The following is a 121,896-nucleotide window of genomic DNA, read 5'->3' on the forward strand; positions in this document are numbered from 1 at the left end:
TTTTCCTTTCATTCCCAATTGAGTCAGAAAAATTTATTCATTTACTAGTCAGAAAATAAACTTGATGCATGTTCCTCCGGAGATCCATGTGCTGTACCTTTTTATGGCAAAATGCCACATGTGCATCAGAAACGAATACTTGGTCACGTGGGCCATGGCCACAGCTGCTTGGGCCACAATTCACTCAGAGCTTGTAAGGTAAGCAAGGCTGAATCCAGAAACCACTACAGAAACAGGCCCCCAGGGATGTCCCGGTGGTGCCTTTCCTTCTGGGGTCCCTGAGGGTGCCTTCACACATGCTGGGGGTGCTGGCCTGCTGAGACTGCCTTCCCACACCAACTGTGAGGGTGTCATAAGTGTAGACACATTTTTGTGACAAGTCCCCTGCCTTTGTACCCCCAGACCACAATCCCTGAATGCTCTGCCATTGCCATTGCCACTGCCACTGCCACTGCCACTGCCAGCTTATCCCCACCTTCTCCCAATTTTTCTTAATGGTTTAGAAATAGACAACACATTCTCCTTTCCCTCAGAGTAAATGGTTATTAAAATCAGGCATGGACTTACAATGTATATTTTTTTAAGTTTCAAGGTATTTTTGAATAGCGCATGTCCCCAGAAACATAAACGCTTTGAATCATTGACTGTCCAGGAATTGGTTAAACATTACGAAAGGAAAAAGTTGGCAATTAGAGTATTAGGGGAACTAAGATTTCATTCCTCTTACTGGAAAAAAAAAATCACCATTATTTGAAGCTTACCAAAGAAAGAAGTTTTATGGGCATATTTTAGCCTACCATGGTATAATCAAGCATTTTTATGGATCCCATTTATATTAATAAGGCAGTAAAGGAGGAAGCTTCAGATAAAAAAAACTGAAGTCTCAGAAGTCTTAAGAACCCATGACAAGACAAAAAAGGAACCCCTGTCTCCCGATTTTGCCAGCTAGACTGGACTCATTCTGCTTCCAAATTGTTTACTTTTTCTTTGGTCAATGTGGGAACCCTCTGACCAGTCATGAAAAGTAGGACTTGATGGCCCATCACGTGAAAAGCTATTAACATAGCCACAGTTGGCCCTGAAATATGCTTTCAAGAATTTAGAAGACTTGCCAACCCCTATTTGAGTTTTTCTTCAGAAAAGTGCACTTTTATTAACACCCTCTTCCCTACTGTGGATGAAAATGGTCACAATATTCTCATGGGAAAAAAAAAGAACATTCTCAAGAGCCTCTGTAGATGGAGAAATAGAGTTTCTGGCCAAGAATAAAAATGGAGAAGTCTGAAATGTTTAGAGCCTCTGATTGAACCTTCAGTGGTATATTTCTCTTAGACAAAGCATTTGTCACAAGTAGCTTGTCTGCTTGAGTATGATTTATGTGGCTGGACTGAAATTGGCTGAATAATTTACGCTATTTATTGTTCTGGAAAGTTTCTTTTCTTAATAAATAAATAAATAATGCTGTGTTAAGAGAAGAGGAAAATAGTGGTAAATGTCAGTCACATGAGGAGGGAAAAAGTTATTTTTCCATGTTGGAAGCTAATAAACTGTATCTAAGAGGAATGGTCCCCACATAGAAGGGCAAGACTCTAATAGGTGAATATTCTCAGCACTTTCAATGAAACCAATTGGCTAAGAGAAGCTGTCAAATAGGTGTGAAATGAGCTAAAATTACGAGCGATACACTTTCTTTTAAGGTACTTTGCTTTGTTCCTTACAGTGCCTTGCAGCAAAAAAAAATTTTAATTTAAATACTGAAAATGGAATGCAGCTATATTGATTTAAATTCACTAAGCAAGTATTGGAATCTATTTCCTGTTTCCTGCATAAGTGCGGAGTGTGTGTGAGTCTATGTATGTGCTCGCATTTGAATGCTGTCAGCTTTCCTACTATTTATGAGTGAGTCACAGTTTATTAGAACCTACCACAATGTATATTAGCATAAAACACATAACTTGAATTGTCAGTTTATAAAATTTTCAGAATGTATGATTATAGTTCTGTTTTTACTGTAGATTTTTACATAGCTCCAATGATTTATCCCACCTGCTGAAACACTGGGCTGATATGAAATCTTGCTTGTTTTTTGTTAGGGTTTGTTTTTGTGTGTTGGGTTGGGTTTTAGGGGTTTTTTTCTCTTTGGTTACCATTTTATCATATAAATTTTATTCCTGAAACCTAGGCCAAAGACAGAGTTATAGACAAAAGAATGGATGGATGAGTGTGCAGAAATACATGTGGCTCAATTCAGCTGAAACTGTTTTATAGATAACTCACTGTAAGCTATGACTAAAAATATTTGAAATGTTTACAGGCTGCATAATATATATGTTTGACATATTAAAGGAGACTTCTATCAGCTGCTCAGTAACCATTCCAGAAAAACGCCTTGAAAGAACTCAAGCAAAATCACAGCCCCTCATCTGCAGTGCTGTTTCTAATTTGAAGGCAAATTCATCTCTGACATACAGCAGATTCTGTGCAGGTGGAAGCAAGCCCCTCTCTGCTCCTCTCTCTGCCAGTCAAATTATGTCATCAGTGAAGGATCACTGGTTTTTAATGATACGGTGGCCTCCATACTGAGAAGCAGTCCTAGCAGAGCAGTATGCATAGTCAATAAAATGGCTGTCACCAAATTACAATTGACACTTAACATCACTAAATCTGCAGTGTAATTCCTTGTGACAGTTGTGTAGGTATATTAGAAGAAAATAATTTACTTCAAACCCAGCATGTTAGACACATTTTCCTGAGCGTAATTCATGTCACATTTACAGTAGCCAAAGCAAGCAGTCTCGAGGCAACCTTAATCCAGGAAGAGATCATAGATACTAACATGTTCATTGAAGTATGATTATTTATGCATGCAATAAACAAAGCTAGAGCAGTTGTTCATTGTAGGTTTTAATTGTTATTGGGGGTTTTAATTGTTATTGGGTTTTAAATGAATATTAGCCTCTTTTGCTGTAGGGAATAAGAAAAACTATTAAAAAAAAACAAAGCCACATTTTATATGGAAAACAGGCATCAGCTAAAAAGTCCATTTTTCAGGATTAAATGGACATTCATGTGGCCGTCACTCCTACCACAGCTCCATATTATATTTGGACTTGAAATTCTGTGCCCATTACCACATGACAAATGTATACACATCCAACTTCCAAAACCCAAGTAAACTAAAAACAAGCCAGCAACTGTATTTCTCTTCTCTCAGAGTATTAACATTGGGGAACAAAGGTTTGTGAGGCAGACACAGTTTCTTCTGGAATACTATTTTGATACATTCATCTGGAGCAGATCTGCAGAAAGACCCTTCCCTGGCCTTATAAGCATATATAAATATGTGACAGAGTTAAAGGTCTCTGCTCTTCAGAATGAAGTGGTTTGAATGTCTGGCGAAATGGGACTGCAAAAAATTCATTCCAACTTTGTCTCTAGGCAATTCACCTTTGGCCCAGTGATGATATGAGTCTTTCTGCTAATGGGGGAGATGTAATAAGTCAGCTCAGGCAGTCTTCAGAAGGCAGGGGCCTATTTGTTAGCAGAACAAGGCAGGTGTACTCTTCTATGGGAGATTAGCTCATCCCAGCACGATAATTACCTCACAGGAAGCCCTCAAGGTTACACATCAAATGCAGGAGCTGCAGATCCAGTCCTGGAAGTGGGCATGCCTGTATCGTTAAGTAGTCTTACTTTAGAAACTCCAAATTTAAAAGCACAAATCAGTGAGTGATAATTTCCCTGTCCTTTCGTCAAGACATTAACACGTCTCCAGCAAGTGTGAGCTCACTAAAGAATGATAGCCTGGATTACAGCTCAGCTTCGAGGTGAGGGAATTAACCTCTGTCTGTGTGTCTTAGTTGATTTTCGTGTCAAAGTGAGGAACTGCAAACAAGAAGTAAGAGAACCCACATTTGACTGGCTGAGGTCCTTTGGGATGCCTGTGCTATTTGCTTACTCCTACCTTTTGGAAAATAATTTGGAATGAATTGTGTATTTCCCACAACAGAATCACAGCATTACAGCTTTGTCATCAAAGTGCAAAAGGGGAAAATGGCAGTTGGGGTGACTTGGGTTTTTATGTTACATTTAAGAACACAGATTGCTCTGCCTACACCATCATGATATTGAGGTGGCCGTTCTAACCATGTCTTGGGCTGCTGAATGCTTTAGCTGTGCTAAACAGAGCTGTGTCACTGCCGCAAGCCGTGGGCAAAAGCTAGAACCTCTCCGGTTTTCTAGGTCAGTGAGGATGACCTGTGGAATTCTTCAGCGTCACTGGTCCCTGGAGCACACTCCTGACAGCATAAGGCTAAAGAGGTGGCGGTGGTCTGATTGCATGACCACAGCTGCCAGAGTTTATCATGAGGGGGCACCAGTCATGAGGGTGCACCAAGAAAAATGGCAAAAATAGAAGCAGGAGCATGGGCAGAGGTAGGATGATTAGGAGTCAGGGAGGTCCACCAACTTTTCAGCTAGAGGTATATCAAGCCAGATTGTTTCAAAGGGTTTCTTAGGCAGAGGCACAAACATTCATTTGTTAGAAAAGAACATTTGGGGAAGGCATTCTTAAGAATACATAATGGCAAACTATTTCACACAAAAACATCAGAATTGTAAACACAAATGTTTTTATTATTATTATACTTTAAGTTCTGGGATACACGTGCAGAACGTGCAGGTTTGTTACATAGGTATACATGTGCCATGGTGGTGAACACAAATATTAATAGAGCAGTCCTGGAAAAGATCAAGGGTAAAAGATATTTTTGTTAATAAATTGAGTTTGTATGCGATGTCTTCCCGTAAGAAATATCTATCAATTTTATACTCTGAAATGTCATTAAATTGATTATTCATTGAGGCCAGAAGAAATCTTGGTGCTCTCTCATATTGTGTAAGGTCTACTCAGTGTCAAGGACAGTGTGACAACCCCTGGAACACTGTGTCTCATGGAGTGAATTTGGGCCATCTGGCATGGTGGAGCCTTCTGAAAAGCACCTCCTCTTCTAAGACCCATGTTAGTTTAGGACACCCTACCAGGACATTTAGGAGTCCCCAAAGACCAGCCCTATCACCATGCCTCGCAAGACCCAGAGCAAGAAAAGAAATCAAGTAAACACAACTCCTTCTGTAGGAGAAGCCACGTGCAGAAATTGCACAAAAACTATTCACTCACTGATGATGTCAGAAAGCAGCATGAAAGCCTGGACACACTGCTCAGAAAGTAACTTAATTTCTATTTTGAAAACATAAAATAATGTTATTCTTACACGAATTTAATGTAGAAAAATACCTTCATACAGAAGGGCTAGGTTAACAGAGGGCAGGTGACATCTAATCTCTCAGTGTCCGGATGCTTCCAAACGAGGTTCTGCAACTCTCATTGTCAAAACAAGTCTGATTTGTCACAGAACATCTGGCCTCTTGCCTCTTTATTAGGAACAGCAGACTGGAAGATATTATTTCCCAAACTAGCAAATTTAGAATAATTCTGTTAAAAAGGACTTTAAACATTTTCTTTTCTAAATACCCTCTATTTTAAAGAATGTCTTTTAGCCACTGTAGGGAAGAAAGTTGAATGTATGCACACGTATATACATACACACTCAACAATTGCACATGCTGTCTCTACACACACACACACACACACAAATACACCCTCAGCCATTTTATTGTTTACTCAACCTATCCTCACCCCTACCCCCACCCTTGGAAAATGTGGTTCTATTTGCAGGCCTTGTTAAGACTCTTCTATCACACTAAATACTCAGTCTCAATTTTAAAAATGAACACGTCTTTCTGAAATTACATGTTGAATATCAAACAAAGGCCATTTTAATGTTTTCAAGGCCAGAGCAGTATCATGGATAAGTCTGAAAGGGATGAAAGTCAAATCATGAACTGTGTATGGCTTTGATAACCAAATAATTTCAGTGATTAAGACAAAGAAATGCACTCTGGAATCACATTTGCACGATAAGGAAGGAGCCCACTTATTTGGGGGGTTCTTTTCTGTTGACATAGATATCAGAAAAAGAAAAGAAAAATGCTCATTATAAAAACAGTTCTTTATTAGCTCCTATATGCTTAAGAATAATTTTTCAAATGAAGACTCTAGGAAAATTTTAATTCCACATGAAAATGCTATTCTATATTTTGTAAGGTCTCACTTATATTGTAAACTAAATTTTAATTTATATCCACTGATAGAGACACGTGACATCAACTGAACTTTAATATCTTACGTTTCCGTTCAAAGAGGGAAATCTAGAAATAATTATTTTCTCTATATATCTGGATATTTTAGCTTTACAAAATGAACATATAAACTGGACAAATTTTTCCTTTTGTGCCCAAAGCACTATCAGTAAAAGAGGCAGCATTTCTGTATTATCCACATTCTCCTTTTTAAATCTCCTTTAAAATTACACAATTTTTGTTCAAACAAGTCACAGAATGAAAAGATCTATATTTGTGGCATTGTTACATTTCATTTTACTGAAAAATACAATATAATACTATAATATGTCAAACTCATTTAGTTTATTTTTAAAAAGAGAGCAAAGAATACATTTTTAAAGAAATTTAACATTTATGTTTGATATAAGGATATAAATTCACTTTTTGAATAGTTAAATTTGAATGCCCAAACAGAATGTTAAATTTGTCCAAGTCACTCAAATTAGAAGGTTCTAGATTTTGCCAGAAATTAACTTTACATGATTATAAATAAGGATTTTTTAAAGAAGTTTACATCATTTTTATATAAGCTTTTAAGATTAAAGTTCTAGTTGTCTATTGTTACAGAGCAAACTATCCCCTAATCCTTGTAACTTACCATTTTATTATTTTTTATGATTTCGTAGGTCAGAAATTAGTACAGGTCTCATATTGGGCAATTCTTTTGCTGCCTCTCCACATGGCTAGCTTGGGCTTCCTCATAGCAGGGCAATCTCGGGATCATTATATTTCTTACACAGTAGAACAGGCCTGCAAAAGAGGAAATTCCAAGCGGCAGGAAGTAGACCCTTCTAATCTTTCAAGGCCTAGACCCAGAAACTGTCACCGCAGCACTTCCATATGTTCTATTGATCAAAGTAGTCACAGATATCACCCAGACTCAAGACTAGGGGACACGGACCCACCTCTGAACAGGAAAAATGTCAAGGATTTTGTGGCCATCTTTGATCCACTACAACAAAATGTTTCATTTTGGAATCATCTTGTTAATAAATTTTCCTAAAAAGGGCATACATGGCCTGGCATGGTGGCTCACGCCTGTAATCCCAGCACTTTGGGAGGCTGAGGCAGGGGGATCACGAGGTCAGGAGTTCGAGACCAGCCTGACCAACATGGTGAAACCCCATCTCTACCAAAAAAAAAAAATACAAAAATTAGCCAGGCATAGTGGTGCACACCTGTAATCCCAGCTACTCGGGAGGCTGAGGCAGGAGAATTGCTTGAACCCAGGAGGTGGAGGTTGCAGTGAGCAGAGATTGCGCCACTGCACTCCAGCCTGGGCAACAGAGCGAGACTCTGTCTCAAAAAAAAAAAAAAAAAAAAAAAAAAAGCATACACTGTGCCCCATTTCTTTATTGGGAACCACCAGTTTTCAGGACCAATTTTAGTGTTCCCTGTAAAACAGAGAATAACTAACAAGGAAAGTCATAGAAAAGTCTAAATATAGAAACAAATTATATGTCACATGTCACATGGAATATAAGCCTACTGTTCCCAACCTAAGGGTAAGTCAAAGAATAAAAGGTAAGACTGAATTCAGGGATTGTTGTTGTTGTTGCTGCTGCTGCTGCTGCTGTTTTATTGTTTTAAGCTGGGTTAGGAAGAAATGGTTTAGATGCATAAAAAAGTAAATTAACACATGAAAATTTAAGAGTATAGCTGTCACACTGAAACTTTGGCCTCAAAGAGTTTATGTGTCTTACCAAAACCTCAGTTTAATTCTGAAAATGGTTTTGAAGCATAATTTATATGCTCAGACCAACAAGACTGATTCCATAAGCCATACCCAGCAATCAACCTAATTACTGAACAATAATTCAGACAGCCTCCCAAATTAATCAGTCAGGTATATCCATACTAAAAGAATCTTAAATAATAAAAATACAGTTTTCTCTCCCATAGATAGATATGGACTAGTCAAGTTGGTTGTAGGATAATATATATAAACTAAATTCCATGTTGCCATTGACTCCCAAAATAAATTAGAAAAGATGAACCATTTTGCATAGACAGAAACTTTTGCTTTCTCCTCCTTACCTTTTCACATTTTATGCCTTCATTCAAGATGCTTTCCATTGCCCTACCATCCCTATTTGCTTGTCTGCTACTCAACCTTTGAAATCCCAATCCAAATTTGGGGTAAGGCTTAGGATGTAAATGCTGCAAGAAAAATTGCTCCTACTCCAACAACGAGAAAAAGCTGAGTCATCTACATCTCACCAGAAAACTGAATTGGAAAGACAAACTTCCACCTTTAGAAGTAACTGATTCTAAAAGGTGACAATCCTCTCTGAGGATAAACAGGACACATGAATTGTTTTGCCTTTGGCAGAACATGGGGGAAAGAGGCGGCAAACATAAAAGTGGGTGAGAAGAAAGCTAAAATTTTAACAAATTTTTAAAGGCCTAATGTGGGCTAACATGAAAGCTTGGAATCCTGGGAGCTCTAGATAGAAGAGGAGTCTGCACTCACTTGGAAGCTCTTTTCCATGCCAGATGCTCCTGAGAAAGCTTTGGAGCAAAGAAGAAAATCTGCTGGAGGTCACCCTTGGTGGAGTAGAGGCCCCAAACCCTCAGCAACTTATTTTATAGAAAGCAAAAGCATTCAGTCTCTAGACGAGGGACAGGAAACCCTGCCCCCTCTCAGGGCCCAGGCAAAGATCCACTGTTTGTCTCTAGGAGAGGTGTCCAAAATGCCCTTGTCCCACATCCTAGGCAAAAAAAAAAAAGAAGAAGAAGAAACTTCTCACTAATGAAAAGGTAGAAACATAGAAACAAAAGTTGTCTGCCCCTAACAAAGAGACAAGAAACTCCCCCACAAATGCCATGATCAGGTATATCGAACTAAGTAAAGCCCACTAAGGGAAGGGTACCATCCTTTCCACTGGCTCCAGGCAAAAGTACACTACCACTGAAGGAGGAATAGAAGTAAAACCTGTATGTCACTAAGAGAGGGGCATAAAATCTACTCAGGCTCAGATTTCTGTGCTCATACAATGGTGAGATCTGCTACCACTGGAGGAGGGGCAGTAAATTCTCTTTCCCAAGACCTCCTCTGATACAAAGCAGAGTGAGAAGCCCCACGCTGAGGTACAAGAACACAAGACTTGCCTAAGAATGAGGAAGGACCAGCAGAACCAAGAATTTGCTGTTCCTACCAAAATCTCATATTAAAAAACAAGAATAGCAGTCGTCCATTAAAGGAGAGGAAAGAATACAATAGGAGACACTCTATGGCACAGGTGGGCAAGGCCTGTTAAAAGCTGCTAGTAGAGCAGGAACAGTAATGAAAACTCTCCAGACTCTGGGCCCCCTATAAACAAGGTAGAAGAAGCCCGATGCTGGAGGAATTGAGACTGTTTTGCACTGCAGACAGCTAACTATAGCAACAACAAAAATCAAACTTTATTTCTGATTGATTAAACCTCCCGTACTAATGTCCTGACTCAAAAAGAGACATGCCCGTTTCTAAATATAAATACTGATGACCTCACTGTGTGTTTTTCTGCACATGATATTCAGCATTCAGTTTAAAAATACAAGACATAAAAAAGCAAGGAAAGAAATCCCACTGTCAAGAGGTAAAGTCATTAACAGAACCAGACCTAGAGGTGACCCAAATATTGGAACTACTAGATAAGGACTTTATAATAATGTGATTATTATGTTAAAGGATCTAGTAGGAAAAGTAAGCAATATTTACAAATAGATGGGAATCCCAGCAGAGAGACGGAAATTATTTTTTAAACCAACTAGAAATGCTAAGATAACAACATGGAACAGAAATGAAGACTGCCTTCAACAGGTATATCAGCAAACTGGACATAGCAGAGGAAATAATTAGTGAACTTGAAGACGGACCAATAGAAATTACCTGAACTAAAACACAACGAGAAAAAATAGAGTGAAAAACAGAAAAAAACAGAAACAGAAGAAATAGCTAAAGAGATAATGGCTAAGAATTATCCAAAGCTAAAAAATTACAACAAATTATAGATCCAAGAATATTAGAGACCCCTAAGCAGGATGAAAAGAAAAAGAAAGAGAGGGAGGGAGGGAGGAAAAAGGAAAAAAGGAGAGAAAGAAAGGAGTGAGGGAGGGAATACACAGATACATTATAGGTCAAATTGTTGAAAATCAGAGGTAAAGTCTTGAGGGTATTTAGAGGAAAAAATAAATTATATGCTGGGAAAGAATATCGACACGCTTTTCTTTAGAAACTGTGATCATCAGGAGAAAACAATACGCTACCTTTTAAGTACTAAAAAATTTTTTAAGCCAACCCAGAATTCCATATCCAGGGAAATAACTTCCAAAAATGAAAGAGAAATAAAACCTCTTTCCTACAAACAAAAAAATGGGAAACTTCGTTGCCAGCAAACCTACACTATAATAAAGGTTAAAAGAAGTTTCTCTGATAGAAGTAATATGATACCTGATGCAAATTTGGACCTACACAAAGGAATGAAAAGTGCTAAAAAGTAGTAAATATACACACTTTTTAAATTTTATAATTTCTTTCAAAGATAACTGACTGAATAAAGCAAAAATATTAACAACGTATTATGGGATTTACCAATATATGTAAAAGTGAAACATATGACAATGGTAGTGCAAAGAATTGAAGAGAGGAAATGGAAGTTATTGTTTAAGTTCTTACACTATTATACAGTGGTATAATATTATTTGGATGTAGATTTTGAAAGTTAATGATGCTACTACTTTTCAGTAAACTCTTTACGAGATGCTGTTATCATTTTGCAGGACAGTCCCATCTGTCCTATTCCTACGCCTGGACATTTTTGCCTTGACCTTAAGAAATTTCCCCAAATCTTGGGTTTCTTTAGTTTCGCACTCACTATATAATGTTGGGGAAAATTTTTTTTTAATGTTGATAGACTTTTTATCCTCTGGACCTATTTCAAGTTTCAGTGAAAAGATGGCCCAGAAATCAAATATACCAAAGAAAAAAAGTACAGAGTGGTCCCAGCAACAGAGAATAAGAGAAAATCAAGACAGGTGGGTATCTCCAAAACTTCCTTCTGTGGATTATAAAAGTATATCCTGGCAGATTGCTGATGTATTGTGACATGAGCAGTGCGTTGGTTTGCTAGGGCTGCCACGACAAAGTACCACAGACTAGATGGTTTAAACAACAGAAGTTTATTTTCTTACAGTCCTGGAGGATCGAAGTCTGAGATGAAGGTTTCGGTGCAGTTGGCTTGCAGATGCCTGTCTTTCTGTGTCTTCACATGGTCTTTTCTCTCTGGTTCTGTGTCCTTATCTCCTCTTCTTATAAGGATGCCGGTCAGATTGGATTAGGGCCCACCCCAATGATCTTATGAAACCTCAACTACCACTTTAAAAACCTTACCTCCAAATACAGAAACAGTCACATTCTGAAAGACTAGAGATTAGAACTTAAACACACTAAATCTGAGGGAATACAATTCAGTTCATAGCAGGCAGCATACAAAGTTATCGGTGTCAGAGGAGGCCAGTCTCAGGTCCCAACCATGAGAACCCATGTAGTTATGTTCAAATATAAACCTAGGAAGAACTTGAGAAGACCAGAGCAGAAATTCAGTCCACAAGAAGTAGGTATTTAAAGAAAAACAAAACAAAGCAATAAAAATATAATTTTAAGTTATTAGAATGTGTTATATCTTTAGCATAAAATAAATAATTCAAATGTTTTATTTATATTATTTATATATAATTACTTTAATACAAGTTACTTCAAATTTTTTTCTTTCTTTTTTTTTGAGACAGAGTCCTGCTCTATTGATCTCGGCTCACTGCAACCTCTGCCTCCCAGGTTCAAGAAATTCCTCTGTCTCAGTCTCCCGAGTAGCTGGGATTACAGGCATGTGCCACCGTGCCCAGCTAATTTTTGTATTTTTAGTAGAGACAGGGTTTCACCATGTTGGCCAGGCTGGTCTTGAACTCCTGACCTCAGTTGATCTGGCCGCCTCAACCTCCCAAAGTGCTGGAATTACAGGCATGAGCCACCATACCCAGCCTCAAATTATTTTCACAAGACCCCGTATAGGGCAGATTTCATTAATCCATTTTGAGTATGAGGTCCTAAGAAACGAAGAAGTTTATTCAAAGTCATAGCCATGACAAAGTCAGGGCATCCTGGGGCTCTCGCCAGGACACCGCCTCCCTGCATTAGAAAGAAAGAAATATAAATATCAAAAGTCTTGCTTTGGTGAAGTTGAAAAGTAATAAACTTGCCTTGGCTTTTACTTGCATGATTTTGTTCTCTTCTACCTAGCACTAGTCAGCATAAGTCATCCTAATGAAACCAACCCATTGCAAGTGTCCATAGCCAACCCTTTGTAATTGTGCAGCATTAATCTGTCTATTTACAGATAAGGCAATGTTCTTCAGAAGACAGGCAGGTTTCCTCACAGATGACAGAAGACATCACTACCCACGGCATCTCCATCCGTAGATACATCCTCCCAAAATGTATGCCAGAAGGACTTGCTACCCCAGTTACTAGGAATGACCTTTCCCTAGTCTGTAGCAACAATCATTTTGTGAAGCCTGTTTCTTTACCTATATTTTGCTTGTCAACTTGCTTTGGCTTGATGCCATGGTTTCCTATTAGTTCTGCAATTCTCCTTAGTGCCGCTATACAATGCATCTTGACATTTTCTATAGTCACTTTGCTTTCAGTACAAGCCAAATACCACCCTTACAGAATTGCTGTGGGGATTCAATGGAATAATAGACCTGAAGGCACTCCATTTCTTTAAAAGTGTAACACTGCTATCTTAGATAAGGGGGTCACAAAGATGATTAGCGGAGAGCTCACAATTCAGTGGCAGAAATACACATTACACAAACAAGTGTCAATTTCAGCACAATTTAACTAGGCAGAAAATATTCATTCTCATAATGGAAGGAGGATTTGGAAGATAAAAAATGCTCATGAATGGCATGCCTGGTCAGGGGAGAGGCAAGAAGATAGCAAAGAAAAATCAGCAGGGTGGTAGCCAGAGCTCAGCGTGTGTTAAGAGGACAAAAGTCTGGTTATTTACCCTCTTGAGCATCCTTAGCAATATTACAAATAATTTTTGCATCTTATATCCTAAAGAGTGGTATATTTTTATTTTAGATTAGTGAGTTATTAGTGTTATATATTTCATTTTAATGAATTATTTGACAGTTTATTTTATATAAACAATTTTTTTAGTTTTTCACATTTAACAAGAAATTTATGTTATTTAATGAACTTCAATTTGTGTAGTAAAGAGCATGATTTTCTTGAGTAACACAATTTTAAAGTAACATGTTTTTATATGAGTATAGTTAAATGTAGATCGAAATTAAACGACACTGGAGTATGCTGTTGTAAATGAAAAGTCAACTGGAAAGCTATATTTTCTCTGTTTAACATTAGCTTTTTAAATACAGTACTAAACTAATTTTGGTTCCTGTACAAGAATTTGATCAGATGAATACAACATATGCAACTGTCGAAGAGTATGTTGAGGAAAATTTGCAGAATAATTATCATTTCTATACTCCTCCTCAAACTTGTTGCATTTCAGTATCCTTATGTTTTGTGTTTCTTGTCCTTAAAGAACAGTTCATTATAGGTGTAAATTAAATAATCTATGTTGGAGAGAAACCTTTTTAAACTGGATAATATTTAACTTCTACAGTAGTTAGCAATATGGAGCTGAGATGAATCCCTTGAGTAATGGAGGCCTGAGAACACTCATCTTACTCTACTGAATTGCACATGCTCATGCCATTAAATTAAATTAGAGATGCCATTACCACCTAGAATACTGGTTCCCAAAGAGTGTTCTCTGGACCACTAGCTTCTGATCCCCTATGAACTTGTTAGAAATGCAAATTCTTAGGCCCCACCTCCGGCTCATGGAATCAGGGACTCTGGGGGTGAGGCCAAGAAATTTGTGTTCTAACAAACCTTCAGATGATCAAGAAGCACGCTGACATTTAAGAACACTCACCTAGCACAGGTTGAAACACCACACACCCCTTCAGGAAGCATCCTTTGGGGAAACTCTTCCCTAAAGGAATTAGCAGAATAAACCTCTCAAGGACTTCGAAGTGATGCCTCAGGAAGGCAGCCAGCCCACAGAAGCCCAGGCAAAAGAGACCCTCAGATTCCATTTACATTATTAATATGGCAGAAATACCCTAGGGATGGAAATGCTTTCTTCAAAAAGAAAAGAACTGAAAGAAAACTGTGGGTCAGTCTCACACTTGTGGCATGTTTTTAAAGAGAGTATCAGCATTGGAGTCTGACAGTGAATTGAAACTCTGGGCTAGTCCTCAGCGGCCTCATGGCTCGCTGTAGGAGGGTAACTGAACAACACTTCATCTGTAAAATGGAGACAATAATCTGTCCTCATGGGACTGTGGTGAGATGTTATGACATAACATAAGTAAAGGGAAGCCTAGCATAAGAGGATTTGTTTATTTACGTCATAGGGTGGTGGAATTATTAACCAAGGAATCATTTTGGTTTAATTCTTCATTTATCTTTCCCACCCTCATTCTCCTGCCATTTCTACCAGGGGCCAGGTTTTGGGCTCTCTTAACTCTAGGTTGGTCTGTGACAGAGCAAAAAGCAAAAGCTGCAGAAGACAATTGCTCTTCACGTCTTTTGTAAAAGTTTGAACTTATTGTGAAGAGACAGAAATGGCTTTGAGAAGAGTAAGAGGGAGAGTTCCCATGCACTGCAAGGAGGTCAAAGCCCAGGGGCTACTGCGAGGAGTAGGATCCCTGCACTGTTCCATGGTAGTGTTTGCAAAAGGTCAAGACCCAGCTTGATGAGGAAAGGAGGGCTTGGTGTGGCTTATAAGACCAGACTGCAAACACAGGGTCTCATAGGCTTGGCAAAGATTCCTGGTACAGAAGTAAGGCAAAAAAAACCTCCTGATCAGCAGTGAACATTCAGACTGAGAGAATGGATGTCTTAAAGGTAATTACCTCAGAGGCCAGTGATGGTCAGAGAGTACACAGTGCATCCGGGGCCTTTGCACAACATAGGAGACAGAGAAAGAGAAAACCCTAAATCTGGGACTATATCCTTTTTGTCAGGCTCACAAGATGGCTAGGGGATGGATGGTAGTTGTCCCAAAGAAACAAAGAAATATGATATTTCCTCCACATCTGAGTTTGCAGACTGATAATGATACCCTCTACTATGCTTTTTATTAACAGCCTTTCCATGTACTGAAGAATGAGAAGGTATCAACCCTCCCCTTTTACCTTTATGAAGAGTAAATTGTAGGCCTAGACTGAAAACCTACCAATAACTCATATGGGTGATTTTTAGCAAATGTAAAATAGTGACTTTTAAACCCCATTAGAATCTACATTTGTAAAACAGGAATCTGGGTTTTAAAATACTTCTTACAATTAAAAGTATTTCTATTTTCTTTCTTTTTGTTTTTTGAGACAGGGTCTCATTCTGTCACACAGGCTGGAGTGCAGTGGTGCAATTATGGCTCACTGCAGCCTTGACCTCCCCAAGTTCAGATGATCCTCCCACTTAAGTCTCCCAAGTAGCTGGGACAACAGGCATGCGCCACCACACCTGGCTAATTTTTTTTTTTTTTTTTTGTAGAGACAGGGTTTCACCCTCTTGCCCAGGCTAGTCTCAAACTCCTGGGCTCAAGTAATCTGCCCACCTCAGCCTCCCAAAGTGCTGGCATTACAGGTGTGAGACACTGCACCCAGCCTCTATTTTCTCTTTTTTTTTTTTTTTTTTTGAGATGGAGTCTCGTTCTGTCGCCTAGGCTGGAGTGCAGTGGCGTGATCTCGGCTCACTGTAACCTCCGCTTCCCAGGTTCAAGCAATTCTCTGCCTTAGCCTGCCGAGTAGCCAGCCTCTATTTTCTTATAAAATTCTTTGCAGACAAAAATGGCTCATTGAGCTAGATTCTTGTATTAGGCCTTTCTCATGCTGCTATACCCAAGACTGGGTAATTTATAAAGAAAAGAGGTTCAATTGGCTCACAGTTCCACATGGGTGGGGAGGCCTTAGGAAACTTACACTCATGGCGAAAGGCATCTCTTCACAAGGCAGCAGGATAATGAGTTTTGAGTGAAAGGAGAAGCCAAGCCCCTTATAAAACCATCAGATATCATGAGAACTCATTCACTATCATGAGAACAGCATGGGTGGAAACACCACCATGATTCAATTAATTCAATTATCTCCACCGGTCCTGCCCTTGACACATTGGGATTATTACAATTCAAGGTGAGATTTGGGTGGGGACACAGAGCCAAACCATATCAGTTCTCCTATGAATATACAATGTGACTGCAAAGGCTAATGAGAAATTAGCAGGCCCTTCTACATGAGAGGCCCAAACTAATTAGGCTGAGGTAAGAAACCTGCTAAACTGTAACAACATCAGAAGTAATGGTAACTTCTCTGAGCACCTGAGTGATAAATTGCAGCATCCATATTACCGTGAAATAGAAGCAGGTAGAAATATCCCAACAGAAAAAAAAGGAGAAACAGTGTGACATCAGTGGCATGATGACCCACGACCTAAACATGAGAAAGCTCTAGAAAAATAGGCTATTTGAACACATTGGCCATTTTAAGTCCTCTCCTCAGGAATTGCCAAACTGCTTCTAATCTAAAGTTTCAATTCAGGAAACTAGTTTGGTACTGGCAAAATACACTTAAATAAACTGGCCAACTTGATATAATTTGCTGCTATCAAATCCACCTTTTGAAATATGTTGCCTGAGGCAATTCTGTTCTGACACCGCATTTACACGCATTTTGAAATTCTTGGTAGTAACCAGAAGAATGACTATCAATTGAGTTAACTCTCCTTTCCTTTTTTAATCTCTGGGACAAAGCAAAACACCCTCTGTGTGTGAGAGGAACAACCTCTACCCTCCCATAAAAGAGAAATTAATTATCCAACCCCATAAACATGTGAAGGTTTTTCCTCTGAGAGTTTGACAGCCCCACCGCCAACCCAACGGGTCAAGGCATAGAGCAGAGTACGATTACTGTGAGTAATATTTTTGGTATCCTAGAGCTTTGCTAGCTATCATTCAAGGGTCGGTGAAAGTGGTACAAACAAGGAGAAAAGTACGAAAACATAAAAGGTTCAAAAGAAGCACCACAGGTTGTTGGTTGAAAGGATGGGACTCTGGGAGCCAATTGCCTGCGTGGTTTCCAATCTCGGTCCAACCTTCCTAGCTGTGCAACCCTCGACATGTTGCTCAGCCCTCTGGGCATTTGTTTTCTTATCAGTATAAAACCATAATACACTGTCTGCCTCATAGAGATAGTGAGAATGAAGTGAATTAATAATTGTAAAGTGCTAGAACAACACCTGCCCTTAGTTAAATAAATATATATATATGCTAAATAACTAAATAAAAGAATAATCTATGAAGGAATAGTAAATATTTATTAGAAACTACACTGGGTAGAGGTGGTTAGGATGTCTTCAGATCTTTATTTTACTTCTTTACAACTGATATATTTAGTTTATAAGAAAACAGGATGAACTATTCAGTAAATGATATCTTATATTTGTATCAGGTCTAAGAGTTTATATAAAGTTGTAACATTTTGTCCAAAGAATTTGTGTGGGTAAGATGTCTCTACACAAGACTTAAGTCTTAGATGGCTGTGGTTTGTTCATTTGTTTCTACTGTTGGTATTTTCAAAGTCTGACATTGAACTAGATTTCACATGTCTTGTTGGAAAACTCTGGGCCAAGTTTCCAAAATACAAGTTTTATTCCAGATTTATTTATTGGCCACAAATTTTTACAAGGCAAGAGGAATACAAAACACAATACTCACTCTCCAGAAGCCAAATTCAGAAGACATACAAACAGATATAAAGTAGTTGAAAACAATTTTGAAGAATCAAATTTAAATAACACATGATATTGTTATATGCCAGTGCTTTCACATTTTTTATCATTTTCTATCTCATTTGTTAACGTCCCCATTTTATAGAAAAGGCAAGAAAGACACAGAGAGGTGAAATGACTTGTTCCATCTCCAGAGTTAATATATTGTTGAAATCTGTTTTGGAACTAAGTTTATCTGCCTTCAATCCAGGGTTCTTTCCATTCTACCTAAGCTGCCATGATGATCACCAAATCTAAAGACAAGACGCGACTTAGTAGTACAAATGAAAGGGAATCAAAGTGAATGAAAACAAGCAGAAAAATCTCACAGGGAAGAGGCTGGACAGTGGTTAGGATTTGAGGAAGTAAACAGGAAGAGAAAGGACCACAGTAGAAAGCTGAGAATTAGTAAAATCAAGAATGCCAAGACAGGCCAGGCTACACAGCAATAAGACTTGGGTATCCTGGTAAAGATGATTCCAGAATTAAGATGGAGGAAGAAACTCAAGCAGCAGAGTTTAGGCACGATATTGGGAAATTTAGAGCCATTACAGGCTTTTGAGCAGAGGAGTGGGTGTTACAAACGTTTGTTTAGCAGCAGAATTAGAGAGGGGAGAGGCAGACAGAGAACTTCTGGAAGACTGCTGCATTAATTCAGGTAAGGGATGACAAGTGTCTGGGGCTGTCTGATTACTGTGGAACAGAAAGGAACAACATTACAGCACTAACTCTAAAGGAAAAATTTTCAGAACGTAATAATTTGAAGCATGAAGGGGAGCGATGAGTTAAAAATGCCTTCACGGCTTTGAATGTGGGAAACTTAGACAATGGCAATACCGCTGATAATTGTAAGTGCTGAGCCAGGAAGGAAGACGGGCATCCAGATCTGGGACAGATACCAGCAAAACCTTTGAGTTGGAAGGAAATAAACACCCCAATGGAGGTGCCAAATGGAGAAACCGAATGAGTTTAATTCTAAGTTTATTGAGCTCCATGTGACGCTACGACATACAAGTAACAATGTGCTGCAGGGAGTTGTACAAAATGATTCAACCTTTGGGCAGGAATGAAAATAGAAAGAGGAGAGTCACCAACTTAGAGAAAAGGGTAGAAAGTGAGTTATTTGACTAAGTAGCTTAAATGGCCACTGAGATGTTCTACCTGTCCACAAGCCGACAAGAGGAGTTTCATTTTGTTCATCTCTTGTTCTGTTTTAGTTAACATAACAAAATGTTCAGTATCTGACTTCTGAGGAGCACGCAGGCTGTGAGGAGCATTCTCATTATCTATGCTCTTGCTTTCCATTTTTGAATAGGAGTAGCCACTGTTTCTCTGCTGAAACCCCTGAAAAAGGAACACATAAGAGAATGAAAATGTGCTAAGTGATTTGAAATGCTAAAAATGGCACTTCAGCATTGGCTGTATGAGAATTTTAATATTCCTGCCAGCTGAGATACAGGCAATTTTATATTTAATTACTAAAATAAATGTAATTTAAGAATTTTGTTACACACCTAAAGTCAGAAAATAAAGTGCTCTCTTAAGTATAATAAAATGCCTTGATCTAAGTTGGACAGATTATAGCACTACATTCAGCATTGGAAGGGAGCATCAAAGTGATCTAGCCCGATCTCTTGGAGTTGGAACCCCTTGGACATACCAGGAGGTGTCCACTAAGTCACTGCTGGATGGCAGCTGGGCTGCACAATTACTTGTACATAAATTTGTCAACTGTCCTCAAACATCACCCAAGAACCTTATTCTTATTCAGTCTGCAAAGTGACCTGATTTGGTATCTTAGATTGTCATGGACAGCAGCTGCGTCCAATTCTAACATTAACCTAACTTAGGACAAAAACAGAAATCTTGGAAAGTTCTATTGCATTGGGAAAGCTTACTATAGAAAACACAAATCTGGTCTCCCAAGTCCACAAGAGAATCATCAGAGGTAGTCAGAGCAACTGAACTACAGGGAATTACGTTCTTTCTTCCCTAACATCTGGTATGGATTTATAATGATGCAAAAAAAAAGAAGGGAATCATTTAAATTAGGCATGTGGATTTGTGCCTTGACCTTGTTAAGTGAAAAGTAGGTGTTACCACTATGAATTTCTATGAAACTGGTAGTAAATGTGTAAAAGTCAAGACCCCCTACAGAATATGAAGAAGCCATGCGTTGAAAGGGTAGAAACACAAAATGCTAGTACATTTCTGCTAGGAATATCTAGATACAACTTAAATGATTTATTACAGGGTTGAGTTAGGGCCTTCATTTTTTTCTTTTTAATACAGCAAAAACATAGAAAAAGGTAAAAAAAAATGAGGGTACAATTAAGAGAAAATACAATTAAAAGAGAGCATCATTGTCAAATATTCAATACCCAAATCCACTAGCTATAGATTTCCAAGACTAGACCTTATAAAATATGAATGTAGCATAAAGGAGATGAGATGTTAAGAATAAATGCTTTTCTTAAGAAGAGTTTGCCATGACATTTAAGAAATTCTGTGATTACTTTTTTATCCAAGAAAAGATTATTTTATTTCACTCAAGCTTTAAAAATTCAAATTAAACTGCTAGGCTTTTTAAATGGAGTTTATTGTCGTATTCTTTAGCTCCATAATTTAATATTTTTCCCCATTTCCACTTTTGGTCAATCCAGCCCTTCATTTGCATGTTGGATCAGGACACTGTGCAATAGAGAGGGTGCTCAGAATGTTTGGTCTTTGACCTCCACTTCCAGAGAGTTTTATGTAGAAAGCCCATGATTATTGTCTTTGCCTTCTGCAACCTCTTTTTTAACCTTGAAGTTTAAAGGTTCACAGCCAGTGTCTGGCTCTTATTATAGGTTTTAAGATGAAGTCTATACAGTGAAAAGAACTCTGTTTTTATTTTTTCAGAATTATTGGCTTTCAAGCCTTTGGATTCCCTGCAGATAATTACTGTTTTGGCCTGTGATTTCTCTGATATTTAATGCCTTTGAGAGGAATAAATTACCTATATAACAAGAAGGGTTAATTGGTAGTTGTGAGTCAATGGATGTGCCCCGTGCATTGTTTTTTTTTTTTTTTTGGTTTTTTGTTTTTGTTTTTGTTTTGAGATGGAGTCTTGCTCTGTCGCCCAGGCTGGAGTGCAGTGATGCAATCTCGGCTCACTTCAAGCTCTGCCTCCTGGGTTCACGCCATTCTCCTGCCTCAGCCTCCCAAGTAACTGGGACTACAGGCGCCTGCCACCACGCCTGGCTAATTTTTTGTATTTTTAGTAGAGACGGGGTTTCACCATGTTAGCCAGGATGGTCTCGATCTCCTGACCTCGTGATCCGCCTGCCAAAGTGCAGTGCTGGGATTACAGGCATGAGCCACTGCGCCCGGCCTGCATTGTTTTTTTTAAGTGTCCTGCAAGCTCTGACTATCTGAAGCATCCTATTGGTTTTAAGGATCTCCTACGACACAACTTGTGATCTGGATTCTTTACTAGTGGAAACTAAAAGAAATAGAGAAGAATTTTGGTAGTTGATGTTGAGGGTTACTCTGTTTTTGTGACATTTGTACTCCTTCAAGGTGACCACATTTCTTCCTAATATTCTGAATAATAATTCTATAAACCTGATATTTATGCCCAGATCTAGTTTCATAACACTGGAATTCAAACTTAGAGCTGAAATTTCCATGAAGTTAATTCTATCAGCATTCAGCCTCCCTTAGCTGTTTCAGGAATTCATCTTAGAGAAACTGTGCTTTTTTTGTGTATTTGTCTTATTAAATCTGTGAAACTAAAAATGCTAGAACAAAGTAAAACATTAACACCAACTTTCACAGTAAATTATTTTGTGTGAATGAAAGCTTTTTAAGAGTGTAACTCTTGGCATAATTACCCAAAAGTAGTTTAGTAAATGCCATGAAACATTACATCTGCATATCAAAAATGCATTCTGTATGCTACAGGAAAATTGTAGTACGGAAGCAATTTTCTAATATTTACATATTTATAACTAGTGCCTGTCATGGGAAAGTTAAGCTCACCTGTAAAACTTTCATGTTACATAACATGAAGAACGTCTCATGCTTGGGTGTTCTAATAACCATGATATTATTTTAACAATTACGCTATTTAATACCTTGGATTAGTTCCTCTGATAGTGCTATTAGCTGTCACTATACTCAATAATAGGTGACTTCATCTTTGTTATGACATGATCTTTCCTACTGTTTGTTGACCTTTCAATACAAGGGGGAGGGGACGCTCCCAGCCCCCCAAACCTTTAAGCAGCTACTGTAAAGCTGCGGTTTAATTCTCAGCTGGAATGTTTAGAAACCCTTGGTGCTAAATACCTCAGTGGACTGCTTAAACACCAACAACAGCCTTATGGGGCCTTACCCGACCTTAAACACATCTTTTTTTGTTGAGAATATTGCATTCTGCCACAATTCTGTGGGCTAACCCTGGGCTCACATTAAATATACCAGCTTCATTGAAGCTTACTGAATTGAGTTGAGTTGTTCTTTGTTTTATTCTCTGGCTGCTTCACCCCCAACTGGGACTGGGCAGCCTTTCTTCCAGTGGAGCGTGCTTTAAAGTAACCCAAAGAAGAGGAGGGGGAACGGGGGAGAAAAACCAAAAGGTGCAGCTAAGGCCCATAATTAGTCTTGATCCTCCAAGTCTAAAATATTTTAACGCCAGGTTTCTGATTGCAGTATGGGCAAAGTGGATTTGGGAATGCAGAAAAGTAATTAGGTCTGTGCATTGAAGTGTGGAGAGCATTTAAAAGTGAATGGGTGGTTACTACATTCTTGGCAGGCTGTTTTTTATCTTTTCATGCTCTGCTGTTGTTAGAGGTGATGGGTTTATTGCAGTTTTTGCACTCTGGAGGTGGCTGTGTTTTTCTTAACCTAGCCTTTTGCTCTCCATCTCAAAAATGAATCCTCGTGGTGTGAGGAAGCTTGAGGGAAATTTTTAAAAAGTAAAAACAAGGCACATTGACCAAGTATTAAGCGGTGAAGCAGAATAAGTTGGGAATAAACCTCAAGGCCGCAACAGGTCACTTATAAAGATTCTGGGTTTAATTAATGACTCACTGAGCACAGGACTAACGGGAGACAATGGTCACCCCAAGGAGAAGGAAAACAAAACATGTTTATTCTCTAACCATGTTCACAGAGCCATCCAAACTATCTGAGGGGAAAGCTGACATCATTATGTCACTTCTGGGTCCTGGTAGAGAAGATACAAACTATAAATGTCTGAGTTGTCAAAAATGCATGCTTTTGATTACTTCAGTCTATAGAATTGCTGCAATTTGCTAAGATCACGTCTCTTCAGCCCAGACATTCATGTCTGCCAGTCAAGTCATCATCAGTCCTGGCTTGAAAGTCAGAGAAAATGTATGTGCAAAAAAAAAAAAAAAAAAAATCTGGAGAGAAAAAAAAAAAAGCTGAGGTAAGAATGTGTAAAATTTAAATAGGCTTCTTTTAATGTCCACAAAAGTTTTTTAGCTTAAAATAAATGATACAAAAAAAAGTGTGTTTCTTTAGCAATACAGACCTGTACAAGAAAAAATTGTATGAGGTAACTTGATCTTTCTAAAAACATTTAGTGAGCTCTACAGAATTTTTAAAGGTAGAATCAGATCTTGCTAATGGAGAATCAAATGAAGGAAACAAAACGTGGAGTTTTTGGAGGTTTTGTGCTGGTAGTTATTGTTTGGAGGTTGGGGGTTTTCTGTTTGTTTTGTTTGGTTTTTAGTTTGGAAACGTGCCTTGGGAAGGCCACTTCAAAGATGACTGAACTGAAACATTTATGTCCTGACAGCTACTTTAGCACACTTTAAATGTATACAAATAAGTTACCTACTTTTTAACACTTGTTAAGGGTTGTATTCAGTATCTTAATTAAATACTATTCTACCATTATCTAGCCTGCTATATGAGAAATATATTTCCTTAGCCACATATGGCTCTTAGCTTATTGAGTTTGTCTGCATTTCTAGTCAATGAGAATGAGCACTTTACTGTTTGACATATTGTCACCTTAGCCCTGGCTAGACTCAAAGCCATTTTTTCATCTCAAGTTTTCCTGTTAAAAGATTAATACAGCAGTAATATTGCTGACAACCTTATGTTTCAGGTCTTCCAGAAGATACGGATAAAATATATGATCTGATGCTGTTATAAGTAAGATTTACATCTTCATCATAGCTTGTCTATATCCTAGAAAACTTGGAAACAACATAAATATCTAGCAATGAGGAATTGGTTAAATAAATGATGACACGATTATGCAATGAAGTGCTATGCAGTCATCAGGAATGATACTGGGGAAGACTAATAATGAGAGAAGATATTCAAAATATATTAAATTTAAGTTTATAAAGCAGGTTATAAGGCAATATGCATAGTATAATCTTATGTGTATATAAAATAGGTAATACATTATATAATTTATTTAAATATATCATTATTGTTAAAAAGAAAAAAGTCAGCTCCCCCACCTTTTTGTTAACAAGGCCTGGTGCAAAGTGAGGCACATTTTTTAAAAAAGAGAAAAATATGCCAAAATGTTAACAAAGGTTACCCCCGAGTTGTGAAATTCAGGGTGATTGTATTTTATTGTCTCTACCTATATTTTCTAAAGTTTATTAAATTAGCTTATAATAGGACAAGATCATTTTATAATCTAAAAAATGATTAATAAAAGTCAATTAAAAAGAAATAACTTACCAAACTATGATATTTAATTATCCCTGCATATTTTTCAAAATACCTTTTATGATCTGTCCTCCTGAGTTCAAGAGGCAAAACAAAAACAAACAACAAAAAACAGGTTTCTCTCCTCACCCAGATCCTATATTTAATTGTTGTACCTGAATATAAGCTTCATTACCCACAGTATTTCTCAAAGATCCCTCTCTGGTTGCCTAAAAGGTAGAAAAGGATTCCACAGTTGAATTGTATGTTACATTTGGAAAGACCCTAGCAAGAAAACGACCCCTCTGCTTTTCTGTCAGGAGGCATAGCCAGCTCATGGGCTTCACTTCACTCTGACTAGATTCCACCCAGAATGCTCAATTCCAGGCCTGTGCCAAGTACAAGGTGCCCATGCTCGCTGACCCTCCCTGAACCTAGAAAGCCAGGTCCACATTAGGACTCAGCCCCTTATGTTGAGGCCACCTTCTTTCTTGGATGCCTGATGTATTCCTCATTATGCAAATGGAAAATAAGCACTAGCATATCCAGGTCAGACACATAATGTGTATAAATAATTGCTGGGGGAAATACGTGGCTCAGTGAACTCATCTAAAGCCAAAAGCTTAAGAAATTTGTGTCCAGCACAGACACCCACTTGCTGGGAGCCCATGGGCAAGTCACTTAAACTCTCTGTGTTTCATCTTAAAATAGAGACGATAAGAATGTTGGCCTAGACCCCAGGGAATAGCAAAAGATTGTGAAGCACTTCAAAAATTCTGTATCAAAGTAATAGGTGCTATTTAGGGAAAAGGTCATGAAGTCATCAAAAACCTCCTGAAACCTCAGGGAAAAAAACCCACTGTGATTTCACAAACTGTGATCTAAAAGGCATAACTAAATTCGCAGAAGCCCAAATTTACAGACATACCTAAAGCACTTGCCACAGTTCATTTCAGACGACTTTTTCTGCAGAAGTCTCATTATTCTCCTTAAGAAAAACATACCCATCAGATGTTTGTGAGAATTCTCTGGCTTCACAAGGTTTAGACAAAAATCCTGCCTTAAGATGAGTTGCTGAGAAAGTTCTCGAAAGCATCGCTTACTGCAAACCAAATTGTATTCAGCAGGTAGAAATTAGCACGTGGGCTAGATACAGCCTAGGATCACAAAAACACACATGGAAGCCACAAGACTGCTGCTCTATAATTGTGTGGCTTTTCTGCAGTAGTCACTGTAAGCTTCTGTGGCTTCCATTAGGAACATAATGAAGAGTAATTGACGGCGGGGATGTTTCTGGTCTCAATCCCATCCCCTTCTCCACCCTCCCCCGCCGAGTATTCCTTCCTTCAGGGCACAACATCCTCTTACAATCTTTGAGCTGAGACAAGACAATGCCCCAGTTGCAGTTTGTTGTGGTATTTTCTAGACAGTTTACCACATTTTTAATGTGGTCAAAGAAATAGGGCTGGTAATTGACTGGCTATCTCCCATGGTCTAGGTCACAGCCTTCAGCCACCATCTTGTGATCCAGTCTGTGCCCACATACAGGAGATAAGTAGAGAAAATTCCAAAGACGCCAAAGCAGGAAATGGAGCTGTCTTATGCTTCCTGAAATTTCTAACCTTAAAACAACTCAAAACAAAATAAAAGAATGTCCCCTCCCTATATATCTGATACTCTGTTGTATCATTTAAAACTCATGTCCATCTGGTATAATGTTTCAAAAACTGGGCTTTGGAATCAGACAAAACCCATCTTCACTTCTTATCTAAGTGGCCTAGAAGTAATTTAACATTTCCTTACCTCAGTCTCCTCATCCATAAAATGGGGATAATAATGCTACTACCTAGTGTTGTACAGGGTTTGGAATAATACATAGAAGGACTTAGCAGAATGCCCAGCATATAGTAATTGTTTGACTAATGGTAACTATTGTTTTAATTATTGTTATATCAGTTGCTGTTTTCCCTATTTGGTAACAGAGAATACGGACACTCAGGAAGATTAAGTCATCGGAAAGCCAGGATTCAAATCCAGAAACTGCCTCCAAAATTTATGTTGTTTGCACTCCCCTTTATTTTCTCCATCTTTGGGAAATAGATCAGAAGGACAAGCTCAAAATTCTACTTAGGTAGTCTAACCATGCACATGAAATGATCTTAAAACATGAGTCCAGATAAATATAAAATACATTCTTTTGTCCTAAGCAGCATTATTATGGCATCTCTTGCAGTGAGTACTATGCTTGTTTCAAACCCACAGTAACCATGCTTGCCAGGGTACTCACAAACGAATTTCTCAGCACGAAGGGCAAAAGAGAGAGCAAAAGTGATCATTTCTTTTGCCCTTTTTTCTTTCTTTCTTTGAGAGGAAAATCCATGACCTCTGTGACCCTCCACCCAAAACCATAGCCCAAGGCTTGGTATAGTTAGGGGTTGAGGGGTATGGGGAGGGCTGATAATGTTAGAGAAAGACGAACTCCAAGCAGAAACAAAGGCCAGTAAACAGAGTGAAAGAAGCTTAGTAAGGGGGAAAGAAGGGGGGCCTGGAAGCAGAGAACAAGGCACAGAAGAAGGACTTGGAGAAAGATTGAATAAATTGTTTGCTTGTGCTGTTTAGCAAAATCAGCTAAACTTGGCTTTCAAAAAGTTTCACACAAAATCATTTTCACTGATTATTTTTTGGCACAAGAAATTTTGTAAAAATTTGGAAATTCACAAAGTGACACAATTTGCTAAAAATGCCATTCAACACAATTTGATGTAAACTACAGAAATGTTATTATAATTCATTAGGAAAACTTTAAAATGTGATAGTGTCCTGAAAACTTGGATCTGTGCCACAAGAATCACTGGCAGCTAAAAACTAGCATAAGAACTGAAATGCTCAGTCTATCTATTCACAGGAAAATGTCATGTGTCTTTTATGTGGTTAGCTTCACTTTAATACCCTGGTGATATTTTGAAGCCATTTTTAGTCTTTCGTTTTGTTTTTCTCCCATGAGTCAAATCCTATAGCCCTTACACATAATCCTGTATAAAATCCACATTATCTATTTACCAACAAGGAGGCCATACTGACTGCCTCCACTGAGTCCTGAAGATCTGAATATAGATTCTACTGCCTCATGGTTAAAACTGCCTTATTCCTTGGTTTCTGTCTTCTTAATAAAGATAAAAGGGGCTAGTTTCCTAACAGAGTCCAGTGCTCCTAATATAATTCTGGGAGGTACATATTATGGAATAGAAAAAAAAATCCTGAATGAACATCAGACAAACTAGAAGGCTACTGCCTCTTTGAGGGAAAGGGTTTTGTCTTGACCATCTAAGCAAAGACCATAGCAGATAGCAGATGCTCAGTAATTTCCAGGAAAGAAGGAAGGAAGGAGAAAAAGAGGGAGGAAGGAAGAATGGAAAGGAGGAATAGAGAAAGATTCGGTTCAAGTTCTAATACGCAGCAGAGTGAACTTGGGCAAGTTGCTAACTTTCCTAAACCTGTTTCCTTGAGAATATAACACCTACCACCAGTATTATTTATGTCAGGGCTTTAGAGTTGATCAGACATTTACACGTACACTATCTTCATCATCATATCATTTGTTGTTTTTATTTGTATTTCTAGCATCATTTTATATGTCCTATATAATAATGAAAAACAATTTACATTTCCTCAAGATAAATTGCCCGTGCTTTATAACTGCGTGTCCTCAGTCTTTCCACTCTCAACCTCCAGGTCTCCTGCCAAGTGGGCTCCTTGAAATCCTATTTTCTAGAATCCTTTCTTCCTGACCTAGTGAAAATGTATCGATTTAATGTACCCATTCTTTAGTCACCTGCTTTATGCTTGATAATCTGATAAATTCATTCCAAGGTGACTGAAATTGAGTATTAATTCTTGGCGTTCATTCCCACCCCCTGAATTACAGGCATTGGAAAGAATAAAACTACATTTCCCAGGCTCCCTTGCGTCTGTTCTGTGAGTATTCTGAATGCAGCCAAAGAGATGCACTTGTGACAAATCTGAAACACAAGAGAAGCTATCTTCGAGTGGCAGCCACACTTGCCAAACAAGCTCTGACAGTCACCTGTGCTGGCAGCTCTGGACTCCACATCCTCCTCACTGCTCACCAGTGTCCTCAGGGAGAGGCCGCCAGGAAGTGGAAGCCGTGGTGGAAGTGGCCAGCACTTTTCTAACCATTCAATTGCTGTAGCAAAGGAACAACAAGAAACCGGAAATCAAATGCCAGCAACCTGACTTCCATTCCTCCGATCTCTCCCCATGTTTTTGTAAACTCATAATCCCCTGTATTAAACTCTTTCTGCTTGAAGCTCCCAGAGCGATTTCTCCTTTCTGCACTGAACTTTGATGATAGAATGACTTAGTGATTACTACAGGTTACAGTCACTCATCCCATCCCTTCTCCCTTATCACTGCCTTCATAATTATACAATTGTCCTTCGTTATCCTCCAAGGACTGAGTCCAGGACCCTGCGGATACCAAGATCTGCAGATGCTCAAGTCCCTTACATAAAATGGCATAGTATTTGCATACAACCTGTGTACATCCTCCCATATACTTTAATCATTTCTAGTTACGTATAATACCTAATACAATGTCAATGTTATATAAATAGTTGTTACACTGTACTGTTTAGGCAATGACGATAAGACAAAAAAACACCTGTACATGTTCAGCACAGGTGCAACCAACCTTTTCTGTTTTCCAAATGTTTTTGATCCTCAGTTGTTTGAATCTACAGATTCAGAATGCAAAGATATGGAGAGCTGACTATATACACGTTTCATCTGCTTTATTTTAATTATTTACTCACTTGTTAATTTTTATGTTTTCTACGGTATTGTATTTCTTTACACATCTAACTTCTCCACCCTTCTCACCAAACTATAAACTTTCAGAGTAAACGTACTATGTCTCAGTCATTTTCCCATCCCTAGTGCCAGTGTCAATGCATAGTGCTTAGAAGTCAACTCAGTAAACAGTTTGAACCTCTTTTGGATAATATGTTTGCCTTCCTCCTTTTCCTACGGGAACAGTTGGCCCTGTATGTGGATGCATGCATTGTCTGCATGGTGTTATTTATGCTACAAGAAGAAAAGAGGGCCTGTATATATATATATATATATATATACACACACACATACACACATGCATACACTATCTATCTGTGTGTACCTATCTTTCTATCCTCATTCATAGCTGTGTCTGCAGGCAAAAATGACATGGAACACTAATGCAATTACCCATATTGGTCTTTAAAACAACTCTTTCAAGTTAAGAGACAGCAACAAACTAGGAAAAAATATTTGTAATTTACAATACAGTCTAATATATAAGGAGAAAATAGAATTCAAAGAGGGAAAAAATCCCTATTAGAAAGTGAGTAATAGTTCACAGAAAAAGAAATACAAATGACTCATAGATATATGAAAAGATGTTCAAATCACTCCTACATAGAAAAAAATGCAAATTAAAATTACATCAAGATACCATATTTCACTATCAGATTGGTAAAAATCCAAAAATTTGACAACCCTTAGGGTTGGCAAGATAGAGAGAAACGGGAACAGTGATTCATTGCTGGTGGGAGTGTAAATAGGTATAATCATTCTGGAAGGCAATTTGGCAATATTTATTGAAATTACAAATGCATATACTCTTTGACTCAGCAGTTCCAATTCTAGGAGTTTCTTCTACAGATATATTCACACATGGGCAAAATCATGAATGTGCAAGGTTATTTACTGCTGCAGTTCTTACAATAGCAAAAGATGGGAACAATCTAAAAGTTCATCAATAAAAAACTTTAAACAAATTATGGCACACCCATATAATGGGATACTAGTCAACCACAATAAAAAAAAGGAACTCAAAGAATGAGGAAGTTCTGTGTTACTGATAAGTAAAAATGTGTAAGATACATTGTTAAATGGGGGGGGAAGATGTATTGTATGCTATATTTGTTTAAAAAGTGGGGAAAGGAATGTGTGTAGCATTTACTTACATAAACATTTTTTAAATCTCTGGAAATCAGCACAAGAAACTAATAACATGGAAATACAACTACTATTAAGAAAAAGGTGGGTATTTAAGTCTTATTTATTTGAATTGCTTAATTCCTCTGAAGGCACAGCTTTTTACCCTCACTAGGATTTTTTTGGCCAGGGAGAGTCTGCAAAGTTTTCCAAGTAAAGTGATTGCTTATTGAGCACTATTTTTTAAATTTATTGAAAACACATTGACAGTAGGCCAAAGTAGGGGGAAAATACCAAGAAATCTCTTCCTACTTAGAAACATTCCCACATTAATTTATATTTATTTCGTTTAATAATCTGCTTTTTCAAAATGCAATTACAGGGTACATTTCATACAATGAATATCTAGGAACTCAACATTCACTATCTAATTTAACAGTCTCTTCAAAATAATATATATCTGCTGAGGAATGGGTATTTTCTACTGGAGGATAGAGAAGAGAGAGGGAAAGTATCCCAGCTTGCAGGAGGGGAAAAACAAGAAAGTAGCAGTAAGCAGGCAGACCAACAGCCAGTAAGCAGGTGTGAGGAGGGTGGACGTGGAGAGAAGAAGGAGTAAAGAAAGGAAGGTGAGAGGATGACTAATCAAAGGCCTGCTGCATGTTTTGCCTGGAACCTTGCTGGTGGCAACCACCTTGGTTCCACACACTCCTTGCTCCTGCTGTCGTGAATACACCTATCCCGGTTTGCAAACGTCCAAGATTACTAAGGAATCTTTGTTTTGTTGATCCAACAGGGAGTAGCTCTTATTAAGCTTCATGAGTTTCTAATGAAAGTTTCTAATGAAACTTATATTTCATAGTAAGACCTAGTGCTTAAGAATTGTTTTATGTTTTTTTAAATCTCCACAGTACAATAGACAGCTATTTAAAGAGTAGAGGTTTAGGTGAGATTTTCATTGTTAAAAAATGTATTTTGCATTAGGTTTGTCATCACATAGAATGCATGTGTACATAAATACCATTTCTGAACCAGCTGGTTGACTTGAAAGCCCAGTTCCAAATTTTCAAAACTCCCATTAATATTAATTGCCTACATTGTGACATCTGCTAAATAAAACCAATGATAGTAAATAAAATAAGGAAAATCAATGGTACTACTATCATCGTATGAATATTATGCCTGTCCATAGTATTCTGAAAAAGCCATTGTGCCTACATTATCCCAACCAATAGTCATTAGGAATTAAACCATTATAGTCATGGGCTGTATAGCCATGTTTTGGTTGACAGACTACATATATGATGGCAGTCCCATAAGATAAAAATACTGTGTATCTACTGTACTTTTTCTACATGTGGGTGTGTTTAGAGACACAAATATTACCAATGTATTACGATTGCTTACAGTATTCAGAAAAATCAGATGCTGTATACAGGTGTGTAGCCTAGGATCAATAGGCTGCATTATATATTGTCTAGATGTATAGTAGGCTATACCATCTAGGTTTGTCTAAATAACACTCTGATGTTCGCACAATTGTGAAATCAGCTAAAAATGCATTTCTCAAAATGTATCCCTATTAAGTGACATGTGACTGTATTTAAGTGCTTTAAGAATAAACTGTCAGCTGTGAAGAATAGCATAGGTTCCTTTGTGTTACTCCAACAAGTGGGTATTTAGCCCAGGTAGTAAAATATATACATGCTGCAGAGTTGAGGTTTCACTTGTGATGGTCACCAAAATTCTTCATGTCTGCTTCAGTACAGATTTTTTCATAACTTTTAAGTGTTTAATACTATAGAAACTTTACAGTGCATATGCTATGCATATAGAAATACTTTTCCTGCATGTTAAGATGATATGATGTGGACATGTTGGAAATCTATTTACATTCATTCCTGCCAGGTTCCCATAGTATTCTTGTTAAAGAAATATATATGGTACCCAATACAGAGGCTGGCTGATTGGCTTCCTGGCTGAGAAACAGGAGGTGTTATATATATACATACATATATATATATATATATATATATATGTATACACACACACACATATATACACACATACATATATATATACACACACATATATATGACATGCCATATATATATTTCTACAACCATATATATATGGTATGTGTGTGTATATATATGGCACGCCATATATAAATATATATGTGCCATGTATATATATATGGCGTGCCATATATATATATGGCTGTAGAAATGGGGAAAAAGAAATATATACATATATGTATATCACTGTGATTACTATTTTCACAATATATATATATATAGTTCTTTTTCCCCTATTCTACAGCCATATATATATGGCATCTATATGAAGGAAAAAAAACAAAAAATGAGAAATGAGTATCCCACAAGGAGAGAAAAAAAAGGATTTGGCAATAGAGAAGTATCCACCGTTTTGTACAGTTGGAAGTGAGTAGGCTTAACTGTTTCCAGGTACAGAAACCACTACGGAGCAACCATTGTGTTGCTTCATAAAAGAAGGCCATGAATGAACTGGCAATGCTGCCTGCCACTGGGGTCACTTGGTGCCACATGAGCAAGGATTTTCATTCAAGGACATTGACACTGATCCTTTCTGTAGGCCCACCAGTGAGGTTTGTTCCACGCTTATCAGTGTTCGGCCGAGATGCCTTGTCCTTACCATACCCTAGGTAGGACGGTCATGATGAATGGTTGCTTCCACTGCTGATTCTGAATAGATGTGTGTGAATGAGTATTCCCAATTCAGATTCTGAAAGCAATAACTTCTGGTACTAGCCTGTTCTTACACTGCTATAAAGACATACCTGACACTGGGTAATTTATAAAGAAAAGAGGTTTAATTGGCTCGTGGTTCTGCGGGTCGTCCAGGCTTCTGCTTCTGGGGAGGCCTCAGGAAACTTACATCATGACGGAAGGCAAAGGGGAAACAAGCACATCTTTACATGACTGGCAGGAGAAAGACCGCGTGCAAAGCGGGAGGTGTTATACACTTTCAAACAACCAGATTTCATGAGAACTCTATCAGGAGACAGCACCAGAGGAGATGGTGCTAAACCATTAGAAACCACCCCTATGATCCGATCACCTCCCACCAGGCCCCACCTCCAACCCTTGGAATTACAATTAAATACGAGATTTGGGTGGGGACACAGAGCCAAACCATGTCACTTCTTTCCTTAAAAAATGTCTCAAAAGCCTACTGAAAGAAAAACTTCTAACGTATAATACGACAAAAAAAATTAACATACATTAAAACCATATCAACGAGGGATTTCAATAATCTCGAATATACTGTTTGGCCCTCCAGACCTGAATATTGAAATGATAGTCTTCCATTTTGGTGCATCAAAGAATTTCCTTTTTACTTGCCATACCATGACCATATAGCTACTTTTTAACTACTTTTTTTTCCCTTTTAGGCACATATATGTTAAAGAGCAGATCACTCAGCCTATGTTGTAATGCACTGTAGGGAAGAGGGGATCCTATTTTCCAGGCTGGACTCTGCTTGTAACTTGCTACATGATACTGAGCAAATAACCTCACCTCTCTGAACCTTAAATTTCTAAAGTATAAAATGAAGGGTTAAGCTAAATCACGCCTAATGCCTTCTGTAGTGTAAACATTTTATAAAACCATGACTGTGATCACTATTTTCATTATTTCAGGTTGAAATCTGAAATCTAGTTGTAAGGATTACACTCAAACATTTCAATCTGGCAGCGCTCAGCTAGCCTTCAGCGGTTTATCTGGATGGGCACACATAATGGTTAAGATGTCTGAAGAAGTACACAAAGTATTCTGTGGTTGACTTCGATAAGACAAAATGCTTTCTGCAGGGTGTGATTCGGATGAGCACACCAAGATACTCAGCCAAACTCATCTGAACTATCCAAACCCCATGATTCTGCAAACTGGGTTGCAGATCTTTAGAGAACAGGCTTTCTCACAAGATTGCTGGCACTTTCTCTTCCAATCCCAGCCAGAAAAACAGTAAGAACAGCCTTTCTCATATCATTTTGGCATTTCTGGTCTTGGTCCAGGCTGGAAAATTAAAGTGCAAAAGCACTTAACTGAACATTTCACAAGGTAAAGAAATGTTCAGTTCAAGTTTAGCTCTCAAATGGACAAGGGGTTCTTCTTTTATTCACCTCATCAAAACCCTAGATGACAAAGAAATACCATGATTTATCTTCCACTTTAAAAATTATCTACTCTAGGTTCCATGTTAGAAGCAAATAAAGCCCTTTATGTGCCTCTGTAACAGGCTACACCAGGATATTCCTCAGAAGTGCTAGAATGTTGGTTGGTATCACTCAATTCAGATATCTCTACTTCAAGCCTTAAGTAAATAAAACACAGAAGAATTTTAATCAGGAAAACAAAAATGACTGTTTTAAAATGGAATATATACAACTTACTAAAGTTAACTCAAGCATAAATATCTATGCAACTTATAAATAATACACACTTGCTTTTAGCTCTCCTTTGTCACTCCCATATCAGCAGCACCTTTGGTCAGATTTGTGCCACATTTGCCTTGATTACAGTTTTGGTTTGCCTCTGTTCTCATTTTGGTTTTGGCCATGCACATGTGCAACCCTCATGAGGTCAGCTCTCGATGGCACACACTGCTCCAACACGAGTTAGGAATTTCATTCTGTAGAGGTGATATGCTAATTTTGGAAATTTCTGTTTCCAGTACGGAACTTGTTTAAATCACTGTCTTAAATGTATAATCATTAAGCTATAATTCTAGCTCTGGCTATTGCCTTTTCAATTTACTAATTTTCAAGTTTATATGACCCTGCTCCAGCATAAATGCCTGTTATAAAATACCTCCTTCAAAATTCCTAAGCTAAAAAAAATCCTTTTGTGTCTTTGGGATGGGCAATGATTTCTCTAATGAACACCAAAAAATTAATAACCATAAAAAGAAAAAATTAGTTAAACTTCACTAAAATTAAAACTTTCCAAAAGACACCATTAAGATAAAGAAAGGTAAGCCACTAACTGGGAAAACATATTCACAGAACACATGTCTGACAAAGTACTTGTATTAGTGTCTAAATAATTCAATAATAAGACAAAAAACACAATGATAAATGAACCAAAAATTTGGACAGACACTTCACAAAAGAAGATGTACAAATGGCAATAAGCATGTGAAAAAGTGTTCAACATCACTAGTCATCAGAGAAATTCAAATTGAAACCACAGTGAAAAACTACTACATCCCCACTAGAATGGCTAAATTAAAGAAGCCAACAGTACAAAGTGCTAGTGAGAATGTGGAGCAACTGGAACTCTTACGCAGGCTGAGTATCCCTTATCTAAAATACCTGGGGACAGAAGTGTTTCAGATTTTGAATTTTGGGGACATTTGGAATATTTTGATTATATGTACTGGTTGAGCATCCCTAATCCAAAAATCTAAAATCTAAAATGGTCCAAAGAGCATTTTCTTTGAGCATCATGTCAGCACTCAAAAGGTTTTGGATCTTGGAACACTGTGAATTTCAGATTTTCAGGGTAGGGATGCTCAATCTGTATATTGCTGATGGGAATGCAAAATGGTACCTCTTTGGAAAACAGTTTGACAGTTTTTTGTTAAGCATGTTTGTACAACTCAGCATTCCAACTCATAGGTACTTTCCCGAAAGAAATAAAAGCATGTGCTCATAGAGCAAGTGTACTTGAATGTGTGTAGCTGCTTTTTTTATAATAGCCAATGTCTTTCAACAGGAGAATGGATAAACCAGTTGTGGTATATCCATTCAAGGGAACACTACTCGGCAATAAAAACCACTAAAAGGACTAAACTGCTGATACATAGACAAAATGAATAAATTTCAAAAACATTTGCTCACTGAAAGAATCCAGACCATTTGAATCAGCAGGCTGAGTAACATTTGAATCAGCAGGCTGAGTAAAGCAGGCTGCCCTCTCAATGTGGAAGGGCTTCATCCAATCCATCAAAGACCTGAGAAGAACAAAAAGGTAGATTAAGAGGGAAGTCCTCCTGCCTGATTATTTGAGGTGGGCCATGGGTCTTCTCCTGCTCTCAAATTGGAACTTGGAGCACCAGCTCTTCTGGGTGTCCTGCTTGCCAACTGCACATCTTGAGACTCTTCAGCCTCCATAACCAAATGAGCCAATTCTGTATGACATACACATTGTTAATAACACAAATAATATTATTTATTACTTAGTTGTTATTAATAATATAAAAACAGAAACAATAGATATATTCTATTTTCTGGAGAAACATGCCTTAGACAAGGGTGGTGAAAGAGTTCTGTATCTTGAAAACCAAATACCACATGTTCTCACTTACAAATGGATGCTAACTACTGGGTACACGTGGATGTTAAAATGGGAATAATAAGACACTAGGAAATACAAGACTAGGGAAGGGAGGGAGTAGGGGATAGGTTGGAAAAAACTACTTACTGGGGACTATACTCACTACCTGGGTGATGGACTCATTCATAATCCAAACTTCAGCATCACACAATATACCTTTATCCCTGATTATAAAATAAAAGTTAAAACAAAGAAAAAAGAAGAAAAATTACTGTATTTTGGTTTTGGTAATAGTTTATAGGGGTATGTGTGTATTTGCCAAAGCTCATCAAATTCTCCACTTAAAATGGGTGCACTTATCATGTCAATTATACTTCCATAAAGTTGATTTAAAAGATAGCTATGAACCAACCCAAAGCCTAGCACAAGTAAGTTTGGAAAGGTTTTATGGATCTCCCCAGGCCCCACTTTAAACAGGAATAGAAAGACTTTCAATATGTGTGGTATAGAAAATAACTTCTTCCTATTACCTAAAAGGCCCTTACCACGTGATTGTTTCCTGTTGGATATGTCTCAGATACTGCAGCTGCTGGAGCTAAAAACTATATATGGTTTTCCCTGCTTCAAGTCCAGTTACATATATAATACATGTGTTATGAGGTATAGGTACTTAAGCAACTTAACATCCTTGAGCTTTAATTTGATCTGTAACATGAGAATAGTAATATTTAGTTTATGTGATCAATACTATCTTTCCAACACTATATTAAGCATGGGGAAGTTTGTTCATAAATGAAAGAACTGTAACAATTGTGTGATACCTGTACTATTGGGAAAGTCTCAAGAACCCACATTGCCCTCTCAAGAGCTTCCTTTCAATCAATGATCACAATAAACAAAGCAAATAAGGCCCACAAACCTTTATTTTATCTACTTTGACCTCAGTCAAATTCAGAAATCCGTGCAATTGCTCTGGAGTACTCAAGATGTGTGTGAACACACAATCTCAGTCAATATTTTATGCAGAATACGTCTTTCTTCACAGTCTCATCATTTATTGCTTCGCAAACTTCTCCCCAGACTTTCTCCCAAGATTAAAGCCAGGTAGACCATTGCTTTCTACATGTATTTTATAATTGTGGTAAAATATGCATAAGTAAAATTCATCATCTGTATTAGTTTGCTAGGGCTGCTGTAACAAATACCACAGATTGGGTAGCTTAAACAACAGAAAATTATTTTTTCATTTTCTAGATGCTGGAAGCCCAAGATCAATGTGTAGGTCTGGTTTCTCCATGACCTCTCCCTTTGGCTTGCAGATGGCCACTTTCTCACTGTGTCCTCAGATGGTCTTTTCTCTATGTATGTACATCTCTGGTGTTTCTCTGTGTGTCCAAATTTCCTTTTCTTATAGGACAGTCCGATTGGAATAGGGTCCACCCTACAGTCTCATTTTAATTTAACTACTTCTTTAAAGGCCCTATGTCCAAATGCAGCCACATTCTAAGGTACTAGGGGTTAGGGCTTCAGTATATGAAATTTGGAGGGACATAGTTCTGCCAATAACACCGTTTTTAAATGCACAGTTCAGTAGTGTTAAGTACATTCATGTTGTTGTGCAACCAGTCACCAGAACTCTTTTTATCTTGAAAATGTGAAGCTCTATGCATGTTTAAAAACCCTATTCTCCCCTCCCTGCAGCCACTGGCAACCACCCTTCTACATTTTGTCTTTGTGAATTTGTCTACTCCATGTACCTCATATAACTAGAATCATACAGCATTTGACTTTTGGTAACTGGCTTATTTCACTTAGCATAATGTCCTCAAGTTTCAGCCATGTTGTAGCACATGTCAGAATCTCTCCCTGCCAGGACGCCAGTGTTGAAGAGGTCCCTCACCGAAAGTCACCACTCCAGCCAGACAGCCTCTCTGGGTTTCAATAACAGCCACTTCCTCTTGTGCCTTCAGGCCTAGAGATGGTAACAGTCTCCATTGTTATTGGCTCCAGGGTCCTTCAAGCCCCTTGCTGAGTCCCCAAAGCCTGGCCACACCTTCACAAATAATCCCTTTATTAAACACTTCTCCACTTCTCCTGTTTAAGTATGTCATCTGTTGCCAGGACCCTGACTGGTCATATATGTATATATCTCATTACAATTATCATTGGGGAAGCTGACTGATAGGTACAGGAAGTTTGTTATACTCAATCCTGTCAGCTTTTCTTTATGTTTGAAACTTCACAGAATGAAAAAGTAAAAAGAGAGAGAGAGCAAGCATATATATGAGATGAGGACTCATTCCAAAGTAGCTAGAAGTGGTACAGGTATGGTTAATGCTTCACTAAGACCTCGACTCTCCACCTGATCACTTGACTTGCTTCTGACCTGAGGTCACAACATTACAGACATTTTGAGGTCTTTGTTTTGTGTGTTTCCCCACCATATCTCATCTACCCCTTCATTTTTCCTCAATTTACTGGCTACTTCTATTATTTCTACTAACTGATTTTGATATTCTTCCCTTCTCTATAAAACACATGCTTCTTTTGATTATAAGGCCCCACCTGATGACTAACAAAGGGAGTATGCAGTATACCTGCAAAATGCCTCCTCTTTTTGCCCTTCCACCAATGGGTAAAAATTTATGTCTTTTAGTTGGAAAAAAATTTCACTCAATTCTATATAAAACTAGTGTTATTTTTTCTAGACATGTTCTCCTCATTCTGATTTGGATTGAAACAGAGAAAAAAAAAAGAATGAGGAATTAAAATATGTCATTTACAGGAGCATTTTTATCTTACATGTTTAAAGTAGATCCGTAGTAGAAATGATCTTGCAACAACCACCTTCCAACCTATAGTGTTTAAAATTCAGTGAGAGGATGGACATCAGTAGAAGGAGTATCAGTGGCAAGCACAGAAGACAAATGGAGACAGAAATAAGGACTGACAGAATGACGGAGCTCAGAGACGCCTCTTGAAAAGAGCAAGAAAGAAGCTGGCGGAATCTACTTGCTATTGGTGAGGCTTTTCCTGGTTCCTCGTAACCAACTCCTTGCCTGTTTTTAATCCCAGGGTCTTTGTACTTCTCTCTCACTGTAAAAAGTGCATTCTCTTTTCACCTTCTATGCCCCTTCTCTATTAAGTTCTCTAAAGGGTTGGAAACACTTGATAGTTCTGATCACACAGCAGTAACCTCAGGCAGATTTTGACTATACTAGGAAAGCTATTTATAATTGTCTCCTTATTGGTTTTTGTTGTTTACAGGAGAGAAGCCCAACTAGCTGTACATCTCCTCAGTTCAACATAACACCCCAGTTAAATATAAATACTTCCTTAAAATACATTGCCAGGATAGAACATGTAAATACAGAGACATTGAATCTCATCTTTTTTCCTGAAATCCTAGTTCTTGAAAAGCAAAAGATTTTTCTGTGTGGAAATTGAGCTGCCTATGGTGATTAATTACAAATGACCTAAATTCTTTAAGGAAATATTTATTGAGTACTTATTATGAGCCAGACATTGTTTTAGATACAGTGATGAGGCAATGGTGAACAAAAGAAAATCCTGACCTCAAGAAATTTATAATCAATCAAGGAAGAAAGATAAGTAGAGTCAGTTACTATATAGTGTGATACCTGCACTCATAAGGCTGCATGCAGAATGTGATGGAAAAAGATTGAAAGAGCACGTAATCAGATGCAGGGCCTCAGAGAAGGAGATTTGCAGAAAAATGATCTCTAATTAGCTGAGAAATAATAGTCACGGCTGCTAATATTGATTGAGTGCTTACTAGATCCCACTCTAAGTCCCACTCAATCTTTATAATAGCCCCTAAAGGTACATGCTATTGCTAATATCATTATCATCAACAACAACATCACATCATCCTCACTTTCACCATCAAGGCCTAGGAAGGGGAAGGACTGGGAAATGGGGAATGAGGTTTCCAATTCAAGCAGTCCCATTTAAGAGCCTCTGCTCTTCACTACAACACAAAACAGCCTCTCTAGGGAAGAAAAGGGAATCACATGAGCAAAGACCCAAAGAAAGGAAAGAAAGCATGTTCCGTCTGAGGACTTGAAATTAGAAATTCCACGAGGCTCAGGAAAGAGCACAGATGTAATAGGGAGAAGGAGAAGGAAGACTGGGGAAACAGTCAGGGGTTAAATCACGAAGGACCATGGAAAACTCATTAAGGAGTCTAGACTTATCCGAGGGCACTGGGACATTATAGAGCTACAACAGAGAAATGATAAGGCCAGGTTCACGTTATAGAAAATCACTCTGGGGGTGGTTTGAAAAATGGGTTGAAGGGAAGCAAAATTGGAGGCAGGAAGATCCATTAGTACTTTTTTGCACTAATCCACGAGAGAGATGACAGTAGCCTAAACAACAGGTGATTGCAAAGGGAGCCCAGAATGGAGAGACGTGTAAGAGGGAGAACAGTTGGTGGTTAATTGGCTGTAGGCACTGAGACAGAAGGCAGAGCTGTGATGACTTTGCTCCATCTCTTGGTCCCAAGATGGATAATGCCACTATACATGAAGAGTAAACGCAGAAGATAGGGCAGAATGGAGGGACTGAGGCCCATGAGTTTGCTGGTGGCATGCTGATTCTGAGCGGACATGGGAGAGTCAAGCAGAAGGGTTCAATAGATTTTCAGATCTGAAGGTCATGAGTGACAGATAGACTAGAGATGTTCATTTGAGAGCTCTTGTTCTGCATAAGGTAGCCAAAGTCCTGGGTGAATGGACCCAAAGAGAGTGAATGTAGTGAGGAGAGAAGAGGACCTAAGCCAACACTCCAATAGTGTCACCATGTAAGGGCCATAGAGAGACAGGGGAGCTCATAAATGAAGCTGAGAAACCACCAACAGAAAGGCAACAGGAAAAGCCACAGAACATGTGGTCACAGAAGCCCAAGAAAGAGCCCAGGGAAAAGGTCCAGGAGACTTTTTTTGTGGGAACCATCACGGTGAGCTAGTAATTTCCTTCCATTCAAGTAAAGAAATTTCCTCACGCTCAGAATTCAGGATCCACAGGCTTAAAATATTTTATTAAAGCAAATCCATTCTTCCCAGTTATTCTTTTGACAGATTTTATATGAATTACATTTGTGGAGTAACTCAAGAGAGTATTTGCCTCTAGGAAGATGCTCCTATTTCCTTTGTGTGTGATACCTACAGCCTTTGTTAATAATAGCTTAAACTCACCTCCATTACCTCTGACATTTTAAGACAATCATAAAGCACTTCTAGACTTTCTATTTTCATGGTCCCACTTAATTTCAAATACATGAGAGAAAAGAACTGTTGCATATTTTGAATAGACTGATTATAATGATATATATGAGACTGAAGACAAATATTAATGATATTTTATATAGATTTTAGATTTTTTCATTATATTATCAATGTTATCTGTTTCAGTCCCAAAGAATGGCTGATTAGGTTTGGTTAGGTAAATCAAATCTTTGATTCTTTCAAATCTTTTTTGAAATGGAGGTACTGTAGTAGCTGAATGTGGAAGGATCTGGTTGACAATTCTGCCATTAAGTTACTGAACATTAAGACATTCTGTTGAGGTGTATTCTACACTAAAAATAGAAATATCAAACTGCATCAATTACACACACGCATTCTCAACTGCCATTGAATAACCCTGATGACTGTTTCATAGTGAAGGAAAGAGAGATGACAAATATCTTTTAATTACTAGAAACTTTTTCATAATTTGAAAAACTTATTAAAACTTACATTTTTAAATGTACTTAGCATAAAAATCACTTTATTCAGGTAAAGTATACAGACAGATTTCAGTATAAACTTATCAATTTGTCAAAATATGTTGAAAACTTGTGAATGAGCTGTTAGAAAAGCATTTGCAATAGTTCGTGACAGTTCATTAAGCATTTAGAACAGTCCTGCAGGAGCCAGAAAGGGATGTGGGGAAACTGAGGAAAAGCTGGGAAATATGACTAACTTATCTTCATCTTTTTCTACTTTTATTTACTCCTGAGTTCATTTTTCCTGTCAAAGGCATGTGTGTTGGCTGACTTAACTGCCATCCTTTTTAATCATGTACAATCTGTTGAGACAAACAAGAAACTTAATTCCAAACAGAAAAGTGGGAAACACTTAAGATATACAGAAACTATGCAACTCAGAGAAACATAGGGATGTCTTGTGAAACAGACAGTTCACACGAGATAAAGGAGAAATTCTACAGGAAGATGGAATACTATTTGGTCATGTTATAAGGAACAATTGCGTTTGCTATAAATTTAGATTTTTAGTTGACTGTTATATCCTTAAATTCGTGAACCTTTCTGTAACAAAGCTGAAACATATTTTTGTGCTCTACTTCCTGATCTTCCTTCACTCTTGACTTTCCCTTTCAAACCTGTGCCTTCTTTCATTCCTAATCTCCCTGTGACAGCAGCTTGTAAATTTCAAGCTTTCGCCATTCACATTTGCCACCCACCCTGCCATCAACACCTCACTCACAGATCCTTGGGTTTCCAGATCTGACCTGGCATAACCTTGAGGCAGCCTTCCGTGATTGACAGCAGTTGCATTTATAGCATTATTTCTCAGAGAGAGGAAAAGACCAGAAGATTAGCAGTGGCAACTGCCAAGGAATTTTATGTAAAGAATTGTGGGTTATAGGAGATTTTCTGACTTGTACAGGAACCAAAATTCAGGCCATTCCTAATACAGATAAGCTACACAGCATTCTGTGACCTTTCTGGGTTTTGTTTATTTGGTATCTAAATTTTTTTTTCTGCCTCTTCCAACCTGACTGGTAGTGTTTGATGTGGCTGGTGATGGATGGTAAGAAGGAGATTGGAAAGGTGTAGGCAGTCTTGATTTCACTCCTTTACTTCTCCCCTCTCCCTAAATTTTGTTTCTTTTCCTTCCATCCTTTTCCCCTCACCTTTCCAAATCCTTTTGTCCTAGTTTTTTTTGTTTGTTTGTTTTGGTTTGTTTTGTTTTTAACCATCTTTCACCCATCCCCAAATACTGGAGAGCAAGGAACAAGGCCAGAGTGAAAAGATGTGATTAGACTTGGGGAAATGATTTCAGTTCCTCCACACATAGACACATACACCTTTACGTGTAAAGCTTAAATCATAATTTCCTGCAGAAAAAAATAAAGTTATCTCTTTCTGGTATTTCAGCCAGAATAAAAGTCACTGAAATATACAACCTTTTTCACACTCAATTTGTTATCGTTAACATTACCAGCAATATCAGTCCTGCTTTAAACATGATTAAACATTATAACCAATCCCATGTGTCTTCAAATATCCTGTTGACAGAATACTGCCGGCCTTTTAGTAATGCAAGGAGCAGAGCCTACATCTGGATAGGTACAAATATTTTAAGTTATTCACTTTTAAAATAAACATTTGACTGACAGCTCAAATTAGATTGCATGTACGCATTAAACTCTCCTTTAATGCTGACATAAATTTTTAGGCTGCTGTTTGACTAGAGTCACAGATTCCCACAGTTTTTTTTTTTTTTTTTTTCCTTTGGATTCAAGGGATCTTTTAGGGTCTACAAAGATGCCTTTCTCTATAAAATCAGGAATACCAACGATCTCATCCTTAGACTGAAAGAATGGCTCCTGCTCAGTGATTAACGGAACTCTGAATTAGAAACCAGATTCTCCAAGGAGTGCTATTTTCTATTAACAAGGCAAAATGTCAAAGTGAGAGGTAAAACTGTATTTTCTCAGAATCCAAATATATTACCCTTCATATCCCTATCATAATCAAGGAAAAGAAAATTCTTTTTATTTTTGTATGTTTTAAGATTTTTTTTCCTTCACCTTCTAGGTGCTCTCTTTCATGTATTTATTGTTCCATCTACCAAGTAAAAAAGAGAAAGAGAGAGAAAATACGTGTACATGTGTGAGAGAGGGAGGGCAAGGGGACGAATAGAGACACATCAAGATAGAAGAGGAGTGTCATGGGAGAGACATGCAAAATTGAAAACTATTTCTTAAGGCTAGTTTTACGCATTGCTTTTTTTTTTTTTTTTAGATGAGGTCTCACTATGTTGCCCAAGCTGCTCTCAAACTCCTGGCCTCAAGTAATTCTCCTACCTCTGTCTCCCGAGTAGCTGGGATTACAGACATGAGCCAGTACACCTGGCCACATTGCTTTCGTGCATTAAATTGCTCTTGCCACTCCTGGACAGTAATTCCTTTAAAACAAGGATAGTTTGGATTTCTATGCTGGATATACGATTTACTCTGAGTCTTTTATATTTGTGTTTCTAAATTATACCTCTCATCACAACCACCGCAGAATACAGTCTATTATTCTACTTATGGAATAGTGAACAACGATCCACTTCTGCCTAGATCACCTGTGTTTTAACAAAAGTCTTTCTGGAGCGGTGTGAAATCACCTCATCTGATTTCGAAATTTTCTCTTATTTTCTTTTCTTCTTCTCAGCATCACATTAGGATCCTCCATTTTGTCCCTCTCATTGGCAAAGCACAGTGTGGCTTGGAATGAGGGTACTGTGTGGTTGCCAGGGTGACCCCAAGGACTAGTTTTAGCACATACGGTTCTGCAAATGGAAGTTCTTCAGTCAGACCCAATGGCAGGAAAGAAGATTTGCAAACTCGCCCAGGGCAAAGCTGGTATAAAGTTTCAGATAAATGTTCAGAATTAACCACCTCCTGTTACTCCTACAAAAATAACACCATGAAAAGAATTTTCCATTTTTTATTATCTTGCTGAGTGATCTTTTTTCTCTCTATAAAGAAGAAAAAAAACATACTCATAGGAGAAAGAATTTTTTTGCTTTGAGGGGCATTGATAACAGAGTTGATGAATAAATGCAGAAGACTGTGTAAATGTTTAACTGCAAGAGGGTTTAAAACTCCTCATTTTAATTAGGGAAGGATCAGGAAACAGCAACAAGTTAGCCGGAAGCCCGAGAGTTGCCACTTTACATCACTTGGTCAAAGACTAACAGGCAATATCTTCTGTTAATATTTTGATTGTTTCTATAACTTTATGTATGTTTCCACAGAAACCGTATTTTTACATCTCCACTGGGACAATCGCTGGGTAGAAATGCTAGAGCAAAAGTGAACGTGGAGTGGACAGTCTGGGTCCCATGTTCCCCTTGAAGAACTACGTTTTGCTTTGTGCTTTTTCTGGATTTTATGCAAATTTGTGCTGATTCTGTATTTCGCTAAAGCAGAAGCCAAAAAAAAGTGTTTACCAATTAGGATATATTGGACGGTTTTCACATTTTCATATTTGACAAGTAGTATTTCAGCTTAAACTGCCTGGGTCTTTTAATATTACAGGATTTGAGTTACTTCAGTGATTCCAGGGTAAGTAATTCTCCTGCTTTAAAAAAATGTGAAACACCCTAATCAATTAAATCATTGCATGTTTTTAAACTCAAAAAAAGTTTAACATGCCAAGATTTTCAAAAACCAATATGTTTAATTGTTATCTAATATCATAAGCATTTTATGCTAAATATAAATTATCAAACTTTTTTTTCAAGTTATTACTAGTCATTATTTCTAATTGACAGCTATCCTTAATATTAAATAAAAGAGATGCTTCAATTTACCAAGTAATGTGAGGTGTAATAATTTGCTTAGTAGATACATATTTTCAAGGTCAACTTGATAAACCACTATCAAAGCCACAAAAATTATAAAGACATTAGAATGTTTAGGAAAAAAATACCCTGTGGAACTCCACAGTCATAATATCCAAACACAAAAATAATTGATTCCAAGCCTATAGCTACTTTAAGGAGTCCAACGTTCCTGGTATTATATCAAGAATTTTCTTATTGACATTCAGTACAACTGTCATATTGTGTTTGGAAAAAACTAAAACATAAAAAATAGCATTAAAAAGTAGAGTAAAAATCATTTGACAGATGTTCCTAGTTTTGGTTTGGACAGTTGGCATTAAACATTCATAATCTATCTCGTCTTGTTTGACAAATACCAGGATATGTTTCTTTAAACACCAAACTCTAATATTTAGGAATTTTCAGAAGTGTGACTAGATCTTTTAGTTCACATCAGACTAGAAACACACTTGTTCATTCTGTCCATTTCAGAGGCAAAATAATGACAGATATCAGATTTACCATCAGGTTTATCCCCATAAATATCAGTCATGTCATTGTCTTCTTAGCAATATACTTCCCCATGGACTGTACTGTCTACACATGGGTATCTTGGTTAGTAGAAACTACTGACACTTCCCCTCCAGAAAACTCCCCGGATAAGTGCTTCTCAAGTTAACCCTCCAGGATCACTCTAGATGTCAATATTATACATACGTTTTAATATCTATGTTTCAATTTATTGAAATTATCTTCCAGAGATGCCAGGTACACTTGGTTATGTTTCTCTTCCAAATTGATCACATTTTAGTGTTTCTTCTGAATATTTCGGATGTCTCCCAAAAATCCACTTCTGGGCAAGTAACTCCTCCATAGCCTATTTCTAATGCCACTTAAAGCTTTCCTTATTTATCAAGGTTACAGAGTGCAACGAAAAGTATTCAATTACCTGCATTAATTTGATGTAGGTGGTATAGATAGTTAACCAGATTTGCTTAAACTTCAAAGTGATTTTTATATCAACCATCTCACTCATCCAATCATACTGCCAGGATTTAAATATTTTTTATCAATAATAATTATATCTCACAGGGTTTTCTGTGAGGAAGCACTAATAAATGAAAGATCTGGCTCTTGATGAACATATAAATGGTATGTATATATAGATCAAAATAGGATATAATTATTTTGCAGAAATCTCAATTATCTGGCCTCTACAATTAATTTTCAAAAATAATTATTAGTGGTTCTATAAGAATAATGGCTAAATCCCTTAATATACTACTATTCTGACCTATAGATTTGGAATTCTTAAAGTTTTTAAAAATTATTTCCTTGCTCACTCATGGAAAATTGCTATTCTTAGAACACCTTCACTACTTCCAAGTTGACTACATTCCTATTCTTTATTTTTTTTGTCGTTAGAGACAAAAATTTGTTTGAAGAGCTCAGTTTCATTCATTTGGTGCCCTTCATTTACAAGTGGATGTGTTTTTCTTCATAGCATCCCTTTTAAATTGATTGTCTAAATCTATCCTTTCCCTCTAGCCCTTTTCCTAGAAGCCACTCCTATTTTCCTACGCCTTTACCTATATGTCTTAGACACATATATGATTACATTTTTATCCTTTACACTTCTAGTATACTTTTTCCTTAGATGTAGTTATATAAGCTTTCTTTTATGAGAACATATTGAATGTTTTATTTTTGTAGTATAAAAAGGAGATCTATAGATGGGCGTCAAGAGGTCTAGAAACCCTCTGAACGTTTATGAAAAACCTGTATATGTGCATTTGTGGAGAAAGTCCACCGCTTCCAAAAATTCTCAGAGGGTTTGGAAGACAAAAGAACACACACTTCCAGTGCGGACAGTGCTCAGCACACCAGCACCCCACGTTCACACGGCCCACACAGCTCCACCGGCCCTGGCTCGTCTGCTATCTCCAGGTGGCAGCTCCATTTCCCTCAACTAAGAACAGGGATGAGATTGACCCAGAAAGATGCCTTCTGTCATACAAATGTTGAGGTTTAACAAGTTACTGGTTCCCAAGTGTATCTAGTTCACCCAACTTTTCACGGGCTTTTCATGAAGCAGGACCAGCCCCACTTTTGCAGCCAGGGCAAAGGGAAATGGTTTTTTGGAATTCCAAACTAGAACACAAATGAGACTTCTCCTTCTAAAAATTGCAAGGAAGTTATGTGGAGTCGTTTTTTTTTCTGTGCTCCATTGTATTGTGGCCTAAACAGGCTATTGCCGACTGGCCTAAGAACCTACCCACAGTTATTTTCAAGGAAAAAGCACTACAAGTTCCAACCTGATTTCCAGTTGGGCCTTGCCAATATAGGTCATTCTAAGACAAGGCGAGAAAAAAAACATTTTATTTTGCTGCTTTTTAGTCTTTCCTCTGAAAGATCATCATTGAGTTACTCCAGCTCTGTAACTCTAGGCAAACCTTTCTTCTTCTTTCAGCCTTACATAGCCAACTCTATAGCCTAACCCGATCCGAACACCCACAGACATTCCTTCTTCTGCCCTATCTCCCTGCCTAGCCCCACTCTGCAAGGATAGGGACTCCTCCGTCTAACATTGTGCCTAGTCTAGACTAGAGTTCTATAAATGTTTGCTGAGCACATAAATAAATGTAACTAATTTTAAACTCAGTTTTTCATTTAGCCATTGTGTATTATGAGGTTTTATTTTTACGTATGTAACCTGAATTGTTGATAAAATAGGACATACAAACACAGTGTTTAGGACACTATTTGATTTCTCGTTCTGTTAATGGATTTTTATACTTTGGTAACACAGTTTTTTATTGAATCCATACACGATGAACAGAAAATATTAATATGACCATAAATTTCGTAGCTTGGGTCTACTTTATCTACCAGCATGTTAAAAGTGGACCATTTCTGTCTTCATTTCTGGGATGGAGCCTAAAAGAGAGAGAACATTGATGAAAGGTATCCCCCTTTCTAAAGTGAAGTATTGTACCACTTATGCATGACATACAAAAAGAAGAGGTTAAAGTCAGTTTTGTGACCCTTAGCCCAAAACCCAGGGAGGGTATAAAAAGTTTGAGATTGAAAGGCTGTTCAAAAGAATGTCCTTGGAGAAAGGTATTGGAGTGCTATGGCATTTCTCTCCTGCTACCTACGGGGAAAGGGAGGAGGCTGCTTTCTCCTTGTGTCAAGTCAGGTGGGAGGAGCTGGTGTGTCTCCCCTGGGGTTCAGGGACCCAGTGAACTAGTAATTAAATCACACAGAAAAAAATAGACGAGGGAGAAATGGCTAAGTGACTGATGGCAGCTTAGAAAGAAAGTTGTATTGAGGTAAACTGTAGTTGCAAACATGACAGTAGAGACAAGAATATATAGGCATTTCTCAGGAACCAGCTGTTGGCCATGCAGGACAGAGCCAGCCTGGAGCCATTTAGATTTTGGCTGAGAGAACTGCATGGAAGGGATGAGGGGATGGTCTACTGCATGCCCTGAGGCTGAGGGAGAAAATTAAAACACCCAGGTGGAAGATGGAGAACACATTGCTTTTGTCATAGGAAGATTACACAAGTGGACCCAATGGGACAAGCTTCATAGACCCATAAAAGTATCCTTTCTCTTTTCACAGTCAACCTTGAACAACTGCCAAAACCAGAGAATCCAATGCCAGATCACGGTATTTCTTGTGTGTCCCCTCTCTTCCTTCTTCCTTCCAATCTTGGAAAACCCAGAGACAGCCAAATGGAGTAAATAGGGGGGAAGAAATGCAATGTAAGAACATAAATCCATTCTCCCCACCTGCCTACCACTGCAGATTCCAGCCAGAACAGGCCAAGCCAGAGGAGAGGAGAAGCCTTAATTTGATATGAAGTGTAAAGTTTTGCTATTACATGGGACTTAAAATGAGAATTTGTTTTATGACTAGAGGGACTAGAAGGCTTTTGATTTTCTTAGAGTGACTAGAAAAGTCATGGAACTTGCCGAATATTACCTCCAAAGGTTGGAGAAGATCTACCCTCATCTACCAAGAGCAGGTTTAAATGAGCAAAGGGACAGGGGAGCACTTTCCAGTTTCAGCCTCATCCTGTGGGTTTCTGTTATTTCGACAGATACGTAGTCACCTCCATAATCCAAAATTATTCTTCAAAGTGGTAGCCATCAGTAATTTGGTAATTGTCAGGATGCTTGAAATGTTTTCTCAGAAATAAATGGTGGTTCACTCTCACATTACCCAAGCTTTCACTTCCAAACTACATCTTACAGTTATGGAGCCAAAACCATTGATGACCTTATTATTATCCAGAAAAACATTTTTCTTAACAACCATTTTTGCAATTATACAAATAAATGCCACCGAAAGATATTTTAATATGTGGCTATGTGGAAAAGGTCTCATTTAACTTTTTCATTTTATAAGCTGCATTAAATTCACCAGTGGGCACAGAAACAAAACTATACTCTAAACGATCTTCCATAAGCAGATCTGTAATTCCATAGGGTAAAATAGATTCTCAACATATTGTAAATGAACAAATAATAAGCATTTTTAGATGAGGATAACGTGTGTCTATAAATCTTATCTAGCTCATGCTGAAAATAAACAGCCCCTAAAGAGTTAATTCAAAAATGGCATATAAGAAGACTTGTTTTCTCTCCAGTGACTAAACTTAGTCTCACTATCCACCTGGTTGGTCTTATCCTCTAAGGTGGGAAACAGCCAGCCAGATGTAAAATCTGGGAAATTTTCCAAATTCAAACTAAAAAAATTGGGTGCTGAATACAAAGCATCCTTCTATTTGCAACAGCACTTCCAAATCACATTCCTGGCATCAAATATGTCTACATGACAAAACTCAGGCAGGTCAAAAAGGAAAAACTCTGTTGATTCGGTTAGCCGGTAGATTGCCTTTTGAGTCACACTACACTGCTCATTTGCTATTCCCAATTTCTGCATACCCTGACACCTCTGTGTGTTGATCCAGATGGAGCCTTTGTTTTTGCTGATAGATTAGGCCATCAGAAGCTCTTCCATCTCTTTAAAGTTCTGAGAATATTTAAATTTCTGCAGATGAGGTGAATAGGAATACATGCCATGTTGAGAAACCAAACATCAGGAATGAGTGGAAAACAGACTCAGTGGGAATGTGTCCTGCACCGCTGTCCACTAAGACCTTGGGATGTGGGGCTGCCTCGTTGCTTGTTTGAATTTTCTTTTGGCTCCGTTTCCTCAGGCTGCTGCCACACGTTACCCTCCCGATTACCTTTGCTCAAATACCTCATCTCAGTACCACCGTCTGTCAACTGTACTCCTAGGTTTATGCCAGCACAGTTAATGCCACCCAGAAACTCCTCATACTTAGATCTCCTTTGCTCTCATTAAAACATCTAAGGGATTCTCAGCTTTGGTATGCTTTGGGTTTCTCTTTTAGGCACTGTAACAGCCTCTTGTACAGTGACAATATGCCCTCCACTTTTATATTTACTTATAACCCTAGTTGATAGACTCCTGTTGGGGAATCATATCCATGTATATCCTTGAATTCTTCACTTGCACAAACACACATAGACATTCGTATATACTCTTTTCACAGGTGCACCAGAATCAATTTGAGCACCATCCCAAATTTGGCTTCTCCCTTCAGCCACCATCCCCCAACTCTGGCTTCTGCTGCTTCTCTTGCTTTCTGCTAGGAGCTGCTTTGGCAAAGGCATAGGCTGTTCCTGCAGTGCTAAAGCCAAAAAAAATCTCCATGCACTTCACCAATTGACAAGAGAGACCCTAGTTTTTCCAGCAGCTGTCCAGAAGGGCCAGATAACACAATCCAGAATTTACCTGGAGTCAATTCCTTTGATTTAGGCCAATAAAATACAGAAGAAGGGAAATAACTAGCAGATGAATACTCATATCTCTGCAGTAGACTCTTCCAAGATGCAATGCTCTGAAGAGCCTCTCTGGAGACCTGACAACCAGATCTGTTTTGTTTGCTGCCGTTCCACAATGGACCATGTTGGGTTTGCTCTTTTCCTGCCTGCCTGCCTTCCATTTTTCCCACTCTTGCTTTCCTGAGATTACACTTTCCAATAAACCACTAGTAGTTACCTTTTGTTTTCTAAGAGATCTATGTAAAGAGAGTGGAAGAGAAGCTTTTTCATCCTTTCAATTCAGGAAAAATATGGCTTTCAAAATTCCTCTACTATAACTAATTATTCAGCCCTTGGATGTTTTCCCTTTGTCATAGGTCACTTATTTGGACTTAGCTGACTATATCATAAAGCCTTCTTCCCTCTCATTTAAGTAACAAAGATCTCCCAGAGACCTAAAAAAGGTTAGTGAGCTCCTTAAAAGCTTAATTATGCTATGCTTTTGGTGAGTGTACTGAAAAACTGGGTTTTTTTGTCTGATTTACCAAGGTTTTTTCTAACTACATGAATGCAATGAGTAAGGTGACTTCCTATTCTTTTTGTGTCATAGATATGAGCAAAGGTGAATCATGAGATATTTATATAAATTTTATGTAGATGTACTGGTTTATCCCAGTTTACCAACATAGACACAGTTCTGTTCCTTTTAACTGGTTAAGATTGTTGGCGAGAGTAGGGGAAGAAAATCTATGACTTGGTTTGAATGTTTTTTATTATACCAGACAGCTTTTTCCCTAATGCTTAATGTCTCCATTTTAACTGCTAAATGAATGGGAATTTTATCTTTTTATGTGGTTCACTTCATTTATAAATGTGTGCCCTGAAGATCTCAAGATCTCAACATCATATTTTATCAATGTAGTATATATTTTTAATCATCAATAATTATTTGTCCAAGCTGAGTTAATATCCTTGATTCTGACTAAATGAGGAAGTTGGTAGTGGGGGTCAAGAGGAGGTTCTTTGGAAATAATCAGAATCAGATCAAGACTGAATTTGCTAAAGCTGATGTCACTTCATACTGTCAGATTTATGTGCATAAGGACCGAACTGGACATTTCTCCTTTATATGTTGTATTGAGTTGTTCTTTAAATTACAGAATTAAATGCTCAAAGATGAAAACTTTTGAGTTACAGTGTCCCTGAATCAAATGCTGTAAAGATAAAGTAGCTTTGCTGTTATGTCTGTCAAAGCCTTCTAGCTATACTTCACATTTGGCGCTTTTATATTTGTTCTTCTATTTCTATTTTGTTAAATAAAATGTTGGAACATATACCAAGAAACACAGATTGTCCATAGCAGCATGAGACTTGGGCTGTGGTTGGAAATAATTTAAATTAAACATTACATGAACACTGAAGAAGTTTCCAACTTCCCAATTTAACTTGTGTATAAATTATACCCCCCTCAAAAAAATGCAATACAAGAATATTATACTGAGGCATCTAGGTATCTAAATATATGATTGCTAGATGGATGAATAGATAAATAGATAGATAAATCAATCTATATTTGTGTAAAAATTATACTTAAAAATGAAAATTAGATATATTCTCATTTTAAACAAAAGATTACTAAGTCTCATGAGAATAAAATACCAAACATAGAAAAGTCCCTAGAACATAAATCATGCTTGAAAAAAATTATCTTGTCTAAAATATAAATTATGCTGTAAAAAAAAATACCTAAATTATACATCCTCTGACCAGGTAAATAGCACTCAACGATCAGGATGTCAATAATCCTGCAAATGCTTTCCCAGTTGGGCAACTCGCAGTATTCCTTTTATTCCATAGTTCTGCAAAATGCTGTGTTGCTTATCAAGTTTTAAAATAACTGCTTCCGTGTCCACATTTTGGCAGCCACAAACTGTGGCGTGACTAGAACTTTGCTCATGTTACTTTGGATTCACAGGCTGTATCTAAATGCAGCCTCTGAATTGGAGTGCTGCATGCTGAATCTAGCCAAGTTGGTTGCAGAGACCTTCATCAAATGTTAAGATATCAAAATGATGCAATTATTAAAGCCTTTTTAAATCTACAGACCCAGGCATAGTCTAGGTCAAGTCCCAACATATGCTACAGAATGACAGAAGATATTTGGAGGCTGATGTGACTCCTGGAGTTAGTAACAGATAACCCTAATTGGAGGGTGGCAGGGAGTAGATGTCTTAAAAATCAGCCCTGACCTAATCACACATAGGGTTACCAGAGAAGTTACCTAAAGATAATTATCTCTGGCCCATTTATAATCCTCTCTACAAGGGAAAGACACCAGAGAAAAAAATAGGTACACCAATAGGACCATGTAATGAGTAATTTGCACCCATAAATTTGAAGACTAAGTGAGGAAATTTCTAGAAAACAATAACTTACCAAAACATGCTCAAGGTGTTTACAACCCAAGTGGTACTGTAACCATAAAAGCCACTGAAGTAGAGTTTTAAATCTTCCCACAAAGAAAACAATGGGTCCAGATAATTTTACAGGCAATTTCTAAAACCTTTTAGGGCACAACTAATTTCAGTCTTATACAAACCCTTCCAGAGTATAAGAAATACAAGAAAGAGAGGACAGTAAATTTTATGTTATTTTATAAATTCTCCATACCAAAATCAAGGGCAATATGAGAAAGGAAAATTATTAACCAATCTCATTCATGTGCATAGATTCAAAAATCCCAAACAAAACATTAGTAAACTCAATTCAGCATTGTATACGAAATACACTATCATTCAATATTCAGTGTCATTATGTTAAGTGAAATAAGTCAGACACAGAAAGACAAATACTGTATTATCTCACTCATGTAGAATGTAATGAAATTGATCTCATAGAAGTGGAGAGTTGAATATTAGTTACTAAAACCTAGGAAGGGTTGTGGGGAGGGAGAAACGGAGATAGGTTGGTCAACAGTTACAAAGTTATAGTTAGATAGGAGGAATAAGTTCTAGTATTCCATGGCAAGCAAGGTGACTGTAGTTCACAAGAACATATGGGATGTTTCAAAATACAGTCATGCATCTCTTAAAGATGAGGATACATTCTGAGAAATGCACTGTAGGCAATTTTGTCCTTGTGCCAACATCATAGCGTGTACTTACACAAATCTAGATGGTATATCTATTACACACCTAGGCAAGATGGTATAGCCTGTTGCTCCTAGCCTACAAACATGTACAGCATGTTAATGTACTGAATACTTTAGGTAATTATAATGCATGGTAAGTATTTGTGTATCTAAACATATGAAAACATAGAAAAAGCACAGTAAAAATATAGTATGGGACAACCATCATGCACGTGGTGTAGTCATTGATTAAAATGTTGTTATGCAGCACATGACTATAGCTAAAAGAGAGGGCTTTGAATGTTCTCACTAAGAAGAAATGATAAATATTTGAGGTGATGGATATGCTAATTATCCTAATCTGATCATTATACATTGTATACATATATCAAGATATCATACTATGTACCATGAATATGTACAATTATTATATATCAATTAAAAATAAATAAATAAAGTTTTAAAAAAGAATTCAAAGCTGAGTCTTGTGGTTTCAGCTCTGACACATGAGGAGCTTAAAGTTGTTGCTCCCACCCTCACAAGGAAAAGCTGGACAAAATGAAAAATCAAAAACTTGTCTTAAATCTATCAGATAAATGAAGTTGCAAAGGCAAACTGCGACCCCAAAATTTGGAGAGAGTCATATCCAGAAACATATAGCAACCAGGATCTACAAGATCTGCTTAACTAGAGCATAAGTTGCTGAAGCCATAACCTACATGAACAATTAAATCGTAATTCTGACAATTGCTGAAGACTAAGGGTAAACTAAAATGGGAGTGAAAAACCCCTGGGACCCCAGATTTTTCTGAACTTTCCCTTCAGGAAAATCATTACCTCAGTAACCTGTAAAAGTTTATCTATTCCTAGAGATGCATGAAGAGATTTAACTCAATAACTATCATAGACAGCATGACAAAGCTGCCAATGTTTCCAAAACGGGCTTTTATATAAAACAATCATAGAACTGATATTGTAGGATTTTTGGTTTTCTTGCTTTGACTTTTTCTATGTCTATAAAAAGCAACATGTTTTCAAATGTCGTAGGTAATTTCCTTGGCACCTTTTGACATCAGCCATTGTCTCTTCTAATTCCCTATGTTCTATCTGTTTTCAAAATTTGCACTTATCATTTATCTCTCTATTGTTTTCTCTGAAATGTGTACTAAGATGTATAGTCTCCAAAACCAGATGAGTCAAAAGATGTCCCTCTATCATTAAACACAGTGCATTGCACTCTATTTTTCTTTAGTTACGGGGTATTCTATAAGAAAATGCTTAAATCAATTATGCTTCATTATATACACTAAAAACAGCTTTCTCTTTTAAGCTGCTACACACTTTGGTGATAAGATGTTGGTTTTTTACTGGTATTATTCTTGAACACACATCTCTGAATGAAACCGTGAATTTCACCTTTTTTACTTTTCTCAATTGGTTCCCCAAATATAACAAACTCAGTTAATTTCTAGTTGCTAGAAGGTCTGGAACTTGAGAAACCAAGTGCTGCTATTTCATTTCTTGTGCTTCTCTGAAAAGCCTAAGGTTTAAAAATATAATAACAACCTTGGCTAATGGAAGCTGTCCTTTGACTCAAACATCTATTTCAGCACTTAAGATTAACAGGCATCATATTTATATACTTAGGATGTACACTCCTAAATTAGGAAAAAACTATACCCTATGGTGTGGATTCAAATTAGATATTCAAATTAGTAGTTTTATAGTTTTGCATACTTTACCATGTATAATTTTAAGTGACATAAATATGTTTAAATGGTTGTGTTTGAAGGTTAAGCTACCACATTAAAATTTCTTTATTTTTCATGTTCTCATAATAATCAACTGATTCTAATTTTACTCAGTGTATTAACCTAAAAACATTCTGATTTTTCTTTGCCTTAATATTTTAGTGATTCTTACCCCCACGATGCTTTTATAAATGGGTATACGCAAAGGTCACACCATTTTATGGAGGGCTTGTGATTTATTTTTAAAATAGAGAAAGACTAGACAGGAAGGATAAAAAGTAAAAAGTTGGGGTCAGGGAAACATCTTTAATTGTAACAACATGATCAGAGCTGTAATGCTATCGTTTTGGGTTTCTAGCTATCACTACCTGCTTGTCCTTGTGGTCATGTTCTGATTTGTTCCCACAACATATTGTTGGAAAATTAGCTATCCCTAAGGAGACTTGGATCTGAGAACTATGTCTCTGAACATTGATAATCACCTCTGCTAATTATTAAGGCAGTGTATTCGTTTTCTATGGCTGCTATAACAAATTACCAGAAATGTAGTGTCTTAACACAGATTTATTATGTTATGTTTCCGGAAGGCAGAAGTTCAAAATGAGATTCACTGGTTAAAATCAGTGTGCCAGTAGGGCTGTGTTCCTTCTAGAGGCTGCAGAGGAGAATTTGTTTCCTTGCCTTTTCCAGCTCCTAGAAGCCACCCACACTTTCTTTGGTTCATGATCCCCCCTCTCCATCTTCAAAGCCAGGAATGTCAGGCCAAGTTCTTCTCATGTTGCCATTTCTCTGGTTCTTTCTTCCAACCCCCACTTGCACTTTCAAGAATATATGTGATGACAGTGGCCCACCTAGAACAACACAGGATAATCTTTCTATCTGAGGTCAGTTGGTTAGCAACATTAATTCCATCTGAAATTCTAACTCCCCTTTGCCATTGCCTCAGTCCATTTCAGGCTCCTATTACAAGAAACCTTAGACCTGTAATTTATAAACAATAAGAAATTTATTGTTCATAGTTCTGGAGGCTGGAAAGTCCAAGGTCAAGGCCACAGCAGCTTCAGTGTCTGGTGAGGGCTGGTTTCTCATAGATGGCACTTTCCATGTGACCTCATATGATCTCACATGATGGAAGGGGTAAACAGGCCCCTTCAAGCCTCTTTTATAAGGGTATTAGTCCCATTCTTGAGGGTGGAGTTCTTATTACCTAATCATCTGTCTAATGTCCCCCACCCTCAATACCGTCACCTTGGAAGTTAGCTTTCAACATATGAATTTTGAAGAGACACCAGCATTCAGACCATAGCAGCCATGTAACCTAACATGCAGGTTTTTGGATTAGGACATGGACATCTTTGGGGAGCCATTATTCTGCCTACCACAAGCAGTAAACAATTACCTAGCATTATTTTCACAACATCAGCTGTGATGCTCCCTGGAAAGCAATGTACATCCCATGGGACACCTGACTCTGGCAACCCTCTTAACCGTTAACAATTGGCACAGAAATATGTGCCCCTGAGGAGAGGCATCCTCCCTGCCACTGCAACACTTTTGCCATGGAGCTGCCCCATGATGCTGACTCACATGAGAAGTTGGGGGTATCATGAAAGTCTGAAAACCAGAGCAGAGGATCTTCAGGAAGAGCAAGAGCTCAGTACCCGTGCCTCCCATTTTCAGAAGCTACCTGGAAACTAGTGACTCTCCCATAGATAATATCTAAAATCCCACTGTACTCATTAGTGTAAAGACAAAGCAAACGTAAGAGGTTTTTCCCTAACAATAAGATAGAAGTTTAGATCTCTCTGACAAAACAGTGCACCCAATCTCAGCTGATGGGAAAATTCTGATCACAGTACCGTTCATCAGCCCAGACTCTTGCCAAGCTGATGTTGCTACATCATCATTGTCCTCATCTGCTTGGTTAAAGTGGGGTTGCCTCCAAATCTGTTACCACCCCACAGGAATAATAAACAGAGGAAGTTTATAGTGAACAATTTCTTTTTCAGTAAATGAGGCAGTGGTTGCACAAATCACTTCCCTTTATACTCAAGACTTCATCACATGGACACACCCAGCTGTAAGACAGACAGAGAAACATAGTCTCTAGCTAGGCAGCCATGTGTACTGGAAGAAGGGAAGACAGGATTTAGGTAACAGCCAACACTGCATCACACACCATTCCTAAGATTTAGCAAAATTACCTGAAGTACTGAGTTTCTTATTACTATACATACTGAGTTGCCCAGGGTTTGTTATTTTACTTGTAGTGGTCTGCACTGCCATTCCTACAAATATCCAAATACCAGTTTATCTGTGTCTTCCTAAAACTCCATAATTAGTTACCTTCCTGACTCGGAAATTGCTCCAGCCTGCCTGGACTTTTTCTCCTATCCAATAAAAGCAAACATTCGCTGAAGTTCAATCCTTGCACAACTTCTCTTCCTACCTGTTCTGTCTCTGAGATCTCATCCATTCTCATTGATTCTTTTATCACCTACTTGAGGGTGAGGTTATTTTTATATCTAAAGAGACCAAGTGAGTGCCTTTAATCTTCACAACATCTTAAGAGAAAGGTAATATTCTCATTTTCCAGCTGAGTCCACTGAGGCTCACAGATGAAGTTGACTACCAAGGACATGTAGGTCCTAAATATCTATAAAATAAAATGATGGAGCTTAAAACATGTCTCTCTACCTTTAGTTTACTAGAGATGATGAAGGTACTCTGGAGAAAAATATACCTCAGAAAACAGGCCAAAAGGAAAAAGATTCTGAGGAAGAACCAATTGGTACCAAGTGACTGGCAAATAGAGAAAAAAAAAAAAGAGAGAGAGAGATGAAAGAATGTCTGTGGCCGGGCGTGGTGGCCCATGCCTGTAATCCCAGCACTTTGGGAGGCCAAGGCAGGCGGATCACTTGAGGTCAGGAGTTGAGACCAGCCTGGCCAACATGGTGAGACCCCATCTCTATTAAAAATACAAAAATTAGCCAGGCATTGGTGGCACGTGCCTGTAATCCCAGATACTCAGGAGGCTGAGGCAGGAGAATCACTTGAATCCGGGAGGCGGAGGTTGCAGTGAGCCGAGATCACACCACTGCCCTCCAGCCTGGGTGACAGAGCGAGACTCTGTCTCAAAGTAAAAAAAAAAGAAAGAAAGAAATGTCTGCAAGTATATTTTCCACTAGATGATTATTCCAGGCCTTCTGAAGAGGAAATAGCAGGTACGGCAGGACACTCTCTTGCTGGATGTGGGTGAGAAGCTGCCGGCACTGCTGGACCCCATCTAAGTGTGTTAAATCTTTAAGAAGCAGACAATGCAGTCAAAGGAAACAGAGAATGCAGGTATGCCTGATGATGCCAGCATCCTTGGTGGACACCTGAAGGGACTGGGAGGAAATGGCAGTTTCCCATTCAGAACTTCCCAGTCAGAACCCATGCTATGGAAGAAAAGGGGTCTAGCAGAAGCGAACAATGGTCTCCAGCAACTCACTAAACCACACTGGCCTTAGGTTCTTTTTTTTTTTTAATTTTATACTTTAAGTTCTAGGGTACATGTGCACAACGTGCAGGTTTGTTACATATGTATACATGTGCCATGTTGGTGTGCTGCACCCATTAACTCGTCATTTACATTAGGTCTATCTCCTAATGCTATTCCCCCACCTCCCCCAACCCCACAACAGGCCCTGGTGTGTGATGTTCCCTGCCATGTGTCCAAGTGTTCTCGTTTTTCAATTCCCACCTATGAGTGAGAACATGCAGTGTTTGGTTTTCTGTCCTTGCAATAGTTTGCTGAGAATGATGGTTTCCAGTTTCATCCATGTCCCTCCAAAGGACATGAACTCATCCATTTTTATGGCTGCATAGTATTCCATGGTGTATATGTGCCATATTTTCTTAATCCAGTCTATCATTGATGGACATTTGGGTTGGTTCCAAGTCTTTGCTATTGTGAGTAGTGCTGCTATAAACATATGTGTGCCTGTGTCTTTATAGCAGCATGATTTATAATCTTTGGGTATATACCCAGTAATGGGATGGCTGGGTCAAATGGTATTTCTAGTTCTAGATCCCTGAGGAATCGCCACACTGTCTTCCACAATGGTTGAAGTAGTTTACAGTCCCACCAACAGTGTAAAAGTGTTCCTATTTCTCCACATCCTCTCCAGCACCTGTTGTTTCCTGACTTTTTAATGATTGCCATTCTAACTGGTGTGAGATGGTATCTCATTGTGGTTTTGATTTGCATTTCTCTGATGGCCAGTGATGATGAGCATTTTTTCATGTGTCTGTTGGCTGCATAAATGTCTTCTTTTGTGAAGTGTCTGTTCTTTACCTCCGAAGACTAAACCAGGAAGAAGTTGAATCTCTGAATAGACCAATAACAGGTTCTGAAATTGAGGCAATAATTCATAGCTTACCAACTAAAAAAGTCCTGGACCAGACAGATTCACAGCCAAATTCTACCAGAGGTACAAAGAGGAGCTGGTCCCATTCCTTCTGAAAGTTTTCCAATCAATAGAAAAAGACGGAATCCTCCCTAACTCATTTTATGAGGCCAGCATCATCCTGATACCAAAGCCTGGCAGAGACACAACAAAAAAAAAGAGAATTTTAGACCAATATCCCTGATGAACATCGATGCAAAAATCCTCAATAAAATACTGACAAACCAAATCCAGCAGCACATCAAAAAGCTTATCCACAATGATCAAGTGGGCTTCATCCCTGGGATGCAAGGCTGGTTCAACATAGGCCTTAGGTTCATGTATGAGGCCAAACATGTACATAGGCTTTGAAGTCCATTGTGCTCTGGGAGTCTGTAGATCTTCAGTCCAAAAGGAGTAGGACTTTTGTCTGAATGCTGGTGTATGATGACTCATGACAAGGGACAAAAATCAGACTCAAAAAGGTTGAGATGCTGATCAAGAGAACAATAGCTGACATGTTGAAGTAGTGGCAGGGCATGAGGGGAAGTAAGGGAATACCTAAATCCAACCACAGCCCAGTAAACTGGTGTGACCTTGAATATCAGAGGGATCATGAACAAAAGACGTAAAAGGAAGAGCAAAACAAGGTGAAGAACAGAATATTGTTTTAAGAATATTGTCAAGATGAATACATCCAATGCTCTTTAGCACCCTAAAATAGACTAAATGCAACTAAACAAAACCACATGGAGGCTGACCCACCTGAGTGCAAGTATCAGCACTGGCTGGAATCTTCTCACTACCACAGATGACCATCCCACCATCAGAGCATCTAGGATATCAAGCACAGCCTCATACCTCTGAATAATGTTCATTTGCCTGCTATTCATCCTTTATTGGGAACCAGCCCCAGAGCCGAGATACTTCTTCCCCAACTTGAGTCCCAGCTCTCCTAGTTTCCTCTCCTTCTCCATCACTCTCACATTCAGATGATGTGAAAACAAGAAGGAAATTTCCTACAGTAAAAGTTACCCAGAAAATGAAATTTTCTCCCTCGTAGGGCAGCCAGCTCCCATATCATTGGAGATGCCCACGGAGGACACTGAGTGGAAGAATGGGCAACCCGTGACAACACAGTGGTGGATACCACTTACTGAGCACAGTCTTCTTGTGTATCACTTAACACACATCAACACTATCTCTCCAAAGCTAGTGCTATTATCTCCATTTTACAGATAAAATCAAAGCTAAAAAAGGTTACTAGCTTTACCTAGCAAGGAAAGCTATCTAGCCTAACAACATGCCCCTGAGAGGCTAGCTCCCAAGCCACAGCTCCTTGCACCCTCACACAAATACACACAGCGGCCTATGGGAGCCCAGGAGAGGCTCTCTCCAGGCTGGCATCATTCCAAAGGTCAAGAATGAGTGCCAATGGCTGTTTAAGCAGCAAGATTATTTTCAATGGAGATGTTACCACAAGAAAGCAAACTCCTATCTAAGGGCTTGCATTTTCACCTTCTGCATGCCTATGGACACCAAAATAAAGCAAACAAGACTTTGTTTTTAACATTTATTTAAAGTCTGCCTGTGCCAGATATTTCATGCACATTTTTCTCATTACTGATTGATAACCCCACAAAGCAACCTGGGCTGAAAGCAGAAGCCACTGCTGAAAATTACCCAGAACACCCCGTGCCTGCCTGCCTGGCCCCAATGCACATGGTGTTTCCACCACTCTGTGCCGCCCGGGAACTACATATGCACCCTTACAGAATTTGTTTTTCAGGAATTTGGAAAATATCAAGGTTGAATCTGCCTCTTTTCTGAGCTCTTCATTTCCCCATCTAAACATTTCCTCTACAGCATCTTTCCTTTCACTGGCCAAAATACGGTCTTGAAATTTATTCTATTAGTCACATGTATTGAGTAAAGTGCTGCATACAGTTATAAAGGAGAGCCCTTAATTTTAAAAGCAGGCAATAGAGTATTTTATCCTTCTCTTGTTTTCAAAGAGCAAAATTTAAATTCCTTTTTTTTTTTTTTTGGCTTTCCTTTAAAAGTGTTGGGTATTTTTTTCCCCACCGCGGCCCCCTGGATTGAAGGAGTTACTCTTTGAAGGCAACAAGCTTGTAGGCTGAGTTAATGATTAGACCCACATCCTTGCCCAAAAGGAAACTAAATCAGAATAAGATCAACCAGAGAAGGCAGAAGAAAATTAATAGGTGGCCAAAAACCTTATAAAAAGAAAACATGGGAAGTTTGCTGCAGAAAGGCAGCCCCTGGCAGCCACTGTCAGAGTGGGAAGAAACATAAAATATCCTGTCCCTCCCCTTTCTTTGTCGAAGTGCTCATTTGTCCTTTCTCCACTATTTCATAAGCATTTACATCAGTTTTCACAGGCTTTCAGCTCCAATTTATACGGTAGCTCCTCAACAACAGAATGAAGACCTCCAATTTCTTCTTCATCCTTCCACAGCAGTCTGTACACAAGGTGGTGTTCAATAAATATTTTCAGGCCAGGCACAGTGGTGATGCACACCTGTAGTCCCAGCTACTTAGGCTGATGCAGGAGGAAACTTGAGCCGAGGAGTTCCAGGCTTCAGTGAGCTATGATCACGCCACTGCAACTCCAGCTAGGGTGGCAGACTGAGACCCTGAATCTAAAAATTCAAAAATAAAAAATAGAGTCAATAAATATTTTGGAACTCAGATATAAGAAGTATGAGTAAAAATCCTTGGATGAAATACACAATTTTTTTTCTTTCTTCTAAAGTCCAGACAGAAAATAACTGTCTGTTGGTTTCAATTCTGAGCTGAGCTTAGCTGAGGGTGCTGACTGCATGGGCCCACTGCATAGGAGGCACTCCAGACCTGGGGGTCCCTCTCAGGTGCTTAAGACCTAGCTCCCACCACCTCCCCCACAAAGAGGCCAACAACAGTGCATGTCTTTTAAGCCTAGAGTGCGTTTCTCAAAGCTGCATATCTTGTCAAAATTGTTTGCCCACATCATTGCAATCTGTGTGCAGGGAAGCCTGAAACAAGTCCGTGTTGGGAAAGCAACAGAAAGTACAAGAGGTTCTGAAATTCATAAGCCTGGGAAAGCAGTGATTCAGAGAGAAGCTGCTCTTCTCGGTTCTTCCAAATTGAAAAGCACTCGAGGCAAAAGAGCAGCTGCTGCCTCTCTGGGCTGGTTGGTATTGACCTTACTTGACCTTTTACCTGCTGTTTGATTTGGGCCTCCAGCTAGACCAGGCAAGTACAGCTGCCCGTTCCTGGCGCCCCCATGACCAAGTTTGCCTTACACATCTCTCCTCCTTCCCACAGGAGTACACCCGGGAAGCCACATGGCAGAGAGACAGCCAGGAAGTCAGGTGAGAGGAGTTGCTTTACCAAAGGGTTAACCCCAAAGCAGTTATCCCAGCCCTACTTCCTTTCTCATTCCACTAATCTGCTTGCTTCTCATCCTTTACATTTTATAGTCTTCAGTTCCAATTACAGTGATTAATAATTAAGTGATTGTTAATTCTTTTCTACCTCCTAGAAGTCATGATAATTTGAACAATGATGATACAATCATAGCCTGAAAGAGAAGATGGGATGAATATCACAGAGTTTTCTTTCCTGTGTAAAAGTGATAGCATCTGCAAAGGGAATGAGTGCTTATTCATGGTCTTAAATCCATAAACATTTTATTTTATTTCAAATTGTTTTTTCTTCCTTATTTCTCAGGTTCCCTCCATATTCTCAAACCACTGGGAGGAGAAAAAAATCAACATTGCCATTGAAGGGTTGTGAGCTTCCTTAGCTCCAGCTATTCAACTTACATATTTACTTGTCAGTAAATTCAAATTCAAATAAGCCTATAGTTACTGGGTAAAAGAAAGTGTGCCCCATCACTCAAAGTACTCATGATGTGTGAAACATTTTAAAGACCAATTGAGCTAATATATGTTTTCGCTTTGACCCAGAGTAAGTTGAGCCAGTCAGTAATGGATGACATGCTTGTTAAGGCCAACCCAAAAGATATGAGTCAAAGAATGTTCTTCTTTGACATTGCTCTTGACTTCTCAGAGTTTGTATAACTAAATCCTTCCTGAAAAACAGTGATTCTGCATGATGTGTATGTATGTACAGCCACGTGATGAGTGCCAAGAATATTCCTATTTTAAAACAGTTCAAAGAACTGGCAACTAGAGAAACTTTCACTAACCATCTCCACCCCACACCAATTACTCTCTTTGTATTCCTTCAAAGTCATTTGAACTACATTATCCTGTTTGTATTGGCTGCTCCATTTTCCCTAACATAAGTTTTATATATACAGCTGGGTTTTAAGCCCCTTTAAGAGGAGCCCTTTCTTTACAGTAGATACTCAACAGACACTTGCGAATATACAAGTGAACAAATGCCTAATTCAGACAAAGTCCCATTTATAAGGACTAATGAAGCTTTCTTTCTCCTACCTACCTCATTCCCTCCTACCAACAGTGTTCTTTGGAATTCCAAGGTTCTGCAAGCCTGGGAGAATGTGTTTGTGCAGACATCCAAGTTCGCTCCAGAGCAGGGATCCAGGCAAGGATCAGGTAAACCTGCAGGGCACCCTCCTTCACCCATCTTCTTGGCATGTTGACTAATTAGTGGTCAGTAACAAATGAATGCCTAGCTTGGATCCCTTTTGTAAATACTCTTACCACTGTGTAAAGCTTGCAGCACTTCGGAACTGACAAATGGATGATGATGTTTGTGAACAAATACATATTGTACTATTAATGATATAACTTGGAAACAAACATTTTCTATTAGTTCTCTCAAGCTCCCCAGTCAGTTTCATTGAAGAGTATTCTGAGATGGCAAAACAAACTACTTCTGTGTCAACCAATATTTTCTTGATAAAATATGGAGCAGGCAAAATAAAAAGGCAGAAATAAATTGGATTTTGCTATACGGCTGCCACTGTCACTCAGAGTCCTGGCTTTCAGATTTTCGGTTTGTCACATAACAGCTTTATTATCATTGACTAGCTGTAAAATAAGGAAAACATTAATTTAAATATTTTTAGCTGTATATTCAAGTTTTGTCGAAGATTTTATTTTTTTAACATCACTTTTGTTAGAAAAAAAAAAATTAAACCGCTAGAATAAACCATCAATAGTGAAGGCAATGAGATCTCTCTCAGGAACTCACAGTGTTTTTAAGCAATCCACACATTTCATTTATTTATAGTCATTCAACAAATATTTTCCAGCACCTAAACAATGCCTGATGCAGCTCTAAATGCTGGGAAAATAACTGCGAATACGAGAATCAAATTCCTGACTGTGTTCTAGAGAATTGATATAGGTTATACAGTATTTGCTTTCTAACATCTTTTTTTGTTGTTGTTTTTGAGACAGAGTCTCGCTCTGTCGCCCAGGCAGGAGTGCAGTGGCGTGATCTCGGCTCACTGCAAGCTCCTCCTCCCGGGTTCACGCCATTCTCCTGCCTCAGCCTCCCGAGTAGCTGGGACTACAGGCGCCCACCACACCCAGCTAATTTTTTGTATTTTTAGTAGAGATGGGGTTTCACCATGTTAGCCAGGATGGTCTCGATCTCCTGACTTCATGATCCGCCTGCCTCGGCCTCCCAAAGTGCTGGGATTACAGGTGTGAGCCACTGCACCCAGCCTTGCTTTATAATTTCTTAAAATAACTGTGGTGAGGACGTTTTGTCCTATATTTCAGTGTGCCAGGGAATACTGAGAAAATGAACTTTGTGAACTGAAATATTCCACAAATTAATTTACTCATTCATAAAAGACCACATGAATTATAATATGACTCATGCAGACGAAAGCTTCTCTTGCTGAGGTAAATGTTCCCAGTCCCTTCCCCCATTCTTCACAAGATCTAGTTTCCAGGCCCCTCACAGGCCTGTTTCCGTCTTCCTGGTGCTTTCTGGCTTTTTTTTTTTTTTTTTTTTTTTTTTTGAGACGGAGTCTTGCTCTGTCACCCAGGCTGGAGTGCAGTGATGCGATCTCGGCTCACTGCAACCTCCGCCTCCTAAGTTTGTGCCATTCTCCTGACTCAGCCTCCCGAGTAGCTGGGACTACAGGTGCCTGCCACGACATCGGGCTAATTTTTTGTATTTTTAGTAGAGACGGGGTTTCACCATGTTAGCCAGGATGGTCTCGATCTCCTGAGCTTGTGATCTACCCGCCTCGGTCTCCCAAAGTGCTGGGATTACAGGTATGAGCCACCGTGCCCGGCTGCTTTCTGGTTTGTTTATGGCCATTTGTAAGATGGCTGACAGTATTGGGGGAAAAACTCCAGAACTAGTTTAAGCATTTATTGCAGGAGCCACAAGTAACTATATCTCAATCCAGATAAATCCAGAACAATGGCTTTTTTCCTTATTCTGTCCATTGCTATTGGTTGGATGAATCACATGATGGCAAAATTCTGTAATCTGATGTCCTCTGACTGGCCAAGGGAGAATGGCATTGCCCGACGGGTACTGCAGACCATGAAAGAAAGCCGGCCTTTTTTCATTCTTCTCTGAAGTGCAGAATGCACAGAGGCCTAACCATTCCGTTCAATTCAGTCACCCAGCAAATATAACATTAATGTAACACTAATATAACATTAATACCTCTTAGATACGAAACTGAGCCTGGATCCTGTTCTCAAGAAACTTACATGTAGTAGCATAGTTTACAGAGTCTGCTGAGATGTTAGTCATGAACCTATGTAATAAAAACCAGACAGAAAGGTCAGGGGCCAGCCCTGTGCCATGAGGAAACAGGATAGAAGACCAGTCTCTAGCAAGGACTCTGGACCAGAACCCTGGGTTTTCAGCTGTGTGCAGGGTGAGTTGTTTAACATGTTAGAGCCTCTCTGATACCTCATGTGAAAAATCCAGATGACAAAACAGTGCTTTTCTTTTTCGTTTGTTTGTTTATTATACTTTAAGTTCTAAGGTACATGTGCACAACATGGGGGTTTGTTACATATGCATACATGTGCCATGTTGGTGTGCTGAACCCATTAACTCATCTTTTACATTAGGTGTATCTCCTAATGCTATCCCTCCCCCTTCCCCTGACCCCACGGCAGGCCCCGGTGTGTGATGTTCCCCACCCTGTGTCCAAGTGTTCTCATTGTTCAGTTCCCATCTAGAGTGAGAACATGCAGTGTTTGGTTTTCTGTCCTTGCTATAGTTTGCTGAGAATGATGGTTTCCAGCTTCATCCATGTCCCTACAGGGACATGAACTCATCCTTTTTTATGGCTGCATAGTATTCCATGGTGTATATGTGCCACATTTTCTTAATTCAGTCTATCACTGATGGACATTTGGGTTGGTTCCAAGTCTCTGCTATTGTGAATTGTGCCACAATAAACATACGTGTGCATGATGTGTCTTTATAGCAGCATGATTTATAATCCTTTGGGCATATACCCAGTAATGGGATGGCTTTTCTCATAAGGCTGTGTGAGAGTTAAATGAATGAGAATAAGCACCGTGCCTGGCACAACCCGCATGAAATGGTGGCTGTGAGTCCTGGGATACATCACGCAGCTGCCTGGGCACACTAGACTCAGGATACTGGCCCCGAGGAAGCCACTGTTTCCTCATTCCTGTCCACGTGACTTTCTCCAAACAAACATTGAGAAGCACATTAAACGGTGGGAGGGACAGTAAAAGTATTTACAAATGGTCGCAAGCACTAAGTTCCCACTAAAAGGTTGACATTTTATTTCTTTTCCTCAGTCACCAGTACCAGTGTATCAATCAAAGGGAGAAACTAGCTCCAGCTGCTGGACTGTCTCAGGGCGCATGTGGCCTTTGTCTGTTTTACAAATTCCCCCAAATTCTTTTTGATAATGGATGAGACTATAATTCATTTTTAATGTGAAGAAGAATTGAGAGAAATGCAGAAGTCTCCTAGGTGACATAAAAATTGAAAATGCTCCATAAAAAGGATCCACTTAAATGTCTGACTTGTAAAAGTAAATGTCGTTTTAAAATTTTTCATTTGTCACACTCCATGAGGTGTCTCCTGCCTGCCATGCTGCTGCAGGTCCCTCCCTGTGATGGCTGCAGTGCGGGGTGACTGTGGCTAATGGTGCTTCGGACCGTGTGCTGCTGCCTGTGGACAAACCTGCCTCACCCCTTAACTCCACTTCCAGTTCCCCAAACTGGCTACTCCAAGAAGTTTCCGTCCACCTGCTGCACACTGTAGCTACCCAGGGAGGGACGTGGCCAAGGTCACGCAGTCAGGTAGAAGCAGAGCGAGCACCAGACTCCTCTCTCCTGAGGACTCCTAGTCCGGTGCTCACTCCACTCAACCAGGCTTGCATCAAGATGCACCAGAGACAATGCCCCGGCGCTGACTTTAAGCAGATAAGTCTTAGGTCAAAATCCTGAAAAACTTCTCAGAGTTGGAAATCTTTTGGCCCCAGAACCTCTAAGAGTTCTGTGCAAGTATCCTTCACTCTGCAACTCCAGCAGGACTCAGCCACAGACTTCTGAATTAGTGCCAAGCCCGCATGGCCAGAATACCTGTGGGAGCCAGCCCTGCCCTGGTGACAACAGCCGGCTTCTTGCTCTGCCAGGCCGACCAGCTCTCTTGGAATTTCAGGAACCACCAACCCCAGGAGCGCGTGAACAGGCTGCTGGCACGGCGCACCATCCGCTGCTCCGAGGTTCATGTCCCACTCTGAGTTGTGTTCACTCAAGTGCTGCCAAAGTTCTTCAAAGTATTTGAATGAAACTCTTCGTAAAACAAACCTGAAAATCCATTACCGGCAGTCACCAAATGCTGGCGCCTTGACGAATGGCCAAACTGCCAGCATCCGGGAAATGCCCTGTGCTGACAAGTAACTTGCAAAGGAGCCATTTACTTAGATGAGGCATGCACCCACCACGGCAGAGACACGTGGGGAAGTGCGAGGATCGATGAGGCTGCTAATTAAAGCAGAGGATCAATCCCCTGTGTTTAGAATGCATTTGGAAATCCAGCGCTGTCAGCTCACTCAAGCTCTCTGAATCCATTATTATAAAAAGGGTTCAAGGCTGCTGTAGACATCAGCTGACTAGGCCCCCTGCACCCCTGCTGGGAGCTGCACAGGGGACACGCATTTGCTGAGGCATTGGCCAGAAAGGTTCTCGTGGCCCCACAGCTCATCGGCCCTGGCACTGATGCAGTGACACCACCCGCCCTGAAATCCAAGAGGGGAACAGTTCACCAAGTATCAGGATGCATTTATAAAAAATAAACTCTCCTGACAAAAATGCAGATGGAGATTTTAAAGCCATCACCTAAACAGATTAGGATGAAAAGTAACCTTAATAACAAAAATCTTTGGCAATTTGGGCTAAAATTCTGCAGAAACTCTGAAGGGGATTTTTTTAAAGATTTTTAATCATTTTTGATGAAAAACACATCCCCCGCCCCTCACATTCACCTCTCCAGAAGACAGCCAAAGTAATGCCCTTAGCACATTTTAATATCATTTCGTATTTCTCCTTTCATTTACACTTTTAGTTTCAATGTTTTTATTGAAACAAAGAGTAGTCAGAGAACCTTTTGTTTCCAGGTTAATTTACAAACAAACTTTTGAACAACAGGATTACAAATATAAAATATATTATGCAGTATAGGTTTATATAAAATATATTTATATTAATTGTTTAAATTGTGTGTATATATATAAAAAACTATATATATATAGGAATATATATATGTATTCCAATGTCTTTATAGTATGAAGACACATATGTTTTCTATCACCTCTGAAGAAAAGTTAGGAAAGCCCAGAGGAATGAGATATATTCCCCACCCTTTAATCTTCATATTAGTAGATGGGTTTGGGTAGTTAAGAGTTGGTAGAACATAAACCTACACTTCCCACCTGGTCCTGCAGGCGAAAGTGTACTTAGCTCTCAGGCACAGTCTTCCCTTTATGGGAAAAAGGGCGTTTTATACCGTGTTGATGACTAATATTTCAAGTACATTTTGCAGACTCATTTTCCCAGCATTCTGTTGTTTCAGCTGTACCATTCATGCCACAATATTTTTATAGGCTCTGAGGCTGAAAAAGATTCTCATCCAGGCAGGATATATGAACCTCTTAGCTTTCTGATGTAAAAGTAGCATTTCAGGTTATCCTCCTGCAAAAGAAAACCACAGTCCTTATGCTGGCGGGTGAATGGGAGAGTGGAGATTTGAACAAGGATATGAAATATAGGTAAAACTTCCATAGCACCTTATGGCGCAGCATATGTGCAACAGCTGCCTTTCTGCTCTGCTGAGATTCAATCAGTTTTTCCTACCTGGGGGTGGGGCACGGGGAGGCTTCCAGGAGAACCACAGGTAATACACAAGGAGCCCACATCCCTGTTAGGTGGCCATACTGCACATTAAGCATGGTGGACAAAAAGAGCAGGAGGTCTGGAATTAGCGACTTGAACTTGAACTGCTACCTACTACCAGTGCAGCCTAAGGCAGCTTACTTACATTCAAGTAGCTATAGCTTTCCTAAGTTACAGAATGGGGATAATGGCAGTTTTGAATCCTGGCTTTACCTGTTATATAATCTTGGACAAGTTTCTTAGCCTCTCCATATTTCAATATCCTATCCTGTAACATAGAAGTCTTCACAGTTCTTATCTTATAGGTGAGGAAAATGGTTAAGAAAGGTAAAGCTCTTAGTGCTGGCATGTAAAAAAGGTGTTTCCAGTGGTTTAGAAAATTGAAGCTGGAGAATATCCTCTAGGACAAGACGAAGAGAGACTAGAAAGAACAGAATTGGGACAAAGAGGGGAAACACTGATCAAACACTGATGCCCTAAACCTTGAAAATGTTTGGACATAACGCTTCTGCAGAGTCCGAGCCTGTCGCCCTGACAGAGATCTGCCAGTTAGAACAACTGGGTTCCCAGTACTTGACAGCTGCTTCAGTTACAGTGTTTCTGCAATTGCTTCACTCACAGCTATTTGAGAACCCCAGACGAATCTGTAGACATTGATCTAGAGAAACGGAGGAGAGAGAACTGGCTGAGATTGAGTGCTTACAAAAAAAAAATAATTTTAAGATTAATCATAGCATCAGAAAGAATATCCTAATTTTTATTAGCTGACAGAAAGTTCACTAATAAGAACAATCCAGGAACTAATCAGGGGATATAAAGGCTATATTAGTATGTGACTGTAAGAGCTATTAAGGCTCAGAGTCTGAGACCTCCTCTTAAATGGCTAAAATCCTCTATCTCACTAAATTTTGAAGGGAGAACCAGGGAAAACCCAGAAACACACAAGGCACCCCCATCTTGCTGATGCTCTCTGATCCCATATGTGAGAAGAGAATATAGCCCCAATAGCTAACTCTGCTAAAGAGATGAGCTCTCTGGGCAGTGGCCAAAGATTCCAATCTAAAAGGGACACAAAATCTCCCTGATATTTGCCTATCTCTGAAAATAAAATGGGAGGAGAAACACAGACGCATAACTCCTTTCATGAACAGTATCACATTTAGTTGAAATACATTTGATAAACCTATGGCAGAGAATAATTGATATCTGACATCCATTCTCCTTCCTTCCATGTGGCCAGGCTGGGTAGGCTACACTTTCTCAATGTAGTCATCTGACTAGGTTTTAGCCAATGGGATGTGAGCAGACGTGACACCTGCAGCTTCCAAATCATGCCCATAAAAAGAAGGGGAGTGGCATCTCCTTCCCGCTTTCCCTTTTCTCCTTCCCACTCGATGGAATGTGGACGTGGTAAGAAGCCATTGTGGACAATGAGGGAAAACCCGACATTAGGAATGGTATAGCAACAGGCTACAGCAGTCTGAATCCCTAATACCATAGAGACACCATACCAGTCCTGGAATGCTTATGAACTGGACTGTGAAAAATACACTTCCATCTTGCTATTGGGATCTCTGTGGCACTACCTTCACCTATGTTCTAACACAGTTATTTTTGGGGTACAGAGGTGGAATGAGATTGTAAGAGGTATCTTTAAGTTATAGTAACTGGGCATAAACTACCTTCTAAAGAGGGAAGGTCTAGGTAATACAAGGTTTTGCTTTGCTCTTTTCAGCCAGGACTGAACTGCACAAACAATGAAGGGACGGCTAAGCCTGTGCAACATCTTCCTTCTCAGCTCTTCCCACAGGCAGCGCCCAGCCTATTCTTTGTATAAATGTAACTAGATATTTGGAGATATGGACTTGAAGGTAGAGGCCCTGAGTACACATCTCAGTCTTGTCTTGCCTTCCAGGCAAAGTTGTTTTGAGATGTGAGATGTTTGTGAAGGCATTTAGGAGAGGGCTTGGCAAGTATTTAAGTAAATGCTAGCTTCCTTTCTTCTTAACAGTTTCCTCCTTCTGTGAAATTTGCAGTAGAGGACCTTAGTCAGTATTTAAAATTGCTTTGGAAATTCCCTGTCTATAAATGCCTATCTTATAAAAGATAGAAACACAGCTCAAATCATCTGTGAATTACTGGGAGGCCAAATAAAAATATTTTTCCCAATTAACAAAGTATACATGAAGCTTCCTGAAATTTTTGTTTGGAGACTAATGGGTAGAAAATTAATCCCATGCTAGGAAAGAAAAGTGCTCATTGGAGACTCTTAATTTAGTTATCTTACATTATTCTCAAAAAGTTTCTTCCTGTAGGCTGGGCACGGTGGCTCACGACTGTAATCCCAGAACTTTGGGAGGCAGAGGCGGGCAGATCACGAGGAGAGGAGATCGAGACTATCCTGGCTAACACGGTGAAACTCCATCTCTACTAAAAATACAAAAAATTAGCTGGGCGTGGTGGCGGACGCCTGTAGTCCCAGCTACTCGGGAGGCTGGGGCAGGAGAATGACGTGAACCTGGGAGGCAGAGCTTGCAGTGAGCTGAGATTGCACCACTGCACTCCAGCCTGGGGGACAGAGCAAGACTCTTTCTCAAAAAAAAAAAAGTTTCTTTCTGTAATGTAAGAAAGGAATAGTCTGGGTCAGTGAGCCCTAAAATCCAACCTGAAATGAAAGGAAAGAAACGATAACATAGAAAACTGCCTTTCATTGCTTTTGAAAACCAACTTGCTGTAACTTCATTGATTCATCCATAGGTCTTCTCATGAGGACTCCCTTGATTCACCCAACAAACATTCGTGATCACTTCCTGCGACCCAGGCCATTGTACCAGGCTCTGAGGATACCAAGACAAAGTCCTTGCCCTTGAAGAGTTTCAATCTCTTGGGCAGCAGGGCAGGGGGTGGAGTGGGGAGTCAGACCAGAAATAGGAACTGAGTGCAGCAGAGGTATGATGAGGGGCAGCCAATTCCTCCTCCCTAGGGAAGGGGACAACATTTCCTGCTGGGTCTGGAAGACTTGGAAGGCTTCATGAAGGGCAAGAGGCATTCCTGACAGTGATCGATTACAGATCACTTATAGCATGGACATTGAAGAGGGCTGGGGACAGAAAAATAGATTAGAAAACTATTAAAATCAAGGCAAGAATAAGGGCCTAGGTTAAAGAGGCAGTCATGTGGTTGCTAAAGACATAGAACTTAATGACTAATTAGATGTGAGAAGAAGGGGAATTGAGTGATAGCATGATGAGGAGGTTGTGTCCAAGGAATGTAATATTAAAGATGGAGAAATTTAAAGAAGTTTGTAGGCTGAGCACAAGGAACCAGGGCAGAGTGAGCGATTGACAAAGCAAGAAAAAACTAACTGATATAAAAAGATCTGGAGCGGGTAAGAATGGATGGTCGGGGGCTCTCACTTGACATCCATCTTTATCCTTTAGCAGGCACAAGCCTTGTGTTCCAAAATTTTTCTTTGGGCTGACTTTCACTCGTAACAATAATAACAAAAACTAACCTAGATGAAAGTCTCAGGTGTTGAACACACCAGGTTGAAAAGTACCACCCCAGGAAATCTAGAAACTTTTGCCACCTTCTAACTCTGAGGTTATAACCCTGACTTTTCAAGCCAACACTATTTCCCACATCTGTCTAAGCTTATCTCTTCTTAGCATCATATATCACCTTAGAATTGAGCCTCACCCTCCACTCTTCCTTCTAGTATGGTAGGTAAAACACAGACTCTGAGTTTGAACCCAAGTTTCATCACTTACTCCTGGTGTGATTATGGGCAAGTCATGTAATCCCATGATGCCTCAGTTTCCTCATCTGTAGAACAGAGGCGCTTTCATGCTTTGAAGCTGGATTCCATTTTTAAAGCAATTCAATTACAACATGAAACACCTTTATTTCCTAAATCCCTGCAGGAGGAACAACTGTTTTGTGATTCAAAAATTCCGTTTCTTCTATTGAAACAACTTGGGTTTTCTTTAAGAATAGAACAAAGTATTTATTTTTCATTGAGAAGTATTTTTTCAAAGACTAAAAGCAAATCTAATTCCATTGACTTTGGTAGAAAAGTTATCCATTGAAAATCTTATTAAAATAATAATAATAACAAAACCTACTTTCTGAAAATTTTATTCAGCTCTCTTCTAGGGAAAATCTCTGAGTTCTGGATCTTATGATTGGCCTTATCAAGATAATAGAACTTCTTCGGACCCTGAACTTATTTTATTTTATTTTATTTTATTTTTTGGAGACAGAGTCTCTCTCTGTCACCCAGGCTGGAGTGCAATGGCGTGGTCTCGGCTCACTGCGACCTCCACCTCCCGGAATCAAGGGTTTCTCCTGCCTCAGCTGCCTGAGTAGCTGGGACTACAGGCGTGTGCCACCACACCCAGCTAATTTTTGTATTTTTAGTACAGACGGGGTTTCACTGTGTTGGCCAGGCTGGTCTCGAACTCCTGACCTCATGATCCACCTGCCTCGGCCTCCCACTTATTGTATTTTCAAATCTAAAGTGTCCTAATAAACTTTATGATAAAACTAAAAATAAGATCTTACTCTTAACAGGGAAAATAATTTGTGAATTGTCAATGTTTCCCATAAGCTGAAATAATTATTATTCAAATTGCAAGAAGAAATACATAAGATTAGCTGAAATAATTATTAAGTTCTAACACATATTTATCCTGTAACTTAGGATCAGACTTTCATGAACAAATGAGTAGATTGGGCTAAAATAGAGGACAAAATATCTGATATAAACTATTTTTAAAAGGCAGGCACCTGACAGAGATTGTAATATTATTTGCGTAAGAATAAAATGCAATTTTATAATTTTTGTTTTATGTATAATTAAATATTATAATTAAATAGACTGAAAACATTTGATAGCACATATATATTTTAAGAAAAGCTTTTTCCCCAAAGATATTCCACAGATATGTTTATTTGCTAGAGAGAATGTGTATGTATATACACACACACATATATATATTCCTTTATATCAATAGTCAGATCTCTCCTGAGAAGTAAGCTAATTGAGCCGAAACAGTTGTTTTTATATTGTAAATTTTCATAAAAGCAAAAAGTAGTGAGGAGCCTCTTCTAGAAACAGTATGACTCACACCTTATCTTTCTGAAAAAAGGCTGCAAGGTTGTTATGCTGAATGGGGGTCCCAAAGATATCCATGTACTAATCTTTGGAATCTTTGAATGTTACCTTATACAGCAAAAAGGGACTTGGCAGATATCATTAAGTTAAGGATCTTGAGATGGGGAGATGATCCTGGATCATCCCAACGAGCACAAAATGTAATCACAGGTATCTGTCTAAGAAGGGAAGGAAGAGGGAGACTTGGCCACAGAAGAGAAGAGGACCATGTCACAGAAGCAGACAGAAGCAGAGGGCAGCACAGTCAGGAAAGAAGATATTACGCCGCTGGCTTTGAGGGCACGCAATGGGGCCATGAGCCAAGGAATACAAAAAATGCAGCTTCAGTCCCTGAAAAAGCCAAGGAAATGAAAAGGGGTTTCCCCCTAGAGCATTCCCAGGGAGCATGGCTCTGCTAACACCTTAGCTTTAGCCCAATGAAACTGATTCGGACTTCTGACCTCCAGAACTGTAAAAGAGCATGTCTGTGTTGTTGCTAGTCACCAAATTTGTGTTAATTTGTGACAGTGGCAACAGGAAACTAATACAATTGTTTTTCTTGGTTCTGATACTGGGAAGGTAAGTTACATGCCCTCTACCTGGGAGGGGAAGAGGCAGAAATCCAGCTACTGCTTCTCTTTTATTTCTGAACCACAGAAAACGGTCTGCTGAGAGGATTTGCCAGTGGTTTACCCCCAACCCAGGGCATCTCTAATTCTGAGATGCAGGGTTGTCCATCCTTCTCTAAATGAGAGCCAAAGAGGAGAGTCACATCTGCAAGGAAGAACGGGTTTATGGGGTTTTTTAATCAAAAGAAATTAAAATAATCATTTCACATTTTACATGGGATGAAAAGGTAATCAGACTAAGTTATGACTTCACTTTTTATTTGTCCAAGAAGCAGGAAAATTCGAGCTTAGTTTTAAGTACTAATAAAACCTGCAGTGTAAGGAAGTGGGTTCTAAACACAACCCATAAAATAAGGATGTATTTAAAGTGCTGTTATTAGAGAATTGCCCTGCCCACAAACTTCCCCTCATGCATCCTGGCAGCTGATTACACTCTAAAGCAAAAGGAAGAAATTGTTTTATGAGTTTTTTTCTTATGATTTGGTGTACACTAAGAGATGATACTACCCCCAAAAAAAGTCTGTTCCTGGAAAGAAAAAATAATAATAATTTAAATTTTTTCATGTGATCCTAAGGCAACTGCAGAAAAAATGACTTTCTTCCAGGAGTCTCTCTGGATGCCTTGAAGAAGGGCCAGAACACAAAATACTGGTGATTTCTATCTTTTACAATACACCTTCTTCTTGGGCAGTAAGTAAATGGCACTTTCTGAGTTGCCATAAAGCATGGTTCATGTACCCAGATAAATACCTATGTCTGTCTGTCCCTGATTCCACCTGGAAGAAAGATACAACTTGGATTTGATGTATCCTCACTTCAGCATCCCAGAGACTTTTAGTGGAAATTCCTTTTCTACACAAATTATGTAATTCTCTATAATTGAAAATTAACAATGAAAGGGAGACTTTAAGAAACATCTGAATCCTATTTTCAATTTGCTACAACAATATTGAGCCTCTACTGTGTGCAAAAAAACTGTAAGCTAGATGGTGAACTTTGGGGCTGAAGCTCGGTGATGAATGTGTCATAGCACCTGCCTTGAGTGAGCTTAAAAGCAATCTTTTTGAAAATGTAGGAAGAAGTATGTAGTCCAGAATGTTCAATTCAAACTTCAATTTTTCATGGATGTATTATGTGGCTGTTTCGTACATTTGTTGCTTTACCCATCTTTAGCCGTTATTTCTCCTTCTCCTAGTAAAAGTTATGATGTAGGAGATTCACTTTTTCAGGTTCTTTCTAGATTCAAGGTTCTAGGTATTCCCATATTTTATTGTTCCAGACTCACTCTGTTTTAGTATCAAAAATAATTGATGGCTATGCTATATTTTTGAGATGTGTTGAAAAGAGGTTTTAAATTTTTGAGATCATGGTTCAAAAGTTATATATAACAAGAAATAGAAATCAAATACATATATATTTTCCTCAAATGCCATAAGAATTATCCCAACCAATATTCTGCTTTAAAAAACATAAAGAGAAATTACAGAGAATACATCCCTTTCCAGTGGGTACCAATAGCCAGGTGAGTGCATTTTTTGTAGTTTATCAGTCTTGTCCAGTGGTTGAAAACCACGTCCTCAATTTCAAAATCCAACCACAATCCCATTAAGTCTTTAAAAAGTTTCAACTAGACTACCCCTTTGGACACTTTGACATAGAAATGCACTATATTTTCTTCTGTTTGCCTTAAACTGGATTCCAGGTTTTTTCAGTACTCTTTCCTTCTGATGAGTCTGAATAACCTGTTCCTCAACTCCAAGTCTTCTCTCAGGCCTTGCTCTCTTTCTTTCCCCACCTCCTTTGCTCCTCTCCCCAGCCTCATTAGAAAGCAGCACCTCTTTCACCCCCCTTCTTACTTGACTTGTTGCTTGTGCTACATAGGTAGTTTGTGACAAAGCCAAGTCTAGATAGTGTCTCCGGGGCTCCACGCACCTGCCTGTCTGATAGCCAAATAGATCTCCTGCCTTTAAAATAGGTTGTCTATTCAAATGTAGTCTTTCTTGGTTCTTTACATTTTGAGAACGCCTAGAGAACACTGATAAATCCTCAGGCTCCTATGGTGGTGAAAAAGCCAAGGTTAAAGTTTTTATTTTATATTATTTGTCACCAACTGCTCCTGGCAAAAGAGGAAAAATACGTCAAGCTTTTATGATTTTATGAACTGTTATGTAAGTAACGTTATGTACCAGTAAAGAAACAACTTATGAAAATATTTTTAAAGGGTCGAATGAGATTAAACTTATCATAAAGTTAACCAGAGAGGAAATAAAGCAATAGTGAGTTTGGTTAGTCACATACTGTTCCTAGGGCTTTATGTATTGATACACATTTTTGGAGTGGTATATACCTAATACTATAAATTTAGACACACACAAAACTACCTTCAGGAGAATTTTGTTAAAGAGAAGCATTAAAGAAAAATTAGATTGGTGAATTTCATCACACAGGGAAATATATTTACTGGTCTTTTTCATACTCTTTTACAATAAATGAGGTTATATATAAACATTCTTTTGGGTAATAATTTAGGGAAGAGATCCCAACACTGCTTTTTTTTTTTTTTTCTTTTTACCAAATTAGAAGTCTAATTTGGATCTCTGTACTAAAAAGGACATGTTATTTTTATTTGCTTGTGGACTTTATAATTCCCCTCTCCCTGGAAAAGATTTCAGTCTTCCAAACAATTTTATTCTAGAAAGAAGATTGTGGAATGTTCAGGAACAGAAAGAGAACACAAATTAGAGCTTGATGTGAACTGCTTACAGAACAGAATAGGTGGGGTGTCATGCAGGGTGAGGTTGTGTGTGGTCAGTATACTACTTACTTAGTTGATAAACTTTTAAAATTGTTTTGCAGGCACTCCATTAGTTAGCATGAAAAGAGCTCAAGAAAATTTTATATATAATAGAGATATATGATTTGGTTCTACAGCTTACACTACAAAATTACACTACTGAATAACACATTTCAGGAAATTAATTAAGTATCCTAGTATCATGGCATTCTGACAAATACACAGAACATACCAGACGCAGAGAGATAAACAATAAAAGTTATAATTCTCATCCCACCCAATGCATCCTGAGTCAACAGAAAACCGAATGATAACACAAGTATCATAGGATGGAATGTCTGTGTGGTTGCAGAAGGCCTTCCTTTGCTTTTCCTGTTTATGTTGTCAATTACGAAATGCTGAGCTGGAATGTTCTGGTATTTAAGACCTGTCAGCGTTTTCTCCTTTTCCTCACATTTACGTTAGCCTTTTCCTTTAATTATCTTGATGTTGTTATTCTTGGCAAAGCTGCCCTTTCCATGATGGTGTGTTTACCTTCCAGACAGTCCCTACTTCCTCCTTATCTTTGTGAGCTCATTAACATTTCCAGCTCCAACTGCTCACATCCCCTCTTCGACATCGCCTCACCTTCACAGCTCAGTTCTTTTTCTCTCTTTTCAGCCCTTCTTTCAACTCTCACCCCAACCCTCTCACCCCTTTGGAATAACAAGTTATTTCCTCTTTCATTTCCTGTTACAGAAGATGTTTTTGGACCCATTCCCGAATATCTTTGGCATGAAAGTGTACCCACGCCGCTCTGTGTTTCCGTTGGGCACATTTCCAGATATATTTCATCAGCCTGGAGCCCTCAGCCCTCACACCAAGGTGAGCCTGGCCCTGTCAGTCGTTGTCACCACCCGACCAGCATTCCAGGTGAGCTGAGATGACAGAGACGCAACTGGGGTGTCCTGCTCCCGCTGGCAATAGGCTCTTCTTTTCAAATCTGTTTCAAGAAGTCTATTTGAGGTATGAAAATCGGGACTTTTTTTATTTCAAGTAAAAAGGATTAGATGGCAAGAAGGAAGGCTGAGTCAGCAATATTTGTCCAGCTGAGACATGTTTCTCAATTTATGGAATAACTGTATTATCCAATTACTTTTCATTCTGTATAGGTCATCCAGAAGTAAGTTTGACAGTTGCATCCAAGCTGGAGGAAGAATGTGTGAAACAACAAACAAAACTGACTAAAATTAAATGGTTTCTACTTTAGGGTTAAAAAAAATTGAGGAAGGAGTCATATTACAGTGATGTGCCACATAATACCATTTAGGTTCCATAAGATTATAATACCATATTTTTTACTGTACCTTTTCTATGTTAAAGTGTGTTTAGATACACAAACACCATTGTGTTACAATTGCCTACAGTATTTAGTACAATAAAATGCTGTACAGATTCGTAGCCTGGGAGAAATAGGCTATACTGTATAGCGCAGGTATGTAGCAGGCTATACATCTAGGTTGGTGTAAGTACACTCTATGATGTTCACGTGACAAAATCACCTAAGGACGCATTTCTCAAAGTGTTTCCCGTTGTTAAGCAATAACAATAATTTGCCCTTTAATGGGGACTGGGGTGTTATTATTCATGATGATTAATAAAACAAACTAAAAACTTTACCTTTCATTATGTCATGGTTTATTGAAGTGAACAGTTTCATAGTACACTTCCATATTTCTTTTTAATATTTATGCATCATTAGTAAAATATATTTATGAGCTAGAGGACACTGTCTTGAGATAAAATATTTGCTCATCAAGACCCAAAGACAAGAAGTCATGCCCATGTTCTGAATCATGTAACCCTAAGCAGTCTACTCCACATTTAGTACCTAGTGCTCTGTCAACCAAGTAAGTAAATATGCATGAAAGCACACATTCAAACTACTGGCATTAAAATCTAGTACCCATAAACATGTTACTCCAACTAAACGTGAATAAGTAAGTTATTTCCTTAGATTCAAAACATTCCAGATTCAACATGCAAACCTGGTCTTTTTTGTATAGTTTGGTTGGTTTGGTTTGGCTTGGCTTGGCTCAAAGACCAACGGGCAGAGAAAGCAGAGAAAATGCTGTACATTTTAACCTAATTGTTGAAAATTATTCAGTAAATAAGTCTGTTGACTGGGCCAAGTTGTAAACATTTTCTAAGCTACTCAAGTACACTGTTGTTAATACAATTAAAAATGCAAAGTCAAAGTGACTTCCAATTCAAAATGATATTTGCCTCACAGCTCCAACGTAGCTTCTCCCTTTGATATGATGAAAATATTGATAAGGGCCCATAAAAGGGTAAACTTTCCATCCTATTGCTTGGAAGGCATCAGTTCAGCACACGAGCAGCCCCTCAGGAGGAAGAGAGAATATCTGTGGAGCAGAGGTAAACTTGTGAGCACTCGCTAGAAAAAAGGATTGCTAACACGGTGAAACCCCGTCTCTACTAAAAATACAAAAAAATTAGCCAGGCGTGGTGGCGGGCGCCTGTCGTCCCAGCTACTCAGGAAGCTGAGACAGGAGATCGGCGTGAAGCCGGGAGGCGGAGCTTGCAGTGAGCCGAGATCACGCCACTTCAGCCTGGGCAACAGAGCGAGACTCCGTCTCAAAAAAAAAAAAAGAGAAAGAAACAAGGATCAACTCAGTGCCCACCCACCCACCTCACAGCTCCAGAGCTAAAGAGATCAAACACCAAACAGAGGGCAGAGAAGATGGGCCAAGGACAATCCGCTCACCCTCTCCACTAACAATGTCCAGTCTGGAGAACATGCTCCTTGCTTGAGACTAAACAAAAACGGTTGGAAAAAATACTGCAGACGAAGGGAAAGGGAGCAACTTCTGGAAGACCCAGGGAAAGAGCAAAATAGGCTTGAGTTTTCAGTCGCTGGTCACTTGAACTTGGACAAGGAACTAAAACTCTCCAATCTGCAGTCTTTATGAAAATTAAATAATATATAAAAAGCAAAAATTATGTGCCTAACATATGGTACAGTAAATGTTGGTTAGTATAATTATTGTGATTACTAGATATTAAGATGCACTGACAAACTCTCATTCATCCCACAAATATTATCAAATGCCTATCCTAGTCTGACATTTAAAAAGACATACATGTTCCCTATTATCATGCTGCTTATATATAGTACAGTAACTAATAATTAAAATAGTTCTGTTCCAGGAATGATAAACACAATGTAAAGCAATATAATATTATCAATTGGGTTCTGGGAGAAAAGGTCAAGGAAATCTCAAAATCGGAGTCAAAGCTACTTAAACTATGTTACAAACTGGATTTAATATGACCTTATGTAATTAGACTTTTACATCCAATATTTAAGAACATAATAACTATGTATGCAAAAATAGTATTAAATGCAAGAATCTCTGAAGATAGATAATACAGAAATTGCCTAATGTGGAATACAGAAAATTGAAGGAATTTAATTTATTAGGATTTGCTATAAAAAACGTGGAGTATCAATACAGTAACATCAATTCTAAGTTAATAACAATCCTTATGTTCTAGTAGTCAATTATATGAGAATGTTTTATCTATCTTCTCTCACACATAACTTTAATTTTACTATTAAAGTCTTCATCCTTTCATTTAATGTTATCAAATTTGTTCTTTTCATGAACACTTTTCAAAAGAAGACATACATGCAGCCAATAAGCATATGAAAAATGCTCAATATCACTGATCATTAGAAAAATGCAAATCAAAACCACAATGAAATACCATCTCACATCAGTCAGCATGGCTATTAAAAAATCAGAAAAATAACAGATGCTGGAGAAGTTGTGGAGAAAAGGGAACACTTATACACTATTAGTGGAAGTGTAAATTAGTTCAGCCATTGTGGAAAGCAGTGTGGTGATTCCTCAAAGAGCTAAAAGCAGAAATCCCATTCGACCCAGCAATCCCATTACTGGGTATATACCCAGAGGAATATAAATCATTCTGCCATAAAGACACATACATGTGAATGTGCATTGCAGCACTATTCACAATAGCAAAGACATGGAATCAACCTAAATATCCATCAATGAAAGATTGGTAAAGAAAATATGATACATATACACCATGGAATACTATGCAGCCATAAAAAAAGAATGAGATCACCTCTTTTGTGGGAACATGGATAGAGCTGCAGGCTATTATCCTTAGCAAACTAATGCAGGAGCAGAAAACCAAATACTGCATATTCTCACTTATAAGTGGGAGCTAAATGATGAGAACTTATAAACACAAAGAAGGAAACAACAGACACTGGGGGTGGGGTGGGGTGCAGAAAAGATAACTATTGGGTACTAAGCTTAATATCTGGGTGATGAAATAATCTGTACAACCAACCCCCATGACACGAGTTTACCTGTATAACAAAGCTTCACATGTACTCTCAAACCAAAAAAAAAGTTTTTTAAAAAGAATTTTTAAAGATTGTTCTTTTACAATAATTCTGCTAATATTGATACATATTGATTTTCTTGGGGTAAATAGTAATAAGAATGCAATTTTTAAATGGATTTTTGAGGTGTGGTTCAAGTTGATTGATTTTTTTTGTGCCTGTGTCAGGACTGAAGAAATAAGCTATTCTACCTAAGATGACATGCATTTGCCTCAAAGTAAATCCATTCTTGAGGCTGCTTGAAATGTTATATGCTGCCAGTCCTGTTCCCAATTAATTTACCAAACTAGCTGATATTTTTCTTAAAAATATGTCAAGATGCCTATTTTGTTCTGTGTATACTGACTTCTCAAGCAAATTGCCATCCTTATAAAGTATGCTTGTATCTTGCAATCAAAGTATTTTTGAGAAAAGTCTACTAAAATAAACCCAGGTTTTCATCCTGACTAGCTCATTTGATAGGAAACTTGAAGTTTTCACCTAAAGTTGAACATTGAAACTACATGATTTTACATTCCCCAAAAGCATTCTAACAAATAGATATCCATTGAAACATATCAGAGTATATAACCAAGACTTACATTGCATCAGATGCTGAAATAGAATCTTCCTTTGTTTTCTAAGAAAGATCTGTCTAGCCTTATTTAGAGAAGCCAAAAAAGAAAAATAACTTCTTGCCCCACACTAAGTACCTTTAAAGTCATGAAATGCAAAGCCCCCTTGGACCATTTCCTATCTTTCTCACTCTCTCTCCGCCAGTAAAGGTTTTTAAAAAATGGAATGGAATATCTTTATGTTCCTCCTAACTATTCCCCACTGCCTCCTTCTTTTTGATAGGTAGGTTGGTGCTACCATCAGCAGTCCGATTCTCTATCAGCACATTTTAAACCACACCGAAAAAAAGAAAAAGGAGAGAGTCAGTATGTCAGAATCCAGAGAGCAGATCACACTGGCTTCAGATCTGCTAATTGAAAGAAGACTCCCCAGAGCCATTGGACCATAACTTATATGTCTGCAACTACGTTTGAAGAGTTTAGAGAAAGAAAAATAGTAGAGGAAGTACCCAATACTCAGATACAAGTAGTTGACCGCAAAATGTTTCCAGAACAATACCAGCTAGTATCATCCTGATGTGTAGAGTAGTGGGCAAAAATAATCTTTGGAAGCAAACAGTCCTGAGTTGTAATCACAGCTTCGCCCCTGGACAAGTTGCTTAGCTTCTCTGAGCCTGTCTACCAATGCATAAAATGTGGATGATAATACCTTGCTATTTCTATTGCTATATAGATTAAGATGAAATGTGTGGTTCTTAGAAAGGTAATTGACTCGTGTTAGCTGTTAATATCATCATCATCATCATCATCACTTCTACTTGTCTCTATTATGCATTTCCTGTTTCCTCCCATTATATGTTAGATATTGTGAATAATACATTGTAGGGAGTTTGGATTATATAGTTCTCTTTTAAATGATGGATGTGAGTGTAGTTCTGGCAGTCATATAATTTATTGGCAGATCCTCTTGATCTAGTCAGATGATTTTGGGTTTTTCTAGCATGGTTCTATTTCAGTGTATTCTCTAATTGAGAGTGTGGCCTTTGCTCTAAAGTGTGGCCCTTGCTCCTAAATATGGTCTTTTGGGGGGTCTCAACTAAATACTCAGATGCACAGTGTAGTTCATCCACTTTGGTTGGAATAGAACTTCAATGTCTCCCAGCACTTCATGACCTATGAGGGAGCTTCATTTAGTTTTTATACCCAGAGTTCCACTCTGCTATGTCTTTCAGTATATTACCCTATACATGCATAGCTCAACCCTTGGCCAAAGACCCCAGAGGATGCTCCATGTAGACTTTGGTCCTCAACCCTTGCAGCGTTCTCCCCTCTAGAACCCTGGTCTACATATTCCAGCCACCTTAGCAGACTTAAATTCTGACCTCTCTGCCTTATTAGCAAGACTGAAACTCTCCTTGTGGGCCTCACCTCCCTAAACCACAGTCTGGAACGTGTCACCAGTTAGAAGTCTGGGGTGAACATGAAGTTCAGCTCATGTCTCTCTTTCCAAGGATCACAGCCTTCTGATGCCTATTTACAATGCCTAAAAAAATATATACTCATATAGTTTGTCTAGTTTTATAATTATTTACAGCAGGAAGTTAACTCTAACACCAGTGACTCTAATATGTCTAGAAATAGATATTCAATCAACTGATAACTGATCACTTTATGATCTTGTACCAGAGTTCACTCGTTCTTCTTCAGTTTCCCCATTTTATCAAAATTACAGATTTTCTGTAAGGGGCTTACCTCCTTTAAGATCCCAAGATTCAGTAATCTCTTGCCACAGAGGTTTAAGAGTGTCTTGGGTCACAGTCTCATTCCCTTTAAATGTATAAGTGGATTTATTAAGTGCCAGTATTTGCTGTGACACTTTGACCTTTCCTAGTCAGCACAGGTGTGGTATGATTTTTGAAAAAATAAATAAATAAATACTCTGGGGTTCCTTAAAGGCATCATATGTAACAACATTCTTGCAAATCTACTACATCATTGAACTGGGGTAGAAATAAAAATCACCCCAATTTTTCCCATTTAAATTGAAAGGTTAGCACCAATTTAATCGAGGGTTGTATAGGTTAATGACTAGAATATTGGCAATGTACCTGAAGTTTCTTGAATGAGAAGGACCTATAAATGTAAAGATAATTTTCCATACTCAAATATTATAATACTATGTATATGTGCTATGAGGTAGAATGAAAAGAAAAAGTTAAAAAAACAGTTAATCACCTGGTATACATTCAAATATGCCAGGAACACACACACACACACACACACATGCACATGCACACACAGACGCACACACAAATACCAATTACTGTGTATGCCTTTCACGAAATGATAAAATAAACTTACCAGTCTTGCAAAAGACTAGGATTGATAAGCTACTTAACAAATATCCATTTCCCTTATTTCCCTTTTTGTCTTTTCTTCCTTCCCTTATACACTCAAATATAAATGTCTATATAAAGGGCTTGGGGGCAAGAAAGCTTTTGCACTTATAAAATCCTTTACTTAAAAGCTTTAACCTTTCTTTTGTCTAAGAGCAGTTGAAGGTTGTCTTGATAAACATCGTATGTGGGAAACACAACTTTTTCTTGCATTAAGCATTTTTGGTGAAATATTTTTAAACTTCATGTAGTCATTTCAGATGATCTAAAAGAACCCCAGAGACAATAAAAGAAGAGCACATCTGTTATCCTTTCTGTTAATATAAGTGTCTGATTGTTTCACATTCCTCAAGGCATATTTCCACGTAAAACATGACAGGGAAAATGAGTAGTGATGACTGGAGTGCAATGTCTGGGTTTGTGAACATCCCGCACAATGACCATCGGTCCACTTATGAGATGATCTGCTAACAATACCAAAAATGAGCAGAGACAACCACAAAGGACTATTAAACAACAGAGATGGGCATTAGACACTGAAGGCTTGATGGAGAGAAGGAATTTACCAACCCTGCTCCTAGGACCTGCAAGGCCTCAGGGCATAGTTCACAACACTTTTTATGTATCTTTCTCTGCAGGGTGAGAAAACTAGATTCAGGGCAAATTTTGACCTTGAGAGAAGCATGAGAATTTTTAGGTGTGCAGTTTTTTTAGATGGAGATGTTTTGAGGTTGCTTATAACTATGCAGGTAAAGGAACATTTCTGTATACAGGCAGTCCTTGCATTGCTGGTGTGGAACCATAAAAATGACCATGCAAGCTGAAATCACACATGTCATGTTAATAACCAATGGGAAAAATTATTATTGTTCTGTGACCTTTAAGATTTTTGTCAAAATAAAAAACTATCTCTTACTGTCAAGTGTAAATATAGCGAGAAATGAAAATAATAAAAGAGCTTGTTCTTCCAACCAAGGAGGTGAAGGATCTCTATAAGGAGAACTACAAAACACTGCTGAAAGAAATCATAGATAAAACAAACAAATGGAAAAACTTTCCATGCTCACAGCTTGGAAAACTCAATATTGCTGAAATGGCCATACTTCCCAAAGCAATCTATAGATTCAACAGTATTCCTGTCAAACTACCAATATCATTTTTCATGAAATTAGAAAAAAAATTCTGAAATTCATATGGAACCAAAAAAGAGCTCAAATAGCCAAAGCAATCGTAAGCAAAAAGAACAAAGCCAGACGTATCACATTGCCTGAGTTCAAGTTACATTATAAGGCTACAGTAACCAAAACAGCATGATACTTGTAAAAACAGACACATAGAGCACTGAGACAGAATAGAGAACCCAGAAATAAAGCTGCACACCTACAAATCACACCTACAACCATCACACCTACAATCCTAAATCACACCTACATCACAATCCTATATCACACCTCAAATCAAATCACACCTACAACCATCTGATCTTTGATGAAGTCAACAAAAATAAGGAATGGGGAAAGGACTTCCTATTCAATAAATGGTGCTGGGATAGCTGGTTAGCCATATACAGAAGAATGAAACTAGACCCCTACTTTTCACCATATACAAAAATTAACTCACGATTAATTAAAGACTTAAATATAAGTCCTCAAACTATAAAAATCCTAGAAGAAAACCTTGGAAATATCATTCCGGACATCAGCCTTGGCAAAGAATTTATGACTAAGTCCTCAAAAGCAATTGCAACCAAAACAAAAATGACAAAGGGGACCTAATTAAACTAAAGAGCTTCTTCACAGTTAAAGAAACTATCAACAAAGTAAACAGACAACCTACAGAATGGGAGAAAATATTCACAAACTATGCATTTGACAAATGTCTAATATCCACAATCTATAAGGAGCTTAAACAATTCAACAATCAAAAAACAAATAACCCCATTAAAAAGTGGGCAAAGGACATGAACACACACTTCTCAAAAGAAGAAAACAAGCATATGAAAAAAAATCATCAGAGAAATGCAAATCAAAACCATGAGATGCTACTGCATACCAGTCAGAATGGCTATTATGAAAAAGTCAAAAAATAACAGATGCTGGTGAGACTGCATAGAAAAGGGAATGTTTATACACTATTGGTGGGAATGTATATTGGTTTGGCCGCTGTGGAAAGCAGTTTGGAGATTTCTGGAAGAACTTAAAGCAGAACTACCATTAGACTCAGCAATCCCATTACTGGGTTCATATACTTTGGATATTAATCCCCTCAAAAATCTCAGGTTGAAATATAATCTCCAATGTTGGAAGTGGGGCCTGGTGGGAAGTGTTTGGGTCATTAATGGTGTGGTACTCTCCTTGCAATAATGAGTGAGTTCTTTTTCAGTTCATTCACTTGAGATACGATTTTTTTTTTTTTTTTTTTTTGAGACAGAGTCTCACTCGTCGCCCAGGCTGGAGTGCAGTGGCGCAATCTCGGCTCACTGCAAGCTCCACCTCCAGGGTTCACACCGTTCTCCTGCCTCAGCCTCCCGAGTAGCTGGGACTACAGGCGCCTGCCACCACTTCCAGCTAATGTTTTGTATTTTTAGTAGAGATGGGGTTTCACCATGTTATCCAGGATGGTCTTAATCTCCTGACCTTGTGATCCGCCCACCTCGGCCTCCCAAAGTGCTGGGATTACAGGCATGAGCCACCGTGCTCAGCCAGAGATATGATTGTTTAAAAGAGTTTGGAACCTCCTCCTTCTCTCTCTTACTCCCTCTCTTCCAATGTTGACGTGGCTTCTCCCTCTTCGCCTTCCACCATGAGTAAAAGCTTCTTGAGGCCTCACCAGAAGCTGAGCAGATGCTGGTGCCATGCTTTCTGTGTAGCCTGTAGAACTGTAAGCCAATGAAACCTCTTTTATTTATAAATTACCAAGCCTCAGACATTTCTTTATAGCAACACAAAAATTGACTAACACATGAGAATATGCCCTAAAGAAAATAAATTGTTTTATCAAAAAGACACATCCACTCACACGTTCATCAAAGTATTATTCACAATAGCAAGGCATGAAATCAACCTAGATGGCCATCAACAGTGGATTGGATAAAGAAAATATGGTATATACACACTATGGAATACCATGCAGCCATAAAAAAGAATGAAATCATGTCCTTGGCAAAACATGAATGTAGCTGGAGACCATTATCCTGAATGAATTAACACAGGAACAGAAAACCAAATACTGCCTGTTCTCACTTACAAGTGGGGGCTAAACATTGAGTACACATGGACATAAAGATGCGCAGAGTAGGAAGTCCTAGCTAGAGCAATCAGACAAGAGAAAGAAATAAAGGGCATCCAAATTGGAAAGGAAGAATTCAAACTATCCTTGTTTGCAGATGGTATGATCTTATATTGGGAAAAACTTAAAGACTTCACCAAAAAGCTATTAGAACTAATAAGCAAATTCAGTAAAGTTTCAGGATACAAAATGAACATACAAAAATCAGTAGCATTTCTATATGCCAACAGCAAACAATTTGAAAAAGAAATCAAGAAAGTACTCCCATTTACAATAGCTACAAATAAAATAAAACAACTAGAAATTAACTTAGCCAAGACATGATAGATCTCTACAATGAAAACATTTAAAACATTGATGAAAGAAATTGAAGAGAACACACACACAAAAGAAAGATATTCCATGTTTTTGGATTGGAAGACTCAATATTGTTAAGGTGTTCATAGTACCCAAAGCAATTTACAGACTTAATGTAATTCCTATGAAAATACCAATGACATTCTTCACAGAAATAGAAAGAACAATCCTAAAATGTGTATGGAACCACAAAAGACCCAGAATAGCCAAAGCTATGCTGACCAAAAAGAACCAAACTGGAGGAATCACATTACCTGACTTCAAATTATACTACAGACCTGTAGGAACCAAAACAGCATGGTAGTGGCATAGAAACAGACAAGTAGACCAATGGAACAGAATAGAGAACCCAGAAACAAATCCTTATATCTACAGTGAACTCACTTTCAACAAAAGTGCCAAGAACACGAGGAAAAGACAGTCTCTTCAATAAATGGTGCTGAAAAAATTGGATATCCATATGCAGAAGAATGAAACCAGACCCTTACCTCTCACTGTATACAAAAATCCAATCAAAATAGATTTAAAACTTAAATCTAAAACTTCAAACTATGAAACTACTAAAAGAAAACATTGGCCCAGCATTTTGGGAGGCTGAGGCGGGCGGATCACTTGAGGCCAAGAGTTTGAGACCAACCTGGCCAACATGGACATTTCTACTACAAATACAAAAATTAGCTAGGCGTGGTGGCACACACCTATAATCCCAGCTGCTCAGGAGGCTGAGGCATGAGAATTGCTTGAACCCAGGAGGCGGAGGTTGCAGTGAGCTGAGATCACACCACAGCACTCCAGCCTGGGCAACAGAGTGAGATTCTGTTTCAAAAACAAAAAAAAAAAGAAAAGAAAATATTGGGAAAACCCTTCAGGACATTGAACCAGGCAAAGATTTCTTGAGTAACACACCACAACCAAGGCAAAAATGAACAAATGGGATCACATTAAGTTAAAAAGCTTCTGTGCAGCAAAGGAAACAGTCAACAAAATGAAGATGCAACTCACAGAATCAGAGAAAATATCTGCAACCTATTCATATGATAAGGGATCAATAACCAGAATATATAAGGAGCTCAAATAACTCAATAGGAAAAATGTAATAATCTGCACCAAAAAATGGGCAAAGATCTGAATAGACATTTTTCAAAAGAAGACACACAAATGGCAAACAGGTATATGAAAAGGTTCTCAACATCACTGATCATTAGAGAAATGCACATCAAAACTACAATGAGATATGATCTCATCCCAGTTAAAATGGCTTTTATGCAAAAGACAGGCAATAACAAATACTGGCATGGATGTGGAGAAAAGTCAACCCTTGTACACTGTTGGTGGAAATGTAAATTAGGACACCACTATGGAGAGCGGTTTGGAGGTTCCTCAGAAATTAAAAATAGAACTACCATATGAACCAGCAATCCCACTTTTCTTTTAGATATATACCCAAAAGAAAGGAAATCAGTATATCGAAGAGACATCTGCACTCCCATGTTGGTTGTAGCACTATTCACAATAGCCAAGATTTGGAAGCAACCTAAGTGTCCATCAACAGATGAATGGATAATGTGGTATGTATACACAATGGATTACTATTCAGTCATAAAAAAAGAATGAGATCCTGTCATCCGCAACAACATAGATGGAACTGGAGGTCATTATGTTAAGTGGAATCAATCAGGCACAGAAAGACAAACATCACATGTTCTCACTTATTTGTAGGAGCTAAAAATTAAAACAATTGAACCCATGGAAATAAAAAGTAGTTACTGGAGGCTGGAAAGGGTAGTGCATGGGAAGTGGGGGGACTGGAAATGGTTAATGTATATAAAAATATAGTTTGATAGAATGAATAAGAACTAGTATTTGGTAGCTCGATGGGATAACTACAGTCAACAATACTTTATTGTATATTTAAAAATAACTAAATGCTTGAGATGATGGATACCCCATTTACCCTGATGTGGGTATTAAACATTGTATGGCTGTATCAAAATATCTCACGTACACTGTAAATATATACATCTACTATGTACCCACAAAAATTAAAAATGAAAATGAAAATAATCAAGAAAAAGATGGGAGCAATAGACTGGAGACTACTAGACAGGGGAGAGATGGAGGGGGCAAGGACTGAAAAACCCACTGGGTACTATGCTCACTACCCAGGTAACGGGATCATTCATATCCCAAATCTCACCATAATGCAATATGTGGCAAACCTACACAACTACTCATGAATCTAAAATAAAAGTTGAATTTAAAAAAAAATAGAAAAATTAAGATTTATTTTGTTCTGTATGATTTGAAACATTAGAAACATTGAAAATGAAAGTGTTTAGTTTTGTAAAAATATGATCAAGAGTAATTTAAACAGTGTTTGCCTTTTATCATTGCTTAACAGGATGTGAAGCAAATGTCTTTTCACGTCTTCTGACTTCTTATACTCTTTTGTAAGTTTGGGTCAGCTTCCAACATTTTATCCTTTATGATCTAAATGTCATGTAATATCTCTAAGCGTTCCATTAATATGGAGGGATTTTTTGTGTTTAGGGTTTTGGGATTTTTCTCCCACTATCACTTCCTCTGGGACAGCTTCATCTTTTTGCCACAACCACTTTTGAATTGCATTTCCAGAGTCATCACTTTGTGTTTATTTTCTCTACTTTCATCTTTATTCACCATTCCCACTTTAATTATCTATTTTTGTAAAATGTCATGTGGACTGATCACTGGGAGACACAGAAACAACACAATGATGCACTTTGCTGTCTGGGCATGGACTGAAGAGCAGGTGTGAGTGACCAATCACTGATGGAGACTGAATAAAGTGATAAGACTGGTCACTGATTGTGATGTGCATCTGTTCTTTACATAACGAAGAGCAGTGACGTGTGTACCCTAGACAATTACTCATGGTTAGTACACCCCGGTAGCTGAAATGTGAACCCTGTTGCTGGGGGACTGGGTTATTTAATTAAACCGTGGTAACTGACATTCCTGCATATGGGAACCATGCAAAGGGAGGACTGCCTGTGTTTAGAGAATTGGTTATCCCATTGACTTGATTTGGCCTCAATTTAATAATTAGGTATTTTCTTTCTGCTTTATTGGATTTTATAAAATTTCTAAGCAAAGGGTTTGATGGGCTATTTGGAATCTAGAGAGTACAAATCCCAGGCAAAACTCAAGTGTAGACGAGATAGAACTGTTCCACTTTTTACAGAACTTAATTTCTACTTCAAACCCTGTTCTACCAAGTGGCAAATTTAATATCAGTCAGTTCAGTACTCCCCTTAAAGTACACCTGCCTGGGGCTTGGGTCTGAATTCAAGAGGCTATCTAATGCCAGGACATGTGTAACATGGTAGGGGTAAGTGGGATTTCTTATCTTCAGTCATCATCTGTCAGCACCAGCATACAATGAGCAATAGTCTGCCTACCTGGACTTTGCTAGTCAGGGAAATCATGTCTTTTACTCCTCATCTTGACTGCATGGCTCTTCAGGTGCCCTGACCCTTTGGGCAGATCCAGCAGCTTTCTCTGACCCTAGAAAAACATTCTGTGGATTTCCAAGTCAGGATGGAAGGCTCGGGATCTCTACAGGAGTATCAGGTTCAGGCATCCCATTGAAGAAGTCGTCTGCTCTCTCCCTAGCATGGAAAAAGTCTCTCCCTGTATCAAGAAAGAAACAAGCAATATCTTGTGGCATATCTGAACTTTTCTTTTTTTGAGACAGGGTCTCACTCTGTTGCCCAGGTTTGAGTGCGGTGGCACAAACATAACTGACTGCATCCTCGACTTCCTAGGCTCAAGCAATCTCCCACCTCAGGCTCCTGAGCATCTGGGACTACAAGCACACACACCGTACCCTGCTAATAGATATTTTTTAAAGATGGGAGTCTTGCCATGTTGCCCAGGCTGGTCTCAAACTTGTGGGCTCAAGCAATTTTCCTGCCTTTGTCTTCCAAAGTTTTGGGATTACAGGTGGAAGCCACTGCACCTAGCCTTTCTGAACTTTTCATGGGAAGGGGCGTAAGTTTCTTCTTGACTTTGTAAACCAATCTGAGTATTCTATCATTGTCCCCTACCCCTGTGCTAGGATGCAATCTGAGACGCACCTTCTCAGGACACACCAGCAACCCTCCAGCTTCAGCCTGATTCCCTCCTTTCTTATACAGTGTCCCTCCCTTTCCAGCAAATACTACGAGAGTAGGGGTTGGGGGATACTGGTTCTGATAATGAAGTATCCTTAGCACTCTTCCAAATCACCTTATACCTGGATCTTTCTGAAACTCAAAAGCCAAAAATTTGACTCATTTCCCATGGCTACCAAAAGAAGTTCTACTATAATGACCCCTTCCCAAACAGCAGATGCTGCAAGATCCCAAGTTGAATGGAAGAAGTTCCAAAAAGAAGTAAAAGAAAATACAAAGCTAATGTGTTTTCTATATTTTATCCCACAGGAAGAGAAAAAGAAACACAGTGTGGTGTGGTGACTATGAATCTATCTGCTTCTTGAATTTTAATTCAGGCTCCACCTCTAAATAGCTACATGGCCTTGAAAATACTACTTCATCTCTTTGAGCCTCAGTTTCATTGCCTGTAACACTGAGATAATAATGGTACAAACCTCCTACGGTTTTTGTGGAGATTAAATAAACTTTTTCATGAAAAAAAGCATTTAGCATAGAGCCTAGCAAATAGTAATTGCTCAACAAATGTTAACCCTTGTTATTAAGAGAAACAGCCACCACTGGACGATGGAAATTCATAATTTTGAGGTTACATATCCCCAAAATACCTTAGAATTATGCCATTTATTCTCAGCCGGCATTGTGATTGCCACAAGGTTTGCAAGGGACAATTGTCCTATAATTCTGTTTTAAGCTAAAGAACCAAACCTTGCTTAGAATTCTCTTCACACAAAATGAAAGGAAGAGGATTTGCTGCTTTTCCAAAAAAGCATTCTATGTGATTTTGAACTGCATGCATCCTGTGGTCTATGATAGGGGGAATGAAGCACATGGATTCTAGAAAGAGTTAACAATAGAGTAAAATATTTAGAAGCCTGCCAGCAGGGCCAATCATGCTACCTCCATGTGAACTAATGGATTGAAAGTGAGGGGTCAAGAATCACAAAAAGTCTAATTTTTCCCTCTTACCTTTTGATGATTAGTATGCCCGTGGCACCAGGGAAGACATCATATCTTATCACCTTCCATCATTTCCATTGTGTATTGGAACCAGTCCCAGAAGCGGGTGGTGTGTGTGTGTGTGTGTGTACATCTATCTGTGTATACATAGGACGGGGGCAAGGAGAAAGAAATGGTTTTGAAATGACTGAATAGGATATTACTTATAGAAGCATTCAACAGGATATTGACAGCTTTCCTTAGTTTCCATTGCAAGTGCAGTGAATCTTCCAGGTACAAAACAAAACAAAGTCAAATAAACAATTAGCATCTCCTTGGCAATTGGACTCACTTTTATGAACTGTATGTTCATGTCCCCACAATATTTATATGATGAAATCCTAACCCTCAGTATGATGGAATTAGGAGAAAGTATCCTTAGGAGATGATTAGGTCATGAGAGTGGCGCCCTCATGCATGGGATTAGCTCACTTATAAGAAGAGACTAAAGAGCTTGCTTCCTCCCTCTGCTCTAGCCCATGGAGGATACAGCAAAAAGACAGCTACCTGCAAGCCAGGAGAGGGCCCTCACCAGAAACCTTGTCTGCTGGTGCCTTGATCTCAGACATCTCAGACTCCAGCATTGTGAGAAATAAATGTCTACTGGTTAAGCCACCCAGTCTGTGGTGTTCAGTTATCATAGCTGCAACTGACTAAGCCACCCACTGGAAAAGTAACACTGTTAAAGTGCACACAGGAGTGACACAGGTAAGGAGGTGCTGAGTCAGCACAAGCCCAACAACGGAATCACACGTGCAAATCTATTCTGTGATGGAAGGAATTTAGGAAAAATCACATTCTCAGTCTCGGCTTATTCTTCTCAACTTTGTACATCCGTATTTCTTGCCAGCTTGACCTCTCTCCCCGTCTTTTGATGTGAACACCTCAATTTTGCCTTGGGGAACTACTGCTCCCCCAAGTCATGAAGCCATTAGTGAACAAACCACCTCCCCCCATCTTTAGCTAAGCACCCTCAGACACTTTCATTTGTAGGAATTTAATCTTGAGCAGGGTGGTACAAGGAAAGAAGTCAGCTGGCCCCACTGGTTCCAGCAGTGATGCCATGGCACTGCTGCCCTAACCTCTGGAGCTCCCCTGGGCCTGATCTTTTCCAGTCTTTGATTTCCAGGTTTCTTGTTGGGCCTGTGCACTCTCCCACATTTTACCCGTAAATTTCCTCATTACTTGAATCAGCTAGAGTCCGTTCTGCGGCAACCAAAGAACCTTAGCTCACAAGCCACCTCACCCTGCTTTTAGCCTAGACTCTACATAAAACTGTCTGAGTTGATAGGATAGTCCTCTTGTGACTACTTTTTCCTGAGTTCAAGGCCTCAATTAGGAGCAGCATCACCAAGAAAAGTTCGTTAAGCATCCACTTCAGAGGCCAGCCAGGCATGGAAATTAGAGAGAAACAGGAAGTGAACCCCTAGGGTCATAAATACATATAAAAGAAAATATAACACAAATGCTAACTTTTGTTTAATAAATTTAAATTATGATATAATTTAAAATCAATGCTTAAAAGTAAAGTTTGTCACTTTCTGGTCTTTAAATGCTACCAAATATTTCTTAATCTAACATTATGCTTCCTTAAAAAAAAATCACTAGCAGCTCTCTCCACATTGAAACAAACGAATAAAAATTAATGGCAACAACAGAAAACACCGCTTGTCCAGAGATCTGTGGTTTGCAGCAACTTGGCCAACCATCCTGAGCTGCAGAGCTGCCACAGTAGTTTTTTAACTTGTACTTACTCTTGTGAAGGAAAGACAGGTTCTGAAAGTCCCCTGACTCTGGTCTTCACTTCCTGGACAGATGTCCCTCTGTGCCTCCTTTTACACAGACACACTTCTTTATTTCTTTCACATAACTTGACTGCCAGCAGCTGCCTTTCTATTGGCCCAAGAACACAGCAAGACAATCTTCGTCCACCAACCCTCTGTGAGCAGCTCAGTGTGCTGTGAAATACCAGAGCAGCCTCTCCTTCAAACAGCAAGAGCCTTCCTCAACAATAAGTTTTTAATCATTCATTCCAGTCCCCTTTGAAGCTGTAAAAGTCACTATTACTTCCATAATAACAAAGATTACTAATTAACTTTTCTAGAAACTTCTTTTAAACCTTTTAAAGGGGCTATGCCTTTCTTCTGAACTTTAAACAACATTGAACCGAGCAAAAGTTGTTGCTGTTTTTAAGAGGGTTATTCAGTGGTTTTCTCACATTTCCCAAGGTTACTGCCTTTGGTAACTAATTCTGATATTTAATAACCCACAGCTTGATTTCCCTCTTCAACATCAAGGGCAGTGTGGGCCAGTATTTAACTTACTTTTTAAACAACAACAAACCCCAAACCATGCTGGGTAGAAAGAAGTGGGGAGCCACGTCAACCTACTTCTTTACTGACAGGTGTAAATGCTATCCATCTTAATGAACAGACCTCAGACACTCATTCAGAATTATTCCCTAGTGCAAACAATCATTCTTACACCAATTTGAAATTCAGCAATCAAATTCCACAGTAAACACCTCCTGGGTGTTTGACACTACTTTGGACATCCTGATACATATAAAAAGAGTAGAAGGTAATTTTTGCTTGTAAACATTGCAGTGATCCCACCACATTTCAGGGATGCCATCTATTTTCCCTATACAGACCACCTCTTTTTCTTTCTCTGAGCACAGAACCTCTTTGGATCACCAGCTTTGGCAGACTGCATTATCTTTCCATCCTTTGTAAAAGAAACAAGATATAGAAACGGCAAGGACAAAATAACAGTAATAATAATGGTGAATAATGAGCCATGGAAGAAATGAACCACAGTGCAGAACAGCTGACTCAAACCCACTTGCTGTCTGGAGAGACCAGGAATCATAGTTCCCCAACTATTTACTCTGCTACTCACATTTACCTATGAGGTCTTTTATTTCATTACTCCTTTTAACTGACCTCTGTTACTCTCCGCTTTTTGTATATAGAAAACCCTGTGGAGTTTCTGAGATGGGTGAACGTCACAAAGGGGAGAGGAAGTCTACAGTCTTGGTACTCAAAGTGAGGTCCAGGGCCAGTAGCATCAGCATCACCTGAGACCTGTCGGAAAGGCAGAACGCTGGGCCCCATCTCAGACCTACCAAATCAGAATCTGCATTCTAACAAGATGCACTGGGCCATGTTCTCCATACATTAAAGCTTGAAAAGTTCTGGTCTATAGCATTCGATAATTTAAAAGAGCTTTCAAAGCTACCCGAGATCCTAGTTGTAATTTTGAGAGCAGTGAAAGGGGGAATTGATAATGCATGGACGTGTCTTGCCTGCAGTGCAGCACGAAGCTTTTCTGATTTGTGACTGAAATAAGAAGACATCTTATGAGATCTGTCTCTACTGATACAAATTGTCCGACAGTAAAGTTTTCACACCATATATGCATCCACTGAAAGAAAATAATTTATGTGCTTATCAAATTCTAAACAGTTACACTTACTTTAATAACAAATACTCAATGTGAACATAAAGTATGCAACCGCATTAAGGAAAGAATAAGAAAAATAAAACCAGCCCCTATAAAATGACTGTGTCCCCCAGCTGTGATCAAAACAAAATCTTGAGCCAACGTGACATTCTTTTTCTCTTTTCCAAAATATTTCATTAAAGAGATTTAATTTTGTCTTTCAGGCAAACTGCCCTTGCTAAAGAATGGTTTTGTGATACGCTTGAATCCATATGGCTCATTCTCATTACGAAATGACTGTGAAAAATAAGAGAAAAGAACAAACAGATTTCTTCTACAGAACTTATTGGAGGTGACAAAATAGGTTAAAATGGGGCTGTTGTAAGCGTTAAACTTATGTTTCTGTCCTCCAAAAATCTAATGAAATTTGGACCTTCTTGGGAGGATACAGAACATTTTACAGAAAATGAGGACTCTGAGGAAATCAACTTCAATGGGTAGTTCAAGAGGAATGAGAACCTATCTATAGCATTTGGGATTTAGGTTAAAAATGAGGAAAAGTTTCCTGGCAATTAAGATTATTAAATGCATAAATTAGCATTACATGGTAAATTAAGATGACATAATGTTGATAGAGCTTGCTTCCTTGCAGTCGTAGAGTTAACTTCCTGTTGGGGAGCTTGTTTTCACAATAGTAATAATTGTTGTCGTTGTTGTTATATCAGCAATGACAATTGAACAATAACAGTGTAGCAGGCTCTGTGCCTTGCCCTTTACCTGCATGCAGGGTGCTACTAGTATACTCATTTTACAGTTGGAAAGAACTGAGTCTCTGTGAGGTTAAGTGACTTACCCAAGGTCACAAAGGCAGGCTTTCGTTGGACCAGGGATTTATACACAGGCAGCTTCCCTCCAGAATCAGCACACTGAACTATGCCATGCTCTACTGCCTCCTGGTAGATGTACATCATGACAAACCAGACTGGAACCCCAACATTGGTTTGCTGTGGCAAATAGACTTAAAGGGAGACTATAGTAAATATTGGGAAAGGCATTAAAGTGTATGAAGATAACATCCAGTTAGCCAGGTAGTTGAAACATCTAATTTGCTCCTTGTCTGCTCAATGTGTCATCAGTCACCAGGCACAGCCCACCAACCTCAGCTGATGTACGCTGCCTCGGGGCTTCCATATGCCATCCACATGGCCCCAGCCATAGCAACACCAGCAACAATTTCATTCTGGAGACATTCTGACCCTCACTTTCCGCTGCACTAACCAACTGTGATCTGTCAACACATAGCATGACTAGAACAACAAACACATCCTCCCTCTCCCAATTAACGCACAAACCAGATCACAAAATTTTTCATCAGAAAGTATTATCAGAAGAGCCTGGAACTGAGCTGATGCTAGGATTACCATAACATAAATGCAGTGGATTGATTGCTTCCAGTATCCACCTAGATAAAATAAGACAACATGTGGAAGGCCTGGCCAGTATGCAGTACCCCAGAGGTACTCAGCAAATGCTGGTTCTGTCCTTTGCCCCCTCCTTAATCACATAATCCTCACGTATTTTATTTTACTTTGGGAAGTGAAAATGCTTGGTCCCTTTAGAAAGCCAGGGTATATCCCACTGTGAAGGAAACATACTGGAACTGGGAATGACAGGACAACAATGGAGATATTTATAAAGCATCTTCACTTTATAAAAGGCAGCTCAATTCCACAAGAGAAAAGGAAGGTGAGTACACAGTAATACTTAACGCAAGATTACAGAAAAGATCTGAGAGCTAGCACAGAAATTTGATACCTATTATGAAACTGCCTTTTGCTGGAAGACACATTAACCACTGGAAAACACTGAATACGTGGGCTTAACCAGACTATAACCAGTAAGTTATTATAAACAGAAAATACCAAACTGCCCAAAACCCATGATAATGACCCAGGGCTGTTCACAGGAAGGTTAAAATAATTAAGGTGAAATGATTAAAGTGTATTTGTATAACATTTTACCTTAGTCAAAAGATACATTACTTGCACTTAGAAGTTTCAAAGGAGATTCTTTGATTATGGGAGAAATTATTAATTAATTTATAAATTATTTTTTATTATATTCTCTTATAAAGTGTTACTGGAATAAGTGAGATGCCCTGTTTTTCTCAGCTATCCATTGAAGAAGCAAGTCTAACATTGATGTTTCTGTGCACTAGTAAATCAGCAGAAGGCAGAAATCTATAAGGAATGAGTTCTTTCTAGTGAAGTGTTTTCAATGTTTTGAAATTCATGTCCTCCTTTCATATGTATCAAAATCTTATGTCTTCTTTTAGTATTAAAATTTAGAACAAATTAAATATTGTTATTAACATTGAATCAGAGCAATGGAACAAAGTGCTGCTTGGTCTTCACACTGCACAATCTCTGCCCCCGTTACGACATGGGTGGTGGCAATAAAGGGCAGGGGGCAGGGGTAACAGCCCCGCTCACTTCCACTTAAAGAATCCCTGCTCAAGTACTTATTCTGAAATACTCTGGTTTTTACATGAAAGAAATATTCTCTTCGACCAGACTTCAGAGTTCCAATCCCATTTGCTCTCACAGAATACCTAAGGTCTTAAAAAGAAGCCAAATTAAGGTACAAAGAGAAATATGTAACTCTTTTAGCTCAAAAATAATTAAATCTTAGGATTTGCATCTGCAAATTTTGCAAGATGTCTGCTAGTCATTTTAACTCTTGTGAAGCTTTTCTAACATCACTCATGTTTTACAAGTTGTTGGAACATTTTATAGGTTGTCATTTTCTGTCATCATCTGGATTTGAACTTTTTTCCCCTGGAAACACTCAACACATTCATGCCTCTTATGAGCTATCATCATTTGTTCGCTTGAGGTGAGAAATCAACATGGTATTATGGAAGGTTCCAAAGGTTTTGGCAGTCAGATAAACCCATGTTCAAATCCTCAATCTGCCACTATCTAGGTGACCTTGATCACATCCTTACCTTTTCTGAACTTCAATTTCCACATCTGTAAAATGAGCTTAACAATTCCCTCCTTTGACACTGTCGTGAGAATTAAAAGAATGCAATTACAGTCCCTTACACAAAGCCTGGCATGTAGTAGGTACTTAGTGAAATACGTACATACCAAGAGTGGGAAATATTTTGTTATTAACATTACAGTTTTTAGTACGCACAATATTGGGTATTCCTTTAAGAAAGAGAAGAGATTTTGAGTTTTTAAAATGAAAAGTACTGTGTCTAGATTTAATGAAATTTGATCTCTACTATCATAATAGTGATCATTTTGAATGAAATTGAAATATTGTTACCTAGGCAATACCCAAAAGCTAATTCCCCAAGACAGAGTGAAGGGAGATGCAAAAATTACTTTGATAATTACCAATTTGTTTCCAAATGCTAGTTTTCTTGTCACATTATATAAATTAACCATACTATGCCTGCCACTGGTGTATCAAATCTTTGCATTTTCCAATATATCAACTAAAGTTAATTTAGAACAGTTATCTAATATTATCACGACACCACCAGCTTCAGGAAGTCTGATTTTTTCCATTTTAGCTCCTCTACACACATGGTTTGGTCTCTTGTTGGGAGTGGTGGAGCCTAATTCAGCATGAATTCTTTTTTTCATCCTGTCACCCACAGGCATCACATCCTGCTCTAGAGCAAGGCGAGAAACACCCCCTGAGGGAGCAAGGCTCTGGAATTCTCTCACCACTCTATAAAGTACTAGAGACACACGAAGCATTACAAATGTGGGATCCAATCATTTTAACCAGTGAGAAAAATGTAAGTGATAATGTTGAAACATGTTCCCCTCAACCCAGATAAACTGCTATTAAGCCCATGTTAACATATAACCAAAATGTCCAGAAGAAAAATGACAACTTCAATCATCTCGATATTTTACTATAGGAAAACCATTGTTTTACAAAAACCAAAAAATATTACTTTTATTCTATTGCATGCCAAGAAATAAAACCATGTGAGGGATGGGAAAATATGCTAACATTTGATTAAAACATTATGGGAAAATTCAGACATACGCTGAACAACAGGGATGAACCTTGGGGACATTATATGAAGTGAAATAAGGCAGCCACAAAAAGAGACTGGATGCATCCACTTACATGAGGTGCTTAGAGTAGTTAAAACCATAGAAACAGAAAGGAGGTGGTTGCCAGAGGCTAGGGGAAGAAGAGAATGAGGAGGTATTTGTTTAATATAGAGTTTCAATTCTACAAGATGAAAAAGAGTTCGGGAGACAGATAGTGGTGATGGTTGCATAACAATATGAGCGTAATTAACACCAACAAACTACACTTAAAAGGATTGAGATAGTACATTTTGTGTTATAAGCATTTTATCATCATTTTTTAAATTGAGGACAAAAAACATTACAGGGAAATAAATATCAACCCAATTTCCTTTAGAATTCAGAATAGGCTGGGTGCAGTGACTCACACCTGAAATTTCAGCGCTTTGGGGGGCCAACAGGTGTGGATCACGTGAGCCCAGGAGTTCAAGACTAGGCTGGACAACATGGCAAAACTCTGCCTCCACTAAAAATTAGCGAGGTGTGGTGGCACATTCTTGTAGTACAAGCTACTCAGGAGGCTGAAGTGAAAGGATCACCTGAGCCCAGGAGGATGAAGCTGCAGTGAGCTGTGATCACACCACTCCACTCCAGCCTGGGCAGGAGAACGAGACTCTGTCTCAAAAAAATTAATTAGTTAATTCCAAATATGACATACATAAAAGTTCCAAGCACAATGCCTACTCAAATAATTGCTTAATAGATAGTATTTGAATAACAACCTAAATTTATCTTCAACTTGTTATCCTGTATTCAATGTATTAATTTATTTGATTGATTGATCTCATAGCTATCTAAATAATTTTCTTAATATTCTGGTAAGGATCTATGCATATTCTTTTATTTTTTAATAGCTTTTTTCCAAAAGTTATTGGGGTACAGGTGGTACTTTGTTATATGAGTAAGTTCTTTAGTTGTGATTTGTGAGATTTTGGTGCACCCATCACCTGAGCAGTATACACTGCACCCTATTTGTAGTATTTTATCCCTTATCCCCTCTCACTCTTCCCCCAAGTCCCCAAAGTCTCTTGTATTACTCTTATGCCTTTCCATCCTCATAGCTTAGCTCACACATATCAGTGAGAACAAATGATGTTTGGTTTTCCATTCCTGAGTTACTTCACTTAGAATAATAGTCTCCAATCTCATCCAGGTCACTGCAAATGCTGTTAATTCATTCCTTTTTATGGCTGAGTAGTATTCCATCATATATATATATAGTGTATATATATACACACATATATATATGTGTATATATACACATATATATATATATACACATTATATATATACACATACACACACACACCATAGTTTCTTTATCCACTCGTTGATTGATGGGCATTTGGGTTGGTTCCACGATTTTGCAATTGTGAATTGTGCTGCTTAAACATGCATGTGCAAGTATCTTTTTTCAAATAATGACTTCTTTTCCTCTGGGTAGATACCCAGGAGTGGGATTGCTGGATCAAATGGTAGTTCTATTTTTAGTTCTTTAAGGAACCTCCACACTGTTTTCCATGGTGGCTGTACATTCCCACCAGCAGTGTAGAAGTGTTCCCTTATCACTGCATCCATACCAACATCTACTGTTTTTTGATTTTTTGATTATGGCCATTCTTGCAGGAATAAGGTGGTATCACATTGTGGTTTGGATTTGTATTCCCCTGATCATTAGTGATGTTGAGCGTTTTTTCATGTTTGTTGGCCATTTGTATATCTTCTTTTGAGAATTTTCTATTCGTGTCCTTAGCCCACTTTTTGATGGGATTGTTTGTTTTTTTCTTACTGATTTCAGTTTGTTATAGATTCTGGATATTAGCACCTTGTCAAATGTATAGACTGTGAAGATTCTCTCCCACTCTGTGGGTTGTCTGTTTACTCTTCTGACTGTTGCTTTTGCTGTGCAAAAGCTCTTTAGTTTAATTAAATCCCAACTATTTATCTTTGCTTTTATTGCATTTGCTTTTGGGTTCTTGATCATGAAATCCTTGCCTAAGCCAATGTCTAGAAGGGTTTTTCCATTGTTATCTTCTAGAATTTTTACAGTTTCAGGTCTTGGGTTTAAGTTCTTAATCCATCTTGAGTTGATTTTTGTATAGGGTGAGAGATAAAGATCCAGTTTCATTCTCCTACATGTGGCTAGCCAATTAGCCCAGCACCATTTGTTGAAAAGGGTGTCCTTTCCCCACTTTATATTTTTGTTTGCTTTGTCAAAGATCAGTTGTCTGTAAGTATTTGGATTTATTTCTGGGTTCAATATTCCGTTCCATTAGTCTATGTGCCCATTTTTATACCAGTACCATGCTGTTTTGGTGAGTATTGCCTTATAGTATAGTTTGAAATCAGGTAGCATGATGCCTGCAGATTTGTTCTTTTTGCTTAATCTCGCTTTGGCTATGCAGGCTCTTTTTTGGTTTTATATGAATTTTAGAACTGTTTTTTCTAATTCTGTGAAGAATGATGGTGGTATTTTGATGGGGATTGCATAGATTGCTTTTGGCAGTATGGTCATTTTCACAATATTGATTCGACCCATCCATGAGCATGGGATGTGTTTCCGTTTGTTTGTGTCATCTGATTTCTTTCAGCAGTAGTTTGTAGTTTTCCTTGCAGAGATCTTTCAACTCATTGGTTAGGTATATTCCTAAGAATTTTATTTATTTACTTATTTTTTGCAGCTATTGTAAAAGGGGTTGAGTCCTTGATTTGATTCTCCTCTTGGTCGCTGTTGGTGTATAGAAGAGCTACCAATTTGTGCACATTAATCTTATTTCCAGAAACTTTGCTGAATTCTTTTATCAGTCCTAAGAGCTTTCTGGAGGAGTCTTCAGGGTTTTCAAGGTAAACAATCATATTGTCAGCAAACAGTGACAGTATGACTTCCTTTTTACCAATTTGAATGCCCTTTATTTCTTTCTCTTGTCTGATTGCTCTGGCTAGGACTTCCAGTACTATGTTGAAGAGGAGTGGTGAGAGTGGGCATCCTCATCTTGTTCCAGTTCTCAGAGGAAATGCTTTCCACTTTTCCCCATTCAGTATTATGTTGTTAATGGGTTTGTCATAGATGGTTTTTATTACATTGAGGTATGTTCCTTGTATGCTGTTTTTGCTGAGAGTTTTAATCATAAAGTGATGCTGGATTTTGTCAAATGCTATTTCTGTATCTATTGAGATGATCACGTGATTTTTGTTTTTAATTCTGTTTATGTGGTATATCACATTTATTGACTTGTGTATGTTAAACCATCCCTGCATCCCTGGTATGAAACCCAGTTGATCATGGTGGATTCTCTTTTTGATATGTTGTTGGATTCAGTTAGCTAGTATTTTGTTAAGGATTTTAGCATCTATGTTCATCAAGGATATCAGTCTGTAGTTTTCTTTTTTGGTTATGTCTTTTCCTGGTTTTGGTATTAGGGTGATGGTGGCTTTATAGAATGAATTAGGGAGGATTCCTTCTGTAGCTTGTGGAATAGTGTCAAAAGGATGGGTATCAAGTCTTCTTTGAATGTCTGGTAGAATTCTGCTGTGAATCCATCTGGTCCTGAACTTTTTTTGTTTGTAATTTTTTAAAATTACCATTTAAATCTCACTGCTTGTTGTTGATCTGTTCAGGGTATCTAATTCTTCCTGATTTAAGCTAAGAGGGTCATATTTTTCCAGGAATGTATCCATCTCTTCCAGGTTTTCTAGTTTATGTGTGTAAAAGTATTCATAGTAGCCTTGAATGATCATTGTATTTCAGTGGTGTCAGTTGGAATATCTCCTATTTTGTTTCTTATGAGGTTATTTGGATTTTCTCTCTTCTTTTCTTGGTTAATCTTGCTAATGGTCTATCAATTTTACTTATCTTTTCAAAGAACCAGATTTTTGTTTCATTTCTCTTTTGTAATTTTTTTGTTTCAATTTCATTTAGTTCTGCTCTGATCTTGGTTATTTCCTTTCTTCTACTGGGTTTGGGTTTGGTTTGTTCTTGTTTCTCTAGTTCCTTGAGGTGTGACCTTAGAGTGTCAGTTTGTGCTCTTTCAGTCTTTTTGATATAGGCATTTAGGGCTATGAACTTTGCTCTTAGCACCATGTTTGCCATATCCCAGAGGTTTTGATAGATTGTGTCTTTATTGTCATTCAGTTGGAATAATTTTTTAATTTCCATCTTGATTTTGTTTTTGACCCAATGCTCATTAAGGAGCAGGTTATTTAATTTCCATGTATTTGCATGGTTTTGAAGGTCCTTTTCGAGTTGACTTCCAGTTTCATTCCACTGTGGTCTGAGAGAGTGCTTGATATAATTTCAATTTTCTTAAATTTATGGCCTATCATAGGGTCTGTCTTGGAGAAAATTCCATGTGCTGTTGAATAGAATGTGTATTCTGCAGTTGTTGAATGAAATGTTCTGTATATATCTGTTAAGTCCATTTGTTCCAAGGTATAGTTTAAATCCATTGTTTCTTTGTTGACTTCTGTCTTGATGACCTGTCTAGTACTGTCAGTGGAGTATTGAAGTTCCCAACTATTATTGTGTTGCTGTCTATCTCATTTCCTAGGTCTATTAGTAATTGTTTTATAAATTTGAGCGCTCCAGTGTTAGGTGCATATATGTTTAGGATTGTGATATTTTCGTGTTGGACAAGGTCTTTTACCATTATATGATGTCCCTCTTTGTCTATTTTAACTGTTGTTCCTTTGAAGTTTGTTTTGTCTGATATAAGAATAGCTACCTCTGCTTGCTTTTGGTGTCCATTTGCATGAAATACCTTTTTCCACTGCTTTATTTTAAGTTTATGTGAGTCGTTATGTGTTAGGTGGGTCTGCTGAAGGCAGCAGATAGTAGGTTGGTGAGTTCTTACCCATTCTGCAGTTCTGTATCTTTTAAGTGGAGCATTTAGGCCGTTTACATTCAATGCTATTAGCAGTGAGATGTGAGGTACCATTGCATTCATTGTGCTCTTTGTTGCCTGCATACTTTGGTTTTTTTGTTGTTTGTTTTTGTTTTTTAACTTGTATTTTGTTTTATAGGTCCTGTGTGATTTATGCTTTAAAAAGGTTCTGTTTTGATGTGTTTCCAGGATTTGTTTCAAGATTTAGACCTCCTTTTAGCAGTTCTTGAAGTGGTGGCTTGGTAGTGGCGAATTCTCTCAGCATTGGTCTGAAAAAGACTGTATCTTTCCTTCACATATGATGCTCAGTTTCACTGGATACCACATTGTTAGCTGATAATTGTTTTGTTTGAGGAGGCTGAAGATAGTGCCCTGATCCCTTCTAGCTTGCAGGGTTTCTGTTGAGAAATCTGCTGTTAATCTGATAGGTGTTCTTTTATAGGTTACCTGGTGCTTTTGTCTCACACTCTTAAGATTCTTTCCTTCATCTTAACTTTGGATAACCTGATGACAATGTGCCTAGGCAATGATCTTTTTGTGATGAATTTCCCAGGTATTCTTTGTGCTTCTTGTATTTGGATATGTAGGTCTCTAGCAAGACTGGGGAAGTTTTCCTCGATTATTCTTCTATTTAGAATTCTCTTCTTCCTCAAGAACACTGATAATTCTTCGGTTTGGTCGTTTAACATAATCCCAGACTTCTCGGAGGCTTTGTTCATATTTTCTTATTCTTTTTTCTTTGTCTTTGTTAGATTGGGTTAATTTGAAGACTTTGTCTTTGAGCTCTGAATTTCTTTCTTCTACTTGTTCAATTCTATCGCTGAGACTTTCTAGGGCATTTTGCATTTCTATAAGTGTGTCCAATGTTTCCTGAATTTTTTTATTGTTTTTTCTTTAATTTCTATTTCCTTGAATATTTCTTCCTTAACTTCTGGTATCATTTTTTGGATTTCCTTGCACTGGGCTTCGCCTTTCTCTGGTGCCTCCCTGATTAGCTTCGTAACTAACCTCCTGAATTCTTTTTCAGGTAAATCAGGGATTTCTTCTTGGTTTGGATCCATTGCTGGTGAACTAGTGTGATTTTTTGGAAGTGTTAAAGAGCCTTGCTTTGCCATATTACCGGAGTTGGTTTTCTGATTCCTTCTCATTTGAGTAGGCTCTCTCACAGGGAAGGTCTAGGGCTGAAGGCTGTTGTTCAGATTCTTTTGTCCCATGGGGTGTTCCCTTGATGTAGTACTCTCCCCCTTTTCCTATGAATGTGGTTTTATGTGAGCCAAACTGCAGTGACTGTCGTCTGTCTTCTGGGTCTAGCCACCCAGTAAGTCTATCCAGCTCTGGGCTGCTACTGAGGGTTGTCTGCACAGAGCCCTGTGGTGTGAACCATCTGTGGGCCTCTCAGCCATGGATATCAGCACCTGTTCCAGTGGAGGTGACAGGGGTGTGCAATGGACTCTATGAGGGTTCTTAGCTTTGGTGGTTTAATGCTCTATTTTTGTGCTGGTTGGCCTCCTGCTGTGAGGTGGTGCTTTCCAGGGAGCATCAGCTGTGGTAGTATGGGGAGGAACCAGCAGTGGGCAGAGCCCTAGAACTCCCAAGATTATATGTCATTTGTCTTCAACTACCAGAGTGGGTAGGGAAGGGCCATCAGGTGGGGACAGGGCTAGGCATGTCTGAGTTCAGAATCTCCTTGGGCGGGTCTTGCTGCAGTGGCTGTGGGGGATGGGGGTGAGATTCGCAGGTCACTAAAGTTGTGTACGTAAGAGGATAATGGCTGCCTCTGCTGAGTCATGCAGGTTGTCAGGGAAGTGGGGAAAAGCTGGCAGTCACAGACCTCACCCAGCTCCCATGCAAACTGAAGGGCTGGTCTCACTCCCACTATGCCCCCCACAACAGACCCTGAGTCTGTTTCCAGGCGGTGGGTGAGGCAGGCTTGAGAACTTGCCCCAGGCTACTCGCCTCCCAGCCACAGAAGTAAAGGGCTTGGTTCTTCCTCTGCCAGCGGAGTCTGCACAACAGTTCCGTGCCCTCCCCTGAGTTCTGGCCAGGAAGCTTCTCACCCTGTTCAAATTGTTACAAAATTTAGCTGAAGATTACCTTTTCCCTGTGGTGTTCCCCATCGCCTCCTACTCTTCTGGCCAACCTCCCAATGGATCCCTGTGGTGCCAGGCAGGAATGGCCGCTAGGGGACCGAGTGAGCTCCCAAGGCCTTTCCGCTGCTTCCTCGACCCCTGTATTTTGCTCAGTTCTCTAAATTGACTCAGCTTCAGGTAAAGTCAGAAACTTCTCCCACAAACAGACCTTCCGTTTCTCCAGTGGGGCTGTGTGTTCAGGACAGGAGGCTCTCCCTTTCCCAGTTCTGCAGTTGGGGCACTCCCAGTATTTGGGGGTGTCTCCTGGGTTCTACAGGAGCAGTCTGCTTCCTTCAGAGGGTCTGTGGGTCCTCTCAGGATTCCTGGTTTGTTCTTGAAACTGATCTGGAGCTAAAATTCCATATTCTTTTACTCTGAAAAGAAAAGAACTCTCAGAGCAGGAATACATTGAACTTTTCATTTCAGTATAAACCAGTAACAGATATGCTATTTCTTATGAATGTTCGTGAAGCCAGAAATGTACTGGGTGCATTAAACTCAATCTCAGTGTCACCAGCAAACTGACTTCATTCCCCACTCTGTTGGACACAAAGAAAAAGACAATCAGGTTTTATTCACTGGCCTGGAATGGAGAAGGAGAGACTCTTACTCTAAATGGCCCTTCTCCCTGAACAATAGAGGGCATGGGGTTTTTAAGGATTGAGTATCATGAGGAAGAGGAATGTTAGCATGTGCAGGATGGGACTCCAGATATGCAGGCTCAATTCATAAATGTGTGTCTTCATACAACCCCGGTACACAAAATGGCGGAAATTTTCTTTAAGGGAAAGGAATTTTCATGTTACAATGATATGTTAATGATCTAAAGGCTACTAGGGGTCATCTGTTCCAGCTTGTGCCAGTTTGAGGGTCTTATCTCCTCTGGTATCTGATCAGGAGTCAAGAAGCTCTGGCACCATCCCAGGCCATCTGGTTTCTTTAAGCAGCTATGCCTATAAATAAAGGGACTAAAGAAAAACAGTAAGAAAGAGAACTTTCTCAGTTATTTCATCAGGGCTGCTCTGGTAACATCAGCACAGTGCGGCATCCAAAATAAAAATCTAAGTATGTAAACCATTAAAAAATAATGTTAGTTTTTACTGAAGGTCCCTGGAGTTAGTAGTATAAGGGAATTGCATTGCATAACATGCAGCCAGGCTCACTTCCTTAATCTCAACATATCTCAAAGTTACTGATAAAGGCAGTTGTCCTCTCCCCTCCTTTCTCTCCATAAATTCTTCCATACTACCTCCCAATTGCACCCGATACTAATTCTCTTTACCTCTTTACTCCTCTCTCCCCTTCATTACTCTCTTCAGAAGGTGATATGGTTTGGCTCTGTGTCCCCACCCAAATCTCACCTTGAATTGTAATGCCCATAATCCCCACATGTCAAGGGCAGGACTAGGTGGATGTAATTGAATCATGAAGGCAGTTTCCCCCACACTGCTCTCATAATAATAAGTGAGTCTCAGGAGATCTGATGGTTTTATAAGGGTCTGGCATTTCCTCTGCTTGCATTTCTCTCTCCTGCCACTATGTGAAGAAGGACTTGTCTGCTTCCCCTTCCACCATGATTGTAAGTTTCCTGAGGCCTCCCCAGCCATGTGGAACTGTGTGTCAATTCAACCTCTTTTCTTTATAAATTACCCGCTCTCAGGTATTTCTCCATAGCAGCATGAGAACAGACTAATACAGAATGGAAAGAAAGACAAAGATTTGCATATAATGATCTGTGTACCCTCATCTAAAACCTTTGGAGCCAAACATATTCAGAATTTGTAATTTTTCCAATTTTATGGTTAATATAATGCATATAATGCATATTATATTCAAGGTTTGGAGAAGCACTCTGAAATCAAACACATTAATATTTGTGTAGTAAAACATGAATATTCATATGATCTCATAAATATATGAGATAAGTAAATATTACACATGGACTGTACAAGCTCAGGTCAGGTTTTATACCAAATGAATTTGCCAGAAAAGAAAATAACTTTTTGTTTTCACAGCTTTGGAGATTTCAAATTTTCTATACTTCTAAATTAATATTTTTTCTGTTATTCCCATCACACTTTACTAATAGTCAAGCAAAGTCATTAAGAATGATGGAACCAGGGCTGGGTGTGGTGGCTCACACCTGTAATCCCAGCACTTTGAGAGGCCAACGCGGGTAGCTTACTTGAGCCCAGGAGTTTGAGACCAGCCTGGGAAACATAGCAAGACCCCAGACCCCATCTCTATTAAAATAAATGAAAAAAAAAAAAAAAAAAGAATGATGGAACCAGGCTGTCAACAGGATGGGTGATTCACTGAATACCTGCTATGTGCTGGGCACTGTTCTAGGCTCTGTACATTGTGAACAAGATAGACAAAAGTCCTGCCCTCGTGGGGCTTGCCCATATTCTGGGGATGGGGAAGACATAATAAAGAGGCAAACAAATAAAAATACAATCTACGATCAGGTAGTTAAAGAGGCAATTAAAAAAATAAATGAAGTTGAGAAAGGGCATAATGAAGAGTGATGGGGTTTGGTAGACAAGAGGAGCCTCTCTGGAGAGGTAGGACTTGAATCGGCTTGAATGGTAGGATGGAGTGCAACTTGGGACTTTCAGGAGGAAGAAGATTGCAAGCTGAGGGAACAGCAAGTGCAATGTTGGGGCAGGACTGCTGCTTGAGGAAGCCAGTGTGGTGGAGGGCTCCAAGGAATCAGAAGAGACAGGGGAAGAGAGGTCAGAAGAAAGGTATGGGATTTAAGCGTGGCTCTTAAAATCTCACCACAATAGAATGGGCCAGGTAACCGGAGCCGTGGTTGGCTGTGAGTGATAGGAGGAAGACAGCCAGACAATGATGGCTGAGAGGTACAAGTCAGGCAAGGAGTAGACTCAGGTCACAAGGGGCTGCCATGCTGACAGGGAGGCCTGATGGAGTCTCAAAACAAGCACAGTGGAGCGATCTAGGAGGGCAGGAGCAGCACAGGCCGCAGAGGGCAAAACTGCTGTCCTGAGAAGGAAGTGGCAGAGAAAGAACAAATAGACATAGCATTGTGGGACTGTGAAACAAGGTGAAGTGTTGGCTGCAGGACAGGGAGAATCCGTTGTCCAGACGTGAGCTTTGGGACAGAACAGGCCTGGCACCCTGGGAGAAATTCATTCTAAGTTAACTAAATACTTACTTTCCTTCTAACCAAAGCTGGATCAGTCCTGCTAGCTGGAGCAGAAGGTAACTGTGGGGAGGTTGGGAATTTGGGGATTATCATAAAACTCCCTTCCTGTTTCTAAGTTTAAGGGTAGAGTTCTTAATATTTTGCTCTTCTGAATACCTAAATAGCCCTAAAACAGTCATGGGGCCCTAGGAAAAACAGAAAAAGTGCTCCGCATCCACTAATGAAAAATAATATTTGATACTACAGGAAGGAAACAGCTGCAGTAGTGAATATAGCAGGACAGATGGATCCTTAAAAAGAGTTCTGCCGGTCCATAATAGATTAAAGCTAAGGAAAGGAAAAGGCTTGCCAGCCCAGAGGAATAATGATGCCCCCAGGATCATGGTTGGTAATAATGGTAAGAAAGCTACCGTTATAATGACCATTACTATTAACTTCCATTTATTGAATTACCACTATTTTCCAGGCACAGAGCTAGGCACTTCACTTGATTTCCCAGTCTGATACCCATGGAGACAGGAGAAGGGCTGGCAGGTGGTATTCTTTATTGCTATTTTTTACTGTTCACCCTGAGTGCGGACCCAGTTGAGAAATAAGTCCCAAGGATCACACCAATTTAGATTATAATGTCAGTTTTAAGCCTGAAAAACAGAACTAGAAAATGTGACTTGGATTTGTTGTCAAACGGACTTCCTAATGTACCTCTCCAAAAAGGAAAACTTTCCCCACAGTAATAAGGCCTACTCCTATAAGCTTAGTTTACAATAAGAAGAAAAAAACAAGTCCACATTCTTCAGGAGAGATAGACAGGGAAAGAAAGAGAGACCAAACAAGCAAACTACGCTATCAATAAGTGACTCCTTGTTCCAATGAGCAAAGTAAAAAAGGGAAAAATGGAAAAGTTCCTCTGTCACTTTTTCCTTAAGAAGCAGAGGGCAAATTCCCCTCTTTGTGTGAAAGAGTATATGGAAGAATTGGGATAAATAACCATTCTGGTCTTATATCCATTTTCACAGACAAATCAACTATAGTTCTGAAGTGTAAGTAACTTGACCAAGTCAGACCTATGAGATAAAAGATAGTTCAGGATTTGAATTCAGGTCAGTCTGACTCAGAAGTCCTAATTCTTTCCACCATGTCACTTAACTCATCAATTTTTTAAATTCTTACAAAAATAACAAAGGATCACTGTAGAAAGTATAAATTAGAAAAGAGAACTGAGAATGCTTAGAACTACCCACAGCCTTTGCGTTTATCTTGATGTAGAGCCTCCTTCTTTAATGTTAGATAGCCTGTCTGAGAAAAAGCTCAAAGTAGATTATGACTGGGAAATTTCTGAGGGGGTTGCAGGACAAGGACCATCATGGAGACAGGGCCCGGGGCCCAGAGAACGGAGCTAAGAAGTAGTTCCTGCAAACTCCTGAGGCCCAGCAGTCCTCAACATCTGCCTGCCAGCTCTCATCTCGGCAACGCCCGCATCCAATTCCCTCACGTGTTCCCTCCTCCTGGGTTTCTGATTGAAGTCCCTCCCTTCCTCTGGCACCCAAAGCAGGAATGCTGCCTCATCCATCATAGTCCTTTCTTGTTTCCAAGGCCTCATACCTATGCTTTTTCTTGTTTGGTCATGCCTTTTCAGTTCCCAGAGCACCTGGTTACTGACAGTTGCCTGGTTTTGAATGACTTCCTCATTTATACATCTGGAATTTGAGGTTCCCTCTTTCTTAAATGTCTACCTGGCTTCCAGCTCACTGTTTTCTCAGACCTTCATTCTTTTGTTGCTTCCACAGATAATTCTATCACCTGGCTTTTAGAACAAGGCCATTGCTGCTCTAGTATGCTGACCTGCTCAAAGCCACATTTTACCCAGAGTCTAGCCCATCCTCACACCTAACGTCTATCCAGACTCTTATCCAGGCCTGGATTTCACAGGCCCAGTGGCCACACAACATGCACAACCAGTGGCCATCTGTGTCTGCGGGGTGACACTAGTCTTTTCCACTTCTACCAATAGTCTGATTAGTCAATAAGGCTCTAAGACATTTCCAACCTCGTATGTCTTATACAGTAATTTGTTCTACTTTCATAGTTACTCTACTTAGAATTAGTATTATTTATACCTTGTCAATTAGTGTGTTTATCATCACTTCTCTGATAACAATAGAAATGTATCTCCATGAACAGAATATGTTTACAAGGTATTAAAGAATTGTTTTTAAATTTGTTTTCAACTCTCTATGATATATATTCCATTAAAATTCTCTGATGCCATACTTGTTCCTCTTCCTAAAAATAAGCCATTAACTTGGCATGAGACCATAACCCAACTACCTTGGACTGTTATTTACAAGATTACAAGTACTAAATGGAATAAATCTTATTGGACAAATTCAAATGGTTAAATAAAATCAATTAATGAAGTTAAAATATTGATTTAAATGAAAAAAAGAGCTTTAAGAAGTATTCAAATCAGTGTCTGCACTTAGACCTTGACTAAAATATCAAGGTTTTCTAGGAAGAACTTGAAAATTATTTCCCTAAGCCCACACCTTTCTATGTTCAATGTCATTGCTATGGCAATGAAGAACTCCTTTTGGGCATTACTAGTTAGAAGCAGGTAGGAAGCCAGTGCACATATACTGCCCTCCCGCTTCTAAGACATGTTTCCATTTTGCTAGCAAGGGAGATCAAACCACAAGATCTGAATCCAAGTGGAGGAAGGCGGATGACTCTCGAATTTGCTGACCAACTTTTCAGATTCAGGAGGCTTTGGGGTGGGTACCAAAGATCTTAAGGGGCTTGGATAAGATCATCTAATCACTGGAATGCACTCTATTCTAAATTCAACTTTGAAATCACTTCTTGGAACTGCATTACATAGGCATACCTTCAAGCCTACTGTATACCAACACATATAATTGGGTAAGTACTAGTTTTGTTCAGACGATAGAAGAATAAATTGGTAGAGTGATTTTACTGAGTTAGCACATAGCTTATTAAAGCCTGGTCCCTGACACATAACCAGCAGTGTCACCATCTCCAGGGCCTAGTGTGATCAAGGAGCTAAAACCACAAGTTTCTGAAACCAATCAGGAGTCAAAGATCTTTGAGATCTAGTAGGAGGTAAATTTGTCCTTGGACACTATTGAATCAATCTGAAGAAGGATCCCAGGGGATATGTTTATCACTATTACAGTGCTCTTTTAACACGGAGCCCCCTGACCCAAGAGACAGGCAGGATGGAGCTCTAGAAAATCATATGGTCTTCCTGGCCAGGAAAGTAATCTTTGTCCCATTATCTAACATCAACGGCACCATATTCACCACATAGTAGTGATTGATATACAAAAGAGGCTTTTCTTTGTGTTGGAAAAAAAAATCTGCTTTTTTTCCCCTGTTCAAATGTGTGGGATTTTATAGCACAGTGCTAGACCAGCTCAATACCTGATTGAAATAACCCAAGAGGAGGATACAGAGTGAAGGCTGAATTCAGAATGCTCTGTGAAAGTACATCTGTTTTATATGAGACACACAATCTGTCTCATTCCAACCTGCATTTCTGGGTCACTTGAGACATTTAAACTGCACTTATAATTAACAGCTATTTTTAAACAGTGAAAAAATAGAGCACTGGTAAGGTACAAAAGCATTAAAATTGCCCCAGTTTCGCTTTTCAATAGGACACACCACTGCAATATGCTTCAAGATCAAAGAGAGCTCAGAAAAAGAGAGAGAGAGAGAGAGAAAGAGAGAGACAGGCCGATCAGTGGGGATAAATTGTTCCCATTATGATGGTGTAAGAATAGGGTTCTTTCAATTGAAACAATTTAATAACCACATTCATTACATTGGTGTCCACTTGGTTTTATCTGAGCAGTTTTTGCATAACTGGGGAACAAGTTCAATTGAGCTTATTCTCTAGAAATTAAGATGTGCAGGGTTTGACATTCAGAAATTAGGCACTAATAGTCGACAAAGCAGTTGTCTTGAGAATCCCCCTGGATGTAGTGAGATCTGCGTACCACTAATTATGTCAAATGCAAATGCATTCTCTAAAAGCCCTGCCCAAAATTTTCGTGAGCTCATTTCAAGGTGGTTAAGGTTACATTAGGGTGATGATGGAATATCAGAGTCTCTTCTTTGGAGCATGTTTATAGAATCACTTTGCAAAGCATCACTTATATAGGTATAGCAATGCCATCTGTAAACTTGTTTTTCCCTCAGCTATCACCAGAGGAAATCTTTCGGAGCACTCCTCTAATATTCTGTGAGATCAAATAGAATCACAACAAATACTGGAACTGCCGATTTGACAAACAACAAGGGGATCATTCATTCAAAGGGGAAAAAAGTCACTGATTTCCCAGGATTGACTTCAGCTATGGGTATCTACATACTTGAAAAAGTGTTGGATTTTCTGCCAAGCAGCTTTCCTGAGAATGGTTACATTTGCTAGTTCTCAACTGCACTATGGAGCATAATGTGTCATTTGAAGAGTAGTTTATCCTAAAGTGCTATTTTAAAAAGATATTAGGAATGGAGCTGTAGAAATGCATATAGAAGAAGAAAAGCCAGGGTTTACATATGATGTATTAGATATACACAATCCATTCCTGGATCTGCTTCTCTCGCTAGGAACTAAATCATGTACAGGAACATTTAAGAGACACTTCCCAGTGTACACTAAATCCTTCTTTGTTTTCTTATTGCTGCCAAACAAGTGGAGAGTAAAGAATTGTTGAAACATAGGTTGGGTGGCAACTTCATAATAGCAGCACTTCTTCTTTCCTTCTTTTCTCCAGAAGACAAAGTATAAAAACTGAGAAGTTACCTTTACTTCTACAAAAGCTTTTAAATAATGGTTTTTCCAGGAGCAACTGCACTTCTCTCACTAGACCATTTCCCCAGATGGGATTTGCAATATAAAACCACCATAGATTGGCTTATTGAGGAAAGGAGATAGACTTGTACAAATCACTGGAAAGATAAATAAGCTATAGAGATCAATAAATAAAAGCCAGGCAGAAAAAAAATCAAACTCCGGCATTCCAGACCAATTAAGATGTTATTTACTGCCCGTGTGATTGCAACTTTGATGCTCTCCTTTCCCGTTTTCACACTATAGGCATTTGTTTTGCTGAGAGAAAGATATATAACTGATGTGTAAATAGAAAATGATATAGATAGATTTTATGTCCCATAAAACTGTTAATCTGTGCTCCACATTAAATATAAAGTACATTTTTTATTTAGACACTGCACTGGTATAATTAAAATAAAGTATGCTGGCTTTATTTTTTCAGTAAGTCATTTCCAACCATAGAGATCAAATAACAGTGCAACAGCAGCATGAAATGTGGTTATAATAGCCTGGGACCACATTTACTGAAACTAAAACGTGGGAGATAATAGTGTGAAGGTACAAATTAAATGCAAATAAAACAGATTCCCTATTGTTGCTAATTCCTGGATTGGGTTTCAGTAGGGAAATTTAGCTGTAATGTTTAACTTCTTTGTACAGCAATCATTGACATGTTATCAGTTGCATTTTGAGATCATTGATGGAAATTCTCAACAAAGAATTTAGACTACCTGTCCACCTTTCAGGAAGAAAATGGAAGTTGCCTGGGGCAAATCAAATAAAAATATACTGCCCAGACTGCCTCAGGGACACTTATGGCAATTGGCAAACACTGATTGACTTGTTTCATAATTGATACACATTTTTGTGGCAACCTACTCTCATTTGCCCAGCAGAAGCTTTTTTATTTCAGAGGTGTGTCAGCATGGCTTAGCAAGTACCCATTTTTGAGGGTGACTGCTCTGAAAATATCTCAAATTTTAACACAAGGGGGCTTTACAGTAGGCTTGTGTTACAATTTCTGGTTTTCCTATGCTGTAATAATCCTACATGCCATGGCAATAAAGAATGGCTGGTAAAATACAGATGTTTTTAACAATTGAAAAATATGATTTAAAGTGAACTTAGCAAAATCACCTTTTCTTTCAGCCCAGTTTCACAAGAACCTTGCCACTAGTGTTTAAAATGGTCATTGAGCAATTTGTTTCTTGGAATTTCCAAGTGCACTGGCATGAGTAGTCATTCTGATGAGATATGGCCCTTTTCTAGACAAGAAACTAACTCATGTTTTGGGGCTCTCTGATAAACAATCTCTTTCTAGTCTTTCATAAAATGGCATTTGTCTTGTAACTCCATAATTTGCAGCTCTCGACTTTCAGGAAAGTTCTGGGCTTGTTACACTCTGTCTTTTACATTCTGTAACTACAAATAGCAGTAATAGTGCATGCTAAGAAAATAAATAACTTTCCTCCTCACTTCCAAAAACTGTCAGGGACTATCAGAAAGTTTCTGTAGTCCCTTCCTCACCTGGAAGCCTTATGGGTCTCCAAGAAGAATCAGGAGCCACATTTACCCAGGTTAATCAAAAACAAGGAGCACACAGGGGTGCCCAAGATGATGCACTGGGGTGCAAAAAAAACATTAGATTAGATCTTTTATTCATTTCTACACTAAAAAGAAAGGAAGCTTTACTAGCAGTAAAAATATAGAGCTTAGTGGTAGTATAACTTAGAAGAAAATGTACATATTTGGAGGTTCATACTCTAAATTTTTAAGCAATTTTGTGCATAATTTTTATAGTTTGAAGACAATTGGCTTGGTGACTGCTATTAATCCTCCAAATATTGCTATAGAAGAGAACTTTCAGAGACTCTGTGTGGTAAGCAGACTAATGGTCCCCCAAAAATGTTCATGTTCTAATCTCCGGAAACTGTGAATATGATATCTGGCACAGCAAAAGGGACTTTGCAGGTGTAATTTAGGGCATGGACCTTGAGACGGGGTGATTAAACTGGATTTCTTTCAGGTGGTCTCAATCTAACCACATGAGTCCTTAAAAGTGAAAAACATTTTCCAGTTGGACTCAGAGAGTGACAGATGTGATGACAGAAAAGGGTCAGACACATGCCACGTGAGAAGAATTTGACCTGCCATTGTTAGTTTTGAAGATGGAGGAAGGGGCCACAGGCCAAGGAAG

The 121,896-nt window shown here is 38.7% G+C and overlaps 1 long non-coding RNA gene across 1 annotated transcript; it reads right to left on the reverse strand.

Moving 5' to 3' along the window:
• Nucleotides 1–63,493: 63,493 nt before the first annotated feature.
• On the reverse strand, nucleotides 63,494–98,905 carry LOC134731798 (uncharacterized). The gene is made up of 2 exons (XR_010114386.1): nucleotides 98,850–98,905; nucleotides 63,494–64,597 (listed from the first exon to the last, which is right to left on the reverse strand). It is a non-coding gene; the product is annotated as an uncharacterized lncRNA (long non-coding RNA).
• Between the last annotated feature and the right edge of the window lie 22,991 nt (nucleotides 98,906–121,896).

The sequence above is a fragment of the Symphalangus syndactylus genome, chromosome 11, assembly GCF_028878055.3.
Source record: "Symphalangus syndactylus isolate Jambi chromosome 11, NHGRI_mSymSyn1-v2.1_pri, whole genome shotgun sequence".
In the NCBI taxonomy this organism is placed as follows: Eukaryota; Metazoa; Chordata; class Mammalia; order Primates; family Hylobatidae; genus Symphalangus; species Symphalangus syndactylus.